Source organism: Pseudophryne corroboree, chromosome 1, assembly GCF_028390025.1.
Source record: "Pseudophryne corroboree isolate aPseCor3 chromosome 1, aPseCor3.hap2, whole genome shotgun sequence".
Taxonomy (NCBI): domain Eukaryota; kingdom Metazoa; phylum Chordata; class Amphibia; order Anura; family Myobatrachidae; genus Pseudophryne; species Pseudophryne corroboree.
The window spans coordinates 12,217,736-12,361,914 of NC_086444.1; the positions used below are offsets into that span (position 1 = coordinate 12,217,736).

The 144,179-nt window shown below is 49.0% G+C and overlaps 2 protein-coding genes across 4 annotated transcripts; both read right to left on the reverse strand.

Annotated features, from left to right (window-relative positions):
* Window positions 1-3,887: 3,887 nt before the first annotated feature.
* RPP25L (ribonuclease P/MRP subunit p25 like) lies at window positions 3,888-22,555 on the reverse strand. 2 transcript variants are annotated; one of them, XM_063957497.1, is made up of 2 exons: window positions 22,335-22,555; window positions 3,888-4,846 (listed from the first exon to the last, which is right to left on the reverse strand). In XM_063957497.1, exon 2 carries the CDS (start codon window positions 4,829-4,831, stop codon window positions 4,274-4,276), a length of 558 nt encoding a protein of 185 aa, XP_063813567.1. In that variant the 5' UTR covers window positions 4,832-4,846; window positions 22,335-22,555; the 3' UTR covers window positions 3,888-4,273. The 2 variants fall into 2 exon arrangements, with proteins under 2 accessions (XP_063813567.1, XP_063813568.1); XM_063957498.1 differs by lacking the exon at window positions 22,335-22,555 and adding an exon at window positions 21,780-21,854.
* A 2,878-nt stretch (window positions 22,556-25,433) lies between these two features.
* Window positions 25,434-106,992, reverse strand: DCTN3 (dynactin subunit 3). Of its 2 annotated transcripts, XM_063957496.1 has the most exons (7): window positions 84,946-85,098; window positions 82,955-83,039; window positions 45,004-45,090; window positions 44,115-44,198; window positions 29,040-29,098; window positions 26,912-26,971; window positions 25,434-26,178 (listed from the first exon to the last, which is right to left on the reverse strand). In XM_063957496.1, the coding sequence occupies exons 1-7, from the start codon at window positions 85,027-85,029 to the stop codon at window positions 26,089-26,091; spliced, it is 549 nt and encodes a 182-aa protein (XP_063813566.1). In that variant the 5' UTR covers window positions 85,030-85,098; the 3' UTR covers window positions 25,434-26,088. The 2 variants fall into 2 exon arrangements, with proteins under 2 accessions (XP_063813566.1, XP_063813565.1); XM_063957495.1 differs by lacking the exons at window positions 82,955-83,039; window positions 84,946-85,098 and adding an exon at window positions 106,137-106,992.
* Between the last annotated feature and the right edge of the window lie 37,187 nt (window positions 106,993-144,179).

A 144,179-nucleotide genomic window follows, 5' to 3' on the forward strand; every position in this document is an offset into this window, starting at 1 on the left:
AAGCCTGATTTGAGGAATCGGGAGTTCTTGAAACTACAGCCTGTGCCCCTGGGACACAATGGGGATCATTCCGAGTTGATCGTAGCTGTGCTAAATTTAGCACAGCCATGATCAGGCACTCAGACATGCGGGGGGACGCCCAGCACAGGGATAGTCCGCCCCGAATGTCAGTGCCGCCCCCCCCAGGCAGAAATGCAAAAGCATCGCACAGCAGCGATGCTTTTGCATTTGAGGAGTAACGCCCGGCCAGCGCAGCTATTGCGGCTGGCCGGGAGAACCTCTTCGCTGCCCGGGTCCTGACCAAACTTCACTAGATTTCTTTATGGGCTACCCTAGTTGAAATCTGAGATATCATTCCCTTAATGGAAGCCAGCCATTGGGGCTCAGAGTCAGGAGCTTGAAACATGGTACAGGTTGAGTATCCCATATCCAAATATTCCGAAATACGGAATATTCCGAAATACGGACTTTTTTGAGTGAGATAGTGAAACCTTTGTTTTTTGATGACTCAATGTACACAAACTTTGTTTAATACACAAAGTTATTAAAAATATTGTATTAAATGACCTTCAGTCTGTGTGTATAAGGTGTATATGATGGTTATAAGGTGTATATGATGTGTATAAGGTGTATATGAAACATAAATGAATTGTGTGAATGTAGACACACTTTGATTAATGCACAAAGTTATTAAAAATATTGGCTAAAATGACCTTCAGGCTGTGTGTATAAGGTGTATATGATGTGTATAAGGTGTATATGATGTGTATAAGGTGTATATGTAACATAAATGCATTCTGTGCTTAGACTTAGGTCCTATCGCCATGATATCTCATTATGGTATGCAATTATTCCAAAATACGGAAAAATCCGATATCCAAAATACCTCTGGTCCCAAGCGTTTTGGATAAGGGATACTCAACATGTATTACATTCCTTAGTACATGGAATGGATTCCTCTGGAGAAGATACTTCCTCTGCAGCATAAAACACAGAGGGGGTCATTCAGAGTTGATCGCTAGCTGCCGTTGTCACTGCGCAGCGATCAGGCTAAAAATCGGCATTTCTGCGCATGCGTATGGGCCGCAGTGCGCACGCGCGACGTACTTTCACACAAAACTGCAGTTTTACACAAGGTCTAGCGGAGCTTTTCAGTCGCACTGCTGATCGGTGAGTGATTGACAGGAAGTGGGTGTTTCTGGGAGGTAACTGACCATTTTCCGGGAGTGTGCTAAAAAACGCAGGCGTGCCTGGTGAAACGGGGGAGTGGCTGGCTGAACGCAGGGCGTGTTTGTGACGTCAAAACAGGAACTAAACTGTCTGCAGTGATCGCAAGGTAGGAGTAGGTCTGGAGCTACTTAGAAACTGCATGAAAATATTTTTGAGCAGTTCTGCGAACCTTTCGTTCGCACTTCTGCTAAGCGAAGATACACTCGCAGAGGGCGGCGGCCTAGCGTGTGCAATGCTGCTAAAAGCAGCTAGCGAGCGAACAACTCGGAATGAGGGCCAGAGTCGCTGGACATGGCTATGTGAGAAACTCACATACACCCACAGGAAAATGTCAGACACAGTTTCCCCCAAGTACCTTCAAAGGAACACAGTGTTTGGAGCCAGCACACACACAGCGCTATATCAGGTATAAATACCTGCCGCTGACTGCGCACCCTTAATAGACTACACAGTAAACTACCGCCTCTCCCCCTTCTACAACCCCCTGGTACCGCACAGGATAGTTGAAGTCGTGTGGAGGTAAAGCGCTCCCCGTCAGCGTCTCAGTCTACGGATCTGCAGGGAGAAAATGGCGCTGGTGAGAAGCTCCGTCCCCGGAACATGGCGCGTCTTCCTGCACTTTGAAATCTTTATACTGGCCGGAGGAATGGTGCTAGCAGCGTTCAGAGGTCCCCGATAGCCTGAGTGACCAGTTTAGGGTATTTGCGCTGGCTCAGGGCACCCCTCCTAGCGCCGCACTGTGTACCACTGAGCCTCCGGAGTGCAGTGTCAGTACTGCGCTCCACCCTGTTGCTACAATCACACTCGCCATCGGAATCTTCTGGTTCTGTTAGGGGGTGGCGGCATGCTGCGGGAGTGAGCGGTCGCCTCGGGTGGCTAACAATCATCACCCTCAGGAGCTCAGTGTCCGGTCAGCAGGGATAGTGGCCATAAACCTCTCAGGGTTGGACACTACTCCCCCCCACCCCCCCCGTCCCACAAAGCAGGGAGGCTGTTGCCAGCAGCCACCCTGTAACTAAACACTCTTAGAAAAAAAAATTAAACCAAAGAAGCTCTAGGAGCTCCCCTAGCTGTGACCGGCTCCTCCGGGCACATTTTTAAACCGAGTCTGGTAGGAGGGGTATAGAGGGAGGAGCCGGCCCACACTATTAAACTCTTAAAGTGCCAGTGGCTCCTAGTGGACACGTCTATACCCCATGGTACTAATGTGGACCCCAGCATCCTCTAAGACGTAAGAGAAAAATTATTTAAAAAAAAAATCTTCAAAACATTGATCGGGAACATTGCGACCATCGTAACAAAATGAAAGCCGGGAAAGCCTCCAGGTACACATAGGGTCTTCGGGGGAGGGGGGTTAATGTACACTTCCCCAGCGGCTGCTATTGAGGGGGGGGGGGGGGGGGGGGTGCTGACTGATCAGCAATGATCGGCAACGGAGAGTGCGGGGAGGCAGAAGACCTTCCGGTGCCTCTGACAGCCTGCTAAAACGGTTTATCTGACTGGTCACATCCTGTGCTCCTAGGTCAGATAAGACACTTGCTGGTGTGGTCACATCTGATGCCCTCATGCCAGGCAAGTGGTTAATAGGAATCCTCGGGAACTGGGAACCAGTGCTAGCCTAGAAGATTATCTTTTTTTAAAATGTTTATGTGACCAGGCAAAAGCATTCCACTGACAACTTACCCACAGAACTCACATTCTATCTGCTCTTTCAGGAATACTGACCCAGCATGTTATTGGGGTTATACTGTCCCCCCGCTAGCCAGACACCAAGAAGTACCTGTGCTGAGACCCTGGCTGTACAGTGCTACAGGGTCACTACAATGGAATGGTATTATACACAGGCTCTCAAACTCACCCCTCAGGAACCCACGCAGGGCATGTTTTCCAGGTCTCCTTACAGAATCACTAGTCAAATAATTATCTCCACCTGTGGGTCTTTTCAAATGTATCAGTGAGTAATGAATACACCTGTGCACCTGCTGGGTGATCTGGAAAACATGAACCGTGCGGGGTCCTGAGGATAGAGTTTGAGAGTTTGCTATAATATACAAGACCTACCCAATGTGCCCTTATTGCCCTGCCCATACTCAGCAGCAGGAATACATTACCCAATGTATCGCCTCTCGTACCGTCGTCTTTCTTTCTTCAGGAGAGAAGAATCTTTCTCCTGCCACCATCACACTACAGGTAGGCTGCAAATCTATACGTGCTCATCCGGAGTTACTAACATTCCCGACTGATGTCCAGACTATCAGGAATAATCCGCTAATTAAGGTCCATTCAATACTACATTGCTGGGTTTGTACCTTCCTCATTAGCAAGAAGGACCTGGAACCAGAATTCAGACGCCCTGTGTCGCCTGGCCGAGAACTACCAATGCAGTAAAAGTACCTATTAGTGTCTCGGTCACCCTATTGCCTACTTACTGTATCGTTATCCGGTCACAGGACAGCTGCCAGCGGGGAGAGAGACACTATTCCAGGTTACATGGTAGGCCGCTCTCAGAGAAGATTGGCTGATCTCCCGCCATTACTCTGCTAGTGACGCCCTGAATTCAGCGTACAAGCTGCAGCCATCCTAACCACTGTGTGATTACAGGTATCATTAATGTATTAGTGACTGAGTCACAGAAGTGCATAGGTCAGGCTGAGACATTGTAAGAAAATACACATTTATTGTGAGATGAGATCGGCAGTTAGTTGGTGCACATTGCCACATCAGAGACAAAGGTACACCTGGTCCTGAAGATACTGCTAAGGAAACAGCCAGATCTACAGGCGAAGATTTCACACATTGGAATCTATATAATCCCCACAAAATACATTTTGTTTCCAAATACTTTAATAAAAATATAGAAATAAACTTGTGTGGTTTTTGATAAGGGCTGTACATGATGTCGGAGAGGTCACATGAGGTTTAATATAACAGGGGTGTCCCATTTGTGTCATCAATGGTCACCATCAGAACAAGATTTCATGTACATATGGTGCAGCTTAGTAATAAATACACCCGGGAACACCCTACGTTTCTGTCCCCCACCCTAGGTATTCTTCTGCACCTCCCCACGTCCTCCAGAGGGTCTAGGCAGCTTCCTTCCATTTGCCCCCCCTCTACCCACCCCTGGTCTCCTCCGCTTTGGCCCCTGGTTCTCCACTTTCAGTTCCTGGATCCATTGGGAGTCATAGTTGCCTGGGGCTTGGTACCCAGGTTCGGTGGCACCAAGGGGGTCTTTACTCAGCAGAACGCAGATAGAGGGTCTGTTCCTCTTCACCGTCAGAGGATCTAGCCCCACCTCGGGCACGATCGGCTCCCAGATCTCTTCAGTTGGTCTGTAAAGGATCTTTGTGATCTGGTGAAGATCCTTTACGGTCCTTTTCAGGATCTCCACACAGGTGATGGTCTTGCTGAGGGCCTTCCCGGTTCCGCTGAACATTATCTGCCGCACACTCTCACTCTCCATCTTGCTTATAGCGAAGCCCATCAGGTTCCGGATCTTGCTGCCATCTTTCACCTTCATCTCAATGATGTCTGGTGAGAGGACAGCAAAGGGCCGCTCTACGGGCTTCTCCTCCACTCTCACCTTCTTATAGTTCTCCATAGTCAGGTGACTGAGCTGTAAGACATAGCAGACAGGACAATGAGCTACGCCCAGTGGAAAGACCAGCGACGGTACAACCATCTGGGTATAAATATTCTAACGCCCGCAGACAGCGAGATGTTCCTTCCGGGACAGCAGTAACCTAAGTGCATGAACACACAGACCCACTGCGCACATATATACTAGACAATTACTGCACACACACGCACTGTACCTACAGCACACGCTCACCACACACAGACCCACTGCGCACATATATACTACACAATTACTGCACACACACTGTACCTACAGCACACGCTCACCACACACAGACCCACTGCGCACATATATACTACACAATTACTACACACACACACACACACACACACGCACTGTACCTACAGCACACGCTCACCACACACAGACCCACTGCGCACATATATACTACACAATTACTGCACACGCACTGTACCTACTGCACACGCTCACCACACACACACCCACTGCGCACATATATACTACACAATTACTGCACACACACGCACTGTACCTACAGCATACACTCACCACACACAGACCCACTGCGCACATATATACTACACAATTACTGCACACACTCACCACACACAGACCCACTGCGCACATATATACTACACAATTACTGCACACACACACACACTGTACCTACAGCACACGCTCACTACACAGACCCACTGCGCACATATATACTACACAATAACTGCACACACACTCACCGCAGACACACTGCGCACATATATACTACACAATTACTGCACACACGCACTGTACCTACAGCACACGCTCACTACACACAGACCCACTGCGCACATATATACTAGACAATTATTGCACACACACGCACTGTACCTACAGCACACGCTCACCACACACAGACCCACTGCGCACATATATACTAGACAATTACTGCACACACACACACACTGTACCTACAGCACACGCTCACCACACAGACCCACTGCGCACATATATACTAGACAATTACTGCACACACACACACACCACTGTACCTACAGCACACGCTCACTACACAGACACACTGCGCACATATATACTACACAATTACTGCACACACGCACTGTACCTACAGCACACGCTCACCACACACAGACCCACTGCGCACATATATACTAGACAATTACTGCACACACACACACACTGTACCTACAGCACACGCTCACCACACACAGACCCACTGCGCACATATATACTAGACAATTACTGCACACACACACACACACTGTACCTACAGCACACGCTCACCACACACAGACACACTGCGCACATATATACTACACAATTACTGCACACACACACTGTACCTACAGCACACGCTCACCACACACAGACCCACTGCGCACATATATACTAGACAATTACTGCACACACACACACACTGTACCTACAGCACACGCTCACCACACACAGACCCACTGCGCACATATATACTAGACAATTACTGCACACACACACACACTGTACCTACAGCACACGCTCACCACACACAGACACACTGCGCACATATATACTACACAATTACTGCACACACACACTGTACCTACAGCACACGCTCACTACACACAGACCCACTGCGCACATATATACTACACAATTACTGCACACACGCACTGTACCTACAGCACACGCTCACCACACACAGACCCACTGCGCACATATATACTAGACAATTACTGCACACACACACACACTGTACCTACAGCACACGCTCACCACACACAGACCCACTGCGCACATATATACTAGACAATTATTGCACACACACGCACTGTACCTACAGCACACGCTCACCACACAGACCCACCGCGCACATATATACTAGACAATTATTGCACACACACGCACTGTACCTACAGCACACGCTCACCACACACAGACCCACTGCGCACATATATACTAGACAATTATTGCACACACACGCACTGTACCTACAGCACACGCTCACCACACAGACCCACCGCGCACATATATACTAGACAATTACTGCACACACACTGTACCTACAGCACACGCTCACCACACACAGACCCACTGCGCACATATATACTAGACAATTATTGCACACACACGCACTGCATCTACAGCACACGCTCACCACACACAGACCCACTGCGCACATATATACTAGACAATTACTGCACACACACACACACTGTACCTACAGCACACGCTCACCACACACAGACCCACTGCGCACATATATACTAGACAATTACTGCACACACACGCACTGTACCTCCAGCACACGCTCACCACACACAGACCCACTGCGCACATATATACTAGACAATTACTGCACACACACACACACACACTGTACCTACAGCACACACAGACCCACTGCACACATATATACTACACAATTACTGCACACACACGCACTGTACCTCCAGCACACGCTCACCACACACAGACCCACTGCGCACATATATACTAGACAATTACTGCACACACACGCACTGTACCTCCAGCACACGCTCACCACACACAGACCCACTGCGCACATATATACTAGACAATTATTGCACACACACGCACTGTACCTACAGCACACGCTCACCACACACAGACCCACTGCGCACATATATACTAGACAATTACTGCACACACACGCACTGTACCTCCAGCACACGCTCACCACACACAGACCCACTGCGCACATATATACTAGACAATTATTGCACACACACGCACTGTACCTACAGCACACGCTCACCACACACAGACCCACTGTGCACATATATACTAGACAATTATTGCACACACACGCACTGCATCTACAGCACACGCTCACCACACACAGACCCACTGCGCACATATATACTAGACAATTACTGCACACACACACACACACACACACACACTGTACCTAACAGCACACGCTCACCACACAGACCCACTGCGCACATATATACTACACAATAACTGCACACACACTCACCATACACAGACACACTGCGCACATATATACTACACAATAACTGCACACACACTCACCATACACAGACACACTGCGCACATATATACTACACAATTACTGCACACACACACACACTGTACCTAGAGCACACACTCACCACACAAAGACCCACTGCACACATATATACTAGACAATTACTGCACACACACACACACTGTACCTACAGCACACACTCACCACACACAGACCCACTGCACACACATGTACTGTACCTACAACACACGCTCACCACACAGACCCACTGCGCACATATATACTACACAATTACTGCACACACACGCACTGTACCTACAGCACACGCTCACCACACACAGACCCACTGCACACATATATACTAGACAATAACTGCACACACACTCACCACACACAGACACACTGCGCACATATATACTACACAATTACTGCACACACACACACTGTACCTACAGCACGCCCTCACCACACACAGACCCACTGCACACATATATACTAGACAATTACTGCACACACGCACTGTACCTACAGCACACGCTCACCACACAGACCCACTGCGCACATATATACTAGACAATTAGTGCACACACACACACACTGTACCTACAGCACACACCACACACAGACCCACTGCGCACATATATACTAGACAATTACTGCACACACACGCACTGTACCTACAGCACACGCTCACCACACACAGACCCACTGCGCACATATAAACTAGACAATTACTGCACACACACGCACTGTACCTACAGCACACACAGACCCACTGCGCACATATATACTACACAATTACTGCACACACACGCACTGTACCTACAGCACACGCTCACCACACACAGACCCACTGCGCACATATATACTAGACAATTAGTGCACACACACACACACACACACACACTGTACCTACAGCACACACAGACCCACTGCACACATATATACTACACAATTACTGCACACACACGCACTGTACCTACAGCAGACACTCACCACACACAGACCCACTGCGCACATATATACTAGACAATTACTGCGCACACACGCACTGTACCTACAGCACACGCTCACCACACACAGACCCACTGCGCACATATATACTACACAAGTACTGCACACACACGCACGCACTGTACCTACAGCACACGCTCACCACACACAGACCCACTGCGCACATATATACTAGACAATTACTGCGCACACACGCACTGTACCTACAGCACACGCTCACCACACAGACCCACTGCGCACATATATACTAGACAATTACTGCGCACACACGCACTGTACCTACAGCACACGCTCACCACACACAGACCCACTGCGCACATATATACTAGACAATTACTGCGCACACACTGTACCTACAGCACACGCTCACCACACACAGACCCACTGCGCACATATATACTACACAATTACTGCACACACACGCACTGTACCTACAGCACACGCTCACCACACACAGACCCACTGCGCACATATATACTACACAATTACTGCACACACACGCACTGTACCTACAGCACACGCTCACCACACACAGACCCACTGCGCACATATATACTAGACAATTACTGCACACACACGCACTGTACCTACAGCAGACACTCACCACACACAGACCCACTGCGCACATATATACTAGACAATTACTGCGCACACACGCACTGTACCTACAGCACACGCTCACCACACACAGACCCACTGCGCACATATATACTAGACAATTATTGCACACACACGCACTGCATCTACAGCACACGCTCACCACACACAGACCCACTGCGCACATATATACTAGACAATTACTGCACACACACACACACACACACGCACTGTACCTACAGCACACGCTCACCACACACAGACCCACTGCGCACATATATACTAGACAATTACTGCACGCACACACACACACACACACACACACACTGTACCTAACAGCACACGCTCACCACACAGACCCACTGCGCACATATATACTACACAATAACTGCACACACACTCACCATACACAGACACACTGCGCACATATATACTACACAATAACTGCACACACACTCACCATACACAGACACACTGCGCACATATATACTACACAATTACTGCACACACACACACTGTACCTAGAGCACACACTCACCACACACAGACCCACTGCACACATATATACTAGACAATTACTGCACACACACACACACACACTGTACCTACAGCACACACTCACCACACACAGACCCACTGCACACACATGTACTGTACCTACAGCACACGCTCACCACACACAGACCCACTGCACACATATATACTAGACAATAACTGCACACACACTCACCACACACAGACACACTGCGCACATATATACTACACAATTACTGCACACACACACACTGTACCTACAGCACGCCCTCACCACACACAGACCCACTGCACACATATATACTAGACAATTACTGCACACACGCACTGTACCTACAGCACACGCTCACCACACAGACCCACTGCGCACATATATACGAGACAATTAGTGCACACACACACACTGTACCTACAGCACACACCACACACAGACCCACTGCGCACATATATACTAGACAATTACTGCACACACACGCACTGTACCTACAGCACACGCTCACCACACACAGACCCACTGCGCACATATAAACTAGACAATTACTGCACACACACGCACTGTACCTACAGCACACACAGACCCACTGCGCACATATATACTACACAATTACTGCACACACACGCACTGTACCTACAGCACACGCTCACCACACACAGACCCACTGCGCACATATATACTAGACAATTAGTGCACACACACACTGTACCTACAGCACACACAGACCCACTGCACACATATATACTACACAATTACTGCACACACACGCACTGTACCTACAGCAGACACTCACCACACACAGACCCACTGCGCACATATATACTAGACAATTACTGCGCACACACGCACTGTACCTACAGCACACGCTCACCACACAGACCCACTGCGCACATATATACTAGACAATTACTGCGCACACACGCACTGTACCTACAGCACACGCTCACCACACACAGACCCACTGCGCACATATATACTAGACAATTACTGCGCACACACTGTACCTACAGCACACGCTCACCACACACAGACCCACTGCGCACATATATACTACACAATTACTGCACACACACGCACTGTACCTACAGCACACGCTCACCACACACAGACCCACTGCGCACATATATACTAGACAATTACTGCGCACACACGCATTGTACCTACAGCACACGCTCACCACACACAGACCCACTGCGCACATATATACTACACAAGTACTGCACACACACGCACGCACTGTACCTACAGCACACGCTCACCACACACAGACCCACTGCGCACATATATACTAGACAATTACTGCACACACACACACACACACACTGTACCTACAGCACACACAGACCCACTGCACACATATATACTACACAATTACTGCACACACACGCACTGTACCTACAGCAGACACTCACCACACACAGACCCACTGCGCACATATATACTACACAAGTACTGCACACACACGCACGCACTGTACCTACAGCACATGCTCACTACACACAGACCCACTACAGCCTGATCACACAGTAGTGACACACTTATACCCCTTTTCCACTAAAACTCCAGATCCGTCCCGGGTAACTGAACACTGTCTAACCATGTAACAGCGGCCTGAAACCCTATTACGCAGCAGGTGACCCGGGTAACCCGCTTATACCGCAGCCTTACCCTAATTCTTCCCTGGCAGCCACCCAGGTTGGATATGGTTATTTTTCAGAGACCTTTTTCCACCGAGCCGTAACCCGGGTAGACCCAGTAATAATAAGATTTTACTCACCGGTAAATCTATTTCTCGTAGTCCGTAGTGGATGCTGGGACTCCGTAAGGACCATGGGGATTAGCGGCTCCGCAGGAGACTGGGCACAACTAAAGAAAGCTTTAGGACTACCTGGTGTGCACTGGCTCCTCCCACTAAGACCCTCCTCCAGACCTCAGTTAGGATACTGTGCCCGGAAGAGCTGACACAATAAGGAAGGATTTTGAATCCCGGGTAAGACTCATACCAGCCACACCAATCACACCGTATAACTCGTGATACTATACCCAGTTAACAGTATGAAATATAACTGAGCCTCTCAACAGATGGCTCAACAATAACCCTTTAGTTAGGCAATAACTATATACAAGTATTGCAGACAATCCGCACTTGGGACAGGCTCCCAGCATCCACTACGGACTACGAGAAATAGATTTACCGGTGAGTAAAATCTTATTTTCTCTGACGTCCTAAGTGGATGCTGGGACTCCGTAAGGACCATGGGGATTATACCAAAGCTCCCAAACAGGCGGGAGAGTGCGGATGACTCTGCAGCACCGAATGAGCAAACTCAAGGTCCTCCTCGGCCAGGGTATCAAACTTGTAGACTCCTACAAAAATGTTTTAACCCGACCAAGTAACAGCTCGGCAAAGTTGTAAAGCCGAGACCCCTCGGGCAGCCGCCAAAGAAGAGCCCACCTTCCTCGTGGAATGGGCTTTTACTGATTTAGGGTGCGGCAGTCCAGCCGCAGAATGTGCAAGTTGAATCGTGCTACAGATCCAGCGAGCAATCGTCTGCTTAGAAGCAGGAGCACCCAGCTTGCTGGGTGCATACAGGAGAAATAGCGAGTCAGTTTTCCTGACTCCAGCCGTCCTGGAAACATCTATTTTCAGGGCCCTGACTACATCCAGTAACTTGGAATCCTCCAAGTCCCAAGTAGCCGCAGGCACCACAATAGGTTGGTTCACATGAAAAACTGATACCACCTTAGGAAGGAATTGGGAACGAGTCCTCAATTCCGCCTTATCCATATAAAATACAGATAAGAGCTTTTGTATGACAAAGCCGCCAATTCTGATACACGCCTGGCCGACGCCAAGGCCCACAGAATGACCACTTTCCACGTGGAAGAAAATCGATAGAGCCGAAATCTGGACCTTAATGGAACCCAATTTTAGGCCCATAGTCACCTCTGACTGTAGGAAGTGCAGAAATCGACCTAGCTGAAATTTCTCCTTTGGGGCCTTCCTGGCCTCACAGTACGCAACATATTTCCGCCATATGCGGTGATAATGGTTTGCGTTCACTTCTTTCCTAGCTGTAAATAGCGTAGGGATAACTTCCTACGGAATTCCCTTTTCCTTCAGGATCCGGCGTTCAACCGCCATGCCGTCAACGCAGCCGCGGTACGTCTTGGAACAGACAGGCCCCCTGCTGCAGCAGGTCCTGTCTGAGCGGCAAAGGCCATGGGTCCTCTGAGATCATTTCTTGGAGTTCTGGTTACCAAGCTCTTCTTGGCCAACCCGGAACAATGAGTATAGTTCTTACTCCTCTCCTTCTTATTATTCTCATTACCCTGGGTAAGAGAGGCAGAGAAGGGAACACATACACCGACTGGTACACCCACGGTGTTACCAGAGCGTCCACAGCTATCGCCTGAGGGTCCTTGACCTGGCGCAATATCTTTGTAACTTTTAGTTGAGGCGGGACGCCATCATGTCCACCTGTGGCCTTTCCAAACGGTGTACAAATCATTTGGAAGACTTCTGGATGAAGTCCCCACTCTCCCGGGTGGAGGTCGTGTCTTCTGAGAAAGTCTGCTTCTCAGTTGTCCACTCCGGGAATGAACACTGCTGACAGTGCTAACACATGATTTTCCGCCCATCGGAGAATCCTTGTGGCTTCTGCCATCGCCATCCTGCTTCTTGTGCCGCCCTGTCGGTTTACATGAGCGACCGCCGTGATGTTGTCTGACTGGATCAGCACCGGCCGGTGTTGAAGCAGGGGTCTATGTAGGGAAGTCTCCTGACTTTTCCATAGCCTTGGAAGTTCCTTCCCTGTGTGACTGCCCCCCAGCCTCGAAGGCTGGCATCCGTGGTCACCAGGACCCAGTCCTGTATGCCGAAACTGCGGCCCCCTAGAAGATGAGCACTCTGCAGCCACCACAACAGCGACACCCTGACCCTTGGAGACAGGGTTAACCGCCGAAGCATCTGAAGATGCGACCCGGACCACTTGTCCAACAGATCCCACTGGAAAATCCTTGCATGGGACCTGGCGAATGGAATTTCTTCGTAAGAAGCTACCATCTTTCCCAGGGCTCGTGTGCATTGATGCACCGACACCTGTATACGTATTAGGAGGTCTCTGTCTAGAGACAACAACTCCTTGGACTTCTCCTCCGGGAGAAACCCTTTTTATCCTGTTCTGTGTCCAGAACCATACCCAAAAACAGTAGACGCGTCGTAGGAACCAGCTGCGACTTTGGAATATTCAGAATCCAGCCGTGCTGTTGTAGCACTTCCCGAGATAGTGCTACTCCGACGAACAACTGCTCCCTGGACCTCGCCTTTATAAGGAGATCGTCCAAGTACGGGATAATTATTTCGGCCATTACCTTGGTAAATACCTCGGTGCCGGGGACAGAGCAACGGCAACGTCTGGAATTGGTAATGACAATCCTGTACCACAATATTGAGGTACTCCTGGTGAAGAGGGTAAATAGGGACATGCAGGTAATCATCCTTGATGTCCAGTGATACCATGAAATTCTCCAGGCTTGCAATAATCGCCCTGAGTGATTCCATTTTGAACTTGAACCTTCGTATATAAGTGTTCAAGGCTTTCAATTTTAGAATGGGTCTCACCGAACCGTCTGGTTTCGGTACCACAACATTTTGGAATAGTAACCCCGGCCTTGTTGAAGGAGGGGTACCTTGATTTCACCTGCTGGAAGTACAGCTTGTGTATTGCCGCCAGTACTACCTTTCTCAGAGGGCAGCAGGCAAGGCTGATGTGAGGTAACGGCGAGGGGGAGTCGCCTCGAACTCCAGCCTGTATCCCTGTGATACTATTTGCAGAACCTAGGGATTCACCTGTGGGCAAGCCCACTGGTCCCTAAAGTTCCCGAGACGCGTCCCTACCGCACCTGTCTCCACCTGTGGAGCCCCAGCGTCATGCTGTGGACTCAGAGGAAGCGGGGGAAGATTTTTGATCCTGGGAACTGACTGCTGGTGCAGCTTTTTCCTTCTTCCCTTGTCTCTGTGCAGAAAGGAAGCGCCTTTGACCCGCTTGCTTTTCTGAAGCCGAAAGGACTGTACCTGAAAATACGGTGCTTTCTTAGGCTGTGAGGAAACCTGAGGTAAAAAAATTTCTTCCCAGCTGTTGCTGTGGATACGAGGTCCCAGAGACCATCCCCAAACAATTCCTCACCCTTATAAGGCAGAATCTCCATGTGCCTTTTACAGGCAGCATCACCTGTCCACTGCCGGGTTTCTAATACCCTCCTGGCAGAATGGACATTGCATTAATTCTGGATGCCAGCCGGCAAATATCCCTCTGTGCATCCTTTATATATAAGACGACGTCTTTAATATGCTCTATGTTAGCAAAATATTATCCCTGTCTTAGAGTATTAATATTATCTGACAGGGTATCAGACCACGCTGCAGCAGCACTATTTATGCTGAGGCAATTGCAGGTCTCAGTATATAACCTGAGTGTGTATATACAGACTTCAGGATAGCCTCCTGCTTTTTATCAGCAGGTTCCTTCAAGGTGGCCGTATCCTAAGACGGCAGTGCCACCTTTTTTGACAAACGTGTGAGCGCCTTATCCACCCTAAGGGATATCTCCCAACGTGACCTATCCTCTGGCGGGAAAGGGTACGCCATCAGTAACTTTTTAGAAATTACCAGTTTCTTATCGGGGGAACCCACGCTACTTTACACACTTCATTCATTCATCTGATGGGGGAACAAAACACTGGCTGCTTTTTCTCCCCAAAAATAAAACCCCTTTTATGTGGTACTTGGGTTCATGTCAGAAAATGCGTAACACATTTTTCATTGCCGAGATCATGTAACGGATGTTCCTAGTGGATTGTGTATATGTCTCAACCTCGTCGACACTGGAGTCAGACTCCGTGTCGACATCTGTGTCTGCCATCTGAGGGAGCGGGCGTTTTTGAGCCCCTGATGGCCTTTGAGACGCCTGGGCAGGCGCGGGCTGAGAAGCCGGCTGTCCCACAGCTGTTACGTCATCCAGCCTTTTATGTAAGGAGTTGACACTGTCGGTTAATACCTTCAACCTATCCATCCACTCTGGTGTCGGCCCCACAGGGGGCGACATCCCATTTATCGGCCTCTGCTCCGCCTCCACGTAACCTTCCTCATCCAACATGTCGACACAGCTGTACCGACACACCGCACACACACAGGGAATGCTCTGACTGAGGACAGGACCCCACAAAGTCCTTTGGGGAGACAGAGAGAGTATGCCAGCACACACCAGAGCGCTATATAATGCAGGGATTAACACTATAACTGAGTGATTTTTCCCCCAATAGCTGCTTGTATAAACAATATTGCGCCTAAATTTAGTGCCCCCCCTCTCTTTTTATCCCTTTGAGTCTGAAAACTACAGGGGAGAGCCTGGGGAGCGGTCTTCCAGCTGCACTGTGAAGAAAAAATGGCGCCAGTGTGCTGAGGGAGAAGCCCCGCCCCTTTTTCGGCGGACTTTCTCCCGCTTTTTCTGGAATACTGGCAGGGGTAATTTTACATCTATATAGCCTCTAGGACTATATATGATGTAGATTTGCCAGCCAAGGTGTCATATATTGCCCTCAGGGCGCCCCCCCCCCCCCCCCCCCCCCCCCCCCCCAGCGCCCTGCACCCATCAGTGACCGGAGTGTGAGGTGTACATGAGGAGCAATGGCGCACAGCTGCAGTGCTGTGCGCTACCTTGGTGAAGACCGAAGTCTTCTGCCGCCGATTTTCCGGACTCTTCATGCTTCTGGCTCTGTAAGGGGAACGGCGGCGCGGCTCCGGGAACGAACACCAAGGTCGGGTCCTGCGGTCGATCCCTCTGGAGCTAATGGTGTCCAGTAGCCTATGAAGCCCAAGCTACCACCTGTTAGGTAGGTTCGCTTCTTCTCCCCTTAGTCCCTCGCTGCAGTGAGTCTGTTGCCAGCAGGTCTCACTGTAAAATAAAAAACCTAAATATACTTTCTTTCTAGGAGCTCAGGAGAGCCCCTAGTGTGCATCCAGCTCGGCCGGGCACAAGATTCTAACTGACGTCTGGAGGAGGGTCTTAGTGGGAGGAGCCAGTGCACACCAGGTAGTCCTAAAGCTTTCTTTAGTTGTGCCCAGTCTCCTGCGGAGCCGCTAATCCCCATGGTCCTTACGGAGTCCCAGCATCCACTTAGGACGTCAGAGAAAACCCCGGTTACTGCGGCAGTGGAATAGGCGCATAATTCACACTATAACCTCACCTCCTACCTCCCTCGAGGTAGCCAAAGTCACATCCCCAACACCGCCAGAGACGGATGGACATTTATTATTAGAGTAGATTGTGTGGCTGCTCCCATTGAGGTGTTCTGCACAGTAACATGGATAATAATGAACGCACCGCGTAATAGAACCGTAAAGGCTGATACCAGGGAGAGAAGAACGAGGGAGACGTCATGACCAAGAAGAGGAGACGATTTGTTCTCCGCAGTATGATATATTGTATATAGGTGGCTGGGACGCCGCTTCTACACCAATGCTCTTGGCCATCAGACGGACCCCTGAATGTGACATTAAGCAAATGTCGCTGCATAGTCCTTGCCTTAGATGCACCTGTGCGTCTGACTTTGCAATGTCTCAGAAGCTTCCAGACTCACTCTCAGAAGCCACCGGCTAGGGTGGCCGATTCCGGGATTGGAGCTTCCAATCCCGGGATTACGAGATTAGCCACCTTGTGCTTTTTTGTAATGCCGGGCAGCGCTGAGCATCTTCAGCAGACGCTGCCCGGCCACACCTGCCCCCGGCTGTGCGCACTGCGCAGCGTGATGTCAGAGGTCACGCAGTGCAGCCTGACGCCAACCCCTTCCCCCTCCCAGAGAGGATAATGACAACGAATCCAGGGATTGAAAAAACGTCCCGGTATTGGCCACCCTACCGCCAGCCTATGGCAGGCACAGTTTCTTCATCTGTGCATGAAATCACTTTCACCGACAGGACTACGACAAACCGCCTCCATGTGTGCGCTACTACACTTTCCAGTCATCGGACGGGGACGCACATTATATTTTCATTACACATTCTCCCTGCGGCGTCTGAAGACATAACGGTAAACAGACAGAAACTGGACGCATCATCGCTCCACTACATCCAGGCACTGGCAGTGCATCAACCAGTGACCCCGGCCCGCCCTGACTCAGAGGTGGATTTCCCAGAAGACACGTGCCTAAGGGCGCCATGTGCTGGGGACGGCACAGTATTCAGCATCCCCTGCCTGCCATTGTGTCCCGCTGCTGTACTGGGGAAAGCTGAAGGGAAGAGCAGGTGCTTGGCGACCTGACAGGGAGGTCTGGGCGGCTGCGGCAGCTTTTTACCGATTCCGGGTGGAGAGGGAGAGAGGAGCAGAAGGAGGAGGAGGCTGTAATGCCCAGGTGGGTGGTCGGAGATCAGGGGATTGTGTGGGGAGGGAAAGGGCATCGGGCCGTAGGAGTTAGGATGCAGGGAGATGGGACGACCAAAGCAGTAGAGACCGTCCAGAGTCGGGATGCCGCGGTCAGTCATGTGACCGCCAGCATCCCAAATGCCAGCACTTCATACCCAAACCCTCACCCACACAGGAGAGAAGTGGCCACCTGTCAGATACAGCGGATAACTGGCACATGGTACAAGCCTCGGAGAGAGGTAGGGTGTACAACCAACCAGCTTACAACTGTCATTTCATAGGCTGTGCTAGGAAAATGACAGAGACTGATAGCTTGTTTTGCCACCCGCACTGCTCCCCCATACTACTCTGCCGCCCGCACTCCTCCCCCCATACCACTCTGCCGCCCGCATTCCTCCCCCCATACCACACTGCTGCCTGCACTCCTCCCCCCATACTACTCTGCGACCCGCACTCCTCCCTCCATACTACTCTGCCGCCCGCACTCCTCCCCCCATACTACTCTGCCGCCCGCACTCCTCCCCCCATACTACTCTGCCGCCCGCACTCCTCCCCCCATACTACTCTGCCGCCCGCATTCCTCCCCCCATACCACTCTGCTGCCCGCACTCCTCCCTCCATACTACTCTGCCGCCCGCACTCCTCCCCCCATACTACTCTGCCGCCCGCACTCCTCCCCCCATACTACTCTGCCGCCCGCACTCCTCCCCCCATACTACTCTGCCGCCCGCACTCCTCCCCCCCATACTACTCTGCCGCCCGCACTCCTCCCCCCATACCACTCTGCCACCCGCACTCCTCCCCGATACCACTCTGCCACCCGCACTCCTCCCCCATACCACTCTGCCGCCTGCACTCCTGCCCCTGTACCACTCTGCGGCCCGCACTCCTCCCCCATACTACTCTGCTGCCTGCACTCCTCCCCCCTATACTACTCTGCTGCCTGCACTCCTCCCCCCCATACTACCCTGCTGCCTGCACTCTTGCCCCTGTACCGCTCTGCCTCCCGCACTCCTCCCCCATACTACTCTGCTGCCTGCACTCCTCCCCCCTATACTACTCTGCTGCCTGCACTCCTCCCCCCCATACTACCCTGCTGCCTGCACTCCTGCCCCTGTACCGCTCTGCCTCCCGCACTCCTCCCCCCATACTACTCTGCTGCCTGCACTCCTCCCCCCATAGTACTCTGCCCCCCGCACTCCTCCCACCATACTACTCTGCTGCCTGCCCCTGTACTGCTCTGCCACCCGCACTCCCCCATACTACTCTGCTGCATGCACTCCTCCCCCATACCACTCTGCCGCCCGCACTCCTCCCCGATACTACTCTGCCGCCCGCACTCCTCCCCCATACCACTCTGCCGCCTGCACTCCTGCCCCTGTACCACTCTGCGGCCCGCACTCCTCCCCCATACTACTCTGCTGCCTGCACTCCTCCCCCCATACTACTCTGCTGCCTGCACTCCTCCCCCCATAGTACTCTGCCCCCTGCACTCCTCCCACCATACTACTCTGCTGCCTGCCCCTGTACTGCTCTGCCACCCGCACTCCCCCCATACTACTCTGCTGCATGCACTCCTGCCCCTGTGCTGCTCTGCCACCCGCACTCCTCCCCTCATACTACTCTGCCACCCGCACTCCTCCCTCCATACTACTCTGCTGTCTGCACTCCTGCCCCTGTACTGCTCTGCCACCCGCACTCCTCCCCTCATACTACTCTGCCACCCGCACTCCTCCCTCCATACTACTCTGCTGCCTGTACTGCTCTGCCACCCGCACTCCTCCCCTCATACTACTCTGCCACCTGCACTCCTGCCCCTGTACTGCTCAGCCACCCGCACTCCTGCCCCTGTACAGCTCAGTAACCCGCACTCCTGCCCCCATACTACTCTGCTGTCTGCACTCCTGCCCCTGTACAGCTCAGCCACCCGCACTCCTCCCCCCATACTACTCTGCTGCCTGCACTCCTGCCCCTGTACTGCTCTACCGCCCGCACTCCTCCCCCCATACTACTCTGCTGCCTGCACTCCTGCCCCTGTACTGCCCGCACTAATCCCCCCATACTACTCTGCCGCCTGCACTCCTGCCCCTGTACCACTCTGCCACCCGCACTCCTCCCCCCATACTACTCCTCTGCTGCCTGCACTCCTGCCCCCATAGTACTCTGTCGCCTGCACTCCTCCCCCCGTACTACTCTGCTGCCTGCACTCCTGCCCCTGTACTGCTCTGCCACCCGCACTCCTCCCCCAATACTACTCTGCTGCCTGTACAACGCTGCCACCCGCACTCCTCCCCTCATACTACTCTGCCACCCGCACTCCTCCCCTCATACTACTCTGCTGCCTGTACAACGCTGCCACCCGCACTCCTCCCCTCATACTACTCTGCCACCCGCACTCCTCCCCCAATACTACTCTGCTGCCTGTACAACGCTGCCACCCGCACTCCTCCCCATACTACTCTGCCACCCGCACTCCTCCCCCAATACTACTCTGCTGCCTGTACAACGCTGCCACCCGCACTCCTCCCCTCATACTACTCTGCCACCCGCACTCCTCCCCCCATACTACTCTGCTGCATGCACTCCTGCGCCTGTACTGCTCTGCCACCCGCACTCCTCCCCCAATACTACTCTGCTGCCTGTAAAGCTCTGCCACCCGCACTCCTCCCCTCATACTACTCTGCCACCCGCACTCCTCCCCCCATACTACTCTGCCACCCGCACTCCTCCCCCCATACTACTCTGCTGCCTGCACTCCTGCCCCTGTACTACTCTGCCACCCGCACTCCTCCCCCCATACTACTCTGCTGCCTGCACTCCTGCCCCTGTACTGCTCTGCCACCCGCACTCCTCCCCTCATACTACTCTGCCACCCGCACTCCTCCCCCCATACTACTCTGCCACCCGCACTCCTCCCCCCATACTACTCTGCCACCCGCACTCCTCCCCCCATACTACTCTGCTGCCTGCACTCCTGCCCCTGTACTGCTCTGCCACCCGCACTCCTCCCCCATACTACTCTGCCACCCGCACTCCTCCCCCCATACTACTCTGCCACCCGCACTCCTCCCCCCATACTACTCTGCTGCCTGCACTCCTGCCCCTGTACTGCTCTGCCACCCGCACTCCTCCCCCATACTACTCTGCCACTTGCACTCACTCCTGCCTCCCTACCGTTCTGCCCTCTGAGAAAGTGGAGAGAGATAAAGTAGCAACCAGCTCCTGTCATTTTGCAAACACAGCCTGTAACATGGCAGCTCTCTTATACCCCTTTTCCACTAGCTCAAAAAACACGGGTAAATGCACGAGGGCGCGCATCTACCTATGTTTTTTGCAAGTGGAAACGGGTCCCCCCCCCGCAAAAACCCGGATCAAGTGACCCGTAAATCCTACCTGGGTAGGTCACGGGAATGATCCGGGTAGGGTTGTAGTGTAAACGTTTACACTGTATGGAAGGGCGGCGCTGGGAGATCATGTGATCTCCCAGCGCCGCCCCTGCCGCGTCACTAAAAGCGTCACCAACCCGGCAATATGCCAAGTTGGTGACTGCTGATGGGAAAGGGGCTGAGCACGGGTCGCAGCAGGGGGCAGCTCCCGTGTCAGGCTCCCGGCTGTGACCCGTGCTCGTAAGTGGAAAAGGGGCATAATACCACTTTCACACCGCCTGACACGGGAGCTCCGGGATGCGACCCGCCTCAGGGATCCCTTTGACACTGCACTGGACCCGGTATGTCTACCCCGGCACCTTGCACACCGCACCAGAACACGGGTTATGCGCGCTCATGTGTTGCGCGCTCATGTGGTCAGAGGTGCCTGTGTGTATAAGGCTCAGAACATCCGCTCCTATACACCCTAATCCACCATCAGGTGACCCGGCCGCCCCTCAGCGACCCCGCGGGTGTAGCTGTATGCGGGAGGGACACCAGTGACCGGCCCCGCACCACTCACCTCACACTAACCCCCGGCGGTCTCCTCCTCACTCCGCCGCTGCACAGGGCGCCGCCATGACAGTGACATCACGCGGGAGAGACGTGGCCACAGCGTACACCAATCACTGACGACGCTGCGCTCCGTATCACTGAGGGCACGCCCACATCCCCATCCCGGAGTCTCTGGCCGGCTGCTGACCTCTACTGGAAACCGGCGGTATTGCGGCTCAGATCCACTGCCCTGATACTGCAACTGTCCTCTAACCCCTCCACTAATTACCCCCCTGCTGTGCACCACCCATCATCCAAGTGATCTCCAGCCCCCTTACATAGCACCTACTGCCCTCACTAATTACCCCCCTGCTGTGCACCAGCCATCATCCAAGTTACCCCCAGCCCCCTTACATAGCACCTACACCCCTCACTAATTACCCCCCTGCTGTGCACCACTCATCAGCCAAGTGATCCCCAGCCTTCTTACATAGCACCTACTGCCCTCACTAATTACCCCCCTGCTGTGCACCAGTCATCTTTCAAGTTACCCCCAGCCCTCTTACATAGCACCTACCGCCCTCACTAATTACCCCCCAGCTGTGCACCAGTCATCATCCAAGTTACCCCCAGCCCTCTTACATAGCACCTACCCCCTCACTAATTACCCCCCTGCTGTGCACCAGTCATCCAAGTTACCCCCAGCCCTCTTACATAGCACCTACACCCCTCACTAATTACCCCCCTGCTGTGCACCAGTCATCCAAGTTACCCCCAGCCCTCTTACATAGCACCTACAGCCCTCACTAATTACCCCCCTGCTGTGCACCACTCATCAGCCAAGTGATCCCCAGCCTTCTTACATAGCACCTACTGCCCTCACTAATTACCCCCCTGCTGTGCACCACATCAGCCAAGTGATCCCCAGCCTTCTTACATAGCACCTACTGCCCTCACTAATTACCCCCCTGCTGTGCACCACTCATCAGCCAAGTGATCCCCAGCCTTCTTACATAGCACCTACTGCCCTCACTAATTACCCCCCTGCTGTGCACCACATCAGCCAAGTGATCCCCAGCCTTCTTACATAGCACCTACTGCCCTCACTAATTACCCCCCTGCTGTGCACCACTCATCAGCCAAGTGATCCCCAGCCTTCTTACATAGCACCTACTGCCCTCACTAATTACCCCCTGCTGTGCACCACTCATCATCCAAGTTACCCCCAGCCCTCTTACATAGCACCTACCGCCCTCACTAATTACCCCCCTGCTGTGCACCAGTCATCATCCAAGTTATCCCCAGCCCTCTTACATAGCAACTACCGCCCTCACTAATTACCCCCCTGCTGTGCACCAGTCATCATCCAAGTTACCCCCAGCCCTCTTACATAGCACCTACCCCCTCACTAATTACCCCCCTGCTGTGCACCAGTCATCCAAGTTACCCCCAGCCCTCTTACATAGCACCTACACCCCTCACTAATTACCCCCCTGCTGTGCACCAGTCATCATCCAAGTTACCCCCAGCCCCCTTACATGGCACCTACCGCCCTCACTAATTACCTACCTGCTGTGCACCAATCATCCAAGTTACCCCCAGCCCTCTTACATAGCACCTACCCCCCTCACTAATTACCCCCCTGCTGTGCACCAGTCATCCAAGTTACCCCCAGCCCTCTTACAAAGCACCTACCCCCCCTCACTAATTACCCCCCTGCTGTGCACCAGTCATCCAAGTTACCCCCAGCCCTCTTACATAGCACCTACCCCCCCTCACTAATTACCCCCCTGCTGTGCACCAGTCATCCAAGTTACCCCCAGCCCTCTTACATAGCACCTACCCCCCCTCACTAATTACCCCCCTGCTGTGCACCACTCATCAGCCAAGTGATCCCCAGCCTTCTTACATAGCACCTACCGCCCTCACTAATTACCCCCCTGCTGTGCACCACTCATCAGCCAAGTGATTCCCAGCCTTCTTACATAGCACCTACTGCCCTCACTAATTACCCCCCTGCTGTGCACCACTCATCAGCCAAGTGATCCCCAGCCTTCTTACATAGCACCTACTGCCCTCACTAATTACCCCCCTGCTGTGCACCACTCATCAGCCAAGTAATCCCCAGCCTTCTTACATAGCACCTACTGCCCTCACTAATTACCCCCCTCACTCATCATCCAAGTTACCCCCAGCCCTCTTACATAGCACCTACCGCCCTCACTAATTACCCCCCTGCTGTGCACCAGTCATCATCCAAGTTACCCCCAGCCCTCTTACATAGCACCTACCCCCCTCACTAAGCCCAGGCATGATGTACACTACATAGATCAGTTACACAACTATAGCGTAATCAGGGATAACCCATATGGCAAGGTAAGTACCGGGTGATGGATAGGGTTAGGGCCCCATGTGCGTAAGGTTAGGGGACAGGGGAGGAGTACAATAGTTACCCCCTCCCCTGTCGGCATTCTAATTATATGGATGCTGGTGTCGGAAATGTGCCGGCCGGGATCCAGTATCACACCCCATGGTAGATATGCCACTTTCAGGTGCTGGAGACAAGGAGTCAATGCTGCAGCAGCTCCGGTGTATAGAGTAATGGCCTTAAAACACAGCAAACTGCAAGCTACTGTCCTCTGTTATCACACACACGGCCTGACAGTGTTCATTCAAGATCCTGGCCCCGGGATTGTTATCGCAGTTGGGATCCAGGCATCAGTATTTGGAGTGCTGGGATCAGACCAGTGGAGGTGTATTTCTTCTCCCTATACCACTTACGCTAACGGTCACTTTCTGTACAGAACTTACCCAGCAGCCTTTGCTTCAGACACATGCAATTCTTCATATTAACCCTTTTTCAGCATTGTATATACAAATACCAATATTATATTATATTAAAAGAACCAAAGCAGCAAAGTATTATACTGTAGTGTAATAAAACAATATTATTTTCCAGAAGCATGTTTATTCTGCAGCGGCTGCCCAGCATCAATATCCGCTGCCTCCAAGATGGGTACAATGACTACAGAACACAGCGAGATAAGATGTGACACACCCGGATATACCTAGAGACTGGGCCTGCGGAGAGAGACGCGTACAGGGGAAATCAGTAGCCAGACTAGTATTTCATGTGTCAACTTTATTACAGACTGGATACAGCGCAGAGATTACATCGAGAGAACGTGAGGCAGTCAGCAACGGACACTCAGGAATGTCGCTTATACTGGGAGACAGCTACTGTACTGGGGGCATTGGGACACAGACATATGGAAATATTACATGTACAACAGGGGCAAATCGGTTTTTATTTCAATATTTTTCCTTGAAGGTTTGAATTGCTTGAATGGCCATCTCTGTCTGCTTATTACTGTACAGAATCTCTCCGCATACAGTGGTGGAAGGAGAATATTACTGCATTGTGTCTGGGGTCAGCGCAGGGTGATGAAAGCGTGTAATAACCTGTAATATTACCTGGACAGCACACAGTACATACAGCATAAGATAATATCTCGCTGGGCGGAGCTGGAGGACTCGGTATTACAGTAATCCTTGTATTAGTGCAGAGATCAGAAACAGACATGAACTAAGGTCTCGGGCACTAGCCCCTGACAACACCACGTCCCCACATCAGGGTCCGGTCGCACCGCAGCTTAGACCAGAAGACAATCTGCTGCGGCCGGAGGGCAGACCGGCGCGGCGACAGGGAGAGGCGACATGCAATACACATACGGAGTCTTATAAATAACAGGCGTGTCGGAGGCTGTCGGCATAGGACGATATCACTCAGAAAGCGGTTTCACTTGTTTCGCTGCCTCCAGCTGCGAGAGGGTCTCATCCCACATAACAAAATGCTTGGACAGAAGCACGGTCTGGGTGCGCTGGTTAAGGACACACGTAACAAGGACAGAAGTCAGTCTTGTGTAATCGTCCTCCCGTACGCATTGTGATAACAGGAGCCCTAATACTCAGCATTACAGGAATAACGAAGGAACCGACGCAATACCCAGTATATGACTCTACAGAGACACGCTTACTGTCATGTGTTATAGGGCTGTGACCATGTACATAGAATATACATACTCCATAAATAACATTTCCTGTAAGGGATTACAGTGTCATTATTTCCTCAATGTATAAACAGAAAGAGACCATGTGTAGATACAGCTACAGTATATTTTCTATATAGACACCTCTGGCACATGCTATCTGGGCTTCATAGGAGCTGCGGGAGGAGGTTTCAGGATGACTCTCCCTCTGGTCTGGACCTCGCTCCTGGGAGGTGTAACGGCCCACTAATACCGATATCCTTTCTAAAACATACATTAAACCTCCTACCCCCTCATTCCCTGACATGCCCCCTCCTCCGGGACTGGAGACCACATGTCACAGTCCTGTGTATACCTAGAGCCACCTTTCCGGCACCAGTAACAGAGCTGTACAGCTGCTGCACGGCACACAGGGAGGAGACCCAGGGTGCGTGGTGCAGCGGCTAGAACCTATAACATAGTGATCGTCACAGGAAGCTTCCTCCACGTCGTCAGGCAGCAATTCTATGACCCTTGTAATCCGTCCTCACACCAGGGATACCCATACAAAGGATACCATTTTGTTGTAGTCCTCAAACATCTTCTTAGTTTCGGCTGTAATCTCATCGCACTGGTCCTGGTAAGACAAAGCCAATGGTTAGACCAGGTCCTGCCGGTCAGCGCGCACCTCTCATGTGACCCAGCTACCCTCTGATCTCTATAACACATTATCACATATACATGGGAAGATACAATAAGTACCTACATACCCCCGAAGGTGATCCTTACAGTGTCCTATTACTACCCGGCAGATGATCCCTACAGTGTCCTATTACTCCACCATGTCCCCTGCAAGTGATCCCTACAGTGTCCTATTACTCCCCCACGTCTCCTGCAAGTGATCCCTACAGTGTCCTATTACTCCTTCACATTCACTGCAGGTGATCCCTACAGTGTCCTGTTACTCCTTCACGTTCCCTGCAGGTGATCCCTACAGTGTCCTGTTACTCCCCCACACCCCCTGCAAGTGATCCCTACAGTGTCCTGTTACTCCCCCACGTCCCCTGCAAGTGATCCCTACAGTGTCCTGTTACTCCCCCACGTCCCATGCAGGTGATCCCTAAAGTGTCCTGTTACTCCCCCACATCCCCTGCAGGTGATCCCTAAAGTGTCATGTTACTCCCCCACGTCCCCTGCAGGTGATCCCTAAAGTGTCATGTTACTCCCCCACGTCCCCTGCAGGTGATCCCTACAGTGTCCTATTACTCCCCCACATCCCCTGCAGGTGATCCCTACTGTGTCCTGTTACTCCCCCACGTCCCCTGCAGGTGATCCCTACAGTGTCCTATTACTCCCCCACGTCCCCTGCACGTGATCCCTACAGTGTGCTATTACTCTCCCACATCCCCTGCAAGTGATCCCTACAGTGTCCTATTACTCCCCCACGTCCCCTGCACGTGATCCCTACAGTGTCTTATTACTCCCCCACGTCCCCTGCAGGTGATCCCTACAGTGTCCTATTACTCTCCCACATCCCCTGCAGGTGATCCCTACAGTGTCCTATTACTCACCCATGTACCCTGCAGGTGATCCCTACAGTGTCCTATTACTCCCCCACATCCCCTGCATGTGATCCCTACAGTGTCCTGTTACTCCCCCACATCCCCTGCAGGTGATCCCTACAGTGTCCTGTTACTCCCCCACATCCCCTACAGGTGATCCCTACAGTGTCCTATTACTCCCCCATGTCCCCTGCAGGTGATCCCTACAGTGTACTGTTACTCCTTCACATTCACTGCAGGTGATCCCTACAGTGTCCTATTACTCCCCCACATCCCCTGCAGGTGATCCCTACAGTGTCCTGTTACTCCCCCACGTCCCCTGCAGGTGATCCCTACAGTGTCCTGTTACTCCTTCACATTCACTGCAGGTGATCCCTACAGTGTCCTGTTACTCCCCCACATCCCCTGCAGGTGATCCCTACAGTGTCCTATTACTCCCCCACATCCCCTGCAGGTGATCCCTACAGTGTCCTGTTACTCCCCCACATCCCCTGCAGGTGATCCCTACAGTGTCCTGTTACTCCCCCACATCCCCTGCAGGTGATCCCTACAGTGTCCTGTTACTCCCCCACATCCCCTACAGGTGATCCCTACAGTGTCCTGTTACTCCTTCACATTCACTGCAGGTGATCCCTACAGTGTCCTATTACTCCCCCACATCCCCTGCAGGTGATCCCTACAGTGTCCTGTTACTCCCCCACGTCCCCTGCAGGTGATCCCTACAGTGTCCTGTTACTCCTTCACATTCACTGCAGGTGATCCCTACAGTGTCCTGTTACTCCCCCACATCCCCTGCAGGTGATCCCAACAGTGTCCTATTACTCCCCCACATCCCCTGCAGGTGATCCCTACAGTGTCCTGTTACTCCTTCACATCCCCTGCAGGTGATCCCTACAGTGTCCTGTTACTCCCCATGTACCCTCTGCAGCAGCTGCTGTGACCACTATGGGGTAAGTAAGCCTGACACTCACAAGCTGTCACACGCGAGACACCCACTGACTCACAGATAACTGCTGAGACTATAAGTAGCCCCCACGTAGCTTCCTGGGACCCCAGATTCTCCATGGTGACATTTATATTGATGAGTCTTACAGGACCCTCATTCTGCTGCTAGTTATTTACAGCTCAGCGCAGGAAACTCACCTGTTGCTTTATGTGCACCTGGGACAGAGCTTGTAACTTGGAGGCCTGAGCTGGAACCGCTGTAGACACAGAAATGTGAGATACGGACATTAATGTACAATGCGCTCAATAGTCAGATATAACACGTGACAGTCTCCTATAAATAACATTTATAATTAAATGTATTACACTATAAATATACAGCCACCCTGTCTCACACAGACACCAGAACTGTCCCCAAACTGACATCAATAACGTCGTCACCAGGGCTAAACATTATCAGGCACTCTAACCTCACATCACATTGTACAGTCCTGTACGTCTCTATCATCAGGTCACCAGATAGTATATAATAGTGACATTACCAGGCACTCTAACCTCACATCACCTTGTACAGTCCTGTACGTCTCTATCATCAGGTCACCAGATAGTATATAATAGTGACATTAATAGGCACTCTAACCTCACATCACCTTGTACAGTCCTGTACGTCTCTATCATCAGGTCACCAGATAGTATATAATAGTGACATTAATAGGCACTCTAACCTCACATCACCTTGTACAGTCCTGTACGTCTCTATCATCAGGTCACCAGATAGTATATAATAGTGACATTAATAGGCACTCTAACCTCACATGCACCTTGTACAGTCCTGTACGTCTCTATCATCAGGTCACCAGATAGTATATAATAGTGACATTAATAGGCACTCTAACCTCACATCACCTTGTACAGTCCTGTACGTCTCTATCATCAGGTCACCAGATAGTATATAGTAGTGACATTACCAGGCACTCTAACCTCACATCACCGTGTACAGTCCTGTATGTCTCTATCATCAGGTCACCAGATAGTATATAATAGTGACATTAATAGGCACTCTAACCTCACATCACCTTGTACAGTCCTGTACGTCTCTATCATCAGGTCACCAGATAGTATATAGTAGTGACATTACCAGGCACTCTAACCTCACATCACCTTGTACAGTCCTGTACGTCTCTATCATCAGGTCACCAGATAGTATATAGTAGTGACATTACCAGGCACTCTAACCTCACATCACCTTGTACAGTCCTGTACGTCTCTATCATCAGGTCACCAGATAGTATATAATAGTGACATTAATAGGCACTCTAACCTCACATCACCTTGTACAGTCCTGTATGTCTCTATCATCAGGTCACCAGATAGTATATAATAGTGACATTAATAGACACTCTAACCTCACATCACCTTGTACAGTCCTGTACGTCTCTATCATCAGGTCACCAGATAGTATATAATAGTGACATTACCAGGCACTCTAACCTCACATGCACATTGTACAGTCCTGTATGTCTCTATCATCAGGCCACCAGATAGTATATAATAGTGACATTAATAGGCACTCTAACCTCACATCACCTTGTACAGTCCTGTACGTCTCTATCATCAGGTCACCAGATAGTATATAATAGTGATATTAATAGGCACTCTAACCTCACATCACCTTGTACAGTCCTGTACGTCTCTATCATCAGGTCACCAGATAGTATATAATAGTGACATTACCAGGCACTCTAACCTCACATGCACCTTGTACAGTCCTGTACGTCTCTATCATCAGGTCACCAGATAGTATATAATAGTGACATTAATAGGCACTCTAACCTCACATCACCTTGTACAGTCCTGTACGTCTCTATCATCAGGTCACCAGATAGTATATAATAGTGACATTAATAGGCACTCTAACCTCACATGCACCTTGTACAGTCCTGTACGTCTCTATCATCAGGTCACCAGATAGTATATAATAGTGACATTAATAGGCACTCTAACCTCACTACACATTGTACAGTCCTGTACGTCTCTATCATCAGGTCACCAGATAGTATATAATAGTGACATTAATAGGCACTCTAACCTCACATCACCTTGTACAGTCCTGTACGTCTCTATCATCAGGTCACCAGATAGTATATAATAGTGACATTAATAGGCACTCTAACCTCACTACACATTGTACAGTCCTGTACGTCTCTATCATCAGGTCACCAGATAGTATATAATAGTGACATTAATAGGCACTCTAACCTCACATGCACCTTGTACAGTCCTGTACGTCTCTATCATCAGGTCACCAGATAGTATATAATAGTGACATTAATAGGCACTCTAACCTCACATGCACCTTGTACAGTCCTGTACGTCTCTATCATCAGGTCACCAGATAGTATATAATAGTGACATTACCAGGCACTCTAACCTCACTACACATTGTACAGTCCTGTACGTCTCTATCATCAGGCCACCAGATAGTATATAATAGTGACATTAATAGGCACTCTAACCTCACATGCACCTTGTACGGTCCTGTACGTCTCTATCATCAGGTCACCAGATAGTATATAATAGTGACATTACCAGGCACTCTAACCTCACTACACATTGTACAGTCCTGTACGTCTCTATCATCAGGCCACCAGATAGTATATAATAGTGACATTAATAGGCACTCTAACCTCACATGCACCTTGTACAGTCCTGTACGTCTCTATCATCAGGCCACCAGATAGTATATAATAGTGACATTAATAGGCACTCTAACCTCACATGCACCTTGTACGGTCCTGTACGTCTCTATCATCAGGTCACCAGATAGTATATAATAGTGACATTAATAGGCACTCTAACCTCACATGCACCTTGTACAGTCCTGTACGTCTCTATCATCAGGTCACCAGATAGTATATAATAGTGACATTAATAGGCACTCTAACCTCACATCACCTTGTACAGTCCTGTACGTCTCTATCATCAGGCCACCAGATAGTATATAATAGTGATATTACCAGGCACTCTAACCTCACATCACCTTGTACAGTCCTGTACGTCTCTATCATCAGGTCACCAGATAGTATATAATAGTGACATTACCAGGCACTCTAACCTCACATGCACCTTGTACAGTCCTGTACGTCTCTATCATCAGGTCACCAGATAGTATATAATAGTGACATTACCAGGCACTCTAACCTCACATGCTCCTTGTACAGTCCTGTACGTCTCTATCATCAGGTCACCAGATAGTATATAATAGTGACATTAATAGGCACTCTAACCTCACATCACATTGTACAGTCCTGTACGTCTCTATCAGGTCACCAGATAGTATATAATAGTGACATTAATAGGCACTCTAACCTCACATCACCTTGTACAGTCCTGTACGTCTCTATCATCAGGTCACCAGATAGTATATAATAGTGACATTAATAGGCACTCTAACCTCACATCACCTTGTACAGTCCTGTACGTCTCTATCATCAGGTCACCAGATAGTATATAATAGTGACATTACCAGGCACTCTAACCTCACATGCACCTTGTACAGTCCTGTACGTCTCTATCATCAGGTCACCAGATAGTATATAATAGTGACATTACCAGGCACTCTAACCTCACATGCACATTGTACAGTCCTGTACGTCTCTATCATCAGGCCACCAGATAGTATATAATAGTGACATTAATAGACACTCTAACCTCACATCACCTTGTACAGTCCTGTACGTCTCTATCATCAGGTCACCAGATAGTATATAATAGTGACATTAATAGGCATTCTAACCTCACATGCACCTTGTACAGTCCTGTACGTCTCTATCATCAGGTCACCAGATAGTATATAATAGTGACATTAATAGGCATTCTAACCTCACATGCACATTGTACAGTCCTGTACGTCTCTATTATCAGGCCACCAGATAGTATATAATAGTGACATTACCAGGCATTCTAACCTCACATCACCTTGTACAGTCCTGTACGTCTCTATCATCAGGTCACCAGATAGTATATAATAGTGACATTAATAGGCACTCTAACCTCACATGCACCTTGTACAGTCCTGTACGTCTCTATCATCAGGCCACCAGATAGTATATAATAGTGACATTACCAGGCACTCTAACCTCACATGCACCTTGTACAGTCCTGTATGTCTCTATCATCAGGTCCCCAGATAGTATATAATAGTGACATTAATAGGCACTCTAACCTCACATGCACCTTGTACAGTCCTGTACATCTCTATCATCAGGCCACCAGATAGTATATAATAGTGACATTAATAGGCACTCTAACCTCACTTGCACATTGTACAGTCCTGTACGTCTCTATCATCAGGTCACCAGATAGTATATAATAGTGACATTAATAGGCACTCTAACCTCACATGCACCTTGTACAGTCCTGTACGTCTCTATCATCAGGTCACCAGATAGTATATAACAGTGACATTACCAGGCACTCTAACCTCACATCACCTTGTACAGTCCTGTACGTCTCTATCATCAGGTCACCAGATAGTATATAATAGTGACATTAATAGGCACTCTAACCTCACATCACCTTGTACAGTCCTGTACGTCTCTATCATCAGGCCACCAGATAGTATATAATAGTGACATTAATAGGCACTCTAACCTCACATCACCTTGTACAGTCCTGTACGTCTCTATCATCAGGTCACCAGATAGTATATAATAGTGACATTACCAGGCACTCTAACCTCACATGCACATTGTACAGTCCTGTACGTCTCTATCATCAGGTCACCAGATAGTATATAATAGTGACATTAATAGACACTCTAACCTCACATCACCTTGTACAGTCCTGTACGTCTCTATCATCAGGCCACCAGATAGTATATAATAGTGACATTAATAAATAGGCACTCTAACCTCACATGCACCTTGTACAGTCCTGTACGTCTCTATCATCAGGCCACCAGATAGTATATAATAGTGACATTAATAGGCACTCTAACCTCACATGCACCTTGTACAGTCCTGTACGTCTCTATCATCAGGCCACCAGATAGTATATAATAGTGACATTACCAGGCACTCTAACCTCACATCACCTTGTACTGTCCTGTACGTCTCTATCATCAGGTCCCCAGATAGTATATAATAGTGACATTAATAGGCACTCTAACCTCACATGCACCTTGTACAGTCCTGTACGTCTCTATCATCAGGTCACCAGATAGTATATAATAGTGACATTAATAGGCACTCTAACCTCACATCACCTTGTACAGTCCTGTACGTCTCTATCATGAGGCCACCAGATAGTATATAATAGTGACATTAATAGGCACTCTAACCTCACATGCACCTTGTACAGTCCTGTACGTCTCTATCATCAGGCCACCAGATAGTATATAATAGTGATATTACCAGGCACTCTAACCTCACATGCACCTTGTACAGTCCTGTACGTCTCTATCATCAGGCCACCAGATAGTATATAATAGTGACATTACCAGGCACTCTAACCTCACATCACCTTGTACGGTCCTGTACGTCTCTATCATCAGGTCACCAGATAGTATATAATAGTGACATTAATAGGCACTCTAACCTCACATCACCTTGTACAGTCCTGTACGTCTCTATCATCAGGCCACCAGATAGTATATAATAGTGATATTACCAGGCACTCTAACCTCACATCACCTTGTACAGTCCTGTACGTCTCTATCATCAGGTCACCAGATAGTATATAATAGTGACATTACCAGGCACTCTAACCTCACATGCACATTGTACAGTCCTGTACGTCTCTATCATCAGGTCCCCAGATAGTATATAATAGTGACATTAATAGGCACTCTAACCTCACATGCACCTTGTACAGTCCTGTACGTCTCTATCATCAGGTCACCAGATAGTATATAATAGTGACATTACCAGGCACTCTAACCTCACATTACATTGTACAGTCCTGTACGTCTCTATCATCAGGTCACCAGATAGTATATAATAGTGACATTAATAGGCACTCTAACCTCACATGCACCTTGTACGGTCCTGTACGTCTCTATCATCAGGTCACCAGATAGTATATAATAGTGACATTAATAGGCACTCTAACCTCACTACACATTGTACAGTCCTGTACGTCTCTATCATCAGGTCACCAGATAGTATATAATAGTGACATTAATAGGCACTCTAACCTCACATGCACCTTGTACAGTCCTGTACGTCTCTATCATCAGGTCACCAGATAGTATATAATAGTGACATTACCAGGCACTCTAACCTCACATCACCTTGTACGGTCCTGTACGTCTCTATCATCAGGTCACCAGATAGTATATAATAGTGACATTAATAGGCACTCTAACCTCACATCACCTTGTACAGTCCTGTACGTCTCTATCATCAGGTCACCAGATAGTATATAGTAGTGACATTGCCAGGCACTCTAACCTCACATCACCTTGTACGGTCCTGTACGTCTCTATCATCAGGCCACCAGATAGTATATAATAGTGATATTACCAGGCACTCTAACCTCACATGCACCTTGTACAGTCCTGTACGTCTCTATCATCAGGCCACCAGATAGTATATAATAGTGACATTACCAGGCACTCTAACCTCACATCACCTTGTACGGTCCTGTACGTCTCTATCATCAGGTCACCAGATAGTATATAATAGTGACATTAATAGGCACTCTAACCTCACATCACCTTGTACAGTCCTGTACGTCTCTATCATCAGGTCACCAGATAGTATATAATAGTGACATTACCAGGCACTCTAACCTCACATGCACCTTGTACAGTCCTGTACGTCTCTATCATCAGGTCCCCAGATAGTATATAATAGTGACATTAATAGGCACTCTAACCTCACTTGCACATTGTACAGTCCTGTACGTCTCTATCATCAGGTCACCAGATAGTATATAATAGTGACATTACCAGGCACTCTAACCTCACATCACCTTGTACAGTCCTGTACGTCTCTATCATCAGGTCACCAGATAGTATATAATAGTGACATTACCAGGCACTCTAACCTCACATGCACCTTGTACAGTCCTGTACGTCTCTATCATCAGGTCCCCAGATAGTATATAATAGTGACATTAATAGGCACTCTAACCTCACATCACATTGTACAGTCCTGTACGTCTCTATCATCAGGCCACCAGATAGTATATAATAGTGACATTACCAGGCACTCTAACCTCACATGCACCTTGTACAGTCCTGTATGTCTCTATCATCAGGTCCCCAGATAGTATATAATAGTGACATTAATAGGCACTCTAACCTCACATGCACCTTGTACAGTCCTGTACATCTCTATCATCAGGCCACCAGATAGTATATAATAGTGACATTAATAGGCACTCTAACCTCACTTGCACATTGTACAGTCCTGTACGTCTCTATCATCAGGTCACCAGATAGTATATAATAGTGACATTACCAGGCACTCTAACCTCACATGCACCTTGTACAGTCCTGTACGTCTCTATCATCAGGTCACCAGATAGTATATAATAGTGACATTAATAGGAACTCTAACCTCACATGCACCTTGTACGGTCCTGTACGTCTCTATCATCAGGTCACCAGATAGTATATAATAGTGACATTAATAGGCACTCTAACCTCACTACACATTGTACAGTCCTGTACGTCTCTATCATCAGGTCACCAGATAGTATATAATAGTGACATTAATAGGCACTCTAACCTCACATGCACCTTGTACAGTCCTGTACGTCTCTATCATCAGGTCACCAGATAGTATATAATAGCGACATTACCAGGCACTCTAACCTCACATGCACCTTGTACAGTCCTGTATGTCTCTATCATCAGGTCACCAGATAGTATATAATAGTGACATTAATAGGCACTCTAACCTCACATTACCTTGTACAGTCCTGTACGTCTCTATCATCAGGTCACCAGATAGTATATAATAGTGACATTAATAGGCACTCTAACCTCACATGCACCTTGTACGGTCCTGTACGTCTCTATCATCAGGTCACCAGATAGTATATAATAGTGACATTACCAGGCACTCTAACCTCACATGCACCTTGTACAGTCCTGTATGTCTCTATCATCAGGTCACCAGATAGTATATAATAGTGACATTAATAGGCACTCTAACCTCACATCACCTTGTACAGTCCTGTACGTCTCTATCATCAGGCCACCAGATAGTATATAATAGTGACATTAATAGGCACTCTAACCTCACATCACCTTGTACAGTTCTGTACGTCTCTATCATCAGGTCACCAGATAGTATATAGTAGTGACATTACCAGGCACTCTAACCTCACATCACCTTGTACAGTCCTGTACGTCTCTATCATCAGGTCACCAGATAGTATATAATAGTGACATTACCAGGCACTCTAACCTCACATCACCTTGTACAGTCCTGTACGTCTCTATCATCAGGTCAGCAGATAGTATATAGTAGTGACATTACCAGGCACTCTAACCTCACATCACCTTGTACAGTCCTGTACGTCTCTATCATCAGGTCACCAGATAGTATATAATAGTGACATTAATAGGCACTCTAACCTCACATGCTCCTTGTACAGTCCTGTACGTCTCTATCATCAGGTCACCAGATAGTATATAATAGTGACATTAATAGGCACTCTAACCTCACATCACCTTGTACAGTCCTGTACGTCTCTATCATCAGGCCACCAGATAGTATATAATAGTGACATTAATAGGCACTCTAACCTCACATGCACCTTGTACAGTCCTGTACGTCTCTATCATCAGGTCACCAGATAGTATATAATAGTGACATTAATAGGCACTCTAACCTCACATCACATTGTACAGTCCTGTACGTCTCTATCATCAGGTCACCAGATAGTATATAATAGTGACATTAATAGGCACTCTAACCTCACATCACCTTGTACAGTCCTGTACGTCTCTATCATCAGGTCACCAGATAGTATATAATAGTGACATTAATAGGCACTCTAACCTCACATGCACCTTGTACAGTCCTGTACGTCTCTATCATCAGGTCACCAGATAGTATATAGTAGTGACATTAATAGGCACTCTAACCTCACATGCACCTTGTACAGTCCTGTACGTCTCTATCATCAGGTCACCAGATAGTATATAAAATAGTGATATTACCAGGCACTCTAACCTCACATGCACCTTGTACAGTCCTGTACATCTCTATCATCAGGTCACCAGATAGTATATAATAGTGACATTAATAGACACTCTAACCTCACATGCACCTTGTACAGTCCTGTACGTCTCTATCATCAGGCCACCAGATAGTATATAATAGTGACATTAATAGGCACTCTAACCTCACATGCACCTTGTACAGTCCTGTACGTCTCTATCATCAGGTCACCAGATAGTATATAATAGTGACATTAATAGGCACTCTAACCTCACATGCACCTTGTACAGTCATGTACGTCTCTATCATCAGGTCCCCAGACAGTATATAATAGTGACATTAATAGGCACTCTAACCTCACTTGCACCTTGTACAGTCCTGTACGTCTCTATCATCAGGTCACCAGATAGTATATAATAGTTGCATTACCAGGCACTCTAACCTCACATGCACCTTGTACTGTCCTGTACGTCTCTATCATCAGGTCACCAGATAGTATATAATAGTGACTACAGAGCATTTCTCCAGACCTCGTTCCATTACATTTACGCCCCAGTTTATCGGGTGTGAGAATGAAGTAACAGCCTCAAGTTAATTTCTGTAACATTACTCAAAGTGGAGATGTATGAACTGTTCTACAGAAAACATTACGTAAGAAAGCGGAATAACCCATAGCAACCTAAGCCATGCAGCATTATATGTAGAATCTGTTGGGCCAAGACCTTTCTAAATCATATTCATATCCAAGCAGACTACAGTCATTAACAGTGCAGTACTGTGTTGGTGGGAAGAGAAGCAGTCAGTAACAGTGCAGTACTGTGTTGGTGGGAAGAGAAGCAGTCAGTAACAGTGCAGTACTGTGTTGGTGGGAAGAGAAGCAGTCAGTAACAGTGCAGTACTGGGCTGGTGGGAAGAGAAGCAGTCTGTAACAGTGCAGTACTGTGCAGGTGGGAAGAGAAGCAGTCAGTAACAGTGCAGTACTGTGCTGGTGGGAAGAGAAGCAGTCAGTAACAGTGCAGTACTGTGCTGGTGGGAAGAGAAGCAGTCAGTAACAGTGCAGTACTGTGTTGGTGGGAAGAGAAGCAGTCAGTAACCGTGCAGTACTGTGCTGGTGGGAAGAGAAGCAGTCAGTAACAGTGCGGTACTGTGCTGGTGGGAAGAGAAGCAGTCCGTAACGGTACAGTACTGTGCTGGTGGGAAGAGAAGCAGTCCATAACGGTACAGTACTGTGCTGGTGGGAAGAGAAGCAATCAGTAACGGTACAGTACTGTGCTGGTGGGAAGAGAAGCAATCTGTAACGGTACAGTACTGTGCTGGTGGGAAGAGAAGCAGTCAGTAACGGTACAGTACTGTGCTGGTGGGAAGAGAAGCAGTCAGTAACGGTACAGTACTGTGCTGGTGGGAAGAGAAGCAGTCAGTAACGGTACAGTACTGTGCTGGTGGGAAGAGAAGCAGTCAGTAACGGTACAGTACTGTGCTGGTGGGAAGAGAAGCAGTCAGTAACAGTGCAGTACTGTGCTGGTGGGAAGAGAAGCAGTCAGTAACGGTACAGTACTGTGCTGGTGGGAAGAGAAGCAGTCAGTAACGGTACAGTACTGTGCTGGTGGGAAGAGAAGCAGTCAGTAACAGTGCAGTACTGTGCTGGTGGGAAGAGAAGCAGTCAGTAACGGTACAGTACTGTGCTGGTGGGAAGAGAAGCAGTCAGTAACGGTACAGTACTGTGCAGGTGGGAAGAGAAGCAGTCAGTAACAGTACGTTACTGTGCTGGTGGGTAAGAGAAGCAGTCTGTAACAGTGCAGTACTGTGCTGGTGGGAAGAGAAGCAGTCAGTAACAGTGCAGTACTGTGCTGGTGGGAAGAGAAGCAGTCAGTAACAGTACGTTACTGTGCTGGTGGGAAGAGAAGCAGTCTGTAACAGTGCAGTACTGTGCTGGTGGGAAGAGAAGCAGTCAGTAACAGTGCAGTACTGTGCTGGTGGGAAGAGAAGCAGTCAGTAACAGTGCAGTACTGTGCTGGTGGGAAGAGAAGCAGTCAGTAACAGTGCAGTACTGTGCTGGTGGGAAGAGAAGCAGTCAGTAACAGTGCAGTACTGTGCTGGTGGGAAGAGAAGCAGTCAGTAACAGTGCAGTACTGTGCTGGTGGGAAGAGAAGCAGGCAGTGATATGGATAAGTGAATACAAAATGGAAGCTGGATGTCAGTTTGTCTATTGCTTAAAAGAAACTGTTGTTTTAAATGTGATTTTTATATGTTTGCAAAAACTTAGATTTTTAGTCAAAACAAGAAGTTAAGGCCAGCTGCGCAGTGTATCATAAGACTGCGGTTAGCTAGTGTTTTGCAAAATAAGGAATTGTATTTTGCAGAATAAAGATAATTAAAAGTAGGTGAAAGGTAAAATGTATTTTGATATTAAACAGTCATAATCACAAGATGTTGAGCCAATTAATTGGAAATCCCCCAGAAGGGGAGTATATGAATTAATAATATATTCTGATAAATGAATTGTGATTGGTTTATGTATATGATTGGTCTGCAAATTTGATTGGATCATGTAACGCTGTAATGACAAGTATATAAGATGAAATCAATGTGTCAATGTTCAGTTCATGATATTCTTTTATCGTGAGCCCTGTGAATTTCACAATGCAATAAATCTACCAAAGAGACTTCATTGATCTTAAATTATTTGAAACGGCTATATCAGGCAGTAACAGTGCAGTACTGTGCTGGTGGGAAGAGAAGCAGTCAGTAACAGTGTGGTACTGGGCTGGTAGGAAGAGAACCAGTCAGTAATGGTACAGTACTGTGCTGGTGGGAAGAGAAGCAGTCAGTAACAGTGCAGTACTGGGCTGGTGGGAAGAGAAGCAGTCAGTAACAGTGCAGTACTGGGCTGGTGGGAAGAGAAGCAGTCAGTAACAGTGCAGTACTGGGCTGGTGGGAAGAGAAGCAGTCAGTAATGGTACGGTACTCTGCAGGTGGGAAGAGAAGCAGTCAGTAACAGTACGTTACTGTGCTGGTGGGTAAGAGAAGCAGTCAGTAACAGTGCAGTACTGTGCTGGTGGGAAGAGAAGCAGTCAGTAACAGTACGTTACTGTGCTGGTGGGAAGAGAAGCAGTCTGTAACAGTGCAGTACTGTGCTGGTGGGAAGAGAAGCAGTCAGTAACGGTACAGTACTGTGCTGGTGGGAAGAGAAGCAGTCAGTAACGGTACAGTACTGTGCTGGTGGGAAGAGAAGCAGTCAGTAACAGTGCAGTACTGTGCTGGTGGGAAGAGAAGCAGTCAGTAACGGTACAGTACTGTGCTGGTGGGAAGAGAAGCAGTCAGTAACGGTACAGTACTGTGCAGGTGGGAAGAGAAGCAGTCAGTAACAGTACGTTACTGTGCTGGTGGGTAAGAGAAGCAGTCTGTAACAGTGCAGTACTGTGCTGGTGGGAAGAGAAGCAGTCAGTAACAGTGCAGTACTGTGCTGGTGGGAAGAGAAGCAGTCAGTAACAGTACGTTACTGTGCTGGTGGGAAGAGAAGCAGTCTGTAACAGTGCAGTACTGTGCTGGTGGGAAGAGAAGCAGTCAGTAACAGTGCAGTACTGTGCTGGTGGGAAGAGAAGCAGTCAGTAACAGTGCAGTACTGTGCTGGTGGGAAGAGAAGCAGTCAGTAACAGTGCAGTACTGTGCTGGTGGGAAGAGAAGCAGTCAGTAACAGTGCAGTACTGGGCTGGTGGGAAGAGAAGCAGTCAGTAATGGTACGGTACTCTGCAGGTGGGAAGAGAAGCAGTCAGTAACAGTGCAGTACTGGGCTGGTGGGAAGAGAAGCAGTCAGTAACAGTGCAGTACTGTGCTGGTGGGAAGAGAAGCAGTCAGTAATGGTACGGTACTCTGCAGGTGGGAAGAGAAGCAGTCAGTAACAGTGCAGTACTGGGCTGGTGGGAAGAGAAGCAGTCAGTAACAGTGCAGTACTGGGCTGGTGGGAAGAGAAGCAGTCAGTAATGGTACGGTACTCTGCAGGTGGGAAGAGAAGCAGTCAGTAACAGTACGTTACTGTGCTGGTGGGTAAGAGAAGCAGTCAGTAACAGTGCAGTACTGTGCTGGTGGGAAGAGAAGCAGTCAGTAACAGTACGTTACTGTGCTGGTGGGAAGAGAAGCATTTGGTAACAGTGCAGTACTGTGCTGGTGGGAAGAGAAGCAGTCAGTAACAGTGCAGTACTGGGCTGGTGGGAAGAGAAGCAGTCAGTAACAGTGCAGTACTGTGCTGGTGGGAAGAGAAGCAGTCAGTAACAGTGCAGTACTGTGCTGGTGGGAAGAGAAGCAGTCAGTAACAGTGCAGTACTGTGCTGGTGGGAAGAGAAGCAGTCAGTAACAGTGCAGTACTGTGCTGGTGGGAAGAGAAGCAGTCAGTAACAGTGCAGTACTGTGCTGGTGGGAAGAGAAGCAGTCAGTAACAGTGCAGTACTGTGCTGGTGGGAAGAGAAGCAGTCAGTAACAGTGCAGTACTGTGCTGGTGGGAAGAGAAGCAGTCAGTAACAGTGCAGTACTGTGCTGGTGGGAAGAGAAGCAGTCAGTAACAGTGCAGTACTGTGCTGGTGGGAAGAGAAGCAGGCAGTGATATGGATAAGTGAATACAAAATGGAAGCTGGATGTCAGTTTGTCTATTGCTTAAAAGAAACTGTTGCTTTAAATGTGATTTAATATGTGTGCAGAAACTTTGATTTTCAGTATAAACAAGAAGTGAAGGCCAGCTGCGCAGTATATCACAAGACTGCGGTTAGCTAGTGTTTTGCAAAATAAGGAATTGTGTTTTGCAGAATAAAGAGAATTTAAATTAGGTGAAAGGTCAAATGTATTTTGATATTAAACAGTCATAATCACAAGATGTTGAGCCAATTAATTGGAAATCCCCCAGAAGGGGAGTATATGAATTAATAATATATTCTGATAAATGAATTGTGATTGGTTTATGTATATGATTGGTCTGCAAATTTGATTGGATCATGTAACGCTGTAATGACAAGTATATAAGATGAAATCAATGTGTCAATGTTCAGTTCATGATATTCTTTTATCGTGAGCCCTGTGAATTTCACAATGCAATAAATCTACCAAAGAGACTTCATTGATCTTCAATTATTTGAAACGGCTATATCAGGCAGTAACAGTGCAGTACTGTGCTGGTGGGAAGAGAAGCAGTCAGTAACAGTGTGGTACTGGGCTGGTAGGAAGAGAACCAGTCAGTAATGGTACAGTACTGTGCTGGTGGGAAGAGAAGCAGTCAGTAACAGTGCAGTACTGGGCTGGTGGGAAGAGAAGCAGTCAGTAACAGTGCAGTACTGGGCTGGTGGGAAGAGAAGCAGTCAGTAACAGTGCAGTACTGGGCTGGTGGGAAGAGAAGCAGTCAGTAACAGTGCAGTACTGGGCTGGTGGGAAGAGAAGCAGTCAGTAACAGTGCAGTACTGGGCTGGTGGGAAGAGAAGCAGTCAGTAATGGTACGGTACTCTGCAGGTGGGAAGAGAAGCAGTCAGTAACAGTACGTTACTGTGCTGGTGGGTAAGAGAAGCAGTCTGTAACAGTGCAGTACTGTGCTGGTGGGAAGAGAAGCAGTCAGTAACAGTGCAGTACTGTGCTGGTGGGAAGAGAAGCAGTCTGTAACGGTACAGTACTGTGCTGGTGGGAAGAGAAGCAGTCTGTAACGGTACAGTACTGTGCTGGTGGGAAGAGAAGCAGTCTGTAACGGTACAGTTCTGTGCTGGTGGGAAGATAAGCAGTCAGTAACGGTGCAGTACTGTGCTGGTGGGAAGAGAAGCAATCTGTAACGGTACAGTACTGTGCTGGTGGGAAGAGAAGCAATCTGTAACGGTACAGTACTGTGCTGGTGGGAAGAGAAGCAGTCTGTAACGGTACAGTACTGTGCTGGTGGGAAGAGAAGCAGGCAGTAACGGTACAGTACTGTGCTGGTGGGAAGAAAAGCAGTCTGTAACGGTACAGTACTGTGCTGGTGGGAAGAGAAGCAGTCTGTATAAGTACGGTACTGTGCTAATAGGAAGAGAAGCAGTCAGTAACGGTACGGTACCCTGCTGGTAAGAGGAGAAGCATTCGGTAACTGTACCTTTGATGTGCTCGCTGTCCAGCAGTGGCTGCAGAGTGTGTAGTTCTTCCAGTAGCGAGGCTTGGGTCAGGATATACCGCTCTTCTAAGATGAGAGATGGACACAGAAAACATCATTCACACAAATTGTTTTGTGCAACAAATCACCCATTTCCCTGGTCTGAAAATGACCCCAATAAAATACTACTTTTGAGGGACTGGAGATTTGTCTGGAAACGGTCCTAAGATCACGCCCAGCATTAAACAAAACAACTTTCTCCTAATACAGTATTCTTTACACTAATGTACGGCTCATATAGAGATGACAGGGAGTAGATCCAGGAACGCCTTTATTACACGTCCTATTTCCCATTTGAATATTTTTATGAGATGGGTATTTAGACAATACTCACATAAATGTGCCCACCTGCAGGGGTATGAGAAATACTGTATGACTAGATGGCAGCCGTGTGGGGTAGACTAACGCCCATGTCAGTACTGCTGTTAGTAATGTTCATTCTAGCACCCTGCACCTTTCAAAACCTGTGTACTTCCTCTTTCCTGCCTGGGGTGCCGCTCTCTGCTCTGGTGCTTCTAGCATACTCTCTGGTCTGTATCTCAGTGATACAGACCAGACTCTGCTAGCAGCACCACAGCAGAGAGTGACACCCCGGGCAGAAAAGAGGTACTGCATTGGTTTTGAGAGGTGCAGGGTGTAGAATGAACATTACTATTCGTGTCTATAGATAAATCTGCGCTGGTCTCCATGTGTGCCCGGAAGCAGGGCTATAGAAGACCCGGCACCTGACAATGACTGTTCTACTATGTAACTGCGTTCTCTATAGCGGCCATTCACTCACAGCAGCACGTGTAACGCCCGTCACTTCCATCAGCCACGAAACAAAACTCACCTGCCAAAATGATTTCCAGTTTTATGGAGTCAGGAACAGCAATTCTGTCGATGTATTGTGGGTCAAGATATTTTATCAGGTCCTCAACTGTAATAGGAGAGAAAGAGACAGATCAGCACCTATCACAGTTACAGACGAGAGGCACAACTATGACAGGAGAGACAGAGACCGCTGTGGGAGCAGAGATCAGCACCTATCACAGTTACAGACGAGAGGTACAACTATGACAGGAGAGACAGAGACCACTGTGTGAGCAGAGACCAGCACCTATCACAGTTATAGACGAGAGGTACAACTATGACAGGAGAGACAGAGACCGCTGTGTGAGCAGAGATCAGCACCTATCACAGTTATAGACGAGAGGTACAACTATGACAGGAGAGACAGAGACCGCTGTGTGAGCAGAGATCAGCACCTATTACAGTTATAGACGAGAGGTACAACTATGACAGGAGAGACAGAGACAGAGACCGCTGTGTGAGCAGAGATCAGCACCTATCACAGTTATAGACGAGAGGTACAACTATGACAGGAGAGACAGAGACAGAGACCGCTGTGTGAGCATAGATCAGCACCTATCACAGTTACAGACGAGAGGCACAACTATGACAGGAGAGACAGAGACCGCTGTGTGAGCAGAGATCAGCACCTATCACAGTTATAGACGAGAGGTACAACTATGACAGGAGAGACAGAGACCGCTGTGTGAGCAGAGACCAGCACCTATCACAGTAATAGACGAGAGGTACAACTATGACAGGAGAGACAGAGACCGCTGTGTGAGCAGAGACCAGCACCTATCACAGTAATAGACGAGAGGTACAACTATGACAGGAGAGACAGAGACCGCTGTGTGAGCAGAGACCAGCGCCTATCAGTTATAGACGAGAGGTACAACTATGACAGGAGAGACCAAGACCGCAGTGTGAGCAGAGACCAGCACCTATCACAGTTATAGACGAGAGGTACAACTATGACAGGAGAGACAGAGACCGCTGTGTGAGCAGAGATCAGCGCCTATCACAGTTATAGACGAGAGGTACAACTATGACAGGAGAGACAGAGACCGCTGTGTGAGCAGAGATCAGCGCCTATCACAGTTATAGACGAGAGGTACAACTATGACAGGAGAGACAGAGACAGAGACCGCTGTGTGAGCAGAGATCAGCACCTATCACAGTTATAGACGAGAGGTACAACTATGACAGGAGAGACAAAGACAGAGACCAGCACCTATCACAGTTATAGACGAGAGGTACAACTATGACAGGAGAGACAGAGACCGCTGTGTGAGCAGAGACCAGCACCTATCACAGTTATAGACGAGAGGTACAACTATGACAGGAGAGATAGAGACCGCTGTGTGAGCAGAGATCAGCGCCTATCACAGTTATAGACGAGAGGTACAACTATGACAGGAGAGACAGAGACCGCTGTGTGAGCAGAGATCAGACCTATCACAGTAATAGACGAGAGGTACAACTATGACAGGAGAGACAGAGACCGCTGTGTGAGCAGAGATCAGCACCTATCACAGTTACAGACGAGAGGCACAACTATGACAGGAGAGACAGAGACAGAGACCGCTGTGTGAGCAGAGATCAGCACCTATCAGTTATAGACGAGAGGTACAACTATGACAGGAGAGACAGAGACCGCTGTGTGAGCAGAGATCAGCACCTATCACAGTTATAGACGAGAGGTACAACTATGACAGGAGAGACAGAGACCGCTGTGTGAGCAGAGATCAGCACCTATTACAGTTATAGACGAGAGGTACAACTATGACAGGAGAGACAGAGACCGCTGTGTGAGCAGAGATCAGCACCTATCACAGTTATAGACGAGAGGTACAACTATGACAGGAGAGACAGAGACAGAGACCGCTGTGTGAGCAGCGCCTATCACAGTTATAGACGAGAGGTACAACTATGACAGGAGAGACAGAGACCAGCACCTATCACAGTTATAGATGAGAGGTACAACTATGACAGGAGAGACAGAGACCGCTGTGTGAGCAGAGATCAGCACCTATCACAGTTATAGACGAGAGGTACAACTATGACAGGAGAGACAGAGACCGCAGTGTGAGCAGAGACCAGCACCTATCACAGTTATAGACGAGAGGTACAACTATGACAGGAGAGACAGAGACCGCTGTGTGAGCAGAGACCAGCACCTATCACAGTTATAGACGAGAGGTACAACTATGACAGGAGAGACAGAGACAGCTGTGTGAGCAGAGATCAGACCTATCACAGTTATAGACGAGAGGTACAACTATGACAGGAGAGACAGAGACCGCTGTGTGAGCAGAGATCAGACCTATCACAGTTATAGACGAGAGGTACAACTATGACAGGAGAGACAGAGACCGCTGTGTGAGCAGAGATCAGACCTATCACAGTTATAGACGAGAGGTACAACTATGACAGGAGAGACAGAGACAGAGACCGCTGTGTGAGCAGAGATCAGCACCTATTACAGTTATAGACGAGAGGTACAACTATGACAGGAGAGACAGAGACCGCTGTGTGAGCAGAGATCAGCACCTATCACAGTTATAGACGAGAGGTACAACTATGACAGGAGAGACAGAGACCGCTGTGTGAGCAGAGACCAGCACCTATCACAGTTATAGACGAGAGGTACAACTATGACAGGAGAGACAGAGACCGCTGTGTGAGCAGAGATCAGCACCTATCACAGTTACAGACGAGAGGTACAACTATGACAGGAGAGATAGAGACAGAGACCGCTGTGTGAGCAGAGATCAGCGCCTATCACAGTTATAGACGAGAGGTACAACTATGACAGGAGAGACAGAGACAGAGACCGCTGTGTGAGCAGAGACCAGCACCTATCACAGTTATAGATGAGAGGTACAACTATGACAGGAGAGACAGAGACCGCTGTGTGAGCAGAGATCAGCACCTATCACAGTTATAGACGAGAGGTACAACTATGACAGGAGAGACAGAGACAGAGACCGCTGTGTGAGCAGAGACCAGCACCTATCACAGTTATAGACGAGAGGTACAACTATGACAGGAGAGACAGAGACCGCTGTGTGAGCAGAGATCAGACCGATCACAGTTATAGACGAGAGGTACAACTATGACAGGAGAGACAGAGACCGCTGTGTGAGCAGAGATCAGCACCTATCACAGTTATAGACGAGAGGTACAACTATGACAGGAAAGATAGAGACCGCAGTGTGAGCAGAGATCAGCGCCTATCACAGTTATAGACGAGAGGTACAACTATGACAGGAGAGACAGAGACCGCTGTGTGAGCAGAGATCAGCACCTATCACAGTTATAGACGAGAGGTACAACTATGACAGGAGAGACAGAGACCGCTGTGTGAGCAGAGATCAGCACCTATCACAGTTATAGACGAGAGGTACAACTATGACAGGAGAGACAGAGACCGCTGTGTGAGCAGAGATCAGCACCTATCACAGTTATAGACGAGAGGTACAACTATGACAGGAGAGACCAAAACCGCAGTGTGAGCAGAGACCAGCACCTATCACAGTTATAGACGAGAGGTACAACTATGACAGGAGAGACCAAGACCGCAGTGTGAGCAGAGACCAGCACCTATCACAGTTATAGACGAGAGGTACAACTATGACAGGAGAGACCAAAACCGCAGTGTGAGCAGAGACCAGCACCTATCACAGTTATAGACGAGAGGTACAACTATGACAGGAGAGACCAAGACCGCAGTGTGAGCAGAGACCAGCACCTATCACAGTTATAGACGAGAGGTACAACTATGACAGGAGAGACAGAGACCGCTGTGTGAGCAGAGATCAGCGCCTATCACAGTTATAGACGAGAGGTACAACTATGACAGGAGAGACCAAAACCGCAGTGTGAGCAGAGACCAGCACCTATCACAGTTATAGACGAGAGGTACAACTATGACAGGAGAGACCAAGACCGCAGTGTGAGCAGAGACCAGCACCTATCACAGTTATAGACGAGAGGTACAACTATGACAGGAGAGACAGAGACCGCTGTGTGAGCAGAGATCAGCACCTATCACAGTTATAGACGAGAGGTACAACTATGACAGGAGAGACAGAGACCGCTGTGTGAGCAGAGATCAGCGCCTATCACAGTTATAGACGAGAGGTACAACTATGACAGGAGAGACAGAGACCGCTGTGTGAGCAGAGATCAGCACCTATCACAGTTATAGACGAGAGGTACAACTATGACAGGAGAGACAGAGACCGCTGTGTGAGCAGAGATCAGCACCTATCAGTTATAGACGAGAGGTACAACTATGACAGGAGAGACAGAGACAGAGACCGCTGTGTGAGCAGAGATCAGCGCCTATCACAGTTATAGACGAGAGGTACAACTATGACAGGAGAGACAGAGACCAGCACCTATCACAGTTATAGATGAGAGGTACAACTATGACAGGAGAGACAGAGACCGCTGTGTGAGCAGAGATCAGCACCTATCACAGTTATAGACGAGAGGTACAACTATGACAGGAGAGACAAAGACAGAGACCAGCACCTATCACAGTTATAGACGAGAGGTACAACTATGACAGGAGAGACAGAGACCGCAGTGTGAGCAAAGACCAGCACCTATCACAGTTATAGACGAGAGGTACAACTATGACAGGAGAGACAGAGACCGCTGTGTGAGCAGAGACCAGCACCTATCACAGTTATAGACGAGAGGTACAACTATGACAGGAGAGACAGAGACAGAGACCAGCACCTATCACAGTTATAGATGAGAGGTACAACTATGACAGGAGAGACAGAGACCGCTGTGTGAGCAGAGATCAGCACCTATCACAGTTATAGACGAGAGGTACAACTATGACAGGAGAGACAGAGACAGAGACCAGCACCTATCACAGTTATAGATGAGAGGTACAACTATGACAGGAGAGACAGAGACCGCTGTGTGAGCAGAGACCAGCACCTATCACAGTTATAGATGAGAGGTACAACTATGACAGGAGAGACAGAGACCGCTGTGTGAGCAGAGATCAGCACCTATCACAGTTACAGACGAGAGGCACAACTATGACAGGAGAGACAGAGACCGCTGTGTGAGCAGAGATCAGCACCTATCAGTTATAGACGAGAGGTACAACTATGACAGGAGAGACAGAGACCGCTGTGTGAGCAGAGATCAGCACCTATCAGTTATAGACGAGAGGTACAACTATGACAGGAGAGACAGAGACCGCTGTGTGAGCAGAGATCAGCACCTATCAGTTATAGACGAGAGGTACAACTATGACAGGAGAGACAGAGACCGCTGTGTGAGCAGAGATCAGCACCTATCAGTTATAGACGAGAGGTACAACTATGACAGGAGAGACAGAGACCGCTGTGTGAGCAGAGATCAGCACCTATCACAGTTATAGACGAGAGGTACAACTATGACAGGAGAGACAGAGACCGCTGTGTGAGCAGAGATCAGCACCTATCACAGTTATAGACGAGAGGTACAACTATGACAGGAGAGACAGAGACAGCTGTGTGAGCAGAGATCAGCGCCTATCACAGTTATAGACGAGAGGTACAACTATGACAGGAGAGACAGAGACCGCTGTGTGAGCAGAGACCAGCACCTATCACAGTTATAGACGAGAGGTACAACTATGACAGGAGAGACAGAGACAGAGACCAGCACCTATCACAGTTATAGACGAGAGGTACAACTATGACAGGAGAGACAGAGACCGCTGTGTGAGCAGAGATCAGCACCTATCACAGTTATAGACGAGAGGTACAACTATGACAGGAGAGACAGAGACAGCTGTGTGAGCAGAGATCAGCGCCTATCAGTTATAGACGAGAGGTACAACTATGACAGGAGAGACCAAGACCGCAGTGTGAGCAGAGACCAGCACCTATCACAGTTATAGACGAGAGGTACAACTATGACAGGAGAGACAGAGACCGCTGTGTGAGCAGAGATCAGACCTATCACAGTTATAGACGAGAGGTACAACTATGACAGGAGAGACAGAGACAGCTGTGTGAGCAGAGATCAGCGCCTATCACAGTTATAGACGAGAGGTACAACTATGACAGGAGAGACAGAGACCGCTGTGTGAGCAGCGCCTATCACAGTTATAGACGAGAGGTACAACTATGACAGGAGAGACAGAGACAGAGACCAGCACCTATCACAGTTATAGATGAGAGGTACAACTATGACAGGAGAGACAGAGACCGCTGTGTGAGCAGAGATCAGCACCTATCACAGTTATAGACGAGAGGTATAACTATGACAGGAGAGACAGAGACCGCAGTGTGAGCAGAGACCAGCACCTATCACAGTTATAGACGAGAGGTACAACTATGACAGGAGAGACAGAGACCGCTGTGTGAGCAGAGACCAGCACCTATCACAATTATAGACGAGAGGTACAACTATGACAGGAGAGATAGAGACCGCTGTGTGAGCAGAGATCAGCGCCTATCACAGTTATAGACGAGAGGTACAACTATGACAGGAGAGACAGAGACCGCAGTGTGAGCAAAGACCAGCACCTATCACAGTTATAGACGAGAGGTACAACTATGACAGGAGAGACAGAGACCGCTGTGTGAGCAGAGACCAGCACCTATCACAGTTATAGACGAGAGGTACAACTATGACAGGAGAGACAGAGACAGAGACCAGCACCTATCACAGTTATAGATGAGAGGTACAACTATGACAGGAGAGACAGAGACCGCTGTGTGAGCAGAGATCAGCACCTATCACAGTTATAGACGAGAGGTACAACTATGACAGGAGAGACAGAGACCGCTGTGTGAGCAGAGATCAGCACCTATTACAGTTATAGACGAGAGGTACAACTATGACAGGAGAGACAGAGACCGCTGTGTGAGCAGAGATCAGCGCCTATCACAGTTATAGACGAGAGGTACAACTATGACAGGAGAGACAGAGACCGCTGTGTGAGCAGAGATCAGCGCCTATCACAGTTATAGACGAGAGGTACAACTATGACAGGAGAGACAGAGACCGCTGTGTGAGCAGAGATCAGCACCTATCAGTTATAGACGAGAGGTACAACTATGACAGGAGAGACAGAGACAGAGACCAGCACCTATCACAGTTATAGATGAGAGGTACAACTATGACAGGAGAGACAGAGACCGCTGTGTGAGCAGAGATCAGCACCTATCACAGTTATAGACGAGAGGTACAACTATGACAGGAGAGACAGAGACAGAGACCAGCACCTATCACAGTTATAGATGAGAGGTACAACTATGACAGGAGAGACAGAGACCGCTGTGTGAGCAGAGATCAGCACCTATCACAGTTATAGACGAGAGGTACAACTATGACAGGAGAGACAAAGACAGAGACCAGCACCTATCACAGTTATAGACGAGAGGTACAACTATGACAGGAGAGACAGAGACCGCAGTGTGAGCAAAGACCAGCACCTATCACAGTTATAGACGAGAGGTACAACTATGACAGGAGAGACAGAGACCGCTGTGTGAGCAGAGACCAGCACCTATCACAGTTATAGACGAGAGGTACAACTATGACAGGAGAGACAGAGACAGAGACCAGCACCTATCACAGTTATAGATGAGAGGTACAACTATGACAGGAGAGACAGAGACCGCTGTGTGAGCAGAGATCAGCACCTATCACAGTTATAGACGAGAGGTACAACTATGACAGGAGAGACAGAGACCGCAGTGTGAGCAGAGATCAGACCTATCACAGTAATAGACGAGAGGTACAACTATGACAGGAGAGACAGAGACCGCTGTGTGAGCAGAGATCAGCACCTATCACAGTTACAGACGAGAGGTACAACTATGACAGGAGAGACCAAGACCGCAGTGTGAGCAGAGACCAGCACCTATCACAGTTATAGACGAGAGGTACAACTATGACAGGAGAGACAGAGACCGCTGTGTGAGCAGAGACCAGCACCTATCACAGTTATAGACGAGAGGTACAACTATGACAGGAGAGACAGAGACCGCTGTGTGAGCAGAGATCAGCACCTATTACAGTTATAGACGAGAGGTACAACTATGACAGGAGAGACAGAGACCGCTGTGTGAGCAGAGATCAGCACCTATCACAGTTATAGACGAGAGGTACAACTATGACAGGAGAGACAGAGACAGAGACCGCTGTGTGAGCAGTGATCAGCGCCTATCACAGTTATAGACGAGAGGTACAACTATGACAGGAGAGACAGAGACCGCTGTGTGAGCAGAGATCAGCACCTATCACAGTTATAGACAAGAGGTACAACTATGACAGGAGAGACAGAGACAGAGACCGCTGTGTGAGCAGAGACCAGCACCTATCACAGTTATAGACGAGAGGTACAACTATGACAGGAGAGACAGAGACCGCTGTGTGAGCAGAGATCAGCACCTATCACAGTTATAGATGAGAGGTACAACTATGACAGGAGAGACAGAGACCGCTGTGTGAGCAGAGATCAGCGCCTATCAGTTATAGACGAGAGGTACAACTATGACAGGAGAGACCAAGACCGCAGTGTGAGCAGAGACCAGCACCTATCACAGTTATAGACGAGAGGTACAACTATGACAGGAGAGACAGAGACCGCTGTGTGAGCAGAGATCAGCACCTATCACAGTTATAGACGAGAGGTACAACTATGACAGGAGAGACAGAGACCGCTGTGTGAGCAGAGATCAGCACCTATCACAGTTATAGACGAGAGGTACAACTATGACAGGAGAGACAGAGACAGAGACCAGCACCTATCACAGTTATAGATGAGAGGTACAACTATGACAGGAGAGACAGAGACCGCTGTGTGAGCAGAGATCAGACCTATCACAGTAATAGACGAGAGGTACAACTATGACAGGAGAGACAGAGACCGCTGTGTGAGCAGAGATCAGCACCTATCACAGTTACAGACGAGAGGCACAACTATGACAGGAGAGACAGAGACAGAGACCGCTGTGTGAGCAGAGATCAGCACCTATCAGTTATAGACGAGAGGTACAACTATGACAGGAGAGACAGAGACCGCTGTGTGAGCAGAGATCAGCACCTATCAGTTATAGACGAGAGGTACAACTATGACAGGAGAGACAGAGACCGCTGTGTGAGCAGAGATCAGCACCTATCACAGTTATAGACGAGAGGTACAACTATGACAGGAGAGACAGAGACCGCTGTGTGAGCAGAGATCAGCACCTATCACAGTTATAGACGAGAGGTACAACTATGACAGGAGAGACAGAGACAGAGACCAGCACCTATCACAGTTATAGATGAGAGGTACAACTATGACAGGAGAGACAGAGACCGCTGTGTGAGCAGAGATCAGCACCTATCACAGTTATAGACGAGAGGTACAACTATGACAGGAGAGACAGAGACCGCAGTGTGAGCAGAGACCAGCACCTATCACAGTTATAGACGAGAGGTACAACTATGACAGGAGAGATAGAGACCGCTGTGTGAGCAGAGATCAGCGCCTATCACAGTTATAGACGAGAGGTACAACTATGACAGGAGAGACAGAGACCGCTGTGTGAGCAGAGATCAGACCTATCACAGTTATAGACGAGAGGTACAACTATGACAGGAGAGACAGAGACCGCTGTGTGAGCAGAGATCAGCACCTATCACAGTTATAGACGAGAGGTACAACTATGACAGGAGAGACAGAGACCGCTGTGTGAGCAGAGACCAGCACCTATCACAGTTATAGACGAGAGGTACAACTATGACAGGAGAGACAGAGACAGAGACCAGCACCTATCACAGTTATAGACGAGAGGTACAACTATGACAGGAGAGACAGAGACCGCTGTGTGAGCAGAGATCAGCACCTATCACAGTTACAGACGAGAGGTACAACTATGACAGGAGAGATAGAGACAGAGACCGCTGTGTGAGCAGAGATCAGCGCCTATCACAGTTATAGACGAGAGGTACAACTATGACAGGAGAGACAGAGACCGCTGTGTGAGCAGAGATCAGCGCCTATCACAGTTATAGACGAGAGGTACAACTATGACAGGAGAGACAGAGACCGCTGTGTGAGCAGAGATCAGCACCTATCACAGTTATAGACGAGAGGTACAACTATGACAGGAGAGACAGAGACCGCTGTGTGAGCAGAGATCAGACCGATCACAGTTATAGACGAGAGGTACAACTATGACAGGAGAGACAGAGACCGCTGTGTGAGCAGAGATCAGCACCTATCACAGTTATAGACGAGAGGTACAACTATGACAGGAGAGACAGAGACAGCTGTGTGAGCAGAGACCAGCACCTATCACAGTTATAGACGAGAGGTACAACTATGACAGGAGAGACAGAGACCGCTGTGTGAGCAGAGATCAGCACCTATCACAGTTATAGACGAGAGGTACAACTATGACAGGAGAGACAGAGACCGCTGTGTGAGCAGAGACCAGCACCTATCACAGTTATAGACGAGAGGTACAACTATGACAGGAGAGACAGAGACAGAGACCGCTGTGTGAGCAGCGCCTATCACAGTTATAGACGAGAGGTACAACTATGACAGGAGAGACAGAGACAGAGACCAGCACCTATCACAGTTATAGATGAGAGGTACAACTATGACAGGAGAGACAGAGACCGCTGTGTGAGCAGAGATCAGCACCTATCACAGTTATAGACGAGAGGTACAACTATGACAGGAGAGACAGAGACCGCAGTGTGAGCAGAGACCAGCACCTATCACAGTTATAGACGAGAGGTACAACTATGACAGGAGAGATAGAGACCGCTGTGTGAGCAGAGATCAGCGCCTATCACAGTTATAGACGAGAGGTACAACTATGACAGGAGAGACAGAGACCGCTGTGTGAGCAGAGATCAGACCTATCACAGTTATAGACGAGAGGTACAACTATGACAGGAGAGACAGAGACCGCTGTGTGAGCAGAGATCAGCGCCTATCACAGTTATAGACGAGAGGTACAACTATGACAGGAGAGACAGAGACCGCTGTGTGAGCAGAGATCAGCACCTATTACAGTTATAGACGAGAGGTACAACTATGACAGGAGAGACAGAGACCGCTGTGTGAGCAGAGATCAGCACCTATCACAGTTATAGACGAGAGGTACAACTATGACAGGAGAGACAGAGACCGCTGTGTGAGCAGAGACCAGCACCTATCACAGTTATAGACGAGAGGTACAACTATGACAGGAGAGACAGAGACAGAGACCAGCACCTATCACAGTTATAGACGAGAGGTACAACTATGACAGGAGAGACAGAGACCGCTGTGTGAGCAGAGATCAGCACCTATCACAGTTACAGACGAGAGGTACAACTATGACAGGAGAGATAGAGACAGAGACCGCTGTGTGAGCAGAGATCAGCGCCTATCACAGTTATAGACGAGAGGTACAACTATGACAGGAGAGACAGAGACCGCTGTGTGAGCAGAGATCAGCGCCTATCACAGTTATAGACGAGAGGTACAACTATGACAGGAGAGACAGAGACCGCTGTGTGAGCAGAGATCAGCACCTATCACAGTTATAGACGAGAGGTACAACTATGACAGGAGAGACAGAGACCGCTGTGTGAGCAGAGATCAGACCGATCACAGTTATAGACGAGAGGTACAACTATGACAGGAGAGACAGAGACCGCTGTGTGAGCAGAGATCAGACCGATCACAGTTATAGACGAGAGGTACAACTATGACAGGAGAGACAGAGACCGCTGTGTGAGCAGAGATCAGCGCCTATCACAGTTATAGACGAGAGGTACAACTATGACAGGAGAGACAGAGACAGAGACCGCTGTGTGAGCAGAGATCAGCACCTATCACAGTTATAGACGAGAGGTACAACTATGACAGGAGAGACAGAGACAGCAGTGTGAGCAAAGACCAGCACCTATCACAGTTATAGACGAGAGGTACAACTATGACAGGAGAGACAGAGACCGCTGTGTGAGCAGAGATCAGACCGATCACAGTTATAGACGAGAGGTACAACTATGACAGGAGAGACAGAGACCGCTGTGTGAGCAGAGATCAGCACCTATCACAGTTATAGACGAGAGGTACAACTATGACAGGAGAGACAGAGACCGCTGTGTGAGCAGAGATCAGCACCTATCACAGTTATAGACGAGAGGTACAACTATGACAGGAGAGACAGAGACCGCTGTGTGAGCAGAGATCAGCACCTATCACAGTTATAGACGAGAGGTACAACTATGACAGGAGAGACCAAAACCGCAGTGTGAGCAGAGACCAGCACCTATCACAGTTATAGACGAGAGGTACAACTATGACAGGAGAGACCAAGACCGCAGTGTGAGCAGAGACCAGCACCTATCACAGTTATAGATGAGAGGTACAACTATGACAGGAGAGACCAAAACCGCAGTGTGAGCAGAGACCAGCACCTATCACAGTTATAGACGAGAGGTACAACTATGACAGGAGAGACCAAAACCGCAGTGTGAGCAGAGACCAGCACCTATCACAGTTATAGATGAGAGGTACAACTATGACAGGAGAGACAGAGACCGCTGTGTGAGCAGAGATCAGCACCTATCACAGTTATAGACGAGAGGTACAACTATGACAGGAGAGACCAAAACCGCAGTGTGAGCAGAGACCAGCACCTATCACAGTTATAGACGAGAGGTACAACTATGACAGGAGAGACCAAGACCGCAGTGTGAGCAGAGACCAGCACCTATCACAGTTATAGACGAGAGGTACAACTATGACAGGAGAGACAGAGACCGCTGTGTGAGCAGAGACCAGCACCTATCACAGTTATAGACGAGAGGTACAACTATGACAGGAGAGACAGAGACAGAGACCAGCACCTATCACAGTTATAGACGAGAGGTACAACTATGACAGGAGAGACAGAGACCGCTGTGTGAGCAGAGATCAGCACCTATCACAGTTACAGACGAGAGGTACAACTATGACAGGAGAGATAGAGACAGAGACCGCTGTGTGAGCAGAGATCAGCGCCTATCACAGTTATAGACGAGAGGTACAACTATGACAGGAGAGACAGAGACCGCTGTGTGAGCAGAGATCAGCGCCTATCACAGTTATAGACGAGAGGTACAACTATGACAGGAGAGACAGAGACCGCTGTGTGAGCAGAGATCAGCACCTATCACAGTTATAGACGAGAGGTACAACTATGACAGGAGAGACAGAGACCGCTGTGTGAGCAGAGATCAGACCGATCACAGTTATAGACGAGAGGTACAACTATGACAGGAGAGACAGAGACCGCTGTGTGAGCAGAGATCAGACCGATCACAGTTATAGACGAGAGGTACAACTATGACAGGAGAGACAGAGACCGCTGTGTGAGCAGAGATCAGCGCCTATCACAGTTATAGACGAGAGGTACAACTATGACAGGAGAGACAGAGACAGAGACCGCTGTGTGAGCAGAGATCAGCACCTATCACAGTTATAGACGAGAGGTACAACTATGACAGGAGAGACAGAGACAGCAGTGTGAGCAAAGACCAGCACCTATCACAGTTATAGACGAGAGGTACAACTATGACAGGAGAGACAGAGACCGCTGTGTGAGCAGAGATCAGACCGATCACAGTTATAGACGAGAGGTACAACTATGACAGGAGAGACAGAGACCGCTGTGTGAGCAGAGATCAGCACCTATCACAGTTATAGACGAGAGGTACAACTATGACAGGAGAGACAGAGACCGCTGTGTGAGCAGAGATCAGCACCTATCACAGTTATAGACGAGAGGTACAACTATGACAGGAGAGACAGAGACCGCTGTGTGAGCAGAGATCAGCACCTATCACAGTTCTAGACGAGAGGTACAACTATGACAGGAGAGACCAAAACCGCAGTGTGAGCAGAGACCAGCACCTATCACAGTTATAGACGAGAGGTACAACTATGACAGGAGAGACCAAGACCGCAGTGTGAGCAGAGACCAGCACCTATCACAGTTATAGATGAGAGGTACAACTATGACAGGAGAGACCAAAACCGCAGTGTGAGCAGAGACCAGCACCTATCACAGTTATAGACGAGAGGTACAACTATGACAGGAGAGACCAAAACCGCAGTGTGAGCAGAGACCAGCACCTATCACAGTTATAGATGAGAGGTACAACTATGACAGGAGAGACAGAGACCGCTGTGTGAGCAGAGATCAGCACCTATCACAGTTATAGACGAGAGGTACAACTATGACAGGAGAGACCAAAACCGCAGTGTGAGCAGAGACCAGCACCTATCACAGTTATAGACGAGAGGTACAACTATGACAGGAGAGACCAAGACCGCAGTGTGAGCAGAGACCAGCACCTATCACAGTTATAGACGAGAGGTACAACTATGACAGGAGAGACAGAGACCGCTGTGTGAGCAGAGATCAGCGCCTATCACAGTTATAGACGAGAGGTACAACTATGACAGGAGAGACAGAGACCGCTGTGTGAGCAGAGATCAGCGCCTATCACAGTTATAGACGAGAGGTACAACTATGACAGGAGAGACAGAGACCGCTGTGTGAGCAGAGATCAGCACCTATCACAGTTATAGACGAGAGGTACAACTATGACAGGAGAGACAGAGACCGCTGTGTGAGCAGAGATCAGCACCTATCAGTTATAGACGAGAGGTACAACTATGACAGGAGAGACAGAGACAGAGACCGCTGTGTGAGCAGAGATCAGCACCTATCAGTTATAGACGAGAGGTACAACTATGACAGGAGAGACAGAGACAGAGACCAGCACCTATCACAGTTATAGATGAGAGGTACAACTATGACAGGAGAGACAGAGACCGCTGTGTGAGCAGAGATCAGCACCTATCACAGTTATAGACGAGAGGTACAACTATGACAGGAGAGACAAAGACAGAGACCAGCACCTATCACAGTTATAGACGAGAGGTACAACTATGACAGGAGAGACAGAGACCGCAGTGTGAGCAAAGACCAGCACCTATCACAGTTATAGACGAGAGGTACAACTATGACAGGAGAGACAGAGACCGCTGTGTGAGCAGAGACCAGCACCTATCACAGTTATAGACGAGAGGTACAACTATGACAGGAGAGACAGAGACAGAGACCAGCACCTATCACAGTTATAGATGAGAGGTACAACTATGACAGGAGAGACAGAGACCGCTGTGTGAGCAGAGATCAGCACCTATCACAGTTATAGACGAGAGGTACAACTATGACAGGAGAGACAGAGACCGCAGTGTGAGCAGAGATCAGACCTATCACAGTAATAGACGAGAGGTACAACTATGACAGGAGAGACAGAGACCGCTGTGTGAGCAGAGATCAGCACCTATCACAGTTACAGACGAGAGGCACAACTATGACAGGAGAGACAGAGACCGCTGTGTGAGCAGAGATCAGCACCTATCAGTTATAGACGAGAGGTACAACTATGACAGGAGAGACAGAGACCGCTGTGTGAGCAGAGATCAGCACCTATCAGTTATAGACGAGAGGTACAACTATGACAGGAGAGACAGAGACCGCTGTGTGAGCAGAGATCAGCACCTATCAGTTATAGACGAGAGGTACAACTATGACAGGAGAGACAGAGACCGCTGTGTGAGCAGAGATCAGCACCTATCAGTTATAGACGAGAGGTACAACTATGACAGGAGAGACAGAGACCGCTGTGTGAGCAGAGATCAGCACCTATCACAGTTATAGACGAGAGGTACAACTATGACAGGAGAGACAGAGACCGCTGTGTGAGCAGAGATCAGCAACTATCACAGTTATAGACGAGAGGTACAACTATGACAGGAGAGACAGAGACCGCTGTGTGAGCAGAGACCAGCACCTATCACAGTTATAGACGAGAGGTACAACTATGACAGGAGAGACAGAGACAGAGACCAGCACCTATCACAGTTATAGACGAGAGGTACAACTATGACAGGAGAGACAGAGACCGCTGTGTGAGCAGAGATCAGCACCTATCACAGTTATAGACGAGAGGTACAACTATGACAGGAGAGACAGAGACAGCTGTGTGAGCAGAGATCAGCGCCTATCAGTTATAGACGAGAGGTACAACTATGACAGGAGAGACCAAGACCGCAGTGTGAGCAGAGACCAGCACCTATCACAGTTATAGACGAGAGGTACAACTATGACAGGAGAGACAGAGACCGCTGTGTGAGCAGCGCCTATCACAGTTATAGACGAGAGGTACAACTATGACAGGAGAGACAGAGACAGAGACCAGCACCTATCACAGTTATAGATGAGAGGTACAACTATGACAGGAGAGACAGAGACCGCTGTGTGAGCAGAGACCAGCACCTATCACAGTTATAGACGAGAGGTACAACTATGACAGGAGAGACAGAGACCGCTGTGTGAGCAGAGACCAGCACCTATCACAGTTATAGACGAGAGGTACAACTATGACAGGAGAGACAGAGACCGCTGTGTGAGCAGAGATCAGCACCTATCACAGTTATAGACGAGAGGTACAACTATGACAGGAGAGACAGATACCGCTGTGTGAGCAGAGATCAGCACCTATTACAGTTATAGACGAGAGGTACAACTATGACAGGAGAGACAGAGACCGCTGTGTGAGCAGAGATCAGCACCTATCACAGTTATAGACGAGAGGTACAACTATGACAGGAGAGACAGAGACCGCTGTGTGAGCAGTGATCAGCGCCTATCACAGTTATAGACAAGAGGTACAACTGTGACAGGAGAGACAGAGACCGCTGTGTGAGCAGTGATCAGCACCTATCACAGTTATAGACAAGAGGTACAACTATGACAGGAGAGACAGAGACAGAGACCGCTGTGTGAGCAGAGACCAGCACCTATCACAGTTATAGACGAGAGGTACAACTATGACAGGAGAGACAGAGACCGCTGTGTGAGCAGAGATCAGCACCTATCACAGTTATAGATGAGAGGTACAACTATGACAGGAGAGACAGAGACCGCTGTGTGAGCAGAGATCAGCGCCTATCAGTTATAGACGAGAGGTACAACTATGACAGGAGAGACCAAGACCGCAGTGTGAGCAGAGACCAGCACCTATCACAGTTATAGACGAGAGGTACAACTATGACAGGAGAGACAGAGACCGCTGTGTGAGCAGAGATCAGCGCCTATCAGTTATAGACGAGAGGTACAACTATGACAGGAGAGACCAAGACCGCAGTGTGAGCAGAGACCAGCACCTATCACAGTTATAGACGAGAGGTACAACTATGACAGGAGAGACAGAGACCAGCACCTATCACAGTTATAGACGAGAGGTACAACTATGACAGGAGAGACAGAGACCGCTGTGTGAGCAGAGACCAGCACCTATCACAGTTATAGACGAGAGGTACAACTATGACAGGAGAGACAGAGACCGCTGTGTGAGCAGAGATCAGCACCTATTACAGTTATAGACGAGAGGTACAACTATGACAGGAGAGACAGAGACCGCTGTGTGAGCAGAGATCAGCACCTATCACAGTTATAGACGAGAGGTACAACTATGACAGGAGAGACAGAGACAGAGACCGCTGTGTGAGCAGTGATCAGCGCCTATCACAGTTATAGACGAGAGGTACAACTATGACAGGAGAGACAGAGACCGCTGTGTGAGCAGAGATCAGCACCTATCACAGTTATAGACAAGAGGTACAACTATGACAGGAGAGACAGAGACCGCTGTGTGAGCAGAGACCAGCACCTATCACAGTTATAGAAGAGAGGTACAACTATGACAGGAGAGACAGAGACCGCTGTGTGAGCAGAGATCAGCACCTATCACAGTTATAGATGAGAGGTACAACTATGACAGGAGAGACAGAGACCGCTGTGTGAGCAGAGATCAGCACCTATCACAGTTATAGACGAGAGGTACAACTATGACAGGAGAGACAGAGACCGCTGTGTGAGCAGAGATCAGCGCCTATCACAGTTATAGACGAGAGGTACAACTATGACAGGAGAGACAGAGACCGCTGTGTGAGCAGAGATCAGCGCCTATCACAGTTATAGACGAGAGGTACAACTATGACAAGAGAGACAGAGACAGCTGTGTGAGCAGAGATCAGCGCCTATCACAGTTATAGACGAGAGGTACAACTATGACAGGAGAGACAGAGACCGCTGTGTGAGCAGAGATCAGCGCCTATCACAGTTATAGACGAGAGGTACAACTATGACAAGAGAGACAGAGACAGCTGTGTGAGCAGAGATCAGCGCCTATCACAGTTATAGACGAGAGGTACAACTATGACAGGAGAGACAGAGACCGCTGTGTGAGCAGCGCCTATCACAGTTATAGACGAGAGGTACAACTATGACAGGAGAGATAGAGACCGCAGTGTGAGCAGAGATCAGCACCTATCACAGTTATAGATGAGAGGTACAACTATGACAGGAGAGATAGAGACCGCAGTGTGAGCAGAGATCAGCACCTATCACAGTTATAGACGAGAGGTACAACTATGACAGGAGAGATAGAGACCGCAGTGTGAGCAGAGACCAGCGCCTATCACAGTTATAGACGAGAGGTACAACTATGACAGGAGAGACAGAGACAGAGACCGCTGTGTGAGCAGCGCCTATCACAGTTATAGACGAGAGGTACAACTATGACAGGAGAGACAGAGACAGAGACCGCTGTGTGAGCAGAGATCAGCACCTATCACAGTTATAGACGAGAGGTACAACTATGACAGGAGAGATAGAGACCGCAGTGTGAGCAGAGACCAGCGCCTATCACAGTTATAGACGAGAGGTACAACTATGACAGGAGAGACAGAGACAGAGACCGCTGTGTGAGCAGCGCCTATCACAGTTATAGACGAGAGGTACAACTATGACAGGAGAGACAGAGACAGAGACCAGCACCTATCACAGTTATAGATGAGAGGTACAACTATGACAGGAGAGACAGAGACCGCTGTGTGAGCAGAGACCAGCACCTATCACAGTTATAGACGAGAGGTACAACTATGACAGGAGAGACAGAGACCGCTGTGTGAGCAGAGATCAGCACCTATTACAGTTATAGACGAGAGGTACAACTATGACAGGAGAGACAGAGACCGCTGTGTGAGCAGAGATCAGCACCTATTACAGTTATAGACGAGAGGTACAACTATGACAGGAGAGACAGAGACCGCTGTGTGAGCAGAGACCAGCACCTATCACAGTTATAGACGAGAGGTACAACTATGACAGGAGAGACAGAGACCGCTGTGTGAGCAGAGATCAGCACCTATTACAGTTATAGACGAGAGGTACAACTATGACAGGAGAGACAGAGACCGCTGTGTGAGCAGAGATCAGCACCTATCACAGTTATAGACGAGAGGTACAACTATGACAGGAGAGACAGAGACCGCTGTGTGAGCAGAGATCAGCGCCTATCACAGTTATAGACGAGAGGTACAACTATGACAAGAGAGACAGAGACAGCTGTGTGAGCAGAGATCAGCGCCTATCACAGTTATAGACGAGAGGTACAACTATGACAGGAGAGACAGAGACCGCTGTGTGAGCAGCGCCTATCACAGTTATAGACGAGAGGTACAACTATGACAGGAGAGACAGAGACAGAGACCAGCACCTATCACAGTTATAGATGAGAGGTACAACTATGACAGGAGAGATAGAGACCGCAGTGTGAGCAGAGATCAGCACCTATCACAGTTATAGACGAGAGGTACAACTATGACAGGAGAGACAGAGACAGAGACCGCTGTGTGAGCAGAGATCAGCACCTATCACAGTTATAGACGAGAGGTACAACTATGACAGGAGAGACAGAGACCGCTGTGTGAGCAGAGATCAGCGCCTATCACAGTTATAGACGAGAGGTACAACTATGACAGGAGAGACAGAGACAGAGACCGCTGTGTGAGCAGAGATCAGACCTATCACAGTTATAGACGAGAGGTACAACTATGACAGGAGAGACAGAGACCGCTGTGTGAGCAGAGATCAGCGCCTATCACAGTTATAGACGAGAGGTACAACTATGACAGGAGAGACAGAGACCGCTGTGTGAGCAGAGATCAGCACCTATTACAGTTATAGTCGAGAGGTACAACTATGACAGGAGAGACAGAGACAGAGACCGCTGTGTGAGCAGTGATCAGCGCCTATCACAGTTATAGACGAGAGGTACAACTATGACAGGAGAGACAGAGACCGCTGTGTGAGCAGAGATCAGCGCCTATCACAGTTATAGACGAGAGGTACAACTATGACAGGAGAGACAGAGACCGCTGTGTGAGCAGAGATCAGACCTATCACAGTTATAGACGAGAGGTACAACTATGACAGGAGAGACAGAGACCGCTGTGTGAGCAGAGATCAGCGCCTATCACAGTTATAGACGAGAGGTACAACTATGACAGGAGAGACAGAGACAGAGACCGCTGTGTGAGCAGAGATCAGCACCAATCACAGTTATAGACGAGAGGTACAACTATGACAGGAGAGACAGAGACAGCTGTGTGAGCAGAGATCAGCACCTATTACAGTTATAGTCGAGAGGTACAACTATGACAGGAGAGACAGAGACCGCTGTGTGAGCAGAGACCAGCACCTATCACAGTTATAGACGAGAGGTACAACTATGACAGGAGAGACAGAGACAGAGACCAGCACCTATCACAGTTATAGACGAGAGGTACAACTATGACAGGAGAGACAGAGACCGCTGTGTGAGCAGAGATCAGCACCTATCACAGTTACAGACGAGAGGCACAACTATGACAGGAGAGACAGAGACCGCTGTGTGAGCAGAGATCAGCACCTATCAGTTATAGACGAGAGGTACAACTATGACAGGAGAGACAGAGACCGCTGTGTGAGCAGAGATCAGCACCTATCAGTTATAGACGAGAGGTACAACTATGACAGGAGAGACAGAGACCGCTGTGTGAGCAGAGATCAGCACCTATCAGTTATAGACGAGAGGTACAACTATGACAGGAGAGACAGAGACCGCTGTGTGAGCAGAGATCAGCACCTATCACAGTTATAGACGAGAGGTACAACTATGACAGGAGAGACAGAGACCGCTGTGTGAGCAGAGATCAGCACCTATCACAGTTATAGACGAGAGGTACAACTATGACAGGAGAGACAGAGACCGCTGTGTGAGCAGAGATCAGCACCTATCACAGTTATAGACGAGAGGTACAACTATGACAGGAGAGACAGAGACAGCTGTGTGAGCAGAGATCAGCGCCTATCACAGTTATAGACGAGAGGTACAACTATGACAGGAGAGACAGAGACCGCTGTGTGAGCAGAGACCAGCACCTATCACAGTTATAGACGAGAGGTACAACTATGACAGGAGAGACAGAGACAGAGACCAGCACCTATCACAGTTATAGACGAGAGGTACAACTATGACAGGAGAGACAGAGACCGCTGTGTGAGCAGAGATCAGCACCTATCACAGTTATAGACGAGAGGTACAACTATGACAGGAGAGACAGAGACAGCTGTGTGAGCAGAGATCAGCGCCTATCAGTTATAGACGAGAGGTACAACTATGACAGGAGAGACCAAGACCGCAGTGTGAGCAGAGACCAGCACCTATCACAGTTATAGACGAGAGGTACAACTATGACAGGAGAGACAGAGACCGCTGTGTGAGCAGCGCCTATCACAGTTATAGACGAGAGGTACAACTATGACAGGAGAGACAGAGACAGAGACCAGCACCTATCACAGTTATAGATGAGAGGTACAACTATGACAGGAGAGACAGAGACCGCTGTGTGAGCAGAGATCAGCACCTATCACAGTTATAGACGAGAGGTACAACTATGACAGGAGAGACAGAGACCGCAGTGTGAGCAGAGACCAGCACCTATCACAGTTATAGACGAGAGGTACAACTATGACAGGAGAGACAGAGACCGCTGTGTGAGCAGAGACCAGCACCTATCACAGTTATAGACGAGAGGTACAACTATGACAGGAGAGACAGAGACCGCTGTGTGAGCAGAGATCAGCACCTATCACAGTTATAGACGAGAGGTACAACTATGACAGGAGAGACAGATACCGCTGTGTGAGCAGAGATCAGCACCTATTACAGTTATAGACGAGAGGTACAACTATGACAGGAGAGACAGAGACCGCTGTGTGAGCAGAGACCAGCACCTATCACAGTTATAGACGAGAGGTACAACTATGACAGGAGAGACAGAGACCGCTGTGTGAGCAGAGATCAGCACCTATCACAGTTATAGACGAGAGGTACAACTATGACAGGAGAGACAGAGACCGCTGTGTGAGCAGTGATCAGCGCCTATCACAGTTATAGACGAGAGGTACAACTATGACAGGAGAGACAGAGACCGCTGTGTGAGCAGAGACCAGCACCTATCACAGTTATAGACGAGAGGTACAACTATGACAGGAGAGACAGAGACCGCTGTGTGAGCAGAGATCAGCGCCTATCAGTTATAGACGAGAGGTACAACTATGACAGGAGAGACCAAGACCGCAGTGTGAGCAGAGACCAGCACCTATCACAGTTATAGACGAGAGGTACAACTATGACAGGAGAGACAGAGACCAGCACCTATCACAGTTATAGACGAGAGGTACAACTATGACAGGAGAGACAGAGACCGCTGTGTGAGCAGAGACCAGCACCTATCACAGTTATAGACGAGAGGTACAACTATGACAGGAGAGACAGAGACCGCTGTGTGAGCAGAGATCAGCACCTATTACAGTTATAGACGAGAGGTACAACTATGACAGGAGAGACAGAGACCGCTGTGTGAGCAGAGATCAGCACCTATCACAGTTATAGACGAGAGGTACAACTATGACAGGAGAGACAGAGACAGAGACCGCTGTGTGAGCAGTGATCAGCGCCTATCACAGTTATAGACGAGAGGTACAACTATGACAGGAGAGACAGAGACAGAGACCGCTGTGTGAGCAGAGACCAGCACCTATCACAGTTATAGACGAGAGGTACAACTATGACAGGAGAGACAGAGACCGCTGTGTGAGCAGAGATCAGCACCTATCACAGTTATAGATGAGAGGTACAACTATGACAGGAGAGACAGAGACCGCTGTGTGAGCAGAGATCAGCGCCTATCAGTTATAGACGAGAGGTACAACTATGACAGGAGAGACCAAGACCGCAGTGTGAGCAGAGACCAGCACCTATCACAGTTATAGACGAGAGGTACAACTATGACAGGAGAGACAGAGACCGCTGTGTGAGCAGAGATCAGCACCTATTACAGTTATAGACGAGAGGTACAACTATGACAGGAGAGACAGAGACCGCTGTGTGAGCAGAGATCAGCACCTATCACAGTTATAGACGAGAGGTACAACTATGACAGGAGAGACAGAGACCGCTGTGTGAGCAGAGATCAGCGCCTATCACAGTTATAGACGAGAGGTACAACTATGACAGGAGAGACAGAGACCGCTGTGTGAGCAGAGATCAGCGCCTATCACAGTTATAGACGAGAGGTACAACTATGACAAGAGAGACAGAGACAGCTGTGTGAGCAGAGATCAGCGCCTATCACAGTTATAGACGAGAGGTACAACTATGACAGGAGAGACAGAGACCGCTGTGTGAGCAGAGATCAGCGCCTATCACAGTTATAGACGAGAGGTACAACTATGACAAGAGAGACAGAGACAGCTGTGTGAGCAGAGATCAGCGCCTATCACAGTTATAGACGAGAGGTACAACTATGACAGGAGAGACAGAGACCGCTGTGTGAGCAGCGCCTATCACAGTTATAGACGAGAGGTACAACTATGACAGGAGAGATAGAGACCGCAGTGTGAGCAGAGATCAGCACCTATCACAGTTATAGATGAGAGGTACAACTATGACAGGAGAGATAGAGACCGCAGTGTGAGCAGAGATCAGCACCTATCACAGTTATAGACGAGAGGTACAACTATGACAGGAGAGACAGAGACAGAGACCGCTGTGTGAGCAGAGATCAGCACCTATCACAGTTATAGACGAGAGGTACAACTATGACAGGAGAGATAGAGACCGCAGTGTGAGCAGAGACCAGCGCCTATCACAGTTATAGACGAGAGGTACAACTATGACAGGAGAGACAGAGACAGAGACCGCTGTGTGAGCAGCACCTATCACAGTTATAGACGAGAGGTACAACTATGACAGGAGAGACAGAGACCAGCACCTATCACAGTTATAGATGAGAGGTACAACTATGACAGGAGAGACAGAGACCGCTGTGTGAGCAGAGACCAGCACCTATCACAGTTATAGACGAGAGGTACAACTATGACAGGAGAGATAGAGACAGCTGTGTGAGCAGAGATCAGCGCCTATCAGTTATAGACGAGAGGTACAACTATGACAGGAGAGACCAAGACCGCAGTGTGAGCAGAGACCAGCACCTATCACAGTTATAGACGAGAGGTACAACTATGACAGGAGAGACAGAGACCGCTGTGTGAGCAGAGATCAGCACCTATTACAGTTATAGACGAGAGGTACAACTATGACAGGAGAGACAGAGACCGCTGTGTGAGCAGAGATCAGCACCTATTACAGTTATAGACGAGAGGTACAACTATGACAGGAGAGACAGAGACCGCTGTGTGAGCAGAGACCAGCACCTATCACAGTTATAGACGAGAGGTACAACTATGACAGGAGAGACAGAGACCGCTGTGTGAGCAGAGATCAGCACCTATTACAGTTATAGACGAGAGGTACAACTATGACAGGAGAGACAGAGACCGCTGTGTGAGCAGAGATCAGCACCTATCACAGTTATAGACGAGAGGTACAACTATGACAGGAGAGACAGAGACCGCTGTGTGAGCAGAGATCAGCGCCTATCACAGTTATAGACGAGAGGTACAACTATGACAGGAGAGACAGAGACCGCTGTGTGAGCAGAGATCAGCGCCTATCACAGTTATAGACGAGAGGTACAACTATGACAAGAGAGACAGAGACAGCTGTGTGAGCAGAGATCAGCGCCTATCACAGTTATAGACGAGAGGTACAACTATGACAGGAGAGACAGAGACCGCTGTGTGAGCAGCGCCTATCACAGTTATAGACGAGAGGTACAACTATGACAGGAGAGATAGAGACCGCAGTGTGAGCAGAGATCAGCACCTATCACAGTTATAGACGAGAGGTACAACTATGACAGGAGAGACAGAGACAGAGACCGCTGTGTGAGCAGAGATCAGCACCTATCACAGTTATAGACGAGAGGTACAACTATGACAGGAGAGACAGAGACCGCTGTGTGAGCAGAGATCAGCGCCTATCACAGTTATAGACGAGAGGTACAACTATGACAGGAGAGACAGAGACAGAGACCGCTGTGTGAGCAGAGATCAGACCTATCACAGTTATAGACGAGAGGTACAACTATGACAGGAGAGACAGAGACCGCTGTGTGAGCAGAGATCAGCGCCTATCACAGTTATAGACGAGAGGTACAACTATGACAGGAGAGACAGAGACCGCTGTGTGAGCAGAGATCAGCACCTATTACAGTTATAGTCGAGAGGTACAACTATGACAGGAGAGACAGAGACAGAGACCGCTGTGTGAGCAGTGATCAGCGCCTATCACAGTTATAGACGAGAGGTACAACTATGACAGGAGAGACAGAGACCGCTGTGTGAGCAGAGATCAGCGCCTATCACAGTTATAGACGAGAGGTACAACTATGACAGGAGAGACAGAGACCGCTGTGTGAGCAGAGATCAGACCTATCACAGTTATAGACGAGAGGTACAACTATGACAGGAGAGACAGAGACCGCTGTGTGAGCAGAGATCAGCGCCTATCACAGTTATAGACGAGAGGTACAACTATGACAGGAGAGACAGAGACAGAGACCGCTGTGTGAGCAGAGATCAGCACCAATCACAGTTATAGACGAGAGGTACAACTATGACAGGAGAGACAGAGACAGCTGTGTGAGCAGAGATCAGCACCTATTACAGTTATAGTCGAGAGGTACAACTATGACAGGAGAGACAGAGACAGAGACCGCTGTGTGAGCAGTGATCAGCGCCTATCACAGTTATAGACGAGAGGTACAACTATGACAGGAGAGACAGAGACCGCTGTGTGAGCAGAGACCAGCACCTATCACAGTTATAGACGAGAGGTACAACTATGACAGGAGAGACAGAGACAGCTGTGTGAGCAGAGATCAGCGCCTATCAGTTATAGACGAGAGGTACAACTATGACAGGAGAGACCAAGACCGCAGTGTGAGCAGAGACCAGCACCTATCACAGTTATAGACGAGAGGTACAACTATGACAGGAGAGACAGAGACAGAGACCAGCACCTATCACAGTTATAGACAAGAGGTACAACTATGACAGGAGAGACAGAGACAGCTGTGTGAGCAGAGATCAGCGCCTATCAGTTATAGACGAGAGGTACAACTATGACAGGAGAGACCAAGACCGCAGTGTGAGCAGAGACCAGCACCTATCACAGTTATAGACGAGAGGTACAACTATGACAGGAGAGACAGAGACAGAGACCGCTGTGTGAGCAGAGACCAGCACCTATCACAGTTATAGACGAGAGGTACAACTATGACAGGAGAGACAGAGACCGCTGTGTGAGCAGAGACCAGCACCTATCACAGTTATAGACGAGAGGTACAACTATGACAGGAGAGATAGAGACAGCTGTGTGAGCAGAGATCAGCGCCTATCAGTTATAGACGAGAGGTACAACTATGACAGGAGAGACCAAGACCGCAGTGTGAGCAGAGACCAGCACCTATCACAGTTATAGACGAGAGGTACAACTATGACAGGAGAGACAGAGACCGCTGTGTGAGCAGAGATCAGCACCTATTACAGTTATAGACGAGAGGTACAACTATGACAGGAGAGACAGAGACCGCTGTGTGAGCAGAGATCAGCACCTATCACAGTTATAGACGAGAGGTACAACTATGACAGGAGAGACAGAGACCGCTGTGTGAGCAGAGATCAGCGCCTATCACAGTTATAGACGAGAGGTACAACTATGACAAGAGAGACAGAGACAGCTGTGTGAGCAGAGATCAGCGCCTATCACAGTTATAGACGAGAGGTACAACTATGACAGGAGAGACAGAGACAGAGACCAGCACCTATCACAGTTATAGATGAGAGGTACAACTATGACAGGAGAGATAGAGACCGCAGTGTGAGCAGAGATCAGCACCTATCACAGTTATAGACGAGAGGTACAACTATGACAGGAGAGACAGAGACAGAGACCGCTGTGTGAGCAGAGATCAGCACCTATCACAGTTATAGACGAGAGGTACAACTATGACAGGAGAGATAGAGACCGCAGTGTGAGCAGAGACCAGCGCCTATCACAGTTATAGACGAGAGGTACAACTATGACAGGAGAGACAGAGACAGAGACCGCTGTGTGAGCAGCGCCTATCACAGTTATAGACGAGAGGTACAACTATGACAGGAGAGACAGAGACAGAGACCAGCACCTATCACAGTTATAGATGAGAGGTACAACTATGACAGGAGAGATAGAGACCGCAGTGTGAGCAGAGATCAGCACCTATCACAGTTATAGACGAGAGGTACAACTATGACAGGAGAGACAGAGACAGAGACCGCTGTGTGAGCAGAGATCAGCACCTATCACAGTTATAGACGAGAGGTACAACTATGACAGGAGAGACAGAGACAGAGACCGCTGTGTGAGCAGAGATCAGCACCTATCACAGTTATAGACGAGAGGTACAACTATGACAGGAGAGACAGAGACCGCTGTGTGAGCAGAGATCAGCACCTATTACAGTTATAGACGAGAGGTACAACTATGACAGGAGAGACAGAGACCGCTGTGTGAGCAGAGATCAGCACCTATCACAGTTATAGACGAGAGGTACAACTATGACAGGAGAGACAGAGACAGAGACCGCTGTGTGAGCAGTGATCAGCGCCTATCACAGTTATAGACGAGAGGTACAACTATGACAGGAGAGACAGAGACCGCTGTGTGAGCAGAGATCAGCACCTATCACAGTTATAGACAAGAGGTACAACTATGACAGGAGAGACAGAGACAGAGACCGCTGTGTGAGCAGAGACCAGCACCTATCACAGTTATAGACGAGAGGTACAACTATGACAGGAGAGACAGAGACCGCTGTGTGAGCAGAGATCAGCACCTATCACAGTTATAGATGAGAGGTACAACTATGACAGGAGAGACAGAGACCGCTGTGTGAGCAGAGACCAGCACCTATCACAGTTATAGACGAGAGGTACAACTATGACAGGAGAGATAGAGACAGCTGTGTGAGCAGAGATCAGCGCCTATCAGTTATAGACGAGAGGTACAACTATGACAGGAGAGACCAAGACCGCAGTCTGAGCAGAGACCAGCACCTATCACAGTTATAGACGAGAGGTACAACTATGACAGGAGAGACAGAGACCGCTGTGTGAGCAGAGATCAGCACCTATTACAGTTATAGACGAGAGGTACAACTATGACAGGAGAGACAGAGACCGCTGTGTGAGCAGAGATCAGCACCTATCACAGTTATAGACGAGAGGTACAACTATGACAGGAGAGACAGAGACCGCTGTGTGAGCAGAGATCAGCGCCTATCACAGTTATAGACGAGAGGTACAACTATGACAGGAGAGACAGAGACCGCTGTGTGAGCAGAGATCAGCGCCTATCACAGTTATAGACGAGAGGTACAACTATGACAAGAGAGACAGAGACAGCTGTGTGAGCAGAGATCAGCGCCTATCACAGTTATAGACGAGAGGTACAACTATGACAGGAGAGACAGAGACCGCTGTGTGAGCAGAGATCAGCGCCTATCACAGTTATAGACGAGAGGTACAACTATGACAGGAGAGACAGAGACCGCTGTGTGAGCAGAGATCAGCACCTATCACAGTTATAGACGAGAGGTACAACTATGACAGGAGAGACAGAGACAGAGACCGCTGTGTGAGCAGAGATCAGCACCTATCACAGTTATAGACGAGAGGTACAACTATGACAGGAGAGACAGAGACCGCTGTGTGAGCAGAGATCAGCGCCTATCACAGTTATAGACGAGAGGTACAACTATGACAGGAGAGACAGAGACAGAGACCGCTGTGTGAGCAGAGATCAGACCTATCACAGTTATAGACGAGAGGTACAACTATGACAGGAGAGACAGAGACCGCTGTGTGAGCAGAGATCAGCGCCTATCACAGTTATAGACGAGAGGTACAACTATGACAGGAGAGACAGAGACCGCTGTGTGAGCAGAGATCAGCACCTATTACAGTTATAGTCGAGAGGTACAACTATGACAGGAGAGACAGAGACCGCTGTGTGAGCAGAGATCAGCGCCTATCACAGTTATAGACGAGAGGTACAACTATGACAGGAGAGACAGAGACAGAGACAGCTGTGTGAGCAGAGATCAGCACCTATTACAGTTATAGACGAGAGGTACAACTATGACAGGAGAGACAGAGACCGCTGTGTGAGCAGAGATCAGCACCAATCACAGTTATAGACGAGAGGTACAACTATGACAGGAGAGACAGAGACAGCTGTGTGAGCAGAGATCAGCGCCTATCAGTTATAGACGAGAGGTACAACTATGACAGGAGAGACAGAGACCGCTGTGTGAGCAGAGATCAGCACCTATTACAGTTATAGACGAGAGGTACAACTATGACAGGAGAGACAGAGACCGCAGTGTGAGCAGAGACCAGCACCTATCACAGTTATAGACGAGAGGTACAACTATGACAGGAGAGACAGAGACAGAGACCGCTGTGTGAGCAGTGATCAGCGCCTATCACAGTTATAGACGAGAGGTACAACTATGACAGGAGAGACAGAGACCAGCACCTATCACAGTTATAGACAAGAGGTACAACTATGACAGGAGAGACAGAGACAGAGACCGCTGTGTGAGCAGAGACCAGCACCTATCACAGTTATAGACGAGAGGTACAACTATGACAGGAGAGATAGAGACCGCTGTGTGAGCAGAGACCAGCACCTATCACAGTTATAGACGAGAGGTACAACTATGACAGGAGAGACAGAGACAGAGACCGCTGTGTGAGCAGAGATCAGCACCTATCACAGTTATAGACGAGAGGTACAACTATGACAGGAGAGAGACAGAGACCAGCACCTATCACAGTTATAGATGAGAGGTACAACTATGACAGGAGAGACAGAGACCGCTGTGTGAGCAGAGATCAGCACCTATCACAGTTATAGACGAGAGGTACAACTATGACAGGAGAGACAGAGACCGCTAGTGTGAGCAGAGATCAGCACCTATCACAGTTATAGACGAGAGGTACAACTATGACAGGAGAGACAGAGACAGCTGTGTGAGCAGAGATCAGCGCCTATCACAGTTATAGACGAGAGGTACAACTATGACAGGAGAGACAGAGACAGCTGTGTGAGCAGAGATCAGCGCCTATCACAGTTATAGACAAGAGGTACAACTATGACAGGAGAGACAGAGACAGAGACCGCTGTGTGAGCAGAGACCAGCACCTATCACAGTTATAGACGAGAGGTACAACTATGACAGGAGAGACAGAGACCGCTGTGTGAGCAGAGATCAGCACCTATCACAGTTATAGATGAGAGGTACAACTATGACAGGAGAGACAGAGACCGCTGTGTGAGCAGAGACCAGCACCTATCACAGTTATAGACGAGAGGTACAACTATGACAGGAGAGATAGAGACAGCTGTGTGAGCAGAGATCAGCGCCTATCAGTTATAGACGAGAGGTACAACTATGACAGGAGAGACCAAGACCGCAGTGTGAGCAGAGACCAGCACCTATCACAGTTATAGACGAGAGGTACAACTATGACAGGAGAGACAGAGACCGCTGTGTGAGCAGAGATCAGCACCTATCACAGTTATAGACGAGAGGTACAACTATGACAGGAGAGACAGAGACCGCTGTGTGAGCAGAGATCAGCGCCTATCACAGTTATAGACGAGAGGTACAACTATGACAGGAGAGACAGAGACCGCTGTGTGAGCAGAGATCAGCGCCTATCACAGTTATAGACGAGAGGTACAACTATGACAAGAGAGACAGAGACAGCTGTGTGAGCAGAGATCAGCGCCTATCACAGTTATAGACGAGAGGTACAACTATGACAGGAGAGACAGAGACCGCTGTGTGAGCAGAGATCAGCGCCTATCACAGTTATAGACGAGAGGTACAACTATGACAGGAGAGACAGAGACCGCTGTGTGAGCAGAGATCAGCACCTATCACAGTTATAGACGAGAGGTACAACTATGACAGGAGAGACAGAGACCGCTGTGTGAGCAGAGATCAGCACCTATCACAGTTATAGACGAGAGGTACAACTATGACAGGAGAGACAGAGACCGCTAGTGTGAGCAGAGATCAGCACCTATCACAGTTATAGACGAGAGGTACAACTATGACAGGAGAGACAGAGACAGCTGTGTGAGCAGAGATCAGCGCCTATCACAGTTATAGACGAGAGGTACAACTATGACAGGAGAGACAGAGACCGCTGTGTGAGCAGAGATCAGCACCTATCACAGTTATAGACGAGAGGTACAACTATGATAGGAGAGACAGAGACCGCTGTGTGAGCAGAGACCAGCACCTATCACAGTTATAGACGAGAGGTACAACTATGACAGGAGAGATAGAGACCGCTGTGTGAGCAGAGATCAGCGCCTATCACAGTTATAGACGAGAGGTACAACTATGACAGGAGAGATAGAGACCGCTGTGTGAGCAGAGATCAGCGCCTATCACAGTTATAGACGAGAGGTACAACTATGACAGGAGAGATAGAGACCGCTGTGTGAGCAGAGACCAGCACCTATCACAGTTATAGATGAGAGGTACAACTATGACAGGAGAGACAGAGACCGCTGTGTGAGCAGAGATCAGCGCCTATCACAGTTATAGACGAGAGGTACAACTATGACAGGAGAGACAGAGACCGCTGTGTGAGCAGAGATCAGCACCTATCACAGTTATAGACGAGAGGTACAACTATGACAGGAGAGACAGAGACCGCTGTGTGAGCAGAGATCAGCACCTATCACAGTTATAGACGAGAGGTACAACTATGACAGGAGAGACAGAGACCGCTGTGTGAGCAGAGATCAGCACCTATCACAGTTATAGACGAGAGGTACAACTATGACAGGAGAGACAGAGACCGCTGTGTGAGCAGAGATCAGCGCCGATCACAGTTATAGACGAGAGGTACAACTATGACAGGAGAGACAGAGACAGAGACCGCTGTGTGAGCAGAGATCAGCACCTATCACAGTTATAGACGAGAGGTACAACTATGACAGGAGAGACAGAGACCGCTGTGTGAGCAGAGACCAGCACCTATCACAGTTATAGACGAGAGGTACAACTATGACAGGAGAGACAGAGACAGAGACCGCTGTGTGAGCAGAGATCAGCACCTATCACAGTTATAGACGAGAGGTACAACTATGACAGGAGAGACAGAGACCGCTGTGTGAGCAGAGATCAGCACCTATTACAGTTATAGACGAGAGGTACAACTATGACAGGAGAGACAGAGACCGCTGTGTGAGCAGAGATCAGCACCTATCACAGTTATAGACGAGAGGTACAACTATGACAGGAGAGACAGATACCGCTGTGTGAGCAGAGATCAGCACCTATCACAGTTATAGACGAGAGGTACAACTATGACAGGAGAGACAGAGACCGCTGTGTGAGCAGAGATCAGCGCCTATCACAGTTATAGACGAGAGGTACAACTATGACAGGAGAGACAGATACCGCTGTGTGAGCAGAGATCAGCACCTATCACAGTTATAGACGAGAGGTACAACTATGATAGGAGAGACAGAGACCGCTGTGTGAGCAGAGATCAGCACCTATCACAGTTATAGACGAGAGGTACAACTATGACAGGAGAGACAGAGACCGCTGTGTGAGCAGAGATCAGCACCTATCACAGTTATAGACGAGAGGTACAACTATGACAGGAGAGACAGATACCGCTGTGTGAGCAGAGACCAGCACCTATCACAGTTATAGACGAGAGGTACAACTATGACAGGAGAGACAGAGACCGCTGTGTGAGCAGAGATCAGCACCTATTACAGTTATAGACGAGAGGTACAACTATGACAGGAGAGACAGAGACCGCTGTGTGAGCAGAGATCAGCACCTATCACAGTTATAGACGAGAGGTACAACTATGACAGGAGAGACAGAGACCGCTGTGTGAGCAGAGATCAGCACCTATCACAGTTATAGACGAGAGGTACAACTATGACAGGAGAGACAGAGACCGCTGTGTGAGCAGAGATCAGCGCCTATCACAGTTATAGACGAGAGGTACAACTATGACAAGAGAGACAGAGACAGCTGTGTGAGCAGAGATCAGCGCCTATCACAGTTATAGACGAGAGGTACAACTATGACAGGAGAGACAGAGACAGAGACCGCTGTGTGAGCAGAGATCAGACCTATCACAGTTATAGACGAGAGGTACAACTATGACAGGAGAGACAGAGACCGCTGTGTGAGCAGAGATCAGCGCCTATCACAGTTATAGACGAGAGGTACAACTATGACAGGAGAGACAGAGACCGCTGTGTGAGCAGAGATCAGCACCTATTACAGTTATAGTCGAGAGGTACAACTATGACAGGAGAGACAGAGACCGCTGTGTGAGCAGAGATCAGCGCCTATCAGTTATAGACGAGAGGTACAACTATGACAGGAGAGACAGAGACCGCTGTGTGAGCAGAGATCAGCACCTATTACAGTTATAGACGAGAGGTACAACTATGACAGGAGAGACAGAGACCGCAGTGTGAGCAGAGACCAGCACCTATCACAGTTATAGACGAGAGGTACAACTATGACAGGAGAGACAGAGACAGAGACCGCTGTGTGAGCAGTGATCAGCGCCTATCACAGTTATAGACGAGAGGTACAACTATGACAGGAGAGACAGAGACCAGCACCTATCACAGTTATAGACAAGAGGTACAACTATGACAGGAGAGACAGAGACAGAGACCGCTGTGTGAGCAGAGACCAGCACCTATCACAGTTATAGACGAGAGGTACAACTATGACAGGAGAGATAGAGACCGCTGTGTGAGCAGAGACCAGCACCTATCACAGTTATAGACAAGAGGTACAACTATGACAGGAGAGACAGAGACAGAGACCGCTGTGTGAGCAGAGATCAGCACCTATCACAGTTATAGACGAGAGGTACAACTATGACAGGAGAGACAGAGACCAGCACCTATCACAGTTATAGATGAGAGGTACAACTATGACAGGAGAGACAGAGACCGCTGTGTGAGCAGAGATCAGCGCCTATCACAGTTATAGACGAGAGGTACAACTATGACAGGAGAGACAGAGACCGCTGTGTGAGCAGAGATCAGCACCTATCACAGTTATAGACGAGAGGTACAACTATGACAGGAGAGACAGAGACCGCTGTGTGAGCAGAGATCAGCACCTATTACAGTTATAGACGAGAGGTACAACTATGACAGGAGAGACAGAGACCGCTGTGTGAGCAGAGATCAGCGCCTATCACAGTTATAGACGAGAGGTACAACTATGACAGGAGAGACAGAGACCGCTGTGTGAGCAGAGATCAGCACCTATCACAGTTATAGACGAGAGGTACAACTATGACAGGAGAGACAGAGACCGCTGTGTGAGCAGAGATCAGCACCTATCACAGTTATAGACGAGAGGTACAACTATGACAGGAGAGACAGAGACCGCTGTGTGAGCAGAGATCAGCGCCGATCACAGTTATAGACGAGAGGTACAACTATGACAGGAGAGACAGAGACAGAGACCGCTGTGTGAGCAGAGATCAGCACCTATCACAGTTATAGACGAGAGGTACAACTATGACAGGAGAGACAGAGACCGCTGTGTGAGCAGAGACCAGCACCTATCACAGTTATAGACGAGAGGTACAACTATGACAGGAGAGACAGAGACAGAGACCGCTGTGTGAGCAGAGATCAGCACCTATCACAGTTATAGACGAGAGGTACAACTATGACAGGAGAGACAGAGACCGCTGTGTGAGCAGAGATCAGCACCTATTACAGTTATAGACGAGAGGTACAACTATGACAGGAGAGACAGAGACAGAGACCGCTGTGTGAACAGAGATCAGCACCTATCACAGTTATAGACGAGAGGTACAACTATGACAGGAGAGACAGATACCGCTGTGTGAGCAGAGATCAGCACCTATCACAGTTATAGACGAGAGGTACAACTATGACAGGAGAGACAGAGACCGCTGTGTGAGCAGAGATCAGCGCCTATCACAGTTATAGACGAGAGGTACAACTATGACAGGAGAGACAGATACCGCTGTGTGAGCAGAGATCAGCACCTATCACAGTTATAGACGAGAGGTACAACTATGATAGGAGAGACAGAGACCGCTGTGTGAGCAGAGATCAGCACCTATCACAGTTATAGACGAGAGGTACAACTATGACAGGAGAGACAGAGACCGCTGTGTGAGCAGAGATCAGCACCTATCACAGTTATAGACGAGAGGTACAACTATGACAGGAGAGACAGAGACCGCTGTGTGAGCAGAGACCAGCACCTATCACAGTTATAGATGAGAGGTACAACTATGACAGGAGAGACAGAGACCGCTGTGTGAGCAGAGATCAGCGCCTATCACAGTTATAGACGAGAGGTACAACTATGACAGGAGAGACAGAGACCGCTGTGTGAGCAGAGACCAGCACCTATCACAGTTATAGATGAGAGGTACAACTATGACAGGAGAGACAGAGACCGCTGTGTGAGCAGAGATCAGCGCCTATCACAGTTATAGACGAGAGGTACAACTATGACAGGAGAGACAGAGACCGCTGTGTGAGCAGAGATCAGCACCTATCACAGTTATAGACGAGAGGTACAACTATGACAGGAGAGACAGAGACAGAGACCGCTGTGTGAGCAGAGATCAGCACCTATCACAGTTATAGACGAGAGGTACAACTATGACAGGAGAGACAGAGACCGCAGTGTGAGCAGAGACCAGCACCTATCACAGTTATAGATGAGAGGTACAACTATGACAGGAGAGACAGAGACCGCTGTGTGAGCAGAGATCAGCGCCTATCACAGTTATAGACGAGAGGTACAACTATGACAGGAGAGACAGAGACCGCAGTGTGAGCAGAGACCAGCACCTATCACAGTTATAGACGAGAGGTACAACTATGACAGGAGAGACAGAGACCGCTGTGTGAGCAGAGATCAGCGCCTATCACAGTTATAGACGAGAGGTATAAATGTGACGCACGTAGCAGCAGTGTGTATAACAGCTCAGCACAAATCACCGGGACTCTCTCCAGCCGGGATGGCAGCGGCTGATTTACATCTTCTGGCCGCTGGACAGATGCTACACCTGGAACGGGAGCGCTGGATGCAGGTAACGGCTTGTCGGATGCACAATATTAAAGCCTCCATAGAAAACCAATTTACATAAAACACACAGGAAGCGGGGTCACCATGGAAGACGTGTAATACGCTCGTTAGGACGAGGTGGTCGTAAGAAAGAGGTATAATCCGGCTGTACACATGGCTCAGTCACCCGCACCGAGATAACATCCCCATGCGGAACACAGCACTGCGGTGCAATACATTCTGGTGATGCGGAACACAGCACTGCGGTGCGAGGTAATACATTCTGGTGATGCGGAACACAGCACTGCGGTGCGGGGTAATACATTCTGGTGATGCGGAACACAGCACTGCGGTGCGGGGTAATACATTCTGGTGATGCGGAATACAGCACTGCGGTGCAGGGTAATACATTCTGGTGATACGGAACACAGCACTGCGGTGCGGGGTAATACATTCTGGTGATGCGGAACACAGCACTGCGGTGCAGGGTAATACATTCTGGTGATGCGGAACACAGCACTGCGGTGCGGGGTAATACATTCTGGTGATGCGGAACACAGCACTGCGGTGCGGGGTAATACATTCTGGTGAGACGGAACACAGCACTGCGGTGCGGGGTAATACATTCTGGTGAGACGGAACACAGCACTGCGGTGCGGGGTAATACATTCTGGTGATGCGGAACACAGCACTGCGGTGCGGGGTAATACATTCTGGTGATGCGGAACACAGCACTGCGGTGCGGGGTAATACATTCTGGTGATACGGAACACAGCACTGCGGTGCGGGGTAATACATTCTGGTGATGCGGAATACAGCACTGCGGTGCAGGGTAATACATTCTGGTGATGCGGAACACAGCACTGCGGTGCGGGGTAATACATTCTGGTGAGACGGAACAGAGCACTGCGGTGCAGGGTAATACATTCTGGTGATGCGGAACACAGCACTGCGGTGCAGGGTAATACATTCTGGTGATGCGGAACACAGCACTGCGGTGTGGGGTACTACATTCTGGTGATGCGGAACACAGCACTGCGGTGTGGGGTAATACATTCTGGTGATGCAGAACACAGCACTGCGGTGCGAGGTAATACATTCTGGTGATACAGTCTCCATTACATAGCTCTGTACTTCCCTCTGGGCATCTGTCCTATGGACCCACAGTGTGTTCATACAACAAAGGTTATACATCAGAGGTACGGAGCCTGTGGCACTAATAGTACCAGCAAGCCATGTCTGACGTTTTATCTATATAGAGGGTGCTGTCAGGATAAAGGGTGACCAAAATAAATGGGACGGATCACGGATGCAGCAGGTCCTGTGACTGAGCATCTCAGGTCCATCCAGCGCACAGGGGGGGCTTACCCAAACCAACAGGGACACTTACTCTTCTTATACAGCGTCTTCACTCGCTCTCGCTTGCTGGCGATGTTCCCCAGCGCACCCTGCACCTTCACTAATCCATCTGCAACCTGAGACATAGAGGAGGTCTGGTCAGTGCTGCCCTCATCATAGGGAACCCCCCCTCCGTCACCCCGGGGAGCCCCCAGCACCGTCACCTGTCACCCCGGGGAGCCCCCAGCACCGTCACCTGTCACCCCGGGGAGCCCCCAGCACCGCCACCATGAGACATAGAGGAGGTCTGGTCAGTGCTGCCCTCATCATAGGGAACCCCCCCACCGTCACCCCGGGGAGCCCCCAGCACCATCACCTGTCACCCCGGGGAGCCCCCCGCACCGTCACCCTGAGACATAGAGGAGGACTGGTCAGTGCTGCCCTCATCATAAGGAACCCCCCCTCCATCACCCCGGGGAGCCCCCAGCACCATCACCTGTCACCCCGGGGAGCCCCCCGCACTGCCACCTGTCACCCCGGGGAGCCCCCCGCACCGTCACCCTGAGACATAGAGGAGGTCTGGTCAGTGCCGCCCTCATCATAGGGAACCCCCCCCCCTCCGTCACCTGTCACCCCGGGGAGCCCCCCGCACTGCCACCTGTCACCCCGGGGAGCCCCCAGCACCATCACCCTAAGACATAGAGGAGGTCTGGTCAGTGCTGCCCTCATCATAGGGAACCCCCCTCCGTCACCTGTCACCCCGGGGAGCCCCCCGCACTGCCACCTGTCACCCCGGGGAGCCCCCCGCACCGTCACCCTGAGACATAGAGGAGGTCTGGTCAGTGCCGCCCTCATCATAGGGAACCCCCCCCCTCCGTCACCTGTCACCCCGGGGAGCCCCCCGCACTGCCACCTGTCACCCCGGGGAGCCCCCAGCACCGTCACCCTAAGACATAGAGGAGGTCTGGTCAGTGCTGCCCTCATCATAGGGAACCCCCATCCATCACCCCGGGGAGCCCCCAGCACCGTCATCTGTCACCCCGGTGTGCTCCCTGCACTGCCACCTGTCACCCCGGGGAGCCCCCAGCACCGTCACCCTAAGACATAGAGGAGGTCTGGTCAGTGCTGCCCTCATCATAGGGAACCCCCATCCATCACCCCGGGGAGCACCCCGCACCGTCACCTGTCACCCCGGGGAGCCCCCCGCACCGTCACCTGTCACCCCGGGGTGCTCCCTGCACCGTCACCTGTCACCCCGGGGTGCCCCCAGCACCGTCACCCTGAGACAAAGAGGAGGACTGGTCAGTGCCGCCCTCATCATAGGGAACCCCCCTCCATCACCTGTCACCCCGGGGAGCCCCCCGCACTGCCACCTGTCACCCCGGGGAGCCCCCCGCACTGCCACCTGTCACCCCGGGGAGCCCCCAGCACCGTCACCCTAAGACATAGAGGAGGTCTGGTCAGTGCTGCCCTCATCATAGGGAACCCCCATCCATCACCCCGGGGAGCACCCCGCACCGTCACCTGTCACCCCGGGGAGCCCCCCGCACCGTCACCTGTCACCCCGGGGTGCTCCCTGCACCGTCACCTGTCACCCCGGGGTGCCCCCAGCACCGTCACCCTGAGACAAAGAGGAGGACTGGTCAGTGCCGCCCTCATCATAGGGAACCCCCCTCCATCACCTGTCACCCCGGGGAGCCCCCCGCACTGCCACCTGTCACCCCGGGGAGCCCCCCGCACTGCCACCTGTCACCCCGGGGAGCCCCCCGCACTGCCACCTGTCACCCCGGGGAGCCCCCCGCACCGTCACCCTGAGACATAGAGGAGGTCTGGTCAGTGCTGCCCTCATCATAGGGAACCCCCCTCCATCACCCCGGGGAGCCCCCCGCACCGTCACCTGTCACCCCGGGGAGCCCCCCGCACCGTCACCTGTCACCCCGGGGTGCTCCCTGCACCGTCACCTGTCACCCCGGGGTGCTCCCTGCACCGTCACCTGTCACCCCGGGGTGCCCCCAGCACCGTCACCACAGAGATCGGTGTCACCTTCCGGGGTGGGCCCCCGCTCTCCCCGTACAGCCGCATCTCCACCTCCCGCAGCCGGCTCTGCAACTCCCGCACCTCCGCCATCCTCACAGCGACACTTCCGGGAGCGCCGGGGGTGACGTCACCAGCGCGCCCCGCCTCCGCCTGTGTCACGTGATATATGTGACTGTCGGCTTGCGTCTGTTTTCTCTTCGCGGAAAGGACCCGGATGTGACATCGGGTGAGGGCGGAAGTTCTATGCCGCCGTTACAGCAAGTTTATGTTTTTCCCATCTCTGTTGCTGTCCCGCAGACATGTCCAAACGGCGGCTCCAGCTGTTGTGAAACTACATATCCCAGCATGCCCTGACACAGTTTTGCTGTGAGAGAATGCTAGGGCTGTGTCAGGGCATGCTGGGATGTGTAGTTTCACAACAGCTGGGGGCCGCAGTTTGGACATACATACTTGTACGGCATTTGTGTTAGTTATAAAGTATGCTGCATTGTCCGCTCACCACAGGGCACCGCTCCTAATAATGGGGCAGATGTATTAACCTGGAGAAGGCATGAGGAAGTGATAAACCAGTGATAAGTGCAAGGTGATAAAGGCACCAGCCAATCAGCTCCAACGTGTAAATTAACAGGATCTGATTGGCTGGTGCGTTATCACCTTGCACTTATCACTGGTTTATCACTTCCTTATGCCTTCTCCACGTTAATACATCTGCCCCAATGTGTGATGTTGACCCAGTGCATTATGGGAAAGGTCCTCTCCATGGAGGAAAATAAGAATTTACTTACCGATAATTCTATTTCTCGGAGTCCGTAGTGGATGCTGGGGTTCCTGAAAGGACCATGGGGAAAGCGGCTCCGCAGGAGACAGGGCACAAAAAAGTAAAGCTTTTACCAGATCAGGTGGTGTGCACTGGCTCCTCCCCCTATGACCCTCCTCCAGACTCCAGTTAGGTACTGTGCCCGGACGAGCGTACACAATAAGGGAGGCAATTTGAATCCCGGGTAAGACTCATACCAGCCACACCAATCACACCGTACAACTTGTGATCTAAACCCAGTTAACAGTATGATAACAGAAAGAGCCTCTTAAAGATGGCTCCTTAACAATATAACCCGAATTTGTTAACAATAACTATGTACAGTATTGCAGATAATCCGCACTTGGGATGGGCGCCCAGCATCCACTACGGACTCCGAGAAATAGAATTATCGGTAAGTAAATTCTTATTTTCTCTATCGTCCTAAGTGGATGCTGGGGTTCCTGAAAGGACCATGGGGATTATACCAAAGCTCCCAAACGGGCGGGAGAGTGCGGATGACTCTGCAGCACCGAATGAGAGAATTCCAAGTCCTCTTTTGCCAGGGTATCAAATTTGTAGAATTTTACAAACGTGTTTTCCCCCGACCACGTAGCTGCTCGGCAGAATTGTAATGCCGAGACCCCTCGGGCAGCCGCCCAAGATGAGCCCACCTTCCTTGTGGAATGGGCCTTAACAGATTTAGTCTGTGGCAGGCCTGCCACAGAATGAGCAAGTTGAATTGTGTTACAAATCCAACGAGCAATCGTCTGCTTAGAAGCAGGGGCACCCAACTTGTTGGGTGCATATAGTATCAACAGCGAGTCAGATTTTCTGACTTCAGCCGTCCTTGAAATGTATATTTTTAAGGCTCTGACAACGTCCAACAACTTGGAGTCCTCCAAGTCGCCAGTGGCCGCAGGCACCACAATAGGTTGGTTCAGGTGAAACGCTGATACCACCTTAGGGAGAAAATGCGGACGAGTCCTCAGTTCTGCCCTATCCGAATGGAAGATTAGATAAGGGCTTTTATAAGATAAAGCCGCCAATTCAGATACTCTCCTGGCGGAAGCCAGGGCCAGTAACATAGTCACTTTCCATGTGAGATATTTAAAATCCACCTTTTTCAATGGTTCAAACCAATGGGATTTGAGGAAATCTAAAACTACATTTAGATCCCACGGTGCCACCGGAGGCACCACAGGAGGCTGTATATGCAGTACTCCTTTAACAAAAGTCTGTACCTCAGGAACTGAGGCCAATTCTTTTTGGAAGAATATTGACAGGGCCGAAATTTGAACCTTAATAGATCTCAATTTGAGACCCATAGACAATCCTGATTGTAGGAAATGTAGGAAACGACCCAGTTGAAATTCCTCCGTCGGAACACTCCGATCCTCGCACCACGCGACATATTTTCGCCAAATGCGGTGATAATGTTTCGCGGTGACTTCCTTCCTTGCCTTAATCAAGGTAGGAATGACTTCTTCTGGAATGCCTTTCCCTTTTAGGATCTGGCGTTCAACCGCCATGCCGTCAAACGCAGCCGCGGTAAGTCTTGAAAGAGACAGGGACCCTGTTGTAGCAGGTCCCTTCTCAGAAGTAGAGGGCACGGGTCGTCCGTGACCAACTCTTGAAGTTCCGGGTACCAAGTCCTTCTTGGCCAATCCGGAGCCACTAGTATTGTTCTTACTCCTCCTCACCGTATAATCTTCAATACCTTTGGTATGAGAGGCAGAGGAGGAAACACATATACTGATTTGTACACCCAAGGTGTTACCAGTGCGTCCACAGCTATTGCCTGTGGATCTCTTGACCTGGCGCAATACTTGTCCAGTTTCTTGTTGAGGCGAGACGCCATCATGTCTACCATTGGTCTTTCCCAACAGTTTATTAGCATGTGGAAGACTTCTGGATGAAGACCCCCCTCTCCCGGGTGAATATCGTGTCTGCTGAGGAAGTATGCTTCCCAGTTGTCCACGCCCGGGAAGAACACTGCTGACAGTGCTATTACGTGATTCTCCGCCCAGCGAAGAATCTTGGCAGCTTCTGCCATTGCACTCCTGCTTCTTGTGCCGCCCTGTCTGTTTACATGGGCGACCGCCGTGATGTTGTCCGACTGAATCAACACCGGTTTTCCTTGCAGGAGTGGTTCCGCCTGGCTTAGAGCATTTTAGATTGCTCTTAGTACCAGAATGTTTATGTGAAGAGACTTTTCCAGGTTCGTCCATACCCCCTGGAAGTTTCTTCCTTGTGTGACTGCTCCCCAACCTCTCAGGCTGGCGTCCGTGGTCACCAGGATCAAATCCTGTATGCCGAATCTGCGGCCCTCCAATAGATGAGCCTTTTGCAACCACCACAGAAGATATACCCCTGTCCTTGGCGACAGGGTTATTCGCAGGTGCATCTGAGGATGCGACCCTGACCATTTGTCCAACAGATCCCTTTGGAAAATTCTTGCATGGAATCTGCCGAATGGAATTGCTTCGTAAAAAGCCACCATTTTTCCCAGGACTCTTGTGCATTGATGTACAGACACCTTTCCTGGTTTTAGGAGGTTCCTGACAGGTCGGATAACTCCTTGGCTTTTTCCTCGGGAAGAAAAACCTTTTTCTGAACCGTGTCCAGAATCATCCCTAGGAACAGCAGACGTATCGTCGGAAAACAGCTGCGATTCTTGGAATATTTAGAATCCAGTCGTGCCGTCGAAGAACTACTTTAGATAGTGCTCTTCCGACCTCCAACTGTTCTCTGGAACTTGCCCTTTTTAGGTCGTGCAAGTAAGGGATAATTTAGATGCCTTTTTTCTTTGAAGAAACATCTTTTCGGCCATTACCTTGGTAAAAAGGCCCGGGGTGCCGTGGATAATTCAAACGGCATCGTCTGAAACTGATATTGACAGTTCTGTACCACGAACCAGAGGTACCCTTGATGAGAAGGACAAAATTTGGACATGGAGGTAATCCTTGATGTCCAGGGACACCATATAGTCCCCTTTTTTCCGGTTCGCTATCACTGCTCCGAGTGACTTTATCTCGATTTGAACCTTTTATGTAAGTGTTCAAAACATTTTAGATTTAGACTATGTGTCACCAAGCCGTCTGGCTTCAGTACCACAATATAGTGTGGAAAAATAATACCCTTTTCCTTGTCGTAGGAGGGGTACTTTGATTATCACCTGCTGGATATACAGCTTGTGAATTGTTTCCAATGCTGCCTCCCTGTCGGAGGGAGCCGTTGGTAAAGCAGACTTCAGGAACCTGCGAGGAGAAGATGTCTCGACTCTCCAATCTTTACCCCTGGGATAATACTCGTACGATCTAGGGGTCAACTTGCGAGTGATCCCACTGCGCCCTGAGACTCTTGAGACTACCCCCCCACCTTGAGTCCGCTTGCACGGCCCCAGCGTCATGCTGAGGACTTGGCAGACGCGGTGGAGGGCTTCTTTTCCTGGGAAATGGCTGCCTGCTGCAGTCTACTTCCCTTACCTCTATGTCTGGGCAGATATGACTGGCCTTTTGCCTGCATGCCCTCATGGGAAAGGAAAGATTGAGGCTGAAAAGACGGTGTCTTTTTTAGCTGAGATGTAACTTGGGGTAAAAAAGGTTGGATTTCCCAGCTGTTGCTGTGGTCCCCAGGTCCGATGGACCGACCCCCAAATAACTCCTTCCCTTTATACAGCAATACTTCCATCTGCCGTATGGGATCTGTATCACCTGACCACTGTCGTGTCCCTGACATCTTCTGGGAGATATGGACAACGCACTTATCTTGATGCCAGAGAGCAAATATCCCTCTGTGCATCTCACATACATATATATAGAATGCATCCTATTAAATGCTCTACATGAATAAAATATTTTCAGTCAGGGAATCCGACCAAGCCAACCCAGCACTGCATCTCCAGGCTGATGGCGATCGCTGGTCGCAGTATAACCACCGTATGTGTGTATATACTTTTTAGGATATTTTTCCAGCTTCCTATCAGCTGGCTCCTTGAGGGCGGCCGTATCTGGAGACGGTAACGCCACTTGATAAGCGTGTGAGCGCCTTATCACCCTAAGGGGTGTTTCCCAACGTACCCTAATTTCTGGCGGGAAAGGGTATAACGCCAATATTTGCTATCGGGGTAACCCTACGCATCATCACACACTTCATTTTATTTTATCTGATTCAGGAAAAACTACAGGTAGTTTTTTCACTCCCACATAATACCCTTTCTTGTGGTACTTGTAGTATCAGAAACACGTAACACCTCCTTCATTGCCCTTAACGTGTGGCCCTAATGAGAAATACGTTTGTTTATTCACCGTCGACACTGTATTCAGTGTCCGTGTCTGTGTCTGTGTCGACCGACTGAGGTAAATGGGCGTTTTTAAAACCCCTGACGGTGTTTCTGAGACGCCTGGACCGGTCCTAATAGATTGTCGGCCGTCTCATGTCGTCAACCGACCTTGCAGCGTGTTGACATTCTCACGTAATTCTCTAAATAAGCCATCCATTCCGGTGTCGACTCCCTAGAGAGTGACATCACCATTACAGGCAATTTCTCCGCCTCCTCACCAACATCGTCCTCATACATGTCGACACACACGTACCGACACACAGCACACACACCGGGAATGCTCTGACAGAGGACAGGACCCACTAGCCCTTTGGGGAGACAGAGGGAGAGTCTGCCAGCACACACCAAAAACGCTATAATTATATAGGGACAACCTTATATAAGTGTTTCTCCCTTATAGCATCTTTTATATATATACAATATCGCCAAAATCAGTGCCCCCCCTCTCTGTTTTAACCCTGTTTCTGTAGTGCAGTGCAGGGGAGAGCCTGGGAGCCTTCTCTCCAGCTTTTCTGTGAGAGAAAATGGCGCTGTGTGCTGAGGAGATAGGCCCCGCCCCTTTTTCGGCGGCCTCGTCTCCCGCTATTTTTGAAGTTAGGCAGGGGTTAAATATCTCCATATAGCCTCTGTGGGCTATATGTGAGGTATTTTTTGCCTCTAATAAGGTTTTTATTTGCCTCTCAGAGCGCCCCCCCCAGCGCTCTGCACCCTCAGTGACTGTTGTGTGAAGTGTGCTGAGAGGAAAATGGCGCACAGCTGCAGTGCTGTGCGCTACCTTTATGAAGACTCAGGAGTCTTCAGCCGCCGATTTTGGACCTCTTCTCTCTTCAGCGTCTGCAAGGGGGCCGGCGGCGCGGCTCCGGTGACCATCCAGGCTGTACCTGTGATCGTCCCTCTGGAGCTGATGTCCAGTAGCCAAGCAGCAAATCCACTCTGCACGCAGGTGAGTTCACTACTTCTCCCCTAAGTCCCTCGTTGCAGTGATCCTGTTGCCAGCAGGACTCACTGTAAAGTAAAAAACCTAAGCTAAACTTTCTCTAAGCAGCTCTTTAGGAGAGCCACCTAGATTGCACCCTTCTCGTTCGGGCACAAAATCTAACTGGAGTCTGGAGGAGGGTCATAGGGGGAGGAGCCAGTGCACACCACCTGATCTGGTAAAAGCTTTACTTTTTTGTGCCCTGTCTCCTGCGGAGCCGCTTTCCCCATGGTCCTTTCAGGAACCCCAGCATCCACTTAGGACGATAGAGAAATCGGCGGTGGTGGCTGCGGGCACACGCTGCATGTTACATGTTCATACATGTGATGTGTGCACACCCCCTCCCCCCCCAGGGCCTGACCCAATTCCATGATCATTGAGTGGCCCGAACACAGCGTCCTATGGCCGTGCATGTCCTTTCCCCACCTCTGTCCTTATATGCCGCTATTCCACACCGCCATCAGACGCACCATTCCACACCGCCATCAGACGCTCCATTCCACACCGCCATCAGACACACTATAAGACGCACCATTCCACACCGCCATCAGACACACTATAAGACGCACCATTCCACACCGCCATCAGACACACCATCAGACGCATCATTCCACACCGCCATCAGACACACCATTCCACACCACCATCAGACGCACCATTCCACACCGCCATCAGACGCACCATTCCACACCGCCATCAGACGCACCATTCCACACCGCCAGACGCACCATTCCACACCGCCATCAGACGCACCATTGCACACCGCCATCAGACACACTATAAGACGCACCATTCCACACCGCCATCAGACACACTATAAGACGCACCATTCCACACCGCCATCAGACACACCATCAGACGCATCATTCCACACCGCCATCAGACACACCATTCCACACCACCATCAGACGCACCATTCCACACCGCCATCAGACGCACCATTCCACACCGCCATCAGACGCACCATTCCACACCGCCATCAGACGCACCATTGCACACCGCCATCAGACGCACCATTCCACACCGCCATCAGACGCACCATTCCACACCGCCATCAGACGCACCATTCCACACCGCCATCAGACGCACCATTGCACACCGCCATCAGACGCACCATTCCACACCGCCATCAGACGCACCATTCCACACCGCCATCAGACGCACCATTCCACACCGCCATCAGACACACCATTCCACACCGCCATCAGACGCACCATTCCACACCGCCATCAGACGCACCAACAGACACACCATTCCACACCGCCATCAGACACACCATTCCACACCACCATCAGATGCACCGTCTGACACACCATTCCACACCGCCATCATACGCACCATCTGACACACCATTCCACACCACCATCAGACGCACCATCTGACACACCATTCCACACCGCCATCAGACGCACCATCTGACATACCATTCCACACCGCCATCATACGCACCATCTGACACACCATTCCACACCACCATCAGACGCACCATCTGACACACCATTCCACACCGCCATCAGACGCACCATCTGACACACCATTCCACACCGTCATCAGACGCACCATCTGACACACCAATCCACACCACCATCAGATTCACCAGTCCACACCGCTATCAGACGCACCGTCTGACACACCATTGCACACCGCCATCAGACGCACCATCTGACACACCAATCCACACCACCATCAGATTCACCAGTCCACACCGCTATCAGACGCACCGTCTGACACACCATTCCACACCGTCATCAGACGCACCACCTGACACACCAATCCACACCACCATCAGATTCACCAGTCCACACCGCTATCAGACGCACCGTCTGACACACCATTCCACACCGCCATCAGATGCACTAACAGACACACCATTCCACACCGCCATCAGACGCACCATCTGACACACCATTCCATACCGCCATCAGACGCACCATTCCACACCGCCATCAGATGCACTAACAGACACACCATTCCACACCGCCATCAGACGCACCATCTGACACACCATTCCACACCGCCATCAGACGCACCATCTGACACACCATTCCATACCGCCATCAGACGCACCATTCCACACCGCCATCAGACGCACCAACAGACACACCATTCCACACCGCCATCAGACACACCATTCCACACCGCCATCTGACACACCATCCCACACCACCATCAGACACACCATCAGACACACCATTCACACCGCCATCAGACGCACCATTCCACACCGCCATCAGGCGCCGCCATCCCACACCGCCATCAGATGCACCATCTGACACCATTCCACACCGCCATCAGACGCACTATTCCACACCGCCATCAGAAGACGCCATTCCACACCGCCATCAGACGCACCAACAGACACACCATTCCACACCACCATCAGACACACCATTCCACACCGCCATCAGACGCACCATCAGACACACCATTCCACACCGCCATCAGACGCACCATCAGACACACCATTCCACACCGCCATCAGACGCACCATCAGACACACCATTCCACACTGCCATCAGACGCACCGTCAGACACACCATTCCACACCGCCATCAGACGCATCATCTGACACACCATTCCACACCGCCATCAGACGCACCATCTGACACACCATTCCACACCGCCATCAGACGCACCACCTGACACACCAATCCACACGCCATCAGACGCACCATGCCACACCGCCATCAGACGCACCATCTGACACACCATTGCACACCGCCATCAGACGCACCATTCCACACCGCCATCAGACGCACCAACAGACACACCATTCCACACCGCCATCAGACGCACCATTCCACACCGCCATCAGACGCACCATCAGACACACCATTCCACACCGCCATCAAATGCACCATCTGACACACCATTCCACACCGCCATCAGACGCACCATCTGACACACCATTCCACACCGCCATCAGACGCACCATTCCACACCGCCATCAGACACACCATTCCACACCGCCATCAGACACACCATTGCACACCGCCATCAGACGCACCATTCCACACCGCCATCAGACACACCATTCCACACCGCCATCAGACGCACCATCAGACACACCATTCCACACCGCCATCAGACGCACCATCAGACACACCATTCCACACCGCCATCAGACGCACCATCTGACACACCATTCCACACCGCCATCAGACGCACCATTCCACACCGCCATCAGACACACCATTCCACACCGCCATCAGATACACCATTGCACACCGCCATCAGACGCACCATTCCACACCGCCATCAGACATACCATTCCACACCGCCATCAGACACACCATTCCACACCGCCATCAGACACACCATTGCACACCGCCATCAGACACACCATTCCACACCGCCATCAGACGCACCATTCCACACCGCCATCAGACACACCATTCCACACCGCCATCAGACGCACCGTCAGACACACCATTCCACACCGCCATCAGACGCACCATCAGACACACCATTCCACACCGCCATCAGACGCATCATCTGACACACCATTCCACACCGCCATCAGACACACCATTGCACTCACCATCTGACCCATCATTGCACACCACTGTTGTACGCCACCATCAGTCGCTTCATCTGACACACCATTGCACACCACCATCGGATGTCACCATCAGAGCATAGCCTCCTGTGTGAGCAGCTGTGCACCAGTATGGACAACGCATGGATCTATCCAATCAGTGTGCTTCATATTACACATATTTCACTCACCCGTATACATCTTATTTCTCTGACGTCCTAGTGGATGCTGGGAACTCCGAAAGGACCATGGGGAACAGCGGCTCCGCAGGAGACTGGGCACAACTAAAGAAAGCTTTTAGGTCACCTGGTGTGCACTGGCTCCTCCCACTATGACCCCCCTCCAAGCCTCAGTTAGATTTTGTGCCCGGCCGAGGTTGGATGCACACTAGGGGCTCTCCTGAGCTTCTAAAAAGTATATAATTAGGTTTTTTATTTTACAGTGAGACCTGCTGGCAACAGGCTCACTGCAACGAGGGACTAAGGGGAGAAGAAGCGAACCTACCTGCTTGCAGCTAGCTTGGGCTTCTTAGGCTACTGGACACCATTAGCTCCAGAGGGATCGACCGCATGGAACTGGCCTTGGTGTTCGGTCCCGGAGCCGCACCGCCGCCCCCCTTACAGAGCCAGAAGCAAGAAGAGGTCCGGAAAATCGGCGGCAGAAGACTTCGGTCTTCACCAAGGTAGCGCACAGCACTGCAGCTGTGCGCCATTGCTCCTCATACACACTTCACACTCCGGTCACTGAGGGTGCAGGGCGCTGGGGGGGGGGCGCCCTGAGCTGCAATAAAAACACCTTGGCTGGCGAAAATACCACAATATATAGCCCCAGAGGCTATATATATGATAAATACCCCTGCCAGAATCCATAAAAAAGCGGGAGAAAAGTCCGCAAAAAAGGGGCGGAGCTATCTCCTTCAGCACACTGGCGCCATTTCTCCTTCACAGATCCGCTGGAAGGAAGCTCCCTGGCTCTCCCCTGCAGTCTACACTACAGAAAAGGGTAAAAAAGAGAGGGGGGGCACTAAATTTAGGCGCAGTATATATAACAGCAGCTATAGGGGACATAACTCAGTTAGTCCCTGCATTATATAGCGCTCTGGTGTGTGCTGGCATACTCTCACTCTGTCTCCTCAAAGGGCTTTTGTGGGTCCTGTCCTCTGTTAGAGCATTCCCTGTGTGTGTGCGGTGTGTCGGTACGGCTGTGTCGACATGTTTGATGAGGATAATGATGTGGAGGCGGAGCAGATGCCTATAGAAGGGATGTCACCCCCTGCGGGGCAGACACCTGAGTGGATGGACTTATGGAAGGAATTGCGTGCACGTGTCGACTCCTTACACAAAAAATTTGACGACATGCCAAATGCGGGACAGCCGGCTTCTCAGCTCGTGCCTGTCCAGGCGTCTCAAAGGCCATCGGGGGCTCTAAAACGCCCGCTACCTCAGATGGCAGTCGCGGATGTCGACACGGATACTGACACCAGTGTCGACGACGATGAGTCTAGTCTAATTTCCACTAAGGCCATTCGTTGCATGATTGAAGCAATGAAAGAGGTGTTACAAATTTCTGATATAAACCCAGGTACCACTAAAAAGGGTATTATGTTTGGGGAGAAAAAAAACTACCCGTAGTTTTTCCCCCATCAGAAGAATTAAATGAAGTGTGTGAAGAAGCGTGGGCTTTCCCTGATAAAAGATTGGTAATCTCTAAGAAGTTACTAATGGCGTTCCCTTTCCCGCCAGAGGATAGGTCACGTTGGGAAACACCACCTAGGGTGGATAAAGCGCTCACACGTTGTCTAAAAAGGTGGCACTACCGTCTCCGGATACGGCCGCCCTCAAGGAACCTGCTGATAGAAAGCAGGAGGCTATCCTGAAGTCTGTATATACACACTCAGGCATTATACTTAGACCAGCTATTGCGTCAGCATGGATGTGCAGTGCTGCCGCTGTGTGGTCAGATTCCCTGTCAGAAAATATTGACACCCTAGACAGGGACACTATTCTGCTAACCATAGAGCATATAAAAGACTCAGTCTTATACATGAGAGATGCACAAAGGGAAATCTGCCGGCTGGCATCTAAAATAAGTGCATTGTCCATTTCTGCTAGGAGAGGCTTATGGACTCGCCAGTGGACAGGAGATGCAGATTCTAAAAGGCACATGGAAGTTTTGCCTTATAAGGGTGAGGAGTTATTTGGGGATGGTCTCTCGGACCTAGTTTCCACAGCAACTGCTGGGAAGTCAGCATTTTTACCCCATGTTCCCTCACAGCCTAAAAAGGGGGGCCGCCTCAAAAATTTCAGCGATCAGTGGGCTCGCTCACAGGTGGATCCCTGGATCCTGCAAATAGTATCTCAAGGGTACAAACTGGAATTCGAGGCGTCTCCACCCCACCGGTTCCTAAAATCTGCCTTGCCGATTACTCCTTCAGACAGGGAGGCTGTGCTAGCGGCAATTCACAAGCTGTATTCCCAGCAGGTGATAATCAAGGTGCCCCTACTTCAACAAGGACGGGGTTACTATTCCACACTGTTTGTGGTACCGAAACCGGACGGTTCGGTGAGACCCATTTTAAATTTGAAATCCTTGAACACATACATAAAAAAATTCAAGTTCAAGATGGAATCGCTCAGGGCGGTTATTGCAAGCCTGGACGAGGGGGATTACATGGTATCCCTGGACATCAAGGATGCTTACCTGCATGTCCCCATTTACTATCCTCACCAGGAGTACCTCAGATTTGTGGTACAGGATTGCCATTACCAATTCCAGACGCTGCCGTTTGAACTCTCCACGGCACCGAGGGTATTTACCAAGGTAATGGCGGAAATGATGATACTCCTTCGAAGAAAGGGAGTTTTAATTATCCCGTACTTGGACGATCTCCTAATAAAGGCGAGGTCCAAGGAACAGTTATTGGTGGGAGTAGCACTATCTCAGGAGGTGCTACACCAGCACGGTTGGATTCTGAATATTCCAAAATCACAGCTGGTTCCGACGACACGTCTACTGTTCCTGGGTATGATTCTGGATACTGTCCAGAAAAAAGTGTTTCTCCCGGAGGAGAAAGCCAAGGGGCTGTCATCTCTAGTCAGAGACCTCCTGAAACCAAAACAGGTATCGGTGCATCACTGCACGCAGGTCCTGGGAAAGATGGTGGCTTCTTACGAAGCAATTCCTTTCGGCAGGTTCCATGCCAGAATCTTTCAGTGGGACCTGTTGGACCAATGGTCTGGATCGCATCTTCAGATGCATCGCCTAATAAATATTTTGGAACTAAGGGCCATTTACAATGCCCTAAGTCAGGCAAAATCCCTGCTTCTACACCAGCCGGTACTGATCCAGTCAGACAACATCACGGCAGTCGCCCATGTAAATTGACAGGGCGGCACAAGAAGCAGGATGGCAATGGCAGAAGCCACAAGGACTCTCCGATGGGCGGAAAATCACGTACTAGCACTGTCAGCAGTGTTCATTCCGGGAGTGGACAACTGGGAAGCAGACTTTCTCAGCAGGCACGACCTCCACCCGGGAGAGTGGGGACTTCATCCAGAAGTCTTCACGCTGATTGTAAATCGATGGGAACGGCCACAGGTGGACATAATGGCGTCCCGCCTAAACAAAAAACTAGAGAGATATTGCGCCAGGTCAAGGGACCCTCAGGCGATAGCTGTGGACGCTCTAGTGACACCGTGGGTGTACCAGTCAGTTTATGTGTTCCCTCCTCTGCCTCTCATACCAAGGGTACTGAGAATAATAAGAAAACGAGGAGTAAGAACAATACTCGTGGTTCCGGATTGGCCAAGACGAGCGTGGTACCCGGAACTTCAAGAGATGATCTCAGAGGACCCATGGCCTCTGCCGCTCAGACAGGACCTGCTGCAGCAGGGGCCCTGTCTGTTCCAAGACTTACCTGCGTTTGACGGCATGGCGGTTGAACGCCGGATCCTGAAGGAAAAGGGCATTCCGGAGGAAGTCATTCCTACGCTGATTAAAGCCAGGAAAGATGTAACTGCAAAGCATTATCACCGCATATGGCGGAAATATGTTGCTTGGTGTGAGGCCAAAAAGGCCCCAACAGAGGAATTTCAACTAGGTCGATTTCTGCATTTCCTACAAGCAGGAGTGACTATGGGCCTGAAATTAGGCTCCATTAAGATACAGATCTCGGCTCTGTCGATTTTCTTCCAGAAAGAACTAGCTTCACTACCTGAAGTTCAGGCATTGTGAAAGGAGTGCTGCATATTCAGCCCCCGTTTGTGCCTCCTGTGGCACCTTGGGATCTCAACGTGGTGTTGAGTTTCTTAAAATCACATTGGTTTGAGCCACTTAAAACCGTGAATCTAAAATATCTCACGTGGAAAGTGGTCATGTTATTGGCCTTGGCTTCAGCCAGGCGTGTCTCAGAAATGGCGGCTTTGTCATGTAAAAGCCCTTATCTGATTTTCCATATGGATAGGGCGGAATTGAGGACTCGTCCCCAGTTTCTCCCTAAGGTGGTATCAGCTTTTCACTTGAACCAACCTATTGTGGTGCCTGCGGCTACTCGGGACTTGGAGGACTCCAAGTTACTGGACGTAGTCAGGGCCTTGAAAATTTATGTTTCCAGGACGGCTAGAGTCAGGAAAACTGACTCGCTATTTATCCTGTATGCACCCAACAAACTGGGTGCTCCTGCTTCTAAGCAGACTATTGCTCGCTGGATTTGTAGCACAATTCAGCTGGCCTATTCTGCGGCTGGACTGCCGCATCCTAAATCAGTGAAAGCCCATTCCACAAGGAAGGTGGGCTCATCTTGGGCGGCTGCCCGAGGGGTCTCGGCTTTACAACTTTGCCGAGCTGCTACTTGGTCAGGGGCAAACACGTTTGCAAAATTCTACAAATTTGATACCCTGGCTGAGGAGGACCTTGAGTTCTCTCATTCGGTGCTGCAGAGTCATCCGCACTCTCCCGCCCGTTTGGGAGCTTTGGTATAATCCCCATGGTCCTTTCGGAGTTCCCAGCATCCACTAGGACGTCAGAGAAAATAAGATTTTACTCACCGGTAAATCTATTTCTCGTAGTCTGTAGTGGATGCTGGGCGCCCGTCCCAAGTGCGGATTGTCTGCAATACTTGTACATAGTTATTGTTAACTAAAGGGTTATTGTTGAGCCATCTGTTGAGAGGCTCAGTTGTTTTCATACTGTTAAACTGGGTATAGTAGCACGAGTTATACGGTGTGATTGGTGTGGCTGGTAAGAGTCTTACCCGGGATTCAAAATCCTTCCTTATTATGTCAGCTCGTCCGGGCACAGTGTCCTAACTGAGGCTTGGAGGGGGGTCATAGTGGGAGGAGCCAGTGCACACCAGGTGACCTAAAAGCTTTCTTTAGTTGTGCCCAGTCTCCTGCGGAGCCGCTGTTCCCCATGGTCCTTTCGGAGTTCCCAGCATCCACTACGGACTACGAGAAATAGATTTACCGGTGAGTAAAATCTTATTTTCCTTTCAGACATTGTAACCTATTTAAGCACACAAGACAGCTGCCAGGCCTTGTACACCCGTGGGTGGATTCAGGGCCGTAACTATGTGTGTGCCAGCAGTGCCTGGCACACAGCGCAGTCGCCCTGAGGACGCAAAGTCAGCGGCATTGTAATGAGTCTGACTGACTCATTACAAGCCGCTTCTATGCTGCCCGGCTCCAGCACCCATGCTTAAGCTGCCGGCTCCCGCCTATGGACCTCAACTGCCCGGCTCCGGCCACCACACTTAGGCTGCCGGCTCCCACTTCCAGAACCCCGCTGCCCGGCTCCCGCTTCCAGAACCCCGCTGCCCGGCTCCCGCTTCCAGAACCCCGCTGCCCGGCTTCCGCTTCCAGACCCCCGCTGCCCGGCTTCTGCATCCAGACATCGGCTGCCGTCCCTCGCCTCCTGACCCCAGCTGCCCGGCTCCGAGTCTCTGACACCCATACTTCGGCTGCCGGCTCCATACCCTTGATGCCCAGCTCCCGCACCCACTGTCTGGCTCACACATGCAGAGGCAGGTCTATGAGGAGAGGTGAGAAGAGATTGGACTGGCAGGGGAGAGTGCCGGGGTGGGGATAGACAGAGTATATATGTGGCAGATAAGTATATATATATATATATATATATATATATATAGAGCCCGGCACCCCTGTAATTGCTGCGGTGATGAGTAATCACTGGTCTAGGGTACGTTGGAGGCGCTGAACAGGTGAGTAGGTTTAGGTTTATTGGATGTTTAGGTATATATGTATGTCTTGTTGCACACTGTCTTTTACTGCTGTTTGGCCCTGAGGACGGGGGATCCACCCCGAAACATGTCGGCCCCATGGTCTAATTAAACACCTATCTTTTTGCACGACATCTGAGTCTGTTTGAGTGCCGCCTCCAACGTAACCTATATATATATATATATTTATATTTGTGTGTGTGGCTGGGTGTGTGTGTATATGTGGCTGTGTGTGTATGTATGTATATATGTAGCTGTGTGCACTGTGTATATATGTAGTTGTGTGTATCTATGTATATATGTCCGGGCATCTGGTATGTACTTATGCCCCTGGCCTGTCGTTATGTGTAAAAGGGGGACTCTGTCTGCTGTAATGTGTAAAAAGGGGACGCTGCGTAATGTGTAAAAAGGGGACTCTGTCTGGCGTAATGTGTAAACGGGTCTCTACCTGGTGTAGTGGCGCTACTGTGCGGTATAATTTGAATAATGGAGACTACTGTGCAGCGTAATATGAATTGGTATTATTTTGTGGCCACACCCCTTCCCCGTGAAGCCACACCCCTATATTGGTAATGCGCGCCTACAGCACGCACTGGCCCTATTTTAAATAAGGGGGGGGGTCAATGCTGTTTCTTGCACACAGCGCTAAAATGTCTAGTTACATTTGTTATGTTACCCAAAATGGCTGTGAATAAAATATGCGAGAAAACAATTGTGCATACAAAGGAATATGCAGCCTGCGCCAAACAGTGAGGAAGAAAACCCCTTACTCCCGTTACAGTGAGACTTACAATAGCACGTGACAGGGGCACCTGGCGCTAACATTCCAATACAGGATGCAATAAAAAGGTTATAAACAGTAACTTCATAAACTGAGGTCTAATGTCTTTACGTGATTTAGCAAAAACGTTGTTGCAATATGACACACATAAAAGCATAAATATGAAAACAGTGCAACACGTTTTGGACACAATGTCCTTTCTCAAGGCGTGTCTGAAACGCGTTACACGGCCGCCACACGCCGGTGAGGAAGGAGAGATTCCTATAACAGACCAATGGATTGTGAGCCTAATTCAGCGTGGATCGCTATTCAGAGAAATCATAAACTGAGTGATTACTGAACGACTGATGCTATGAGTTCACATTGCGCACATACGAGGGGTGATAGTGACAGAAATTGCGTACAGATCGTAATCGCAGTGTAGCCGCTGTTTGACTAACAGGAACCCAGCGTTTCTGGGTGTGTCAGAAAAAACATAGGCGTGCCCAGGCGTTTTTGGGGAGGGTCTCTGACGTCAGCGCAGACCACTTCCAGGGCGTCTCAGTCTCAGATTCATTCCCGCCGCCGCCCCCCCCCCCCCCCCTCCCCCGCTCACTGCCCCGCCGGCATCGGCAAGTGTGTATGCACTTGCCAACGCCAGCACCTCGCCAAGTACCCGCCGCTGCCAATAGCGTCGGCAGGGGCTCAGCTAGTGTGTACTGACCTTTATTGTGAGAATTTGTTTGCCAGCGTAACACCACCCGGCTACTATTTGACCTTTACCACATGGTTGGTTTATGGAATATTAAAAATCCCCCTGAACTTTTTTCATATTTATGGGTGTTTTAATACCCAAAATTGCTGCCCCAACCCTGCAGTCAGTCCATGGTGCCCGTTATGTTCACTGTTTTTCGGTTTGTTTTTCCTCTGTATATATAAATTATTATTAATCGTCATAGGTAATCTATGGAACAGACACACTGCTGGAATACAGTGCCCTCTGGTGGCTAGACTACAGTACAGCACAAAGTCCTAAAATACAATGCAGAATTCTAGCAGCTATACTGTATATTGGGGGTAATTCCAAGTTGATCGCAGCAGGAAATTTTTTAGCAGTTGGGCAAAACCATGTGCACTGCAGGGGGGGGGCAGATGTAACATGTGCAGAGAGAGTTAGATTTGGGTGTGGTGTGTTCAATCTGCAATCTAATTTGCAGTGTAAAAATAAAGCAGCCAGTATTTACCCTGCACAGAAACAAAATAACCCACCCAAATCTAACTCTCTCTGCACATGTTATATCTGCCTCCCCTGCAGTGCACATGGTTTTGCCCAACTGCTAAAAAATTTCCTGCTGCGATCAACTCAGAAATACCCCCATTGTGTAGGTACAGATATTTTATACTCCAGAGGATCGACAGTAATGAAGCCACAAAGCACCACTCTCTTTAGGCAAGGGTGCAGGCATGTCTTCCAGCCAGGACTAGAAATTTTGTGTTAGAGCCGGACAAACCCAGGATGCTAAGGTTCAGAATTTTAGGAATTAAGGGTGTGCACACACGGTGAGATATTTTCTTTTGATTTTGACTATATAGTCAAAATCGCAAGAAAAGTTAGTGCAGATCGCAAGGTGAAAGTCACCTTGCGATCCCAATTCGATCCCGATGCGTGGCCCCACCAGGTCGGCATCGCAAGAAAAGATAGACTGTGCAGGAAAGTCAATCCTTGCTAGATCGGTGTACTATCTACAGGGCCGAAACTAGGAATTTTTGTCACCCGGGGCAAGGTAGTCATTTGACCCACCCCCCCCCCCCCCAAAAAAAAAAAGATTTTTTTTTTTTACAATAAATAAATAAAAAAAATGAAAAAAATAAACATTTTAAAATAAATAAATGAATAAAAATATTATATATATATATCTCTTTCAGAACTTTTTTACCTGAAAAATTGCCTTTTCTAACATAAATTTCATATCCAGGAAAAAGTGTCCCCATTTTACACAGTACGACAGGCAAGTGTCCCCATTCCCCATTTTACACATTGCGGCAGACAGGTGTCCCCATTTTACACATTGCGGCAGACAGGTGACCCCATTTTACACATTGCGGCAGACAGGTGTCCCCATTTTACACATTGCGGCAGACAGGTGACCCCATTTTACACATTGCGGCAGACAGGTGACCCCATTTTACACATTGCGGCAGACAGGTGTCCCCATTTTACACATTGCGGCAGACAGGTGACCCCATTTTACACATTGCGGCAGACAGGTGTCCCCATTTTACACATTGCGGCAGACAGGTGACCCCATTTTACACATTGCGGCAGACAGGTGTCCCCATTTTACACATTGCGGCAGACAGGTGACCCCATTTTACACATTGCGGCAGACAGGTGACCCCATTTTACACATTGCGGCAGACAGGTGTCCCCATTTTACACATTGCGGCAGACAGGTGACCCCATTTTACACATTGCGGCAGACAGGTGTCCCCATTTTACACATTGCGGCAGACAGGTGTCCCCATTTTACACATTGCGGCAGGCACGTGTCCCCATTTTACACATTGCGGCAGGCACGTGTCCCCATTTTACACATTGCGGCAGACACGTGTCCCCATTTTACACAGTACGACAGGCACGTGTCCCCATTTTACACATTGCGGCAGGCACGTGTCCCCATTTTACACAGTACGCTGGCAAGTGTCCCCATTTTACACAGTACGACAGGCACGTGTCCCCATTTTACACATTGCGGCAGGCACGTGTCCCCATTTTACACAGTACGCTGGCAAGTGTCCCCATTTTACACAGTACGACAGGCACGTGTCCCCATTTTACACAGTACGCTGGCAAGTGTCCCCATTTTACACATTGCGGCAGACACGTGTCCCCATTTTACACAGTACGACAGGCAAGTGTCCCCATTTTACACATTGCGGCAGGAAAAAGTGTCCCCATTTTACACATTGCGGCAGGAAAAAGTGTCCCCATTTTACACATTGCGGCAGACAGGTCCCCATTTTACACATTCCGGCAGGTGGTGGGGAGAGGGAGGGAGAGAGAGAGAGAGAGAGAGAGAGAGAGGGAGGGAGAGGGGCTGACTTACATTTGAAGCGGTTCTCGCCGCTCTTCAGCCGCCTCTCCCTCCTCGTCTGCGCGGCTCCCCCTTCTCCCTCCTCCCGAGTGCCCAGCTCGGGGGGGCGGGGTTTCGTGGAATGACGCATTTGCGTCGTGACGTCACGACGCAATCGCGTCATTCCGCGAAACCCCGCCCCCCCGAGCTGGGCACTCGGGAGGAGGGAGAAGGGGGTTTCAAAGTACAAAGAAGTGCCGCGGCGGGCGCCCCGTGCGGTTGCATGGCTCGCCCGCCGCAAGAAACGGCACTGGCACATAGGGAGAGGGTGTTAGGGGGTCTCGGCGCCCCCTCCAATCCGGCGCCCAGGTCGCCTGCCCCCCTAGCCCCCCCCCCCTAGTTTCGGCCCTGCTATCTAGTTCATCTCACATGTCAATGACATCTCACATAAGCCAAAATCTCACATTAGCCAAAATCGTAAGCACACATAGTCCATATCTCAAGAAAAGTTAGTCAAAATCTATGGTGCTGGGATCCGGGGAGTTCAAGGGAAATCGCAAGTGAAAATCGGGCATAGCAAGGATCTCACCCTGTGTACACACCCTAAGGGTGTGTACACACGGTGAGATTTTTTCTTCCGATTCTGACTATATAGTCAAAATCGGAAGAAAAGTTAGTGCAGATCGCGCGGTTGGCATCGAAAGAAAAGATAGACTGTGCAGGCAAGTCAATTTTGACTATCTCTATAGAAGAGATAGTCAAAATTGACACTTAGCCAAAATCGCACATAGCCAGTATCGCAAGCACACTCATTATGTGCTTGCGATACTGACTATGTGCCGACCCAGGCCCCTGTAGCTGAGTGAGAATCGGGCATAGCCCAAATCTCACCCTGTGTACACACCCTTAGAGGTAAGCAATTTTTTTCAAGCAGGACAATACCCACCTGCATGTTACGAGGCTGAGTTTAGAATAGAACACAATCTTCCACCACCTTGTTCCCATAAACACCCCATAGATACCCTGAGGAAGAGCGCAACTTCTGTAAGTCTATCACCATCTTAAGATAAAGTTGCACAATTGAAATTGAAATAAAGTAACCCAGCAAAATCCTGAAAGTAAGTCTTAGAAGAACCATTCCTCCCTCCTGGGGTGCAGTTACCTATCCAGGTGGTCTCAGGCACAGATCAGTGACCACTCCCCACTGTCCATAAGAGACAATGGGGCAGATGTATTAACCTGGTGAAGGCATAAGGAAGTGATAAACCAGTGATATGTGCAAGGTGATAAAGGTACCAGCCAATCAGCTCCAATAAGTAAATTAACAGTTAGGATCTGATTGGCTGGTGCCTTTATCACCTTGCACATATCACTGATTTATCATTTCCTTATGCCTTCTCCAGGTTAATACATCTGCCCCATTGTTAAATGTGTCCATGTACAGTGCAAGTACGGTGTCAGCATCCGGAGTCTTACCTCCGGTTCCGGTCCCTGCGGCCTTCATGTTAGCTGGCTGGTGTGGCTGCGGTGGATAGGAGCTGCAGCGGCGAGGTGTCTGTCCGGAGCGGCTGCAAGGCATCTGGAGGCCGGTGTCCTGGGGCATGGCAGCTGGAGGTGTCTGTTCCCAAGTGTCCTGTTGCTGGAGTGCGGCGTCTGGGAGGCTGAGGCCAGAGGTAGTGGCTGTGTGCCGACTCCACACGTGTCCTCTGTGTAGGGAGCCGCCATGTTGGAGACCAAGCCAAGCCAATAGGTATCCCAGTTTGCGTCCAGCCAATCCGGTGCAGTCTTCCCTTATAAAAAGGGGTTGATGCTTAGTCATGGTGCCAGTTCTTCAAGTTACTTGCTGCTGTAAGGTGTTCAAGCTCTGTGCTCCCAGGTTAACCCCTGGTATCCTGGTTCTGTTGTGTTATTGCAGTCCTTTGCTCCCAGTCCACTTGCTCTTGCAGTTTAACCGCTGGGTCCTCTATCTGGTAGAGGGTCTCCGTTTGCTGTCGGTGCTCACAGCAATCCTCCAGCATCATTTACAAATCACAGTCATCTCTTCATGCAGTGTTCTTCAGCATCGTTTACAAATCACAAGTCATCTCTTCATTCAGTGTTATTCAGCATTGTTTACAAATCACAAGTCTTCTAGTCATTCAGTGTTCTTCAATATTGTTTAAAAATCACAAGTCATCTCTTCATTCAGTGTTCTTCAGCATCGTTTACAAATCACAAGTCATCTCTTCATTCAGTGTTCTTCGGCATCGTTTACAAGTCACGAACATTTCATCTTTCAGAATTCACTCAGACTTATCTCCTAGTCATTGTATATGGTTGAGGTCTCGGTAAAGCTGAATTAATCTTTCTCAGTGTATCGTTCTCGTTTATTGGGGGTAATTCCAAGTTGATCGCAGCAGGATTTTTGTTAGCAATTGGGCAAAACCATGGCCCTCATTCCGAGTTGTTCGCTCGTTCTTTTTCATCGCATCGCAGTGAAAATCCGCTTAGTACGCATGCGCAAAGTTCGCACTGCGACTGCGCCAAGTAACTTTACTATGAAGAAAGTATTTTTACTCACGGCTTTTTCTTCGCTCCGGCGATCGTAATGTGATTGACAGGAAATGGGTGTTACTGGGCGGAAACACGGCGTTTCAGGGGCGTGTGGCTGAAAACGCTACCGTTTCCGGAAAAAACGCAGGAGTGGCCGGGGAAACGGTGGGAGTGCCTGGGCGAACGCTGGGTGTGTTTGTGACGTCAACCAGGAACGACAAGCACTGAACTGATCGCACAGGCAGAGTAAGTCTGGAGCTACTCAGAAACTGCTAAGTAGTTAGTAATCGCAATATTGCGAATACATCGGTCGCAATTTTAAGAGGCTAAGATTCACTCCCAGTAGGCGTAGGCTTAGCGTGAGCAACTCTGCTAAATTCGCCTTGCGACCGACCAATTTGGAATGAGGGCCCATGTGCACTGCAGGGGAGGCAGATATAACATGTGCAGAGAGAGTTAGATTTGGGTGGGGTGTGTTCAATCTGCAATCTAATTTGCAGTGTGAAATAAAGCAGCCAGTATTTACCCTGCACAGAAACAAAATAACCCACCCAAATCTTACTCACTCTACACATGTTATATCTGCCTCCCCTGCAGTGCACATGGTTTTGCCCAATTGCTATCAAAAATCCTGCTGCGATCAACTTGGAATTACCCCCATTGTCCTCATTGCCTACCCCCCTGCATCTTCGGGCCTAAATCCATGAGTAGGAAATACATTCAGCCATCCCGTTTCCTTCCTTTGCCGACAGCTACTCCCTCAGTTCATTATCAGTCGTCAGATCCCCAACTCAAGTCGAGCGTGACAGTAAGCACTGGCCACATGGAACCGACGAGTGATCAGGCTTCTGGAGGTGACGCAGCCTCAGACATCCTGTCACGTTTAAATAAACAGGAAGCTATGCAAACTCAAATCGTGCAGTTTATGCAAAGTATGTCAGCCCGTCTCGACTCTCTCCATGCAGACATATCCGTACCTCAAGTGCCAGCTCCCGTTCCTGCCACTCCAGTTCTAACAGCTCCTGTGCCAGTTACGCTTCCACGGTTGCAATTACCTTCATCTAGTAAGTTTGACGTTACTCCAAAGCAATGCCGCGGATTCCTCATCCAATGCGAGATTCAGTTTGAGTTACAGTCGGTGAATTTCCCAACCGCCCGGACCAGGATAGCTTATATTATTCTCTCCTGACCGGTCAGGCATTAGAATGGGCATCTCCTCTGTGGGAGAGAGCATATCCCATCCTTTCTAATTACTAGAGATGAGCGCCGGAAATTTTTCGGGTTTTGTGTTTTGGTTTTGGGTTCGGTTCCGCGGCCGTGTTTTGGGTTCGACCGCGTTTTGGCAAAACCTCACCGAATTTTTTTTGTCGGATTCGGGTGTGTTTTGGATTCGGGTGTTTTTTTCAAAAAACCCTAAAAAACAGCTTAAATCATAGAATTTGGGGGTCATTTTGATCCCAAAGTATTATTAACCTCAAAAACCATAATTTACACTCATTTTCAGTCTATTCTGAATACCTCACACCTCACAATATTATTTTTAGTCCTAAAATTTGCACCGAGGTCGCTGTGTGAGTAAGATAAGCGACCCTAGTGGCCGACACAAACACCGGGCCCATCTAGGAGTGGCACTGCAGTGTCACGCAGGATGTCCCTTCCAAAAAACCCTCCCCAAACAGCACATGACGCAAAGAAAAAAAGAGGCGCAATGAGGTAGCTGTGTGAGTAAGATAAGCGACCCTAGTGGCCGACACAAACACCGGGCCCATCTAGGAGTGACACTGCAGTGTCACGCAGGATGTCCCTTCCAAAAAACCCTCCCCAAACAGCACATGACGCAAAGAAAAAAAGAGGCGCAATGAGGTAGCTGACTGTGTGAGTAAGATAAGCGACCCTAGTGGCCGACACAAACACCGGGCCCATCTAGGAGTGGCACTGCAGTGTCACGCAGGATGGCCCTTCCAAAAAACCCTCCCCAAACAGCACATGACGCAAAGAAAAAAAGAGGCGCAATGAGGTAGCTGACTGTGTGAGTAAGATAAGCGACCCTAGTGGCCGACACAAACACCGGGCCCATCTAGGAGTGGCACTGCAGTGTCACGCAGGATGGCCCTTCCAAAAAACCCTCCCCAAACAGCACATGACGCAAAGAAAAAAAGAGGCGCAATGAGGTAGCTGACTGTGTGAGTAAGATAAGCGACCCTAGTGGCCGACACAAACACCGGGCCCATCTAGGAGTGGCACTGCAGTGTCACGCAGGATGGCCCTTCCAAAAAACCCTCCCCAAACAGCACATGACGCAAAGAAAAAGAAAAGAAAAAAGAGGTGCAAGATGGAATTGTCCTTGGGCCCTCCCACCCACCCTTATGTTGTATAAACAGGACATGCACACTTTAACCAACCCATCATTTCAGTGACAGGGTCTGCCACACGACTGTGACTGATATGACGGGTTGGTTTGGACCCCCCCCCAAAAAGAAGCAATTAATCTCTCCTTGCACAAACTGGCTCTACAGAGGCAAGATGTCCACCTCATCATCATCCTCCGATATATCACCGTGTACATCCCCCTCCTCACAGATTATCAATTCGTCCCCACTGGAATCCACCATCTCAGCTCCCTGTGTACTTTGTGGAGGCAATTGCTGCTGGTGAATGTCTCCGCGGAGGAATTGATTATAATTCATTTTAATGAACATCATCTTCTCCACATTTTCTGGATGTAACCTCGTACGCCGATTGCTGACAAGGTGAGCGGCGGCACTAAACACTCTTTCGGAGTACACACTTGTGGGAGGGCAACTTAGGTAGAATAAAGCCAGTTTGTGCAAGGGCCTCCAAATTGCCTCTTTTTCCTGCCAGTATAAGTACGGACTGTGTGACGTGCCTACTTGGATGCGGTCACTCATATAATCCTCCACCATTCTTTCAATGTTGAGAGAATCATATGCAGTGACAGTAGACGACATGTCCGTAATCGTTGTCAGGTCCTTCAGTCCGGACCAGATGTCAGCATCAGCAGTCGCTCCAGACTGCCCTGCATCACCGCCAGCGGGTGGGCTCGGAATTCTGACCCTTTTCCTCGCACCCCCAGTTGCGGGAGAATGTGAAGGAGGAGATGTTGACAGGTCGCGTTCCGCTTGACTTGACAATTTTGTCACCAGCAGGTCTTTGCACCCCAGCAGACTTGTGTCTGCCGGAAAGAGAGATCCAAGGTAGGTTTTAAATCTAGGATCGAGCACGGTGGCCAAAATGTAGTGCTCTGATTTCAACAGATTGACCACCCGTGAATCCTTGTTAAGCGAATTAAGGGCTCCATCCACAAGTCCCACATGCCTAGCGGAATCTCTCCGTGTTAGCTCCTCCTTCAATGTCTCCAGCTTCTTCTGCAAAAGCCTGATGAGGGGAATGACCTGACTCAGGCTGGCAGTGTCTGAACTGACTTCACGTGTGGCAAGTTCAAAGGGCATCAGAACCTTGCACAACGTTGAAATCATTCTCCACTGCACTTGAGACAGGTGCATTCCACCTCCTATATCGTGCTCAATTGTATAGGCTTGAATGGCCTTTTGCTGCTCCTCCAACCTCTGAAGCATATAGAGGGTTGAATTCCACCTCGTTACCACTTCTTGCTTCAGATGATGGCAGGGCAGGTTCAGTAGTTTTTGGTGGTGCTCCAGTCTTCTGTACGTGGTGCCTGTACGCCGAAAGTGTCCCGCAATTCTTCTGGCCACCGACAGCATCTCTTGCACGCCCCTGTCGTTTTTTAAAAAATTCTGCACCACCAAATTCAAGGTATGTGCAAAACATGGGACGTGCTGGAATTTGCCCATATTCAATGCACACACAATATTGCTGGCGTTGTCCGATGCCACAAATCCACAGGAGAGTCCAATTGGGGTAAGCCATTCTGCGATGATCTTCCTCAGTTGCCGTAAGAGGTTTTTAGCTGTGTGCGTATTCTGGAAAGCGGTGATACAAAGCGTAGCCTGCCTAGGAAAGAGTTGGCGTTTGCGAGATGCTGCTACTGGTGCCGCCGCTGCTGTTCTTGCGGCGGGAGTCCATACATCTACCCAGTGGGCTGTCACAGTCATATAGTCCTGACCCTGCCCTGCTCCACTTGTCCACATGTCCGTGGTTAAGTGGACATTGGGTACAGCTGCATTTTTTAGGACACTGGTGACTCTTTTTCTGAGGTCTGTGTACATTTTCGGTATCGCCTGCCTAGAGAAATGGAACCTAGATGGTATTTGGTACCGGGGACACAGTACCTCCAACAAGTCTCTAGTTGGCTCTGCAGTAATGATGGATACCGGAACCACGTTTATCACCACCCAGGATGCCAAGGCCTCAGTTATCCGCTTTGCAGTAGGATGACTGCTGTGATATTTCATCTTCCTCGCAAAGGACTGTTGAACAGTCAATTGCTTACTGGAAGTAGTACAAGTGGGCTTACGACTTCCCCTCTGGGATGACCATCGACTCCCAGCAGCAACAACAGCAGCGCCAGCAGCAGTAGGCGTTACACGCAAGGATGCATCGGAGGAATCCCAGGCAGGAGAGGACTCGTCAGAATTGCCAGTGACATGGCCTGCAGGACTATTGGCATTCCTGGGGAAGGAGGAAATTGACACTGAGGGAGTTGGTGGGGTGGTTTGCGTGAGCTTGGTTACAAGAGGAAGGGATTTACTGGTCAGTGGACTGCTTCCGCTGTCGCCCAAAGTTTTTGAACTTGTCACTGACTTATTATGAATGCGCTGCAGGTGACGTATAAGGGAGGATGTTCCGAGGTGGTTAACGTCCTTACCCCTACTTATTACAGCTTGACAAAGGGAACACACGGCTTGACAAATGTTGTCCGCATTTCTGGTGAAATACCTCCACACCGAAGAGCTGATTTTTTTTGGTATTTTCACCAGGCATGTCAACGGCCATATTCCTCCCATGGACAACAGGTGTCTCCCCGGGTGCCTGACTTAAACAAACCACCTCACCATCAGAATCCTCCTGGTCAATTTCCTCCCCAGCGCCAGCAACACCCATATCCTCCTCATCCTGGTGTACTTCAACACTGACATCTTCAATCTGACTATCAGGAACTGGACTGCGGGTGCTCCTTCCAGCACTTGCAGGGGGCGTGCAAATGGTGGAAGGCGCATGCTCTTCACGTCCAGTGTTGGGAAGGTCAGGCATCGCAACCGACACAATTGGACTCTCCTTGTGGATTTGGGATTTCGAAGAACGCACAGTTCTTTGCGGTGCTTTTGCCAGCTTGAGTCTTTTCAGTTTTCTAGCGAGAGGCTGAGTGCTTCCATCCTCATGTGAAGCTGAACCACTAGCCATGAACATAGGCCAGGGCCTCAGCCGTTCCTTGCCACTCCGTGTGGTAAATGGCATATTGGCAAGTTTACGCTTCTCCTCCGACAATTTTATTTTAGGTTTTGGAGTCCTTTTTTTACTGATATTTGGTGTTTTGGATTTGACATGCTCTGTACTATGACATTGGGCATCGGCCTTGGCAGACGACGTTGCTGGCATTTCATCGTCTCGGCCATGACTAGTGGCAGCAGCTTCAGCACGAGGTGGAAGTGGATCTTGATCTTTCCCTAATTTTGGAACCTCAACATTTTTGTTCTCCATATTTTAATAGGCACAACTAAAAGGCACCTCAGGTAAACAATGGAGATGGATGGATACTAGTATACAATTATGGATGGACTGCCGAGTGCCGACACAGAGGTAGCTACAGCCGTGGACTATTGTACTGTACTGTGTCTGCTGCTAATATAGACTGGATGATAATGAGATGTAGTATGTATGTATAAAGAAGAAAGAAAAAAAAAACCACGGGTAGGTGGTATACAATTATGGATGGACTGCCGAGTGCCGACACAGAGGTAGCTACAGCCGTGGACTACCGTACTGTACTGTGTCTGCTGCTAATATAGACTGGATGATAATGAGATGTAGTATGTATAAAGAAGAAAGAAAAAAAAACCACGGGTAGGTGGTATACAATTATGGATGGACTGCCGAGTGCCGACACAGAGGTAGCTACAGCCGTGGACTACCGTACTGTACTGTGTCTGCTGCTAATATAGACTGGATGATAATGAGATGTAGTATGTATAAAGAAGAAAGAAAAAAAACCACGGGTAGGTGGTATACAATTATGGATGGACTGCCGAGTGCCGACACAGAGGTAGCTACAGCCGTGGACTACCGTACTGTACTGTGTCTGCTGCTAATATAGACTGGATGATAATGAGATGTAGTATGTATAAAGAAGAAAGAAAAAAAAAACCACGGGTAGGTGGTATACAATAATGGATGGACTGCCGAGTGCCGACACAGAGGTAGCTACAGCCATGGACTACCGTACTGTACTGTGTCTGCTGCTAATATAGACTGGATGATAATGAGATGTAGTATGTATAAAGAAGAAAGAAAAAAAAACCACGGGTAGGTGGTATACAATTATGGATGGACTGCCGAGTGCCGACACAGAGGTAGCTACAGCCGTGGACTACCGTACTGTACTGTGTCTGCTGCTAATATAGACTGGATGATAATGAGATGTAGTATGTATAAAGAAGAAAGAAAAAAAAACCACGGGTAGGTGGTATACAATTATGGATGGACTGCCGAGTGCCGACACAGAGGTAGCTACAGCCGTGGACTACCGTACTGTACTGTGTCTGCTGCTAATATAGACTGGATGATAATGAGATGTAGTATGTATAAAGAAGAAAGAAAAAAAAAACCACGGGTAGGTGGTATACAATTATGGATGGACTGCCGAGTGCCGACACAGAGGTAGCTACAGCCGTGGACTACCGTACTGTACTGTGTCTGCTGCTAATATAGACTGGATGATAATGAGATGTAGTATGTATAAAGAAGAAAGAAAAAAAAACCACGGGTAGGTGGTATACAATTATGGATGGACTGCCGAGTGCCGACACAGAGGTAGCTACAGCCATGGACTACCGTACTGTGTCTGCTGCTAATATAGACTGGTTGATAATGAGATGTAGTATGTATAAAGAAGAAAGAAAAAAAAACCACGGGTAGGTGGTATACAATTATGGACGGACTGCCGAGTGCCGACACAGAGGTAGCTACAGCCGTGGACTACCGTACTGTACTGTGTCTGCTGCTAATATAGACTGGATGATAATGAGATGTAGTATGTATAAAGAAGAAAGAAAAAAAAACCACGGGTAGGTGGTATACAATTATGGATGGACTGCCGAGTGCCGACACAGAGGTAGCTACAGCCGTGAACTACCGTACTGTGTCTGCTGCGACTGGATGATAAATAATGATATAAAAAATATATATATATCACTACTGCAGCCGGACAGGTATATATTATATAATGACGGACCTGCTGGACACTGTCTGTCAGCAGAATGAGTTTTTTATTTTATAGAATAAAAAAACACCACACAAGTCACACGACGTTTGTTTAACTTTTACAGGCAGACATTCACAATACAATATAGTATACTATATACTGGTGGTCAGGTCACTGGTCAGTCACACTGGCAGTGGCACTCCTGCAGAAAAAAAGTGTGCACTGTTTAATTTTAATATGTACTCCTGGCTCCTGCTATAACCTAACTGCTCCCCAGTCTCCCCCACAATTAAGCTGTGTGAGCACAGTCAGATATTATACATAGATGATGCAGCAGCACACTGGGCTGAGCACAGATATGGTATGTGACTGAGTCACTGTGTATCGTTTTTTCAGGCAGAGAACGGATTATATTAAATAATATAAAACTGCACTGGTGGTCACTGGTCAGTCACTAGTATAACTAACTAATACTATCAGCAAAATTCTGCACTCTCTGTCTGAGTACTCCTCCTAAGCTCCAGTAAATGAAGTGTCACTGTCTCACTCTGTCACTAGTATAACTAACTAATACTATCAGCAAAATTCTGCACTCTCTGTCTGAGTACTCCTCCTAAGCTCCAGTAAATGAAGTGTCACTGTCTCACTCTCACTCTCCTATCTATTTCTTCTCTAAAAACGGAGAGGACGCCAGCCACGTCCTCTCCCTATGAATCTCAATGCACGTGTAAAATGGCGGCGACGCGCGGCTCCTTATATAGAATCCGAGTCTCGCGATAGAATCCGAGCCTCGCGAGAATCCGACAGCGTCATGATGACGTTCGGGCGCGCTCGGGTTAACCGAGCAAGGCGGGAAGATCCGAGTCGCTCGGATCCGTGTAAAAAAAGCTGAAGTTCGGGCGGTTTCGGATTCCGAGGAACCGAACCCGCTCATCTCTACTAATTACCCCGAATTTGTATCAACTTTCCAAAAGATTTTCAACAAACCAGGCAGAACTTCTTCAGCTTCTTTGGAGATTCTGCGTTTGCAACAGGGAACTCGAACCGTCAGTCAATACGTTATCCAGTTTTATACCCTCTCTTCCGAACTCAGTTGGAATGAAGAGGCTCTCATAGCACCTTTCAGGAATGGTCTTTCAGACAAGATTAAGGACGATCTAGCAACCCTAGACATTCCAGACAAGTTGGACAAACTAATCTCTCTGTGCAACAAGTTGGATCTGAGGTATAGAGAGTGTTGCTTGGAGAGATCAAAGTCAGACCGTCCAAGACCTCAGGATGCTCCTCTTCCTAGACAATCTTCTCCATCCGCAGAGGAACCCATGCAGGTTAACCGGTCCCGTCTCACTGATGAAGAACAACAAAGGCGGAGACGAGGGAATCTCTGTATGTATTGCGGAGCAGCTGATCACTTTGTTAAGTCCTGCAGTCATCGGCCGGGAAACGCCCGCTCCAAAGGTATGCAGGAGAGGTTAAGTTAGGAGTCTCCTCGGAATTATCTTTCAAGAAAGAATCTGTGCTTACCACTTGTCTAGATCTCTCCTCCTCGTCTCTTTTTGATTCTGCACTACTCAACTCTGGAGCAGCTGAGAGTTTTATCACCTGGGCACTAGTCAAATGAACTGGAATTCAGACGGTGAAGTTGGATCGTCCTATTTCAATCACTGCAGTTGATGGAAGTTACAGGAATCATTACTCACCGTACTGTTACTCTCAAATTAAAGATTGGAGCTCTTCACTCAGAAAACATCTCTTTCCTAATAATTCCTAAAGCCTCTCAAGAATTAATTCTCAGATTCCCTTGGCTACAAAGTCATAATCCCCGCATCGATTGGCAGACTATGGATGTGCTCGCTAGGGGGTGAGTTTTGCTTCTATGAGTGCTTGGCGTCTGTGAAACCTCTTCGCAATTTGAATCATTCTGAACTCCCGGTGGTCTATCAGGACTTTCAAGATGTCTTTAGCAAACAGGGAGCTGACACTCTGCCTCCCCATCGTAGTTGGGACTGTCCCATTGATTTGATACCAGGCAAGACTCCTCCAAGAGGTCGAATATACCCTCTATCTCTTCCAGAGACCCAGGACATGTCAGACTACATTTCGGAAAATCTCAGTAAGGGTTTCATTAGCCCCTCTTCCTCCCCAGCTGGGGCAGGGTTTTTTTTCGTGAAGAAGAAGGATGGGGGTCTGCGGCCGTGCATAGACTACCGGGGTTTGAATGAGATCACAGTGAAGAACAAATATCCACTGCCCCTGATTCCTGAGTTACTCGATCGAGTTAAAGGGGCTACCGTTTTCACTAAGTTGGACCTTCGAGGGGCTTATAACCTGATACGTATTCATTCTGGGGATGAATGGAAGACCACTTTTAACACCCCAGGATGGGCATTATGAGTATCTAGTGATGCCCTTTGGTCTCTGCAACGCCCCAGCGGTCTTCCAGAACTTCGTGAACGAGACATTCAGAGTTCTTCTTTACAGTTGTCTAGTGGTATACTTGGACGATATTCTTATTTTTCTAAGGATTTGAGGGTCCATCGGGAGCAAGTCAAAGAGGTCTTAAACCATCTTAGGAAGAATCATCTTTTTTGCAAGTTTGAAAAGTTCACCTTTGAGGTACCCTCCATCTCCTTTCTCGGTTATGTTATCTCCGGACAAGACCTACGTATGGATTCAACCAAGGTCCAAGCGATTCGTGATTGGACTCTTCCTACCACTCTAAAAGGGATCCAACGTTTCTTGGCTTTGCCAACTTTTACAGGAAATTTATCAAGGACTACTCCACCATCATTGCCCCAATTACCATGTTAACCAGGAAAGGAGCCAATCCTTCAATTTGGTCACCTGAGGCTCCGAAAGCCTTCATGTTCTTAAAAGAAGCCTTCATGTCTGCTCCAATCCTTCGCCAACCTGATCTCAGTCCCCCCTTTCAGGTGGAAGTAGATGCTTCTTTGGTGGGAGTCAGTGCAGTTCTTTCTCAGCTCTTTGAAGATGAGAAAAGTCATCCTTGTGCATATTTTTTCTTGAAGGTTCTCCCAAGCAGAGCAAAATTATCCCACTGGTGAACAAGAGCTGTTGGCCATAAAATTAGCTTTTGAAGAGTGGCGATATTTATTAGAGGGAGCTCAACACCTTATCTCTGTTATCACGGATCACAAGAATCTTCTATACCTTCAGACAGCTCGTTGTTTAAACCCACGGCAAGCCAGGTGGGCTCTCTTCTTCTCTCGGTTCTCCTTCAAATGCTCTTACCACCCAGGAACCTTGAATCGAACAGCAGATGCACTTTCTCGTTCTTTTCAAACGGATGATAGACTGGACTCCTCTGAGAAACAACTTATTCTGAATCCGGCATCATTTGCTTCAACTCATACTGCTCCTCTTCCTCCTCCGGAGAAAACTTTTTTGTGGCACCAAAACTTTGCAGGAAATTGCTTACGTGTGCTCATTCTTCGTCTTTCATGGGTCATGCTGGTGGTCTTAAGACTCTCAAGTTCATTCAGCGATTCTACTGGTGGCCTCATCTCAAAAAGGATGTCTTTGAATTTGTAGCAGCCTGTTCCAAGTGTGCTCAACCTAAAAGTCCACAAACATCTCCCTCAGGTCTTCTTCATCCACTTCCAACACCTCAAAAGCCTTGGACTTACATCTCTATGGATTTCATAACCGATTTGCCAGTCTCCAGAGGGCACAACACCATTTGGGTCATTGTGGACCGATTTTCGATGATGGCTCACTTCATACCCTTCATCCAAATTGTTTTTCTCAGAGATTTTCCATTTGCATGGTCTCCCACAGGAAATGGTTTCTGATCGGGGTTCTCAATTCGTGGCCAATTACTGGAAAGCTCTCAGCTCTGTCCTAGGAATCAAGTTAAACTTCTCTTCAGCCTATCATCCCCAAACTGACGGACAGACTGAAAGAGTGAACCAAGATCTGGAAACTTTCTGACGGATGTTCATGTCCCCTGCTCAGGATGACTGGATTGATTACCTCCCATTTGCTGAGTTTGCACACAATAACCTATATCATTCTTCTACCAATTCCACTCCTTTCTTCATTAACTACGGTTTTCATCCACAATTTCCTTCCTTTGAATCTCTTCCAGCTCTTGAGGTTCCTGCTGCTGAATCCGCTCTTCATCAGTTTACTAAGATTTGGGGATGAATTCATAAGACGCTACTTAAGACTTCCCAGAAATATAAGACCTCCGCCGATCGGAAATAGAGGGCTGTTCCTAGTCTCAAAGTGGGGGATCGTATTTGGATATCCACCAGAAACCTCAGACTCAAAGTTCCTACCAAAAAATTTGCTCCAAGATTCATCGGTCCGTATCCCATTGAAAGAGTGTTGAATCATGTTTCTTACAAGGTGAAACTGCCTCCCTATTTGAAAATTCCCAATGCTTTTCACATTTTTCTGCTAAAGCCTCTTGCACTAAATTGTTTTTGGGCGGCTTTCACTGAACCTCCCAAGGTTCAAGCCGCTCAAAATGAGGAATTTGAGGTTCATAAGATTCTAGATTCCCGCAAGAGGTATGGTCATCTCCAGTATCTCATAGATTGGAGAGGATATGGTCCGGAGGATAGATCTTGGGTGGCTGCCGAGGATGTTCATGCTCCAAGACTGATTCGTACCTTTCATGCCAAGAATCCCACTAAGCAGCAGGGTACTGTCAGCGTCCGGTGTCTTACCTCCGGTTCTGGTCCCTGCAGCCTTCCTGTTAGGTGGCTGGTGTGGCTGCGGCAGATAGGATCTGTGGCAGCGAGGCCCTCCGGTGTGGCTGCCGGGCGTTTGAAGGCCAGGGTCCAGGTCCTGGGGAGTGGAGCATGGCAGCCTGAGTTGTCTGTTTCCAAGTGTCCTGTTGCTGGAGTGCGGCATCTGGGAGGCTGAGGCCAGAGGTAGTGGTTGTGTGCTAGTTCCACATGTGTCCTCTGTGTAGGGAGCCGCCATGTTGGAGACCAAGCCAGTAGGTATCCCAGTTCGCATCCAGCCAGTCCGGTGCAGTCTTCCCTTATAAATAGGGGTTGATGCTTAGCCATGATACCAGTGCTTCAAGCTACTTGCTGCTGTAAGGTGCTCAAGCTCTGTGCTCCCAGGTTAACCCCTGGTATCCTGGTTCTGTTGTGGCCGCCCTGTGGTTAGTTCTGTTATTGCAGTCCTTTGCTTCCAGTCCACCTGCCCTTGTGGTTTAACTGCTGGGTCCTCTATCTGGTAGAGGGTCTCCGTTTGCTGATGGTGCTCACAGCAATCCTCCAGCATCATTTACAAATCACAGTCATCTCTCCATTCAGTGTTCTTCAGCATCGTTTACAAATCACAAGTCATCTCTTCATTCAGTGTTCTTCGGCATCGTTTACAAATCACAAGTCATCTCTCCATTCAGTGTTCTTCAGCATCGTTTACAAATCACAAGTCATCTCTTCATTCAGTGTTCTTCGGCATCGATTACAAGTCACGAACATTTCATCTTTCGGAATTCACTCAGACTTATCTCCTAGTCGTTGTGTATGAGTGAGGTCTCGGTAAAGCTGAATTAATCTTTCTCAGTGTATCGTTCTCGTTCATTATCCTCATTGCCTACCCCCTGCATCTTCGGGCCTAAATCCATGAGTAAGAACTACATTCAGCCATCCCATTTCCTTCCTTTGCCGACAGCTGCTCCCTCAGTTCATTGTCAGTCATCAGATCCCCAACTCAAGCCAGGCGTGACATACGGCGCATGTGCAAAGGTTGGTTCAATAAGGAAACCAGGGCGTGCTTATACTCCGTGGTATTGTGTGTTAGAACTGGATGAAAAGGTGGCCTGGGAGCCCTGAATGATGTCCAGAGAGGATTGTACTTTGGGAGAATATCTGTATGCTGTGATTGTCCCAAGCACCCTTAACAAGGGACGTGTATTTTTAAAATCATTTGAGCAATAAACATCTTTCCTTACAACGCTGGCATCTGCCTGTATCCTGGGACTACCAGAGAAGCTCCCAGCACTACTCCATTCTATGGCTGTTCTGGATTGATCCCATTATCCCCAAAACCAAGCCCTCTGCTGGCTACCCAATACAGACTGGTCCATCATGAGTGTCACGGACCTGCCGGCCGCTTCTCCAGAATCGCCGCCTGTGACATGGGGCTATACAAACACATTCGCCGCCACCAGCAAAAGTCACTTTTAGCGCTGAAGCACAAGGTAAGCTTTTGCTCTTACCTGCAAACACACTGCAATACTTAGAAAAATGGGTAACGTGGGCCACACGAGGCTTTGGGTCTGAAGAAATACAGAATCAGAACTGGAATTTTAATTTTAATTCCAAGAATAATTCAGAGCTTTAATTACAAAAAGTGTTACAAAGATTATTAGGAATATTTTAAGAATACACACAGAGTATGGTACAGTCTCGAACAAAAATAATAGGAAATAATAATACAGAAGCCTAAACTTACACACGAATTTAGGATCCTGTTGTGGGGGGATTTCACAGGTGAAGAGATATGATGCATTCCCGGCTTATGATAGCCGATTTCCCCCAAGGAATGAACATACATATTCAGGGAGATAGATAGTTATACCCTCAGCTGCACTCACTTTCTCCCCCCTTTTTTGTTTTAACCAGGTCAGTGCTGGATTGCTGAATACTGGCCTTAAGTTATCATGCACCCCTCCACCTAGTTGTCTTGCAACAGTTAGGGGACGGGGGTTGGCCCACATAGACACAGAAATTCCATGCCATGCTTTATTATCTCTGGCCTAAGTGACCAGGTTGTTTGAAGATGAGAACCAAATGAAGCAGTCTTCCACCCCCCAAACATTTAAGACTGGTACAGGGTAAGAGATCACTATCTGCTGGCTGACCATAAATTTCTCCTTCTATTTTATTGCTGGCGTCTGGTTAGATGCACTCCTGGGGAGAGGGGTAACCTCTTAGCCCACTTGGGGTTATATCAACAGTCCATTTACAACATAGCAGAGGAGACCTGGTACATGCAATTTGACGAATACCATATTCTTGGATCCGATCATGAGATAGATCCTGACAGTGAGTGACCGGTGAAAGTGACCCAACATAAACCAGGAGGTGTTGGGCTAGCAGTGTTGAGGCATGGCTACTTCCCGGTATTCACTAGAAACCACCACGAGGTGGTTTGGCCTTTGCTGCCAGATGCCTCACGGCTGTGGCGCTCTAGTTTCCCCCGAGATGCATCTAGTTGGGAGTAGGTTGAAATAAGGTGTGGTACAAACCCAGAAATCTAGAGAGTGGTCAGTCATAGCCATGGTCCTTCTCACAGGTAGATGGTCAGAATGGAAAGCAGGCAGTTGAAATATGGACAGCCACGTGGCCGTTGGCTTAGTACGTCAGTGCATATCGCTGTCTTGCAGTAGAAATGTTCAGTTTCTTGCCAGTCTGATGCAGGAAGTAGCATTCATTTCTCAACACATCAATAGATTGACGTGTTTCTTGAGAAACCTGTTTTGTTTTATTCAGAATTGAACCTTGAATGCAGAGCATGTGGTGATGGGCCTAAGATGGCTTGGATTGTTTCTCGTTTCCCTCTCCATGTTCAGGCTCATAGTGCCATCTCAATCCACAGTGAACCTCTTACAATTGGTCCAACATTCCTCCCTATCTGTCGTGCTTTGAGCTATGGATGCTCCCACCCGCCTTGTGACTGGATGCACCTCAGTGCGCCAAGCGATCACAGACTTATTTGATCCCACTGGGCCTTTTTACCTTCACCACCACCAGGCTCCTTCAAGCGGCACCTGGAAAAGCTCCTGCTGCTACATATGCATAGACAAGCTGCGGCCACACCTCCTGATTGGTGTCAGCTGATTCCCACTGGTGCCTCACTATGGACTGGGCCCTGCACGGTAGCTGGCAGAGGGCAGATCCTGGAGACACTCAGCTCAACCCAGAACAGCGGGAGAACAATTGCGTTTGGCGCACTCCTGTTGGTCGCAGGATAAAGATGCAGTTGTCTTGTAGGCAAGATGTTTATTGCTCAAGCAGTCTTACACTGAGGAAGCCGCGAAGGCATTGAAGGCGGGCAAACGCGTCTGTACGTCTCCCAAACAAACGGGACACAGCTTCAGATTGTGACCCATTATTACCTACAGTATACATTTACAGTATATGTAATATAATAGTTCATATGAAAATGGCGCTGCAGCACAAGGAATTAACCCCCTCACTGCCACAACTGACATTTTGATAATGTGTGCCGGGTCTCCTGTAAATAGTCCCCATATGGGTCCTGATTTTGCATCTGTTGCTGGTCGCACATCTGCGACTTCATGCTAATGCTGCTACAAAGCCTTTCCCAGATGTACAGCCTTGTGTCTGAGTGTGCAAGAACTGAGGCGCCTACTCTGAGCATCTTCAGACGTTGCAATCATGCTTGGTGCATGTTTAAAAGCCACCATCAGTCGCACCATTGCCATGCTAGGTGCAGATTCATTGTCTGAGCGTGGCCTCTATTGTGAATGATTAAGAGTCCGTGTATGGACCAGCAACACGCCGGTGACACTCTAATGACTTGCCCATAAGACACTCGATCTCTGTGCGCCTGAATAGTCACCGCCCTGGAATAACCAATAAATTTTCATTACACTTCTTCGTACGTGGGCCTGAAAGCGCTGCTGCGACTCGCTACAGGTATAATCGAGATGCATGTACAGTCAATAAAAAACGTTCCGCTACATCTGTCATCCATATAGCGTGTGACTCAGATGCAGGCCCTCTATTGTAAATTATGAAAAAATATTTTTGCACCTGAAGAAGAAGCAGGAGCCTCACAAAACATGGGGGGTCATTCAGTTCTGATCGGTGCTGTGTGTTTTTTCTAACAACGGGCAATCAGATCCGAACTGCGCATGCATATGCACTGCAATGCGCAGGCGTGATGGACGGCTGCAACGGGGATCGGCGCCCTGCGACGGGATGGTGCGAAAGATCTATTTGCACGGGGGTTCGCAAGGAGATTGACAGGAAGAGGGCGTGGGTGGCAACTGACCATTTTCAGGGAGTGTCCGGAAAAATGCAGGCGGACTCAAGCGTTTTCAGGGAGGGTGTCTGACGTCAAATCCGGTCCCGATCGGACTGTTCTCATCGCACTGTAGGAGTAAGTCCTGGGCTGCGCAGTGACTGCACAAAATCAGTTTGTACAGCTCGGTTACACATGTGATCGCACACTTGCACGGCAAAAATACACTCCCCCTGTAGGTGGCGACTATCTGAACGCAGGACTGCAAAAATCGCCTGCTAGCGATCAGGTCTGAATTAGCCCCCATTGTGCATCCTGATGGTTCCACTTAGCTCAGATGAGCATTTAAGGATCTGTCAGCTGTCTCGGGTGTGTAGCCTTATGGGGCCCGTACATCAGGCAGCGATCGGCGCAATTCCCTGTGCTAACAATGTCTGGGTCGATCCAACTTGTAAGAAATAGTCGATTCACCAATTCTAAAACATGATCAGGATCAGTGTGTCAGGGATTTCTAACTTGCAGTATATTCCAGATTCCCAGACGGATCGCCAGTCATTGATGTCCGCCGATCTGCGTTTATGATTGCCCAATGGATCAGCGTCGGTAGAACGGGGACTCGGCCGGTAGATATATGGGCCCCATGATATAGAGGAAGTGTGTGGTTCACAGACTTTAGAATAATGCTTCACCGCCCTTCTGTCATCAACGAGGGGTTCTCTAAACCATGTATACTGCAATATATGATGGCTGGGCACAAACCATGCCATGGGTCTATGTGTAATAAGCGCCCCTCGCAGAGTCCTCACTCTAATTCTGCTTTCTATGGGAAGACAGCCTTATATTGGATTGGCTTGTCCAGGTTCCTCATTGGCTGATTCTGATGATGATGTCACAGGGATGGGTGGTCTACCATCTTTGGAATGGCAGACACGTTCGTTTGCCTGCCAACCAGTATGAAACCAACCTCGCGCTGCGGTGAGGAAGACAGTTGGTGCAGTGGCGGAACTAGCGCCGGTGCAATGCACCTGAGCCCTCCACTCCCTAGTTCCACCACTGAGTCAGTGCGTGTGTCTTCACCCATCTTAAGGCTCCAGGTTCTGCGGGTGGTGGAATAATGTGAGGAAAACAGAGGGCAGGAATAGTAAGTGCCAGCCAGGGGCATCAGTTCTTAGGGAAAGTTAGGGGGCACTTACTCCTCTATTAAAAACACTTTTATAGAAGCAAAAACAAAGAGTAAAGTTTCCTCTCCGAGTGACTTTGCCAAGAAAAGTGATGACATTAGATATCGCTAATATCCAGTCCTCATTCATACGTTAATTGTTGGAATATACGGCCATTAATAGCCCCTCAGGCAGCGAATGTTTGTCCTTGGGAAAGGTCCCGACTGTCATACAGACTTCAAAGGTGATATATCTGAATTTACAATCCCCCCTCACAGCCCAGGTGCTGGGCTCGCTCAGAGACAATGCGAGCCGGGCGCCCGGATTGATTAAGCGGCTTCTCCCTCAGATGCCACCACCTCTACAGTGCAAATCACAATTGATTTCTGGAGGCCTCTGTTTATTCTCGCTCCTTTCTTTCCAAGCCAGCCTGAATTTCTTCTCATTAACGCTTCCTATGCAAATGATGCCTGAGCTCGTCAATACTTATAATTAATCCTGCAGGAAAAATACCAACTTGTCCGAGGAAGTTTAAGTGCAGTTAGATACATGGCATGCGGAGATCGATGCAGGGCCTTACACACAAAGCCAACCAGGTTAGTAAATGAGACGTTTTATGGGTCCGGCGGGTGAAAAGGGCAAGAAATGCATCATTTACAGCCATATTCTTATTGCAGAGACAGCGTTGCTGAAAGCCTTTCATTACAGCTGCGTCTCCTGTCACACAATTCTGCACATTTACTAAATTTAATGTGAACTCCGATGAAAGAGTCTCATTTCTTTAGCTTTGTGTGATCGGCGGTTAACCCTTTGCGGTAGCTGTAACATGACTGGACCTAGTAACGAAGGGGGTCATTCCGAGTTGATCGCTCGCTAGCTGTTTTTAGCAGCCATGCAAATGCAATGCCGCCGCCCACTGGGAGTGTATCTTAGCTTAGCCGAAGTGCGAACGAAAGGATCGCACAGCAGCTACAAAATAATTTTGTGCAGTTTTAGAGTAGCTCTAAACCTACTCAGCGCTTACGATCACTTCAGACCGTTCAGTTCCTGTTTTGACGTCACAAACACGCCCTGTGTTCGCCCAGCCACGCCTGCGTTTTTCCAGCCACGCCTGTGTTTTTCCGGACACTCCCTGAAAACGGTCAGTTGACACCCAGAAACGCCCACTTCATGTCAATCACTCTGCGGCCAGCAGTGCGACTGAAAAGCTTCGCTAGACCTTGTGTGAAACTACATTGGCCGTTGTGAAAGTACGACGCGCGTGCGCATTGCGCTGCATACGCATGTGCAGAAGTGCCGTTTTTTGGTGTCACCCGCATTTTGAAGACAAGATGGGCCCAGGGTCTGCATCATCCAGATGTGTCCAGATCTGGCGGCCAGCCTGAGTAAGCTTCAGCTTTGGCAGACTGACCGGTGGCTAAACCCGTTGCGAGTCGTGACTGAGAATCACAGTACAGTAAGACAGACTCCTATTTTGATCCCCAGACCCTCCCTATGGGTCAAAATGCAGAATTTTCTCCCACACTCCAAGGTTTCGATGGGGATCTGAGGCTATGTCCTCAGATTAAAAACAATAAAATGTTTAAAATTGGCTCATGATTTGACACTGCAGTATATGGCCTCTAGTCATATACTTGATAAAGCAGCAGCAGCTGTGAAACGCGTCAGGTGTGAGCCTTCTTTTCACCTATCCAAACTTATTCACCGCCGCTTGGACCACCAAGGACCCTACCAAATTACCAGCACTGGAACCTATCCATGAAACAAGGACTGGATATTCTCAACAAACGCAATACTGGTGAGGACTTTCCCATTTAAACACATATTGGAACTGTTTATCCTCCAGCATGGGAATTACATCTTTTCCAGTCCAGGGACTATATGCTACAGCCCCAGGATAAATTTGTGTTTCAAGTGTAAAGGGCCTATGGAAATATTGGAACAAGCAGCCAGTGTTATATTTATTTGGTGACTAGAGGCCATATACTGCAGTGTCAAATCATGAGCCAATTTTAAACATTTTATTGTTTTTAATTTAATAAATTGCATTGTATATTAGACAATCCATCTCAGAAAGCGCTGCCTTATTGTTGTTGTTGTTGTTGTTGTTGTTTTGTGTGCATTATATATATAGGTGTGACTAACCTCTTTAGGCAGCAGCTTAACATATAATTGGAGATACACCCATAGCACCCTTTCCAACTTAGGTTGGGTTTTTTCATTTTTCTATGTCCTCAGATGCATCAGTCGGATCTAGCTAATACACACAGGAGGACTTTATCTTCTACAGACGCCTCCTGCTGCTTTTGCTTAATGATACGGCTGTGCAATCGCTTACCATCATGAATCAGGCCCTGGTGGTACCGGGAGCTTCAGTGCCCGTCACCCAGCGCTGTGTTCCCCCTCCTGCAGACTGGGGCTCTGTAGCATGCCAGGAAACCTGCTAAATAATTGCAGCCGCTGGACTCTATCCAGGCTGCAGCACACCTCATTGTCCCCTCTCAGCACTGGGGGTACCAGATGCTGTTTTTTTCTGGTCCACTAGTGCTAGGCAGCCCACAGTCTTGCAGTTCAGGTATTGCTGGGGTGCAGGGAGTTAGGCTTCCGGTCCCAAATGTGTGCAACTCAGCCCTGCAGCCTGGGACTATGTCCTGGCGCACTGGCTCTTTATTTACACTTCCCTGGTGCAGCACATCAGGAGCAGGGGTATATTTACCCCTTGGCCAGAATGGCACTCACCAGGGGCACCGGCCAATGGGGATAGAATTAGTGATGAGCGGGTTCGGTTCCTCGGAAACCGAACCCCCCCGAACTTCACCCATTTTACACGGGTCCGAGGCATACTCGGATTCTCCCGTATGGCTCGGTTAACCCGAGCGCGCCCGAACGTCATCATCCCGCTGTCGGATTCTCGAGAGATTCGGATTCTATATAAGCAGCCGCGCGTCGCCGCCATTTTCACTCATGCATTGGAAATGTTAGGGAGGGGACGTGGCTGGCGTCCTCTCCATTTATTCATTGTTGATGCAAATATTTGTGCTTGCTTATATCTTAATTGTGGGGACTGGGGAGCAGCTGTATTATTAATATAGGAGGAGTACAGTGCAGAGTTTTGATGATCAGTGACCACCAGTATTATACGTTGTCTGCCTGAAAAAAACGCTCCATATCTGTGCTCAGTGTGCTGCATATATCTGTGCTCACACTGCTTAATTGTGGGGACTGGGGAGCAGCTGTATTATATAGGAGGAGTACAGTGCAGAGTTTTGCTGACAGTGACCACCAGTATTATACGTTGTCTGCCTGAAAAACACTCCATATCTGTGCTCAGTGTGCTGCATATATCTGTGCTCACACCATACTTACCTACTCTCCCGGAAGCTGCGGGAGGCTCCCGTTTTTTGGGGTATCCCCCCCGCACCCCCGGAAGAGTGGGCAGGTCTCCCGCATCCTGCTCGCATCTTAGTGATGCGAGCAGGATGGAGATAACCTCCCGCATTCGCGGGTCCATCGGGTAGAGAAGGGGTTAAAATGACGCAAATCGCGTCATTTTAGCCCCGCCCCCTTCCCGCGGACCCGCGAATCGCGGCATTTCCTGACGTGGGGGCGGGGCTTAGTGATGTCACAGTCCGGCCCCGCCCCCCAAAGACAGCTGCTGCGTCTCCTACCGGGCTTCTCCCGAAGAGGAGAGTTACAATGTAGGTAAGTATGGCTCACACTGCTTAATTGTGGGGACTGGGGAGCAGCTGTATTATATAGGAGGAGTACAGTGCAGAGTTTTCTGACAGTGACCACCAGTATACGTTGTCTGCCTGAAAAACACTCCATATCTGTGCTGCATTGTAGTATATAGTAGGAGTACAGTGCATAATTTTGCTGACCACCAGTATATAATATATAGGAGTACGGTACAGAAGGCCACTGCTGTACCTACCTCTGTGTCGTCAAGTATACTATCCATCCATACCTGTGGTGCATTTCAGTTTTGCACAGTTTGCTGACCACCAGTATATAATATATAGCATTACGGTACAGTAGGCCACTGCTGTACCTACCTCTGTGTCATCAATTATACTATCCATCCATACCTGTGGTGCATTTCAGTTTTGCACAGTTTGCTGACCACCAGTATATAATATATAGCATTACGGTACAGTAGGCCACTGCTGTACCTACCTCTGTGTCATCAATTATACTATCCATCCATACCTGTGGTGCATTTCAGTTTTGCACAGTTTGCTGACCAACAGTATATAATATATAGCATTACGGTACAGTAGGCCACTGCTGTACCTACCTCTGTGTCGTCAAGTATACTATCCATCCATACCTGTGGTGCATTTCAGTTTTCCACAGTTTGCTTACCACCAGTATATAATATATAGCAGTGCGGTACAGTAGGCCACTGCTCTACCTACCTCTGTGTCGTCAAGTATACTATCCATCCATACCTGTGGTGCATTTCAGTTTTGCACAGTTTGCTGACCACCAGTATATAATATATAGCATTACGGTACAGTAGGCCACTGCTGTACCTACCTCTGTGTCATCAATTATACTATCCATCCATACCTGTGGTGCATTTCAGTTTTGCACAGTTTGCTGACCAACAGTATATAATATATAGCATTACGGTACAGTAGGCCACTGCTGTACCTACCTCTGTGTCGTCAAGTATACTATCCATCCATACCTGTGGTGCATTTCAGTTTTGCACAGTTTGCTTACCACCAGTATATAATATATAGCAGTGCGGTACAGTAGGCCACTGCTCTACCTACCTCTGTGTCGTCAAGTATACTATCCATCCATACCTGTGGTGCATTTCAGTTTTGCACAGTTTGCTGACCACCAGTATATAATATATAGCATTACGGTACAGTAGGCCACTGCTGTACCTACCTCTGTGTCGTCAAGTATACTATCCATCCATACCTGTGGTGCATTTCAGTTTTGTACAGTTTGCTGACCACCAGTATATAATATATAGCATTACGGTACAGTAGGCCACTGCTGTACCTACCTCTGTGTCGTCAAGTATACTATCCATCCATACCTGTGGTGCATTTCAGTTTTGCACAGTTTGCTGACCACCAGTATATAATATATAGCATTACGGTACAGTAGGCCACTGCTGTACCTACCTCTGTGTCGTCAAGTATACTATCCATCCATACATGTGGTGCATTTCAGTTTTGCACAGTTTGCTGACCACCAGTATATAATATATAGCATTACGGTACAGTAGGCCACTGCTGTACCTACCTCTGTGTCGTCAAGTATACTATCCATCCATACCTGTGGTGCATTTCAGTTTTGCACAGTTTGCTGACCACCAGTATATAATATATAGCATTACGGTACAGTAGGCCACTGCTGTACCTACCTCTGTGTCGTCAAGTATACTATCCATCCATACCTGTGGTGCATTTCAGTTTTGCACAGTTTGCTGACCACCAGTATATAATATATAGCATTACGGTACAGTAGGCCACTGCTGTACCTACCTCTGTGTCGTCAAGTATACTATCCATCCATACCTGTGGTGCATTTCAGTTTTGCACAGTTTGCTGACCACCAGTATATAATATATAGCATTACGGTACAGTAGGCCACTGCTGTACCTACCTATGTGTCGTCAAGTATACTATCCATCCATACCTGTGGTGCATTTCAGTTGTGCGCAGTATATATAGTAGTAGGCCATTGCTATTGATACTGGCATATAATTCCACACATTAAAAAATGGAGAACAAAAATGTGGAGATTAAAATAGGGAAAGATCAAGATCCACTTCCACCTCGTGCTGAAGCTGCTGCCACTAGTCATGGCCGAGACGATGAAATGCCATCAACGTTGTCTGCCAAGGCCGATGCCCAATGTCATAGTAGAGAGCATGTAAAATCCAAAAAACAAAAGTTCAGTAAAATGACTCAAAAATCAAAATTGAAAGCGTCTGATGAGAAGCGTAAACTTGCCAATATGCCATTTACGACACGGAGTGGCAAGGAACGGCTGAGGCCCTGGCCTATGTTCATGGCTAGTGGTTCAGCTTCACATGAGGATGGAAGCACTAATCCTCTCGCTAGAAAAATGAAAAGACTTAAGCTGGCAAAAGCACAGCAAAGAACTGTGCGTTCTTCTAAATCACAAATCCCCAAGGAGAGTCCAATTGTGTCGGTTGTGATGCCTGACCTTCCCAACACTGGACGGGAAGAGCTTGCGCCTTCCACCATTTGCACGCCCCCTGCAAGTGCTGGAAGGAGCACCCGCAGTCCAGTTCCTGATAGTCAAATTGAAGATGTCACTGTTGAAGTACACCAGGATGAGGATATGGGTGTTGCTGGTGCTGGGGAGGAAATTGACAAGGAGGATTCTGATGGTGAGGTGGTTTGTTTAAGTCAGGTACCCGGGGAGACACCTGTTGTCCGTGGGACGAATATGGCCATTGACATGCCTGGTCAAAATACAAAAAAAATCACCTCTTCGGTGTGGAATTATTTCAACACAAATGCGGACAACAGGTGTCAAGCCGTGTGTTGCCTTTGTCAAGCTGTAATAAGTAGGGGTAAGGACGTTAACCACCTAGGAACATCCTCCCTTATACGTCACCTGGACCGCATTCATCAGAAGTCAGTGACAAGTTCAAAAACTTTGGGTGACAGCGGAAGCAGTCCACTGACAACTAAATCCCTTCCTCTTGTAACCAAGCTCACGCAAACCACACCACCAACTCCCTCAGTGTCAATTTCCTCCTTACACAGGAAAGCCAATAGTCCTGCAGGCCATGTCACTGGCAAGTCTGACGAGTCCTCTCCTGCCTGGGATTCCTCCGATGCATCCTTGAGTGTAACGCCTACTGCTGCTGGCGCTGCTGTTGTTGCTACTGGGAGTCGATCGTCATCCCAGAGGGGAAGTCGGAAGACCACTTGTACTACTTCCAGTAAGCAATTGACTGTCCAACAGTCCTTTGCGAGGAAGATGAAATATCACAGCAGTCGTCCTGCTGCAAAGCGGATAACTCAGGCCTTGGCAGCCTGGGCGGTGAGAAACGTGGTTCCGGTTTCCACCATTAATTCAGAGGCAACTAGAGACTTGATTGAGGTACTGTGTCCCCGGTACCAAATACCATCTAGGTTCCATTTCTCTAGGCAGGCGATACCGAAAATGTACACAGACCTCAGAAAAAGAGTCACCAGTGTCCTAAAAAATGCAGTTGTACCCAATGTCCACTTAACCACGGACATGTGGACAAGTGGAGCAGGGCAGACTCAGGACTATATGACTGTGACAGCCCACTGGGTAGATGTATTGCCTCCCGCAGCAAGAACAGCAGCGGCGGCACCAGTAGCAGCATCTCGCAAACGCCAACTCGTTCCTAGGCAGGCTACGCTTTGTATCACCGCTTTCCAGAAGAGGCACACAGCTGACAACCTCTTACGGAAACTGAGGAACATCATCGCAGAATGGCTTACCCCAATTGGACTCTCCTGGGGATTTGTGACATCGGACAACGCCAGCAATATTGTGCGTGCATTACATCTGGGCAAATTCCAGCACGTAACATGTTTTGCACATACATTGAATTTGGTGGTGCAGAATTATTTAAAAAACGACAGGGGCGTGCAAGAGATGCTGTCGGTGGCCCGAAGAATTGCGGGCCACTTTCGGCATTCAGCCACCGCGTGCCGAAGACTGGAGCACCACCAAACATTCCTGAACCTGCCCTGCCATCATCTGAAGCAAGAGGTGGTAACGAGGTGGAATTCAACCCTCTATATGCTTCAGAGGATGGAGGAGCAGCAAAAGGCCATTCAAGCCTATACATCTGCCCACGATATAGGCAAAGGAGGGGGAATGCACCAGAATCAAGCGCAGTGGAGAATGATTTCAACGTTGTGCAAGGTTCTGCAACCCTTTGAACTTGCCACACGTGAAGTCAGTTCAGACACTGCCAGCCTGAGTCAGGTCATTCCCCTCATCAGGCTTTTGCAGAAGAAGCTGGAGACATTGAAGGAGGAGCTAAAACAGAGCGATTCCGCTAGGCATTTGGGACTTGTGGATGGAGCCCTTAATTCGCTTAACCAGGATTCACGGGTGGTCAATCTGTTGAAATCAGAGCACTACATTTTGGCCACCGTGCTCGATCCTAGATTTAAAACCTACGTTGTATCTCTCTTTCCGGCAGACACAAGTCTGCAGAGGTTCAAAGACCTGCTGGAGAGAAAATTGTCAAGTCAAGCGGAACGTGACCCGTCAACATCTCCTCCTTCACATTCTCCCGCAACTGGGGGTGCGAGGAAAAGGCTAAGAATTCCGAGCCCACCCACTGGCGGTGATGCAGGGCAGTCTGGAGTGAGTGCTGACATCTGGTCCGGACTGAAGGACCTGCCAACGATTACTGACATGTCGTCTACTGTCACTGCATATGATTCTGTCACCATTGAAAGAATGGTGGAGGATTATATGAGTGACCGCATCCAAGTAGGCACGTCAGACAGTCCGTACGTATACTGGCAGGTAAAAGAGGCAATTTGGAGGCCCTTGCAGAAACTGGCTTTATTCTACCTAAGTTGCCCTCCCTCCAGTGTGTACTCCGAAAGAGTGTTTAGTGCAGCCGCTCACCTTGTCAGCAATCGGCGTACGAGGTTACTTCCAGAAAATGTGGAGAAGATGATGTTCATCAAAATGAATTATAATCAGTTCCTCCGTGGAGACATTCACCAGCAGCAATTGCCTCCAGAAAGTACACAGGGACCTGAGATGGTGGATTCCAGTGGGGACGAATTAATAATCTGTGAGGAGGGGGATGTACACAGTGAAAGGGGTGAGGAATCGGAGGATGATGATGAGGTGGACATCTTGCCTCTGTAGAGCCAGTTTGTGCAAGGAGAGATTGATTGCTTCTTTTTTTGGTGGGGGCCCAAACCAACCAGTCATTTCAGTCACAGTCGTGTGGCAGACCCTGTCGCTGAAATGATGGGTTCGTTAAAGTGTGCATGTCCTGTTTATACAACATAAGGGTGGGTGGGAGGGCCCAAGGACAATTCCATCTTGCACCTCTTTTTTCTTTCATTTTTCTTTGTATCATGTGCTGTTTGGGGACAATTTTTTTGAAGTGCCATCCTGCCTGACACTGCAGTGCCACTCCTAGATGGGCCAGGTGTTTGTGTCGGCCACTTGTGTCGCTTAGCTTAGTCACACAGCGACATCGGTGCAAATTTTAAGACTAAAAATAATATTGTGAGGTGTGAGGTGTTCAGAATAGACTGAAAATGAGTGTAAATTATGGTTATTGAGGTTAATAATACTATGGGATCAAAATGACCCCAAAATTCTATGATTTAACCTGTTTTTGAGGGTTTTTTGTAAAAAAAACACCCGAATCCAAAACACACCCGAATCCGACAAAAAATTTTCAGGGAGGTTTTGCCAAAATGCGTCCGAATCCAAAACACGGCCGCGGAACCGAATCCAAAACCAAAACACAAAACCCGAAAAATGTCCGGTGCACATCACTAGATAGAATCCCATAGTAGTTCTGTCCAGGGCTATAACTAGTGCACGCTACATGCATATTACTAGCTGTGTGCCTGGCTACGCTGCCAGATGCACTACTACTAATATACATTGGAGAGGACAGAAACTGTCCTGTGCTCTGCATCCCCCAGCTCCCACAGTGTCTGCAGGGAGAGATGCCATCATGTCTCTCCAGACTCCTGCCCACAGTGCCCTGCTAAGCGAGGAGCCATTCTCTTGGTCAGACTACTGCTGTGTGGGCATACTGTGTAAAGGGCACCACTACTATTATGACCACTACTAAAGTTTGGTCATAATATGTAAGGGGCACTACTACTTCGGGTATAATGTGTAAGGGGCATAACTACTGTGTGGGCATAATGTGTAAAGGGCACTACTACTGTGGGCATAATGTGTAAGGGGCACTACTACTGTGAGCATAATGTGTAAGTAGCACTACTACTGTGGGCATTATGTGTAAGGAGCACTACTACTGTGTGGGCATAATGTGTAAGTAGCACTACTACTGTGGGCATAATGTGTAAGGGGCACTACTACTGTGGGCATAATGTATAAGGGGCACTACTGTGTGGGCATAATGTGTAAGGAGCACTACTACTGTGTGGGCATAATGTGTAAGTAGCACTACTACTGTGGGCATAATGTGTAAGGAGCACTACTACTGTGTGAGCATAATGTGTAAGGAGCACTACTACTGTGTGGGCATAATGTGTAAGTAGCACTACTACTGTGGGCATAATGTGTAAGGGGCACTACTATGTGAGCATAATGTGTAAGGAGCACTACTACTGTGGGCATAATGTGTAAGGAGCACTACTACTGTGGGCATAATGTATAAAGGACACTACTGTGTGAGCATAATGTGTAAGTAGCACTACTACTGTGGGCATAATGTGTAATAAGAGACACTACTACTGTGTGGGCATAATGTGTAAGAGGCACTATTACTGTGTGTGCATAATGTGTAAGAGGCACTACTACTGTGTGAGCATAATGTGTAAGAGGCACTACTACTGTGTGTATAATGTGTAAGGAGCACTACTACTGTGTGTGCATAATGTGTAAGAGGCACTACTACTGTGTGAGCATAATGTGTAAGAGGCACTACTACTGTGTGTATAATGTGTAAGGAGCACTACTACTGTTGGCATGTGTAAGATGTATTACTACTGTGTGTGCATAATGTGTAAGAGGCACTACTACTGTGGGTATAATGTGTAAGAGGCACTACTACTGTGGGTATAATGTGTAAGAGGCACTACTACTGTGGGTATAATGTGTAAGAGGCACTACTACTGTGTGTGCATAATGTGTAAGAGGCACTACTACTGTGGGTATAATGTGTAAAAGGCATAACTACTGTGTGGGCATAATGTGTAAGAGGCACTACTACTGTGGGTATAATGTGTAAGGAGCACTACTACTGTGGGTATAATGTGTAAGAGGCACTACTACTGCGGGTATAATGTGTAAGGAGCAGTACTACTGTTGGCATGTGTAAGATGTATTACTACTGTGTGGGCATAATGTGTAAGAGGCACTACTACTGTGTGTGCATAATGTGTAAGAGGCACTACTACTTTGTGTGCATAATGTGTAAGAGGCACTACTACTGTGGGTATAATGTGTAAGAGGCACTACTACTTTGTGTGCATAATGTGTAAGAGGCACTACTACTGTGTGGGCATAATGTGTAAGAGGCACTACTACTGTGTGAGCATAATGTGTAAGAGGCACTACTACTGTGTGGGCGTAATGTGCAAGAGGCACTACTACTGTGTGAGCATAATGTGTAAGAGGCACTACTACTGTGGGTATAATGTGTAAGAGGCACTACTACTTTGTGTGCATAATGTGTAAGAGGCACTACTACTGTGTGGGCATAATGTGTAAGAGGCACTACTACTGTGTGAGCATAATGTGTAAGAGGCACTACTACTGTGTGGGCGTAATGTGCAAGAGGCACTACTACTGTGTGAGCATAATGTGTAAGAGGCACTACTACTGTGTGAGCATAATGTGTAAGAGGCACTACTACTTTGTGTGCATAATGTGTAAGAGGCACTACTACTGTGTGGGCATAATGTGTAAGAGGCACTACTACTGTGTGGGCATAATGTGTAAGAGGCACTACTACTGTGTGAGCATAATGTGTAAGATGTATTACTACTGTGTGGGCATAATGTGTAAGAGGCACTACTACTGTGTGGGCATAATGTGTAAGAGGCACTACTACTGTGTGGGCATAATGTGTAAGAGGCACTACTACTGTGTGGGCATAATGTGTAAGGGTGTTATGAAACACCCAAGTGATTATGGGCCTAACTCAGACCTGATCGCTGTGCTGCAAATTTGCAGAGGTCTGCGATCAGATAGTCGCTGCCAGGGAGAGTGAAAACCCGCAGCATGCAAGTGTCTGAATGCATGTGTACGGCATGCGAAAATTCACCAGGCAGCGGACATCTGCAAATCCGTTCACAATTCACTCACCAACTAATGATTTTTCCATACTATGCAACATGTGCATAACCCAGGACTTACTTCTACGGTGCCATACAAACCGGCTGATCGGGGCCGGAGCTGACGTCACACACCCTCCCAGAAAACACTAGGGAACGGCTGCGTTTTTCCTGACACTCCCAGAAAACGGCCAGTTACCACCCACAAACGTCCGCTTCCTGTCAATCACCTTGCAAATGCCTTGTGATTGAAATCTTCGCACCATCCTGTTGCTGTTTGGCGTTGCGCCTGCATGTTGTGGTGCATATGTATGCGCAGGCATTCGATAATCGGACGCTGTGCAATTTCGCATAACAGTGATCAGGTCTGAATCAGGCCCGGTATAAGACCCCTAGAGTCTCACTAGTGAGGTCTTCTGCAATAATAGTTATCCCTTAGAGTACGACACACTCACCGGTACTTAGGATGCCACCTGGTCTTACACTGAGGACAATATCAGGCTCTCCTGATCTGTCCTCTCTCAGGTTTCCAGCTGCCTCTCTGCCACACTCCTCACCCTCACATACAAGGCCATCTCTAATTCCACTGCTCCCTACATCTCCAACCTCCTCTACCTTCATACTCGCTCCCGCACCCTACAGTCGGCCAATGACCGTCGCCTCTCCACCGCCCTGGTCACTGCTTCTCATGCTCGAATTCCAGGTGAGTCCCTTCGGAGCCCTAGTACTTGTAGATGCCGGAGTGCAGGTGCAGAGATACGCGATGACGACCAGAAGTAGCGCCATCTAGCCACTTCCGATTGGTTGTGTATTGAACGCTGTAGGACGCTCCCTTTGGCATCTCCGTCCAATTTATGTGCTTATGCAAAATGCGGCACCTGACATGGGGCTTCATATGAATTTAATACGTAGAAAAACATTTCCTAAACCAATAGGAGTAACCCATCCGCCACTTTACTGCGCCAGGCGATGTCAGTCGGGGGGACTGTGCCGCCAATCCGTGGGAAATCCTATCACGTACAGCAGTTCCGCCATCTTCTCCTGATTAATATCCTTATATAGAAAAGTACCAACAGTCATAAAAAAGCATTTAAAACAAACTGCAACTGAGCATTAGGTTCTATTCAGCGTTTTAATTAGCAGAGGACATTGAAACAAAAGGTGATTTAGGTAATGCTTGGCAGCCAGCGGAGCCTAACGAAGTGTTAATTGATTCAGCCCGGGTGCTATATAGGACATTATTCATCTCCAATGATTTATCTCACCTTTTCCTCTTGGGGGGTGAGCAGGGCGCTGACTGCGCGGTGCGCGCCAGACAACGGGTTAAATCAAAGAGATTAATAGTTTGTTTCTGAAAGAACACAATTGTGACAACATCAGTAATAGGAAAACTTATTCCTGTGCTACAGACAAAGGCCAACACATCATGTATTCAGTGTGCGGGCGCCGCTTCCATCTCTATCGCCAGATACTAGCGCGCTCCCGGTACTGTACCTAATAATGGTAAACGCTCTCCTCACCCCGGCCGGTGGGAGCTTTACTATTCCGGATAATAATTGCTAATTAATTATCTATTCAGGCTCAAAGTGTCTCCCAGAAATGTTACGTTACATAATTGCAATTGTCAGATTGGCGCCAGGGGCCTCATTTACAGTAGGCCGCAATTTTATCAATCCAAACGTAAGTGTGACACAACATCAGCAGAAGCGGTGTGTGCATTTCAAGTTAAATGTATCTTAAGATAACTGAATCTCAGTATACAGCAAAGCTGTGAAAAATGGACGTAGCTGACCTCATGGGGTCATACGCAAACAGCCAATCAGAGCAGTTTCCCACGATCCGGCTACTGAGACGTAAGCCACTCGGATAGTCTGATCACACAATGGTGCCTTACATATAGAGATATCACGCAGTAATGCCGCTTTCTCTAACGTCCTAGTGGATGCTGGGGACTCCGTAAGGACCATGGGGATTAGCGGCTCCGCAGGAGACTGGGCACAACTATAAAGAAAGCTTTAGACTACTGGTGTGCACTGGCTCCTCCCACTAAGACCCTCCTCCAGACTTCAGTTAGAATCTTGTGCCCGGCTGAGCTGGATGCACACTAGGGGCTCTCCTGAGCCCCTAGAAAGAAAGTATATTTAGGTTTTTTATTTTACAGTGAGATCTGCTGGCAACAGACTCACTGCAGCGAGGGACTAAGGGGAGAAGAAGCGAACCTACCTAACAGGTGGTAGTTTGGGCTTCTTAGGCTACTGGACACCATTAGCTCCAGAGGGATCGACCGCAGGACCCGACCTTGGTGTTCGTTCTAGGAGCCGCGCCGCCGTCCCCCTTACAGAGCCAGAAGCAACGAAGAGGTCAGGAAAATCGGCGGCAGAAGACTTCGGTCTTCACCAAGGTAGCGCACAGCACTGCAGCTGTGCGCCATTGCTCCTCATGTACACCTCACACTCCGATCACTGATGGGTGCAGGGCGCTGGGGGAGGGGGGGGGGGGCGCCCTGAGGGCAATATATGACACCTTGGCTGGCAAATCTACATCATATATAGTCCTAGAGGCTATATAGATGTAAAATTACCCCTGCCAGTATTCCAGAAAAAGCGGGAGAAAGTCAGCCGAAAAAGGGGCGGGGCCATCTCCCTCAGCACACTGGCGCCATTTTTCCCTCACAGCTCCGCTGGAAGGAAGCTCCCTGGCTCTCCCCTGCAGTCTGAACACTACAGAAGGGTAAAATAGAGAGGGGGGGGGGGGCACTAAATTTAGGCGCAGTATAGATATATATATATGATATATAAAAAAGCAGCTATAAGGGAAAACACTCATTTATAGTGGGATCCCTGTGTTATATAGCGCTCTGGTGTGTGCTGGCATACTCTCTCTCTGTCTCCCCAAAGGGCTTTGTGGGGTCCTGTCCTCTGTCAGAGCATTCCCTGTGTGGTTGCGGTGTGTCGGTACGGCTGTGTCGACATGTTTGATGAGGAGGCTTATGTGGAGGCGGAGCAAATGCCTGTAAACGTGATGTCACCCCCTGCGGGGTCGACACCTGAGTGGATGGTGCTGTGGAAGGAATTACGCAACAGTGTTGACTCCTTGCATAAAAGGTTTGACGACATACCAAATGTGGGACAGCCGGCTTCTCAGCCTGTGCCTGCCCAGGCGTCTCAAAAGCCATCAGGGGCTCTAAAACCCCCGCTACCTCAGATGACAGACACAGATGTCGACACGGATACTGACTCCAGTGTCGACGACGATGAGACTAATGTAACTTCCAGTAGGGCCACACGTTACATGATTGAGGCAATGAAAAATGTGTTGCACATTTCTGATGTTACCCCCGGTACCACAAAAAAGGGTATTATGTTTGGAGAGAAAAAACTACCAGTAGCTTTTCCTCCATCTGAAGAGTTAAATGAAGTGTGTGAAGAAGCGTGGGCTTTCCCTGATAAAATTACTAATGGCGTACCCTTTCCCGCCAGAGGATAGGTCACGCTGGGAAACATCCCCTAGGGTGGATAAAGCGCTCACACGCTTGTCAAAGAAGGTGGCACTACCGTCTCCGGATACGGCCGCCCTGAAGGAATCTGCTGATAGAAAGCAGGAGGCTATCCTGAAGTCTATATATACACACACAGGTGTTATACTGAGACCAGCTATTGCTTCAGCCTGGATGTGCAGTGCTGCTGCTGCGTGGTCAGATTCCCTGTCAGAAAATATAGATACCCTAGACAGGGACACTATATTGCTAAACGTAGAGCATATAAAAGACGCACTTTTATACATGATGGATGCACAGAGGGATATTTGCCGGCTGGCATCCAAAATTAGTGCAATGTCCATTTCTGCCAGGAGAGGGTTATGGACTCGGCAGTGGACAGGAGATGCAGATTCCAAACGACACATGGAAGTTCTGCCTTATAAGGGTGAGGAGTTGTTCGGGGATGGTCTCTCGGACCTCGTTTCCACAGCAACAGCAGGGAAGTCTACATTTTTACCCCATGTTCCCTCACAACCAAAGAAAGCACCGTATTATCAGGTACAGTCCTTTCGGCCCAATAGGGGCAAGCGGGTTAAAGGCGCATCCTTTCTGCCCAGAGGCAGAGGTAGGGGAAAGAAGCTGCAGCATACAGCCAGTTCCCAGGAGCAAAAGTCCTCCCCCGCTTCCTCTAAGTCCACAGCATGACGCTGGGGCTTCACAGGCGGAGCCAGGTACGGTGGGGGCCCGTCTCAAATTTTTCAGCAATCAGTGGGCTCGCTCACGGGTGGATCCCTGGATTTTTCAGATAGTATCTCAGGGGTACAAGCTGGAATTCGAGACGTCTCCCCCCCGCCGTTTCCTCAAATCTGCCTTGCCAACCACTCCCTCAGGCAGGGAGGCAGTGTTACAGGCAATTCACAAGCTGTATTCACAACAGGTGATAGTAAAGGTACCCCTACTTCAACAAGGACGGGGTTACTATTCCACAATGTTTGTGGTACCGAAACCGGACGGTTTGGTGAGACCCATTTTAAATTTGAAATCCTTGAACACATATATAAAAAAATTCAAGTTCAAGATGGAATCGCTCAGGGCGGTTATTGCAAGCCTGGACGAGGGGGATTACATGGTATCACTGGACATCAAGGATGCTTACCTGCATGTCCCCATTTACCATCCTCACCAGGAGTACCTCAGATTGGTGGTACAGGATTGTCATTACCAATTCCAGACGTTGCCGTTCGGTCTATCTACGGCTTCGAGGGTCTTTACCAAGGTAATGGCCGAAATGATGATACTCCTTCGAAAGAAGGGTGTTTTAATTATCCCGTACTTGGACGATCTCCTGATAAAGGCGAGGTCCAGAGAGCAGTTGTTGGTCGGGGTAGCACTATCTCGGGAGGTGCTACTACAGCACGGCTGGATTCTAAACATTCCAAAGTCACAGCTGGTCCCTACGACACGTCTACTGTTCCTGGGGATGGTTCTGGACACAGAACAGAAAAAAGTGTTTCTCCCGGAGGAGAAGGCCAAGGAGCTGTCATCTCTAGTCAGAGGCCTCCTAAAACCAAAACAGGTGTCGGTGCATCACTGCACGCGGATCCTGGGAAAGATGGTAGCTTCCTACGAAGCGATTCCATTTGGCAGGTTTCATGCAAGAACCTTTCAGTGGGACCTGCTGGACAAGTGGTCCGGATCGCATCTTCAGATGCATCGGCTGATAACCCTGTCTCCAAGGACAAGGGTGTCTCTGCTGTGGTGGCTGCAGAGTGCTCATCTTCAAGAGGGCCGCAGATTCGGCATACAGGACTGGGTCCTGGTGACCACGGATGCCAGCCTTCGAGGCTGGGGGGCAGTCACACAGGGAAGAAACTTCCAAGGACTATGGTCAAGTCAGGAGACTTCCCTGCACATAAATATTCTGGAACTGAGGGCCATTTACAATGCCCTAAGTCAGGCAAAACCCCTGCTTCAAAACCAGCCGGTACTGATCCAGTCAGACAACATCACGGCGGTCGCCCATGTAAATCGACAGGGCAGCACAAGAAGCAGGACGGCAATGGCAGAAGCCACAAGGATTCTCCGATGGGCGGAAAATCACGTGTTAGCACTGTCAGCAGTGTTCATTCCGGGAGTGGACAACTGGGAAGCAGACTTCCTCAGCAGGCACGACCTCCACCCGGGAGAGTGGGGACTTCATCCAGAAGTCTTTCAAATGATTGTAAACCGTTGGAAAAGGCCACAGGTGGACATGATGGTGTCCCGCCTAAACAAAAAGCTAGAAAAATATTGCGCCAGGTCGAGAGACCCGCAGGCGATAGCTGTGGACGCTCTAGTGACACCGTGGGTGTACCGGTCGGTTTATGTGTTCCCTCCTCTTCCTCTCATACCAAAGGTACTGAGGATAATAAGGAGAAGAGGAGTAAGAACTATACTCATTGTTCCGGATTGGCCAAGAAGAGCTTGGTACCCGGAACTTCAAGAAATGATGTCAGAGGACCCATGGCCTCTACCGCTCAGACAAGACCTGCTGCAGCAGGGGCCCTGTCTGTTCCAAGACTTACCGCGGCTGCGTTTGACGGCATGGCGGTTGAACACCGGATCCTGAAGGAAAAGGGCATTCCGGAGGAAGTCATTCCTACGCTGATTAAAGCTAGGAAAGAAGTTACCGCAAACCATTATCACCGCATATGGCGAAAATATGTTGCGTGGTGTGAGGCCAGGAAGGCCCCAACAGAGGAATTTCAGCTGGGCCGTTTCCTGCACTTCCTACAGTCAGGGGTGACTATGGGCCTTAAATTGGGTTCCATTAAGGTCCATATTTCGGCTCTATCGATTTTCTTCCAGAGAGAACTGGCTTCACTACCTGAAGTTCAGACTTTTGTTAAGGGAGTGCTGCATATTCAGCCCCCTTTTGTGCCTCCAGTGGCACCTTGGGATCTCAACGTGGTGTTGGATTTCCTAAAGTCACATTGGTTTGAGCCACTGAAAACCGTGGATTTGAAATATCTCACGTGGAAAGTGGTCATGTTGTTGGCCTTGGCTTCGGCCAGGCGTGTATCAGAATTGGCGGCTTTGTCATGTAAAAGCCCTTATCTGATTTTCCATATGGATAGGGCAGAATTGAGGACTCGTCCCCAGTTTCTCCCCAAAGTGGTATCAGCTTTTCATCTGAACTAACCTATCGTGGTGCCTGCGGCTACAAATGACTTGGAGGCTTCCAAGTTGTTGGACGTAGTCAGGGCCCTGAAAATCTATGTTTCCAGGACAGCTGGAGTCAGAAAGACTGACTCGCTCTTTATCCTGTATGCGCCCAACAAGTTGGGTGCACCTGCTTCAAAGCAGACTATTGCTCGCTGGATCTGTAGTACGATTCAGCTTGCACATTCTGCGGCTGGACTGCCGCATCCTAAATCAGTAAAAGCCCATTCCACGAGGAAGGTGGGCTCATCTTGGGCAGCTGCCCGAGGGGTCTCGGCTTTACAACTTTGCCGAGCAGCTACTTGGTCGGGGTCAAACACATTTGCTAAATTCTACAAGTTTGACACCCTGGCTGAGGAGGACCTAGAGTTTGCCCATTCGGTGCTGCAGAGTCATCCGCACTCTCCCGCCCGTTTGGGAGCTTTGGTATAATCCCCATGGTCCTTACGGAGTCCCCAGCATCCACTAGGACGTTAGAGAAAATAAGAATTTACTCACCGGTAATTCTATTTCTCGTAGTCCGTAGTGGATGCTGGGCGCCCATCCCAAGTGCGGATTGTCTGCAATACTTGTATATAGTTATTGCTTAACAGTGGCGTAAGTTCGTCCCAAATGCCCGGAGGCAAGATAAATATTGGTGCCCCCCCCTCGCCATATATATACATATATGTATGTATGTATAGATATATATATATATACACACATTAAAATATATATATATATATATATATATATACAGTGATAGCAAAAACCCGCTATAGCGCGTATTTTACCCTATAATGAGGACTGGGGACTCGCTTTTACAAAATG

Coding starts and splice junctions, on each gene's coding strand:
- RPP25L (XM_063957497.1), bottom strand. CDS start 4,831: ATGGAGAACTATAAGAAGGTGAGAGTGGAGGAGAAGCCCGTAGAGCGG.
- DCTN3 (XM_063957495.1), bottom strand. CDS start 106,479: ATGACTAAGCATCAACCCCTTTTTATAAGGGAAGACTGCACCGGATTG. Junction 44,199..45,003: donor ACTGGAAATCATTTTGGCAG/GTGAGTTTTGTT, acceptor CTCTCATCTTAG/AAGAGCGGTATATCCTGACC. Junction 29,099..44,114: donor GGACAGCGAGCACATCAAAG/GTACAGTTACCG, acceptor CTGTGTCTACAG/CGGTTCCAGCTCAGGCCTCC.